The sequence below is a fragment of the Onychostoma macrolepis genome, chromosome 14 (genome assembly GCF_012432095.1).
Source record: "Onychostoma macrolepis isolate SWU-2019 chromosome 14, ASM1243209v1, whole genome shotgun sequence".
In the NCBI taxonomy this organism is placed as follows: Eukaryota; Metazoa; Chordata; class Actinopteri; order Cypriniformes; family Cyprinidae; genus Onychostoma; species Onychostoma macrolepis.
Window position 1 is genome coordinate 5,851,344 of NC_081168.1, and position 144,179 is coordinate 5,995,522.

At 37.2% G+C, this 144,179-nt stretch overlaps 2 long non-coding RNA genes across 3 annotated transcripts; one reads left to right on the forward strand and one right to left on the reverse strand.

The window, feature by feature from the left end:
- The first annotated feature begins 23,817 nt into the window (after nucleotides 1-23,817).
- LOC131552938 (uncharacterized) lies at nucleotides 23,818-77,560 on the forward strand. 2 transcript variants are annotated; one of them, XR_009274081.1, is made up of 4 exons: nucleotides 23,818-23,965; nucleotides 42,838-43,025; nucleotides 52,884-53,035; nucleotides 77,024-77,560. It is a non-coding gene; the product is annotated as an uncharacterized LOC131552938 (long non-coding RNA). The 2 variants fall into 2 exon arrangements; XR_009274082.1 differs by lacking the exon at nucleotides 42,838-43,025.
- A 41,748-nt stretch (nucleotides 77,561-119,308) lies between these two features.
- On the reverse strand, nucleotides 119,309-122,584 carry LOC131553921 (uncharacterized). Its single transcript, XR_009274294.1, has 3 exons — nucleotides 122,503-122,584; nucleotides 120,070-120,144; nucleotides 119,309-119,842 (listed from the first exon to the last, which is right to left on the reverse strand). It is a non-coding gene; the product is annotated as an uncharacterized LOC131553921 (long non-coding RNA).
- Between the last annotated feature and the right edge of the window lie 21,595 nt (nucleotides 122,585-144,179).

The following is a 144,179-nucleotide window of genomic DNA, read 5'->3' on the forward strand; positions in this document are numbered from 1 at the left end:
CGGTGAATCTTAATGATTCTCTGTTAACGGGCATTTTTTGACAGTTGTTAGACAGACTCATTTCTAAACATGTCGTTATTCGCAGACGAGACTGCCTAACATGCACTTAAAACGAGATATTTCAGTCCAGCTTCCATTTTGTCAGAGCGAAATCCTCTTTCCTAACATAGCATCACTTTTTATACCCTCTATTCTTGTTTGAAAGATGATCAGGTATCTTGACCTGTTGACATGTTATTGATTCAGAAGAGAAGAATGTGTGGTCCTGAGATTGGAGCAGAAAAGGAAAAATATTTTGGTCTGAGACCAGACTGCATGAATTTCACAAAACAAAAGAGTGTAAAGTATCACACAAATGATGGTATGGCAGCAGGCACAACGTTTGGACATTTGGAAATAGAGCCTAGCGACTTGACTTGAACTTCAAGTATTAGAAATACACTTGGGAGAAGATTTAAACAGAGCAGATCGGTTAGAAATGACCAGAAATCAGGACTCAACCAGATGGCCTGAACTACCAGTAATTGGTGGTTGTAGAAGCAAAAACAGTAGGCTTGTGCACTATAGCGTGGGATATAATACCATATTATAGATAGTAGTACAGAGCAAGCTATTGAGGATAAATGAACAGGAGGTACGGGGGAATTAATTATCTATAATTTGGAGATAATTTAATTCCTCATTTACTGTACCTTTTACCTACCATCAAAAAAAATCAACTAATTAGTGAACTTTAAAAGGACCCACTGTGTAATGAATACTGAAAGTCTGCAACCTTTCTATCGATAACAGAGTTTAATGTTCCAGCTGTAGTGGTTTTCTATCAGGTTCTGCTCTTAGGAACAGAGATGTAGATGAACTGTCACTGGTAATCAAAGTCTCTGCATAATTTCTGATCCTATATGAGGAATAAAACTAAAATGGTGAATTTGATTAAAGTGATAAATGTGAGTTCTCAAAAAATTTCAGTAGCCATTACACATGCAAGAATTATGTGTGTCTGAAAATCAGCATATAGCGATACTCCGCCTGAAAACAGCTGTGCTCATATTCAGAAAACATGATTACAAATGTGATATTTCTTTGATACAACAGTTCAATAAACAATGTTGTGTCACTTACTGTTTAGACACAATCGCTGCTGTCACTTGTCTGATTTGCTCTATTATCGCTGTCTGTTTTGTGCTACCAATAAAAACAGGTCCAAAGAAAGTCACAACAGAACTGCCGTTCATATGTGTGTGATATATTGTGCGTTATTGAACAAACTGATTGAATGACTAATTCTGGCTGCATCCGAAAAGTTTTTGGCAGCTGACTTAATTGTTGCCTTGCTGCCCTATCAGGCAAAGAGCTATGCAGGCAGTGTTTTTGCACAAATTTACCTCCCAAAACTGAAATTTTAGACAGGCGTTTGAGGCAGCTTCATAGTTTAGCAAAGTAGAGTAACTAAGTGAATATTTAATTACTAGAATATTAAGTCTCACTAGAACTGACATGAAAAGTTTAAAAAGTGGGTCAGAAACATACATTTACACACAAACTGACCATCAACCACCCTTTCCAGATAACATCGTCATGCTTTAGCTCAAATGTCACAGAATGGAATGTACAGGATTGTAGAAAATATTTCTATGCTGCCTTTAAAAATCGATCAGATGAAGGTATCTCAATAGAGAGTATGTTGCACAATCATTGGATTCAGACGTTCCTTGTTGCCTTCCTACCTCCGTATGCTGCTTGCGGAGGTGGCATTTTTCAATGAATCAGTGACTCGCTCATAAAGACATTCTCTTTTTACCACCTACAGGTGTATAGATGTAACCTGCAGAAATATTCACGCAAAAATCCCCACCACTGATCAGTGTTATCCTATTATTTAAATAGTATGTATTAGTCATTTGAAATAGCTGTTTATTTTTATATTTCAATGTTTCATTTTAATTTTACTATGTGCTTTTTTTATTTTTATTTATTTATTTATTTTTTAATATATTTTCATTTCAGTTTCAGTCATATGTTAACATATATTATTTGAGTTGATTGCCAAGTTTAAGTTTTTCATCTTTTATTTTTATTTCAGCTTTTGTTCAGTTAACAAAAACAATTGTTAAAAGTGTTAGTTTTAGTGAACAATAACTGCCACTAGTGCACAGAATGGCAGTCCGTTATTCATTTTAATAGTCTTTGAGGGATTTAGTTGTGTTGTTGACCGATGAAATGCAAAGAGCACAAATAGAACTTTTCTCTTTGACAAAAAAATGACAGTACTCTTCTATGAAATGTGAAGAGCAAACTCATAAATTCCCTTGCAGAAGAACCTCAAAGAGAGTACATTTTTCCCCCTAGCAATGATCCACAATTTACACAAAGCAGAATAAACCTGTTAAAAACAACTGCTGTGATAAAGTATCAACAGTATTATGTCAGGAAGTTAAGCACCTAGAAACAAAACAATGAGCCATAATGTGAAGCTTGCCATTGTTTCCCATGAGACTAAATTACTAGGTTTACTTATTCCCGGTAATAACCACTTTAACAAAAGCCTACAATCTTATACACCTTTGAAGCTGGTTTGTTTACCAAGCTCAAGCTTTTTCTGCTGGCAAATTCAAACAATACATTTTAACAGCTGGGTGAAAACCAAGTGAAACCCTTCTTACATCTTATCAGAGGGATCGTACTGTAATACCTTGTGTATGAGCAGATCAAAGAAATAAGAGTGCTATAAAAAGTCTATGCTTTATGTTTTCAAGTCATCTTACACATTGATATTTCTGAACTTACTGAGATAGACACTTGGTATTCAAATCAAAAACAAATTATTTTTAGATTAGCTGAAATATCAAGTTTTTTTTTTTTTTTTTGTGAATAATTATTAGGCCCCAGTCTTTCATTGTTCTCAAAACATATTTTTAAAAATTCTTTAGACATATTTTTTATTACATTTTCATCATAAACAAAAAAACAAAAACAAAACAAGGTCACATGAAGACATGAATAGTACTTTTACAAAAAATGCTAACAATGCTTAAAAATTCTAAGTGTTGTAGCTTCGCCCAAGTTCATTGACTGTGTAACTGAAAGAATTGTATAAGTCTTTCAGCTCCTCTGACCAGTAGAGTATTCTGCCAATATTCCACCCACCCTGGCTTTCCACAACAGTCCCTGTGCACAGCAAGCACTAACTCTATTAGATTTACAGCTCTAAAGTGTACTTAGTCTGCTGTGTCTATCCCTAATGAACATGCTTCTTAATTCGAGTACAGAGCTACTGCTTCAAGACATTTGCTTTCATTATCAGACAGATTAAGCCATACTTTATACATGGTCTAAAGACAATGAATGTTTTTAGAGATTCTTTGAGGAAAGATTTCTTTTTTTTTTGTTGCTTTTCACTCAAAATGTACACATTTTCTTAAACGAACAGTTCAACCAAAATGAAAATTCATTTTTTTTTTTTTTTTAAATATTAAGTTGTTTCAGTTGTTTCCTCAATAGAACACAAATTGAGAACTTGCTGGCCACTCTTTTGCACTATAGGAAAATGACCTGGGATAAAATAATAAAGAATAAATCACTATGAACATATTCCATATAACAAATTTATGCAGCAGAGAAAAAAAGTTTATAATAATGGTAAAACTTTTTTTTATTTATTTATTTTTTATTATCTATTGCTTGAAAGGTTTGATAAGTTTCTTGCTATTTTGACATAAAAAAGAGAGAGCTTGTGTAAAAGTATGATTCACTGTAGGCTGCAGTAAGTTTCTGAGTGCTTATCGAAAACACTGGGAAAAAAATCGAGTTCAACAGTACAATCAAGCAATGAAGAGATTCTTCTTGTTTGTAATCCTGGCTGGCTCTCCAATAATTCAATTTCCTTTCTAATGTCTGATTTGTTTCAATACACATATCTATTATTTAATTGCCATGATTTGTTCTGATGGACTGAACATTTGGAATTGCTACTTATTGTGCTTATTTTTCTTCTTATTTATTTATTTATTTATTTTCACTTCACTGAAAAATTGAGTTTTCAGTACAATCTAACATATGCATGAAATATGCATAGACTGAAAAAAATAAACATTTTGTAAAAATAATTTCACTCAGAAGTTGCTTGTGAATTTATAGACAATTACAAAAGAATGTCAAGTAATACATTAATTGCAATGTGAAATTTTGACCCAATTCACAAAAATATATAAAATATATTTCCTATTAATGATTCCTTTTATGAAAATGTTATCATTTAACTTTTTTTTATTGGTTATGCAAACATTATTGAGACCATTTAGAGATTCCGTTTTATCATTTTGCAAACATCATGAAAATGCTACTTTTAAATGTTCTCTGAACATTCCGAAATGAGTATTCACTTTTAAAGATGTTAGACAAACATTCAACTAAAACATTTTAGAAGAAGAAAAAAAAGTTATTTGAAAGATATATAAACAACATTTTTTATGTGTTCACATTTTGAGAACATTTTTAAAGACCAGACAACTTTGAACAAACATTCTATAAATGTTTAGAATTAACATTCTATATACATACTATTAACATGGAAGAACACTTGTCTTCACACATATCTTCTCAGAATCTTCTCTGGATGTTTGTCAAAAAAATAAATAAATAATCTGAGAATGTTCCCTGTTAGCTAGGGAAATCGTGTTTTCATACTCCAAAACATACTCCAATTATCTGTTTTATTTACTTTTTTTTTTTTTTTTTTTTAAGTGCATGCAAATGAACATGCTCAAAAGTATCTCCTCCAATCTCTGCATGCCAATATTTGAACGTTCAACTCTCCATTCTGTCGTTCCTCAAGGGTTGAAAAAATAAATACAAATGAATAAATTTGGAACTATCCACAGTAAGAAACCTGACAGCAGCTCATTAATTTTGAATCACCTTTCCATATCCTGGTGGGTTTTACTGTGATCCATTCCCTTTCACGTTACATTTGTTCTGTGTAATGGTTTAACTGAACGATATTATTTATGAAATTCCACCGCACACCCACCCATGCAGCTGTGCAGCCCTATCATCAAATTAACACAAGCACAGTGGAGTGAACTAAAAAATGCCGGCTGCCAAGAGCAATCAGGCTCACAAGCTGAGATGTGTCGGCACTGTCATGTAAAGATCTCACTCTGAGAGCATCTGGGTGTGTGTGAGCCATTGGGGCTGTTGGGTGCCGGGTCCCAGTGTGTCCTCCACCACCAGCGGACCTGTCAGTGGCCCTGTGTGATCACCGTGAACCGCACTGACAAGGGTGACCCCAGCTTCTGATCCGGCCCCACAACCCTGGCGCTCGCAGGCTTAATCTGAGAACGCTATCGCTGTGGCGGATTGCTGCTTCCAGAGGCCATGCAGTGAGGACAGGTCATTACCGAGCGTCCTTCAAAGTGCTCCTCGCAGTCACAGCTCGACTCTTCGTCGTGCTCGGTCTGGAGCCTGCTGAGCGTTTTTACTGATACTTTAAATATCTGAAGGGGACCGGCACCTAGTGCGTGGACCGTGACCCGCGGCGGACCTGATACTCGTACGTCTCGTAAATGAGTCCCTCAAAGCGTCCTCTCGCTAATTACGACACTTCAACTCTGCCAATTAGATGTCACGCAGTCGTGTTACACTTCAGAAACAGTTTGTAATGATGTTTCCACTGCTCGGTGAAATGAGCTTTACATAATGTAATGTTGCTGGTAATGACGTGAACTTCCTATATATGAATCTCCTTCTATATTGAAGCTGACTCTCTAATGAGAGCCACATACCGTAGGATCCATCTTGCATTTTTTGTACTTTTTGAAGGGGAAAAAAAGATGGCCGCTTCTCGGTTAATGGTTGATGACTAATTTATTGCCGTGGTTTTCTTAGATTTAACCCAGTTCTTGGCTCTTAGTCTCATCGGCCGGTGTGCAAAGATGTCAGATGAGTATTTCCGCTACACTTTTATGATTTTCAGGCATTCCATTTACTATTTTCTTTCTTCTGTTGAAAAGAGGATGGTTTGAAATAAAAAGTCTCTAATGTTTTTGTCTGTACAATGTTAATTAATGGGGTCCAAAAAAGAGAGATCCTTTAATGGACATAATATACTTTAAATTAATATGTTGTATTAAATGTATTATAGTTAAAATTGCTCAACTTTTTTTTTAACCCACTGAAGTATCTTTATCTGTCATTTTATCAATCTAATTTCTTTGAAATACGGTTACTGCCAAATGTACTGACTAATATTTATTGTAAACTAAAATTGTAATTTCTCTTGAAACTTCTGTCATGTATTTGAATATACTTGCAATTAAACATTTGTAATTGTAATGATGTTGCAATTTACAAAAATATATGTATTATATATTTAATTATTAAAATATTTTAAATTTAACATAAGTTATAATTACTTATAAGTACTTTACATGTGCTGTAATATGTTCCTCCGCACATTAAAACAAGTGGGATATAAAATGTACTTTAAAGAAAACCTTTAATTTGTCGGTGCATACTGTATAACAAAATGTGTAAAAACAGTCATGAAAGATGTAAGTGTACTCTCTTTAGTGGCATTACTCTTAAGTGGCATTTTATTTTATTGTTAAAAATATACTTTTAACATGTGAAGTACACTATAAGTGCACATTCAGTACAAGTAAGCACACTTCTGTTCCCTTTAATACAGAGTGCATATGACAATGAGTGAATTGTTCATTGTGATGTGACTGTTCCTTTAAATCGACGGTAACACTTTAGAATAGGGAACACTTATTAACTATTAACCATGATTTTCCCTCGATAAATTCCTAATTTGCTGCTTATTAATAGTTAGTAAGGTAGTTGTTAAATTTAGGTATTGGGTAGGATTAGGGATGTAGAATAAGGTCATGCAGAATAAGGCATCAGTATGTGCTTAATTACTACTAATAAATGCCTAATATTCTAGTAATATGCATGCTAATAAGCAACTTAAAATAAGACCTTAAAATAAAGTGTTACCAAATCGACCTATCATGTTCTGCTTTATTTTCCTCAGAGGTATAAAGGCAACTGAAATTATGTCTGCAGGCAAAAACCGCAAATTCTGGAAGTGCCACAAGCTATTGTGCTTGAGACAAGGCTGCATACATAAAATCAAAGGCGTTGTGCATGTGACTGTGCTGACTTGTGATTTTCAATTATTAACGGCTTGCAGCAGGTTGTATGGTGAAGCTGCTCCGTATTGATCATATGGGACGTTGGGTGTTTAGAGTAGCTGCACAAAATCTCTACGTAAACGTGCCTTTGAGACTTCGGTGAGGATTGTGAGCTTCTGCAAAGCTGGGGGAGAGACATTTCATATTTTCAGGATGATCTTGATGATGTTGATAAAATCCAGGAGACACTGGCAGCCCCTGCACCCCTGCTTCCCGTAGGGAGCTGATTTACTCTCACTAAACCTGATGGGACTTGCCCTGTCAGTATATGACAATCAATAAGACAGCACGATTGAGATGAGATGCTGGGATTTAATGTAATAATAGATTTAAAATAGACACTGCAGAAATTAAGTCAGCATGAAAACATCTTTGTGGATGGGTCCAAATCTCTAGAGCACTGAACTATTTTAGGTCTAACTGTTCTGAAATCTTCGAATATGATGGTATTAAAGATAAAGAAGAAGAAACCGCGGGAATTATTGAGCAAAGTTCTAAGTGCTCACACCGCATTCTGCAATGGACTATTGCCCTCTATTGGCAGAAATGTACTCTGCATTAAATCCATGACTTTGTGTAAAGCACTATTACTGAGATAATGCATATTGGGATGGAGCGCAGAAAGTAAGATGAGATATTTGCTCTGGCGTGTTTCGGTGTGTGCTGCCCTGCAACAATCTTGTCTAAAACTTGGCAAACCGAATGACAATTTTACAAAGTAATTATTGTGGTTACAGAGCTCATAATCCATGCAGCAGCCTATTAATACTTCTACTTTAAGCTGTTTCACTGTGTGTCAGTTATTTTACAAATATAGAATCAAAAACTTTTTTTCTATTGCTTATGTTTTACTTATCATACATTTTTTCTAGAGTTTTCTTCTATGCAATTCTATGGAGTTTTATTTAGAAATTACTCTTCAAATTAAACAAAGAATTGAATTTGCATTGCAGAAGAAAAAAAAAGACTACTTTAAGGGATAGTTCACCCAAAAATGAAAATTCTGTCATCATTTACTCACCCTCAAGTAGTTCCAAACCTGTATGAATGTCTTTGTTCTGCTGAACACAAAGGAAGATATTCTGAAGAATGTGGGAAACAGAGCAGTTCTGGGGCACCATCGACTTCCATAGTATTTTTTTCCTACTATGCAAGTCAATGGTGCCCCAGAACAGCCTGGTTACAAACTTTCTTCAAAATATCTTCCTTTTTGTTTAGCAGAACAAAGAAATTCATACAGGTTTGGAACTACTTGAGGGTGAGTAAATGATGACAGAATTTTCATTTTTGGGTGAACTATCCCTTTAAGTACGATTTACAAAATGCTGTTTCTGTCTCTCTACTTCAAAATGTCATGTTTAATTCAGTGTGTTACCTGCTATTTCTTTGTAATTATTTGTTTAATTTACTAGTGTAAAGTGAAAGTTGTCAAAGTAAATCAGTCAGCTATTTTTTTGTTAGTGTACCTAAAAAAAAAAAAAAAACTTTTTTATATTTACAATCACTTTTTATTGTTTTTGTTTGAATATCTGTTCAAAATATTATATTAATATATTTTATATAAGTATAGATTCTTGTAAGTTATAAAATATAGTTATACACTAGTGATCAAAAGTTTTGAATAATTTTAAATGTTTCTTATGCTCACAGAGGCTGCATTTGTTTGATGCAGTGATATTGTAATATTGTGAAATATTCTGTTACAATTTTAAATAACTGAAACAACTGTTTCCTATTGGAATACATTTTGAAATTTAATGTATTTCTGTGATGATAAAGCTGAACTTCTCATCAGTGTCACATAATCATTTAAAAATTAAGTTTTATTATTAATGCTGTGCTCCCTGTACATTTATTTCATGATTATTTGATGAATAGAGTGTTTGAAAGAAAAGCATTTGTTTGAAGTAGAAATCTTTTGTAACATTTTAAATGTTTTTACTGTCACTCTTGATTAGTTTAATACACCCTCACCGAATAAAAGTATTCATTTCTTTCAAAAAAACGAAGTTACTCTTCCTTGATACCTTGATCCATGTTACTGCTGCGTTGTCAGCATGGTGCTCAAATCATTTTCGGTGTAGCAGTGCTTTTTATCTTAGCATTCCTTGTGTGTTTGTTCGAATTCAACCTCAAATAGTGGTGATGGTCACCAGTGATACCGCAAGAGACCGCAGTTATTAGAGAGGTGCTAGTTTGATCCCCTTGTGGGACACCAGTTGTTTGCAGGTTCTCATGGTTTAAACCTTCCTCTCCGCTTTGGTTGTGACCATTTTTTTTCTGGTCTAGAGATGTAGCAACATTACTTTTTTTTTTTTTTTGCTTTCTCCCTCATCCAACCTTAACCCATAGTATGTGATTGTATAGGACGCGTCCCATATGATTCATCTCAGGTGGGATTTACAGTACCACACACTTCAACATCAGTTTCCATCAACTCATGCTATTTCACACCTGCTGTAAGAGGTCTATACATATATTTTTAATGATGAGTTTCTAAGAGCGGTAGATTAGAATAGCTCACGAGTCGCCGGTGAACATATACCTCCATTTCACGGGGATCTCTCTGCTATGGGCATTTTATAGGAGCAAGGTGGCCTGGTCTCTCCATCCAAAGCTTTACTTAATGTAGTTTGGAGGGGTAATTGGATAACACAGGTTTATCCTCTGCAAGCACTTTGTATGAGCAATCCAATTTCACATCCTCCTGAAAGGAGAGCCATTATTCCTCACCAAAGGGTGATGCTGTAGTCACCCTTGCACAAAAAGCAGCTGGAGATTTTCCACAAATCCTATCAGCACTTAACCTTGTTACCAGGCAATCTGTATTATTGTCCTATAATTTAAAATTTTGCCCACGCTCCTCTGTGCTATTAGTATCCATGCAGATATAGGCCCCACAGTCCACCATATCCAAAGGATTCTGTGTTTATGTTCATTTGATTTCCAAAACCCTCTGCCAAAGAATGTTATGAAAGTGAATGTTGGGGAGTGACTATCTATTAGATTTTTTCAGCTGCATCGGTAGATCAGCTATTTTAGCTGTTGTCCAGTAAGTAGTGGAATAAAATGACATAATGCTGCATTGCTGTCTTTTCTTGTATTATATTGTGCAGTTTTATACAGCTGAGCTAAAAAAAAGAAAAAAAAAAAAAAGTTGTTTTAGTACACTGCGGGGAAAAAAAAATGGTGTAGGATTTACTTTGAAGCAATTTTGGTCACACTCTATTTTAAGGTCCAATTCCCACTATTAACAAACCATTAACTATGACTTTGCCTCAGTAAACTCCTAATTTTCTGCTTGTTAATAGTTAGTAAGGTAGTGCTTTATAAGCACTAATAAACAGCCAATATGTTAATAATAGGCATTCTAATAAGCAACTAGTTAATAGTGAGAATTGGTCCCTATAACTATTACCACAATTGTCACACAGAAATTGCTAGTAAATTTAACAAATAATTTCAAAGAAATGGCAAGCAACACACTTAAAGTAGAAACACTAAAAAAAGTAATTTCTTATAAAATGTACTCCAGCAAATGAACAATTTGTTATTATAATACTTTCAGTTTAGTTTAACTTTTAAAAAAATTATGTTCTCATTTTTATTTATTTTTTTATGTTTATTTTTTTCTATTTAGCTTTCATTCATTTTTATTTAAGTATTAGTTTTAGCAATTTTCATATTTCAATTTTAAGTTATTTATTTTGGTTAGTAAAGCAGTTTTACTCATTTTATTTTTACCACGTGATACTTATTCATTTCAGGTTTATTTCAGTTACCGTACTTTTATATATATATATATATATATAATTTGGTTAGTTTTAATTAAAAAGAACAACACTTATAAATAGTTTCTCTCATATGATGCATTCAAATTCTGAATCACTGTTGTGAATCAGTCTGTTAAGATGGTTTCCTGAAATAAATGTTTCATTTGTTCATACCTGTAAGTGCCTTTGATGCATTTAGTGTTAACTGACTGGAATTTATAGTGCAGTCAGGCTAAAAACTTTAATTTGTTCAAAGCCCACATTGCTTTGCCAAATATATGCTTCTTTATTTAAATTATATATAATTTGGGTAACACTTTAGAATAGGGAACACTTATTCACTATTAACTACGACTTTTCCCTCAATAAATTCCTAATTGGCTGCTTATTAATAGTTAGTAAGGTAGTTGTTAAATTTAGGTATTGGGTAGGATTAGGGATGTAGAATAAGGTCATGTAGAATAAGGCATTAATATGTGCTTAATTACTACTAATAAATGGCTATTATTCTAGTAATATGCATGCTAATAAGCAACTAGTTAAGAGACCTGAAAATAAAGTGTTACTATAATTTGATAGTTAAGATTGTGTAACTTTGTTTTCAGACACAATATTGTCAGTTATTTATTATTGATGAACATTGTTTCTAGCAGAATTAACTGCTGTGTCTTCATGCAACACACACAATTCTTGAATCAGAGTTTATAAATGAATGGATTGTGTGAATGATTCAGTAGATTCATTCATATAGTTGATCAGTTGTCACTGTAATGCACAGATGTACAGTCTGTCTGAAACACACAATTAGCTGTTGTACGCTTCAAAGGTTATTGCCCCTTTATGTAGCATTAATACACATTAATATACTTTTAGTAGCTAGTAATGTAGCTACCTACTTTTTCAAATGGGTACCAAGCTTAATTATTTTAAATTACGGATAGCTAGTAAATTAGGATGCTACAGTTTCTAATAGCTTCTTCAACTCTATTAGAATTACTTTCAGAGCACATTTAGAAGACATTTAGTAAAATATTCTGCTATTACACAGTCTAGCACTGTGTCAAAGTTGAGTCGTACTTTGTTTTCTCAGTTCAACAGGAAGTTCATAGGGAGTTGTGATCTGTTCAGGTATTCATGGTTTGAGGAAAATGTGGGCATATATAATTCATGATTTTGTTTGACTGACAGGCAAGACTGTCATAGACTATCCCACAGGCTCTGTCTGCAGCGAGATGTGTGTTATGAAGCTATCATCCAAGCAAATTACTTACTGAAATGACCTAATGTATAAGGCCTCTAATGTATTGGCTATGGCAATTAAGGGCAAGCCTTGTAGCGTTGATGGTATATTGTTTGGCTTAATAATTGTAGCAGTAACAACAACAATATTGAAAGTGACTGATAAAAGCGAAGAACAAGAAGAAAAGAAACAACACTGTGCTATAGTTTTGATTTCAGGACATTTTCCAGCTCATTCTGCACCCACTACAGCTCTAAGGACGGGACAGACTCCGTACAAATCTATGCGAAAATGAGCCAGATTTATTTTCTGACTATTATATAGGCCAACAGAGGCAGTGTTTCCTTGACACATTATTGCACTGAGAGCACCAACTCTCACAGGGCATAAACGGTTTCCTTTTTTTTTTTCAAAGCCAAACACATCTCTTCACATCATTCTGTGATAAGTCTACTAAAGCTACTACTGATTTTATGAGTCACTTCACGCAAGAAATGGTGCAGTCGAGCTTACAACCAAACTGCCGTCTGTTTTCTGGAATGCTGGAAGTTTCACTGACAGACTATTTTTCTGTAAAATTACCTTCACTAACAATATTATTTAAAAAAAAAAAGGCAGTTAAACATGATACATATATGCTATAATGGATTTCACCATTTCACGACATGCAACCTCTAATATTAAGTTTGTCAAAAAAAACAAAAAAAACAACAACATAATTTTCCATAAAAGTTTCCATAAATTGATGAGTGATATAAGGATACAAAACAAACAATAGTACACTATTGTGTACACACAAAAAAAATGAGTTATTACATTATTTCAGTTTGTCTACACTTCAAAATTCCATGTTTAATTCAGTATATTACTTGCCATGGTAACACTTTAGAATAGGGAACACCAATTCACTATTAACAGCATTTATTAACCTTTGGTTCTGTTACTTATTAAAAATTTTTTTTTTACTTATTAAAACATTTTATTTTAAGGTCAAATTCTCACTATAAACTAACTATTTACCACAGCTTTTGCCTCAATAAATTCCTAATTTGCTGCTTATTAATAGTCAGTAAGGTAGTTGTTAAGTTTAGGTATTGGGTAGGATTAGGGATGTAGAATAAGGTCATGTAGAATAAAGCATTAATATGTGCTTAATTACTACTAATAAATGGCTAATATTCTAGTAATATGCATGCTAATAAGCAACTAATTAAGAGACCATAAAATAAAGTGTTACCCTTGCCATTTCTTTCTAACCGTTTGTGAAATTTACTAGCAATTAATGAGTGAAAATTATTTTTACACCAACTTTTTTTCAGTGTGGTGAATAATATCAGTTGATAACGTCCATTATTATTATTTTTTTTTTCTGTCACTTTTGATCAATTTAGTGTGTCCTTGCTGAATAAAAGCATTAACTTTTGAATGTTAGTGTACATGAGGCAACACTTTAGATTAGTGAACACTATTCACTATTAACTAGTTGCTTAACTAGTATGCATATTACTTGCATGTTGGCTGTTTATTAGTACTGATAAAGCACATATTAACGCCTTATTCTGCATGACCATATTCTACATCCCTTAAGCCTGTATACCCGATACCTAAACATAACTACTGCAACAACTACCTTGCTTAGTATCAAATCAATAAACAGATAATTAGGAGTTTATTGAGGGAAAACTCTTAGTTAATAGTGCATTTTTGCTCCCTAATCTAAAGTGTTACTGTACATAATTACACACCTCTTAAAATATCAAATCACACCAATATTAGTCATTTTTTAAAGCCCAGATAAGATGTGTTTCCTGAATGAACCTAATGAAAGTGGTAATAAAAGAAGTATATATATATATATATATATAATGGTATGCATGGTCTTTCACATGTTGTCTGTCCTCCAGTGATGCTCCGCTGTGATGCTCTCATTATGGACTTGTTGAAATGATGATGTCTTTTTGGGTCTAGCCTTATATTCAGCAGGCAGCAAATGATTTGAGTGACTAGTGTGTCTAATTCCCATCCACTGTCAGGAAGGCCAAGCCATAACTGAGAGGCTCTGTAACAAGCAGGAGTTCTTATATACTCAGAATTGATAAGAAGCCTGCATCCTGTAATTGGAGTAGGCGTAGAGTGGAATGTCAAGGGATCTCTGATATTGCAGATCTGTTAACAGCAGAACTTCATGAGCTGGACAGGCTTTTTTAAAAGCCCACTTGATGATAACAACTAAATGATTAAAAAAAAAAAAAGTAATAATGATAAATAAATGTTGACTGTATTTAAGCAGACATGCTTATTTAGAGAGCATGTCAGAATTAATGATTTCAGATGTTAAAGAACAAGTTAAAGAAGTGTCAAAAACCAAAACAGCCCCCGCAGTATTCATAGATTTTCTGTCTCAAGTGGTTTTTTTTCTTCTTTTTTGCACCAGCTCTATCTGTAAAGAATATATATTATGTATATATGTGTGCTTGTGTGTGTGCCTTAAAAAATACAAATTATAATATGCTTTTCTAAAAAGATTTGGCAAAAATCGTATGAATTTGTACGAGTGAGGTCATAAGAATTTGTACGAATTAGCCACCTTGTAAAATATGTACGAATTGCCGTGAGATCGGGCTGGAACAACCAATATGCTAGAAATATGCATGCTACCATATAACTACCATATCTTGTCATATCTTTCTTTCTAATGTATTTATCTATTTATTTCAGTGACAAAATATGGGAAAGTGTTGTGCATTGATGGAGTTATGAGTTGAGTCATGAACTGGAGAACTACTGGGATCCTCTGTCACTATTGTGCCCTTGAACAATCCATTTAGCCTCAGGTTATTCCAGGGGACCGATCCCTGTAATGAATTGTAAGTTGAAAAAGAATAGAGACAGCTAAATGATGAATTGCTAATAGCTAACTAAATTGTCAAATGTTTTGTTAAAATCTGTTAAAAACATGTTAATGGGTTCTGTTCCTAAAAATTGCAATTATTGTTCAGTTTGCAAATGCATTTCACTAGAACAGTTTTATAATTCTCATTGAAACTGCCTGGGCTAGCAAGTTGTTAAGCATAATGGATATGGTCTTACAGTGACTCACGCAATCAACAAAGATACTGATTTGCCAAAAATGCATGTAAATTTAATATATAAAAATAAATTAAAAATTGGGGGGGTCTCCCCTAATGAATATGCATTTTGGTGCATGCCTCCACTGGAGTGCACAAACAGGGCAGTGTCAATGCAAATCAAAGCAGCTCTTTAATTTGATTCACATTGTTCACCAGCTGCTGTTGTCATGTGTAAGAGGCAGACTCTGAGAATGCACGACATGCATTAATGTGATATGAAGTTATTTCTCATGAGCTTTTGGTAAGCAACTGTTTTATTCAAAATTACATTTAGAACAAAAAAAAACATAACTGAATTTAATATATTGTTGTCATTCATGTCAACTTAACGTACACAGCATATAACAGTAATAAAACATATTACTGATAGTTTATGTTCTCTTATTTCAAGCTTTTGAAAGTGAGTGAATTTGTTAGATTTCACATTATTTTGAGTCTTGGTAAATCAAGGCCAACAAGTCTTTGAAATAGGCTGTTTGAAGAGACAGACACATATTATTAGCTCTTTTTATTGAATTAATTTGCAATTTGCAAAACTGGACTGAATCAGTCCAGAAAAGCATGGCACTTTTAATACCAAGGTCATGAGTTTGATTCCCAGGAAAAGCAAGAACTGACAGAATGTGTAACTCAATTGGAAAATAAGTCACTTTGGGTAAAAACATCAGCCAAATGCATAAATGTAAATCTAAATAACTCATAACTTATCAATTGAAATCAAACTGCGTTAACAGGATTGATTACTGAGTTAATCGCTCATCTTTTTTATATCTGACTTGTAATTCAATTTTTACTTCAAATGCTCCAAAAAGAATGTAAGACAAGTGAGCATTTTCTGTTTACAGAGAATTTGTTGACTGATGGAGCAAAAATACTGTTGTGTGTTTAATGATCTGAATCATGGCAGCTGTAAATAAACTTGAACGTGTTAAAGAGACACAACATATATTTTGTGTGGTCAATCTATACGATGTCTCAAGACATTTGGAAGACAATTATGGCAGATGTTTATTTATTTGTTTTGATTTTGACGATTTACACACCCCTGTATAGTTTGTTATACTATATCGGTAAAACTTTACAAGGTCTTATTTGTTAACATTAGTTAACTAACATTCACTAACAATGAGTAAATATATTTTTACAGCATTTATTAACCTTTGGTTCTGTTACTTATTAAAAAATACATATGTTATGCACATTTTATTTTAAGGTCAAATTCTCACTATAAACTAACTATTTACCACAACTTTTGCCTCAATAAACTCCTAATTTGCTGCTTAATAGTTAGTAAGGAAATTATGTTTAGATGTGGGGTAGGATTGAAGGAATAAAATATGGTTCTGCAGAATAAGCAGCCCGATCTCACGGCAATTCGTACATATGATGTGGCTAATTCGTACGAATTCATACGTTTTTTTTTTTTTTTGCGAAATCGTACGTATTTTATGAGTTGCACAATTCTTATGAATTTGTACGAATGACCTACACCTAACCCCACACTTAAAACTACCCATCACTGGGGTTTAGACAAATCATACAAAATCGTACAAGTGAGGTCGTACGAATTCGTACAAATTAGCCACCTCATAAAATACGTACAAATTGGTCGTGAGATAGCGTTGGAAGAAGGCATTAATAAGTGATTTATAAACAGCCAATATGCATACTATAGTGAATAGTGAGATTTGTTCCTTAAAATAAAGTTTAAATTCACAGTGCATTTACTTTAAATGATAACTGATACAACATTTGATCTTTAAAAAATGTAAATGCTTTAAGTTTCAAATAACAAAACGCTGACGTATTGGTCACTGTTAGTTGTTACAAATACTGTATGTTAATATTGAAAACACACCCGAGCAGTTAGTGGATTAAACTGACCCAGCATTATAAATCACAGCTCAACAGGGAATTAGCAGATTTCCCATCCCCAACCAGTGGATAATTCCCAGCACTGTAACATATTATTGTATGTATAGGAAGTCAAACAGTCCTGAATGATAACCATACTTCTGCTTTAACTTAAATTCATGCTAATCAACAATAAGGACTGACATTTTTTATTGTTTAAAAACTTCTTGAATCTATTTCTGTGGAGGATCTCATGAAATTTCAGGCTGTAAAGCATAAGTTGTCGAGGCTTCAAGGAAAGGTTAGCTTTCTATTTTCAAAAACCCGTATTATGAAATACCCAAAAACCACATTTCTCAGTAGCACGATAACTAACGAGCGATCACTAAAAGAGTTGGAAATGTAATTTGGCAACTGATTCATCCCTTGTGGCTTATGTTTTAGAGCTGTTGATGTACATTGCCCATTTGTCACTCTGCCAAAGCTGAACAGCTGGAACTGAAGTGGACCAACACTGACTAGAACACTTGATCACCCTGAACGACTGAAAATGACTGACTTTCTTTGATACCATACACAACTTCCCTCATCAGCATCATCATTAACTTGCCTATCTGACGGATGAATGATCCTTGCTGTAAAGATCTTATTTTATGAATATAATAGCACAAATATGCAAGATGGAACATAAGACGTGACATATAACAGCTTCTGTTCAATCGTAGTTAGTACATAGTACAGTCAATCAATAAACAATACTTTAAGGGCCAGTTTTACTAAGCAGGGCAAATTATCGCGAGAGCGCAATTCCAAAACGGCGCCGATGGGTGTGGAAAGTTCTGCGGGTGATTTACTAACAAAGCGCAAATTAAAGAACACGGACGCAACATCTCATTTACATATCGACCAACGCAATATACCAAGTGTAGCGTAAATTAGCCTGGTCGCAATAAAGAATATAGAATTAAAGAAGCCACAGTACAATGAAAAGAACCGGTTTTGATAGACCAGGGCTGCGTTCGGCCCCGAAAAAACAGTGCAAAACGTTTATTAAATGGAAACGGTGTTCTTTTTGAAGAATTTTCGGAGCCTGATGAAATCGGTATAAATACGTGTTTAATACTGATAAATACGCTCGATGTTACAGTCACTGCCCTTGCTGTCCAGAATAAAGAGAACATCCCAATCGAGTGAACGATTTTTGTGGAAACCGTGGAAACCTAATTATTGTGATCCATTTGCCTCACATTTCAGGATGAAAAGACAAACATTTCAGATGAAGGATAATCCACTTCTTACCTCCGAGACTGTGTTATGATCTATATGACCTTATTATTTTTATTGTGAGTATTAGGCTTATCATTATTGCTGATCACTGTTGTTGTGCTATGATATTGTAATATTTACCATTATATAATCAGAGGAGCATAGAAACGTTTATGAAAGTGTCACCCACAATACAATAGCAAAATATATAAATATGTAGTATTTTTATGTTACATTAATCAGTCAATACGTTTACATGGACATCAATACTCCAAATTTAATACGATTAAGACAATACTTTGATTAAGAGTCTATCATGTAAACAGAGATTGTTGATGACCTTAATCCGGCTAAAGTCATAATCGAAGTAAACATAAATCAAAATAAGACATGTGGAGTATTCCTATTTTAGTCGCATTACTGAGGTGCGGTACAGACATGTAAATACCTTAATCAAACTATTACCGTCGTGTGGGACTTTTCGCCGCATTTTGCGACAGGATACACACACGGCAGCGATCAACCGTTTGATGGCAAATAAAAGAGCTTCAACACTGCCGCCGTCTGTTTGCACGTACAAATAATTAACTGCACTTGAAGCGTTCATAAAATTAAAAATGAAACACCCAAAACTGCATATGGCATCATCACAAAGATGAACTATATGTTTATGTGAAATTCTGGAGGGGACGTCGGATGGCGTGGTGACGTAATGACGCATTCCATTAATCGATCTATGTACTATAACATGTAAAACGGGAACATGAAAGTGTCAGTCCTGTCTTGTGTTTCCCCTCCTCTCGTGCCCATATTTGGTTTGTTCCTGTTCCTGTCATTATGAGTTCTTTAGTCTCCAGCCGTGTTTGATTTGTTCCCCACCTGTTACAGTTCTCCTCGTTTGATTTCGTCCGTTCATAAGCCCTGTGTTTCCCTGTCGTCTTGTCGGTTGTAAATTGTTACTCGTGTGTCCTGCATTCCTGTGTTCCTGCAATTCCAAAATAAAGTCTATGTTGGAAGAAACTCCTGGTCCCTGCGTTTCCCTGGCTCCAGCAGGACCGTGACAGAACAACCGACCAAAACCGTAACCTCTTCCGTTTTCCCCCCCTCTTTGGTTTTCCCTTTTTGTCAGTTTTTTGTTGTTGTTGGTTTTTGTTTCTCCCTTTTTTTTGTGAGGCTCCGTCTCACCAGCCGCCGTTCGCGACCCACGCAAGCCCGCCGCCGTCCGCGGCTCCCCCTCACCAGCCGCCGTTCGCGGCCAACGCAAGCCCGCCACCGTCCGCGGCTCTCCCTAGCCCGCCGCTGATCGCGGTCCAGGCAAGCCCGCCAGTGCCGGCCCCTCGAGAGTCCCCGCTGGTCCCGTCCAGCACCGCGCTTCCAGAGCGCCCCCCAGTGCCTGCGCCATGAAGGCGCTTCCAAGAATCTCCACTGGTCCCGTCCAGCACCGTGCTTCCAGAGCGACCCCCAGTGCCTGCGCCACGAAGGCGCTTCCAAGAGTCCCTGCTGGTCCCGTCCAGCACCGCGCTTCCAGAGCGCCCCCCAGTGCCTGCGCCACGAAGGCGCTCCCAAGAGTCTCCGCTGGTCCCGTCCAGCACCGCGCTTCCAGAGCGCCCCCCAGTGCCTGCGCCAACGAAGGCGCTCCCAAGAGTCTCCTCTGGTCCCGTCCAGATCCTCGCTGCCAGAGGGCCCCCCAGTAACTGCGCCACGAAGGTGCTCCCAAGAGTCCGCTTCCCCTGAACCCCAGCCCAAGACCACCTCTAATTTCCACAGGAAAATTTTGGGGGGGGGTAGTAGGGCTCCGGCCAGAGAGGCCAAGGTGGGGGCTGGGGCAGAGGTCTCGGAGGCAGATCCGCCATGGCGTCCCGAGTCCCCTGATCCGCCATGGTTCCCGGAACGGGCGCCGCCCTGGAGGCCGTCTATGATGTCTCCTGGTCCCTAGAGGCCTCCAGAGCGCCCACCCCCCCTCCCCGTTGGATGTTGCTAGGCGCGGGACGCGCCTTCAGGGAGGGGGGAGTAATGTCAGTCCTGTCTTGTTTCCTCTCCTCTCGTGCCCATATTTGGTTTGTTCCTGTTCCTGTCATTATGAGTTCTTTAGTCTCCAGCCGTGTTTGATTTGTTCCCCACCTGTTACAGTTCTCCTCGTTTGATTTTGTTCCGTTCATAAGCCCTGTGTTTCCCTGTCATCTTGTCGGTTGTTAATTGTTACTCGTGTGTCCTGCATTCCTGTGTTCCTGCAATTCCAAAATAGTCTATATTGGAAGAAACTCCTGGTCCCCGCGTTTCCCTGGCTCCAGCAGGACTGTGACAGAAAGGATTATTCTAGAAGCAACCCATATAAACACCTTAATCATAATATTGTCTTATTCAGAATAAGGAAAATAATTAGATTACTGATGTCCATGTAAACGTAGTCAGTGTCTAGCACACCTTCCTAAGGAAAGGATATGGACCAGAAGACATTGCAATTCCTACATGATATTTAGACAGACTTAAAGAAGTTCCAGATCTATATTTGTGCTCTTATTATTTTAGTTATTTTGCCTTTAATGTAAATAAACATGTGCAAACAACATACTTGCTCTTGTGAATTTATTTTAATGTTAATTACATTTACTTGCAAATTCATCATCATCATGTAACATATGCTATGTTATTATAAAACTCTTACGACAAACATGTCTTCTAATATATTCAATTGTTGTGTATACCGAGCTGCAGCGGACACATATTAAATGACTTCACTTGGACCCATTGTGCGAGCTGTCTCTTTAATACCGCGTGGTTTATATACAAGTTGCTGCTGATTGGGATGACATTTTTGACACACCCACCAAACAAGAGAAAATGTATCTCAAACCCTGTTGCCCACCGTTTCCAGGAAACATGTCGTTCAACCTGGAAACCGTAGCAAAACGTTGGGCACCGGTGTGAGTCTGAACGTGCCCCTGGTTTTGCGTGACTCCTAGTTGAGGGTTCCAAGTCGTCTTTTATTTTCTGAAGCAAATTAAAAATAGAATGGCTTGGCAAACGATATGTTCGGATAATGTGTTCTTCTGGCATTCAAAATAAATGAATACTTGTGGAAAAAAATCCCCTCCCTTCTACCACGCCGGTGCTTCCTCCTAGCAACAATAATTGCAGACATTTCAAGCGCAAAATAGTTTAAGACATGCTTGTACGTTAAATAATGCCGCAAATGCCAGTAATTTGATGAGCGCAAACATTAGTACAGCACGTTTCGTGATTTATTTGAATACTCTCCACCCAAAACTTTTGCGTCTGAAAGGGAAACTCAAACAAATGCATATTCAATAAGGTCAGGCGCCAAAATAACTGTGTCCACACCTCTTCAGCACTAATTCTTCACTGCGCGTCTTTAGTAAAACCTGACAGCCTACTATTTTAAAAGCCAAAAGACGGTTTGCGCTGGCGCAAGCTGTTAGTAAAACTGGCCCTCAACCTTTGAGAAAAAAACTGAAACTCCATGCCCTGCTTTAAAAGCATGCCATTCAGTTGTTATTGCCATTCCAATTTCATCATCATTTTCCATCATTTGTTTTACAGTGAGCTATAATGTTTTGATTCGATTACAATATATCAATATGAAGTCATCTAACCAGATGTTTGAAATTAGTCCCACAGTTGCTTAGTAAGTCAAGCGCTCTCTGATTAGTGAAAAGAGCGTGTTCTTCAGTCATTTTAAATGATTGTCTCACACACATCCACAGGTGTTGCATTACCCATTTGTTTGAACTGCAATTGACTAAAGCTCTCCAGTTTTTTCTGTTGATTTTGCTGATTGAATGATTGTTTAAATTGGCTGTGTTTCCCTTGTGAGCATGAAACACCTGCTCGTGATCCATCACAGGAGATCAGTGTGTGCTGTTATACCTCTCAAACAGGTGACATAACCTAAGATATTCTGAAAAGAGAAACAGGAAAAAGCAGTGGCAGATCTATGAAGCTTGAGCCAAATTACGCATATCTGAGTCAGATATTTAAGAATTGAAAAGGGAAGCATCAAAAAAATCATTGAACTTGTGGAAAATATAATTAGTCATATTTGTAACAAGTTTGACAATATGAAATGATCTAGAAGCAGTTTTTGGACTGAATCTATTGTGAAGTGGCAGAATTCAATAACAGCTAATAATAACATTAATGGGGAAAATTTACTCTCCCTCAGGCCATCCAAGATGTAGACAAGTTTGTTTCCTCACTACACAAGATGTTAATTGATGGACTGAAGAGTTGTGGATTACTTGTGGATTAATGTTTTTTTTTTTTTTTTTTTAATCAGCTGTTTGGACTCTCATTCTGACGGCACCCATTTACTGAAGAGGATACATTGGTGAGCAAGTAATGTAATGCTACATTTCTCCAAATCTGTTGCAATGAAGAAACAAACTCATCTACATCTTGGATGGCCTGAGGGTGAATATATTTTCGGCAGTTTTCATTTTTAGGTGAACTATTCCTTTAAATCATCCTCATATTCCTGTTTCAGTTCATGTTTTATTCATGCAATCAAAGTCAGTGGGTCCAAAAGAACATTAGACCCTATTGGCTTTCATTGTATGGACAAAAATATTTTTCAAGATATCTTTTTTTTTTTCTTTTTTTTTTGTGTGTGTGTATAAACTATTTTTGGGTGAACTACCTGCTAATAGAGTTTTAACTAATCTGACCTTTTTCTAACTGTGCATTAGGTTACCAAGAGTAATTTCTATTAAAACTATTATGAAGCAGCAGAATTAAAAGACAGATAATGCAACTTTAAAACAACATAACAAATACTGTTTTTCCACAAGTTACATCATATCATATCCCATATTTCGTATGATTCTCCATTATCCATGTTATGTGAATGTATATAATGATTAAAATTCATGTTTAGTTTCAAACAGTTCAGAGAACCCTTCATCTGTTATACAAGTAGCAGAGTTGCGCCATATAATGTGTTTACAATACGTCTAGTACTTGCTCTAGGGTCCTTAAGATTTTCTGAAGACTTCACTGAGCATACAGTAATATAAAGTAGGGACATGTTACAGATTCAATTGTAATTGTCCATTGGGTATCTCTGGAGTATAAATTACTGCAGTAATGAGAGCAAAATGTTGTTCTTGAAAGTATCTGTTGTAAGACAACAGTGGATAAATAAATCAATGAATGTATAAAGATGTACAACCACCAAATAAGACGTAACAAGACCTGAACATTTCAAGACAGACTGAAGACATCTGTGCTCCCCTGTGGATTTGAATGTGTGTTGTTAGGCCTTTTATTTATAGTATGTGGTCCCTTTGGGGCTTGTAAGCATGTAATGCTGTGTTTGTGTGTACCTGCAGCGAAATAACTCACTGTCAGAGTGTGCTACTCACAGTCCACCTCGACTTAAATAATATGAGCGCTGGTTTTCATTTGCCTTCACAATGAAAGGAAGGAACTTTTTCGCCTGCACAGTTGACTCAAAGGAGACAGTTCAAGGAGGACGAAGGCAAGGTAAATTGTAAAGAAAAAAGTTTTTTGTTGTTATTCACATAATGAAGTGTGTGGGCACATTTTTATTTAAATCAATACATCTATTAAATAATTTCAATGTCAAGTTAACCTATGTCAGTAAAATATCTTGATTCTGACCAAAAACATACTTTTCTAGTTAATTCTCTAGTGCATTTGGGATGTTTTTGAAAAGTAACCGTTAAATATTAAAGCTAACACGGTCACACTTTAGATAGGGAACACTTATTCAATATTAACTATGACTTTCCCCTCAATAAATTCCTAATTTGCTGCTTATTAATAGTCAGTAGTTGTTAAGTTTAGGTATTGGGTAGGATTAGGGATGTAAAATAAGGTCATGTAGAATAAGGCATTAATATGTGCTTAATTACTACTAATAAATGGCTAATATTCTAGTAATATGCATGCTAATAACTAGTAAAGAGACCCTAAAATAAAGTGTCACCGCTAACACTTTGCAATAAGGTCCCATTAGTTAATGTCAATGCATTAACTAACAATGAGCAATACATGTGTTACAGTATTATTAATATTATTATTATTTTTTTTTAATGCAAGTACATACAAATCCAACTTTTCACTGTTAGCTCAGATTCACTAAATAATATAAGCATACTTCTTTTTTTTTTCATTGTTAGTTCCTGTTAACTAATGCTAAGTATGAAACCTTATTGTAAAGCATTGCCATATTAAAATTTAAATCTGCAAGCAAAGCACTTTAACTTGTGCTGATGATTTTGGTTTATTTATTACTTAAATATGCTTGCCATGGAAGTTGAAAATTAAAACAAACAATAATACTTATATTGTTTATAAGTATATAAGTATTATATGTTGTACTTATATATACTCCAATAATTGTTTAGTATATAGGATGCATTTTACATGGCAAAACATATCTGTCTTCTGTGGAACAGAAAATAAAAAATAATAATAATAAATCCTTTTTTTTTTTTTTTTTTTTTGCATTTTGTGTGTGAATAAATGATGACATAATTTTATTTCTGGGTGAACTATACCTTCTAATAATGTCAGCATTTTTTATTGTATCCTCAAAGTTTTTAACTAATTTTTTTCAGACTGTGAACTTTAGGTCACCTAGATGAATTTCTTTTATAATTATGCGATTCCTTCTGTTTCAAGAGCCCACTGCTGCTGTGCTGTAGCAGTTCGAGTCAGGCACAGCTTATTGGTACTTTTGGTGCATGAGGGCTCAAGATCCAACATCAGAACAGATTTCATGCATATTCTTGCCCAATTAATATCAAGCAAAGCTGCACTCTTTTTCATTTCTGGTGAAAACTCAGGGTGGGTATCAATTAGTGTACTGTTAATTATCTCCTTCGCTTTTGATCTTTACTATGGCTGCTCTGTCAGACACTCATTTATTCATCACTCCTGGTGGAGGGATGGGGCCTTCAGAGATTGTACAGATTGAAGCACATTAAAAATGACTTCAGAAGTGTGCAGATCCTTAGGAGAGCATGCATACTGACGCAGCTGATTCTGCTGTTGTAGTGGCTCTGCTCATTCATTAGCATTCAATTTTGCTTTATTAGCTAGTGCAGTTCTTATTAATAATAATAATTCCTTACATTTATATAGGGCTTTTCTAGGCACTCAAAGTGCTTTACATTGTGAGGGGGGGTCTCGTCATCCACCACCAGTGTGCAGCATCCACCTGGGTGATGCGACGGCAGCCATAGTGCGCCAGAACACCCACCACTCACCAGCTTATTGGTGGAGAGGAGACAGAGTGATGAAGCCAGACAGCAGATATGGCGATTGTTAGGAGGCCATGATGGTCAGAGGCCAATGGGCGCATTTGGCCAGGATGCCGAGGTCACACCTCTACTCTTTTTGAAAGACATCCTGGGATTTTTAATGGCCACAGAGAGTCAGGACCTCGGTTTAACGTCTCATCCGAAGGACGGTGCTTTTTACAGTATAGTGTCCCCATCACTATACTGGGGGCTAGGACCCAAACAGACCACAGGGTGAGCACCCCCTGCTGGTCTCACTAGCACCTCTTCCAGCAGCAACCTAGTTTTCCCAGGAGGTCTCCCATCCAGGTACTGACCAGGCTCAACCGTGCTTAGCTTCAGTGAGTAACCAGTCTTGGGCTACAGGGTGACATGGCTGCCGGCATTATTGGTTGTAATGCTATATACGATGTTAGAAGGTGTAGCAAATTCCTCAAAATGTGATTATTTTCAATAAAACAATTAAATATTAAAATTAAAAACTACTTACTACTGTGAGTATTTTCTGAAGGCTCATGTGACACTGAAGACTAGAGTGATGCTGAATATTCAGCTTTGCCATTACAGGATTCTAAACTGTGTTTTGTCAAAAAATAAAATAAAAATAAAAATAATAAATACATTGAAAAATGTAAATAATAATAATTGTAAATAAGTATTTTTCTTCCACCAAAATGTAGCCTACCACACACCATTAAAACATTTAGAGCTGTCTGCTGAGATCTGTCAATCTCTTTCCTGCTCAACCAATAGTGAGAGTTGGGGGCTTGGCTACCAGGCTCAACCAGAGGGTGTTTAGCCGGTGTAAAGGTGCGTCCATGCAGTAATATTGTAATTACCATAATTACGAGATACCAGCTTGTAAAAAGCATTCAAGTCCTCGTAGAACTCGTAATTACAACTTATGAACAGGGAGTTTTCTGACACGACTTGTACTACCTGACCACCTCAGATTCATTATGCGCTATGTTTAGGCATTGCTAGTGTGATAGTTCCATGTCCGAGTCCAAGAGTCTGAACAGCTCCAAGTAGAATGTCACATGTTGTCATCTCAAAATTACAGTAATTATATGACATGAATGAATACAGCACAAGATCATGACACATTACATGGGAAAAGATATTCAGATTGGGTTACAGAAGTGCAAGTCAAAATTCAAAGACTTGAATTTTGACGAAAGGGATTTGACGAATATTTGGGTTTTAAACAAGAGGCCGAACTTGCAGAGATTCTTCTTCACAAGTAAACTAAGACTCTGTTTTAAGTCAGATATTATAAGGTTAAGAATAATCGTAAGGGCGTGACGAGTGTAGCGGGCGATTGCAAAGGTTGTTTGAAAAAATGCTTTATTTTTGTAATTCCGCTCGGTAACACCATTAGCGCAGAAACGGCATAACTTCACCTTTAACTACTGAACAATAACAGCTTCAGTGTGTTTCAAAAAGATATTTTATCGTTGTAAGAAACTGTTGCTGTAAGTTACATATGCATTTGGCAAACACATTTAGCCTAAGCAACTTAAAGTGCACTCAAGGATCATATTTTATCTGTACAGTATGCATTGAATCACACACAAATCAGTTGAGCCAGAGGAATGTACTATAGGAAAAAATAAGCCAAGGGAAAGATCTCTGCAAACATGCCAAGTTAAGTAAATGATGTCTCAGAGGTCTCTTAAACACAGATTTTCTTTGGTTTGCATGATCATATCAGAACAGTTCCTGCATCTGTGATTCATGTATTGTTTAAAACTGCAAGAGAGAAAGATATGACTAATTTCACTGGTAAATTTTTCATTCAAAACAATGGATAGGTCAAAAAGCCCATACAATTTTGTATGAGTTAAAGAAAATAGGCATCATACTTTCAAATAAAATTACTGAGCATCACTGAAGAGCACTTATCAGGGCAGCATCTATTTTTCATGCTCACATGGTCACAATCATGTTCCCACTTCCAAACAAATGCAGATGTCAGATTGATTAGTTAAATATCTATTAGGTTTTATCGTGCATAAATCTTTTTTCCCCACCATACACAGATAAATTAATAGGCCTATATATAAATTAAAAGTTAAACAATAAGTTGGAAAGGCATTCATATATTGCTTTTGATGCTGTACTGACATAAACTCATTTTCTTTTTCCCCCCTTTTTTTAATTAAACAGATGGTTTTAACAAAGAATTTAATGAGTGCATAATCACTGCCACGCATATCTGCTGCTTTTTTCTGTGATCAGGAAGTGGAACAATTTACAATTTGATTGCTTGTCAGAAGAAATTATATCTCTCAGGTAAGTTAGTCATTGGAATTGTGCCAGTCTTTTAATTCAAGTCAATTAATCAAGTCAATTAATCAAGCTTTTTAGGTTAACTTTCTATTTTGTTATGCATGGGGGTCAAATACTATAAAATACCGAGCATGTGTTTGAATTATAGCATGGTTTGATTCGTTTTGCACAAAGAAAACAAAAATAACTGAGACAAAGGACAAATTCTGCTAATTTGCACCGCTTTGATTCCGCTGGTATAAAATATGCTTTGTTTTTGGAAGTTTGCATAAGTATGTTCCACATATCGATAGATGTCATTGCTAATGCACAGCTGAAATAAGCAGACGCACCACAGTCTCTCCTGGGACGAAGCTAATTAAGTGTTCAGAATCAGCAACATGGTTCTGTGAGCTTTTATGCTTCTGTCACCTTCCATCCAGTGAATTGGATTGGACATATCCCAAGAACAACCTGCAATCATAGCTCTCCTGCAAAAACAGGTCATTCTGAGTTCACGGGATATGGAATGATTCTAATTATTAGGGTATGAATGGACGCAGAATACTTAATGGGCCCTGCTCTCCTTTGTGCAATATTGCAGGACAATGTTTTTCTGAGAGTCAGGATTACCTGAATAAAATAGCTCATTCTATATGCTGCATAGAAACAGTGCTGAGGACAGAGATCAGTAAAATAGAACATAGGGCAGAGTGTATATAAAGACACAATGGGGAAACATTTAAACATGCTTTCTGATATATATATATATATATATATAGGTTTGGTAACACAGTAGAACCTGCAACAATGGAACTGTTGCATTTGTTCATTTGACAGAAGCTTAATCTGTACAGCAGCAACTTTATCAGGATAGGTGTTCCCTGGGAATTTAATTTATGGCTTTGGCATTACTAGCACCATGCCACAAGTTAAGAAACATGAAACTGTTACTTAGGGCATGTTCTAGTGGATTCTATACATATATATTTTAATGCACGCCAAGGCTAATTTGAAAGAACTGTTTTCTATTTGAATATATTTGATTTATTTCTATGATGCAAAGCTGAATTTTCAGCACCATTACTCCAGCCTTCAGTGTCACATGATCCTTCAGAAATGATTCTAACATGCTGATTTGCTGGTCAAGAAACTTTTCTGATTATTATCAATGTTTAAAAAACAGTTGTGTGCATTTTTCTTTGATAAATAGAAAGTTTGAAAGAACAGCATTCAGCTGAAATATACGTTTGTGTAACATTATAAATGTCTTTACTGTCATGTTTGATCAATTTGCTGAATAAAAGTATAATTTTTTTAAATGAATTTCTTAAAAAACTTGCTATATTATTATTATTTATTTTTATTAACATTTCAAAATGCAATCATTGCACTTGATATAATAACGTAGTCCAGTTAACTCATTATTGTGTGCAGTCTTATTTATTGTGTGACTTTGTAACCATATGTGATCTTTTTATTATTATACCAAAAATACCGGTACCACTTTAGAATAGGGAACACTTATTCACTATTAACTACAACTTTTCCCTCAATGAATTCCTAATTTGCTGCTTATTAATAGTCAGTAAGGTAGTTGTTAAGTTTAGGTATTGGGTAGGATTAGGGATGTAGAACAAGGTCATGTAGAATAAAGTATTAATATGTGCTTAATTGCTGCTAATAAATGGCTAATATTCTAGTAATATGCATGCTAACAAGCAACTAAGAGACCCTAAAATAAAGTGTTACCAAAATTCTTACACCATAATTACACCACAAAAACGAATATCCTCCAAAAATAAGACAAGGACAAAGACCTTTGTAAAATAATTTTATTGTGACTCCTCTCCTTGAAAAAAACATGAAAACATTATTTAAAATGAAGCATTCTGTCTCTAGGACAGCACCGGTTCTTTCTTCCCGTCATTAAACTGACATAGGGGTATTAAAACAAGTACGCTAGCGGCGTCCGCTGCGATATATAGTTAGCAATCAAGCACCACAGCAGATAATTAAATCCAACTCCAACTGTGATGTGTACGCTGACGGTTTCACCTTGGGGTGATCATCTTTAACTTTAGACACAGATCGGTCAGGCAAATCTGAGGCAAATAATAAGTGCTACACTTCATGTCAAGGGCTGTTTTATGCATAGTGTGAAGCAAACATATCTTATTCGCAGTCTGAGTTGAAAGAAAAAGCTCCAAGCTTGTCTGCTGCAAGTATCTTTGTATGTGCTCCACATATTCCCCTGTCAGTATGTGTCTGACCAGGGGCAGTGTATCAGAACCATTCAAACATGTGCTACGCAGTTAAGAGGTGAGCATGGTGAATTTCACATTACTGTCAGAGGGTTGACGTGGCGTTTATCATATTTCGGAATTCAGTATTTCAGTCATGTGAGGCTAAAGTGGAGGCTGATGCGCTGAGTGACAGGCTGATGTACAAAACGGAAATTCAAAAGAAGCCCTCCATATTCATGCGCTGATTTAAATTCTGAACTCAATGTTGCTTGCCTCCGAATGCAATCCGGTGGTGTCGGTGTGTAGCTATAGATAAGGAATAAAGGCTGTGTAAATATAAAATAAAGAGAAGCGAAGAGCGATTCTACGTCGTCCTGACTTAGTGTAATTACGTCTGCAGCAGAGAATTGATCAAGTGTCACTTTTCCTCTCAGCAAATTTCTGCTTTGATGCTTTTAAACGATTAGTCCTTTAAGTAGCCACTATTACCTAAATGGAAGCTTTTAATATTTGAATCTTCTTAAATCGCATGTGACGTCAGTCCTCTATCTATGAAGTTCAGAGCACCGACTTGTCTTCCACAATAATCACAACCAATTTTACACAAGCAGCCTATGTTTGCCCTTCAGTCGTTCACATGCTAGCACCAAATTTTCCCCATGATGTCGGGAAAGGGTAATACTTAGCCCAAGCAGATGCCCACACGAGCCTACAGGCATGTAGAGTCCATTAGCAGTCCAAGCGTTCAACTCTCAATATCACAGTGGGACTGCACTATTGGAAGCAGACACTTCACAGAAACTCCTGTGACAGGAACAAAACAAAGCAGAACGAAGAGATGTGTTTGTCACATTAGACATCATCAGTCTTCTGTACAGCACTTTAAAGGGAATACTTTTTCAATGCAATTGCACTAGAATTCGTATGCTCTGCTTGTGAGAGCAGTAGTAGTTTGTAGTCGTAAACCCCGGAGGAGAATTAGCATTTTTGAGCCATGGATTCCCTCGGGATTTTCCAGTGCGGTTTTCGATTTATGAGTAAAATATGCTCTGTGGTTAACACTGCTTGAAGAGAATTTCGCATTTTGCTCATAAACATAAATTACACACAGTCACACCTCAAACATGAATTCTGAAACTCTTGTTGTTGCTGGAAAACACACTTTGCTAACAAGCTGCTATAAGGACTATGATGTTCCTACAAGGAACATGAACCAAATCTTACCCTGTGCAGTCACATGCTGGACAGCGTCCCTGATAACTATCAGTTTATTACTAAAACTAACTCAGTTTCTGGAGGGCCACAGCCCTGCAGAGTTTAGTTCCAAACCTGCTCCAACAAACCATGTAGTTTTCAAATAAGCTTGAAGGACCTGATTAGCTGGATCATGAGCCAACTGCATAAACTTAGCCACTATGTTTAGACTGTGTCTTAAATTTAACTTTTGACTTTTCTTAATTTAATTTGACACCCCTGTACTAACATTTTACAGTTTTTTTTTTTTTTTTTTTTATGTGAATAAATAAATAAATAAATGAACAAAACAATACTGTTGCAGCATTTATTTTTGTTAATATTTACACATTTATTTACACATGCGTTTTAGGATTAATTTTTGTATATAGTAACATCAGTTGATGTCTTATGTGCAAATATAAGTTAACAATGACAGTATGAAACATTTTTTGACAGTACACTGTACAAAGTGATAAGTTGACTTAACTTAAAAAAATTGAGGAAACCCGTTGCCTTAAAATTATTAAGTACATAAGAATTAAAAAAAAAGTTAAGTGAACTTGACAATTCAATTAACTTATTTTTTTAATGATCATTTACTTAAAAATTTTAAGGCAACGGGTTTCCTAAATTTTTTAAGTTGTCAACTTATCACTTTTTACAGTGTATATTAAACAATTTGAACTAGATGAGTTAATTTTGCACTGCGAAAAAAAAAAAAAAAGTATTTTTTACTTGTTTTCTAGTATAAATATCTAAACATTCCTGAAACAAAAAAAGTTTTCCTTAAAACAAGAAAAAAAGTATCTGCAAATAGGGCGAAAACAAATCTTAAATTAAAGGGGAAACAAGATTATTTTTCTTGTGCATTGGCAGATTATTATTATTTTTTTCTTCTTTTAAGCAAGAAAAAAAAAAAATAAATAAATAAATTCTTTACCCCTCAGAAAACCAAACTTAATATCTTAAGTTATTTGCTTCTCAAATAAATGCATTTTGATTTAAGGTATTTTTAATGGAAAACAAGACACAAGTAAGAGAATTTTTTTTTTGCAGTGTATGAACAAACTTTGATGTTGCCATGGAAAAGACTAATGAATGATTGAAATAGCTGTAAAATCTTAAAGTTTGAAAGTTTAAAGTTTTAAAGTATATATTTAAGTTCAAAAGTTCACAGTACTTACAAGTTTGAAGAAGTTTGATGTAAATGTTTTGTTCATTGTTAGTTCAAACACCTAATGTGTTTACCCATGTTAACGAAATGACTTTATATTGACAAATTAAAATATGTTACAATGTTACAACGTATGTAAACGATTCTGTGATAAAATGAACTGTACAAAGGACGGAGACACGTTCACTTCTCTCGAAACAGGCATTGATCTTCTTCTTTGGAGGCAGTGTTTATCCAAAAGCTTGTTGTTTTGGCAGACTGGCTTCAATATAAGCTTTTTAGACTAATGAGAAAGTTTTGAGTTCTGAAACTTACATGAAGTTTTTATAGTACAGTGACCTCTTACATGTCAAAAGATAAAAGGAATTCTGGCTTCTCAGTTCATGACCCCTTTAACTTTGATAGGGATCCTATACTGGATCTACAGCCTGAGATTCACAAAGGTCTTTGTTGTTTACCAAGGAAGTTCCCTATTGATTTCCCTATCATGCATAGCATAAAAAATAAGATAATTTAGCAATACACTAAGTAAGCCTGTCCTGCCAGACTGTTTTGCATGCATGCATGAGCACAAAAAGTTTTGTTGAGTACCAGCGAATGAAGGGAACTTTAAAAGATTAATTGTGTGCAGTTGCAACTTGTTTCAAACATGGTCAAATTAGCTAAAAAGTTTTGCTTGTTGAGGCGTCTACTTATATTTTGTTACAAATTGACTGGAAACAAGTGAAGTTGGTTAATCCTCTAGATTAGTCTCAGTCTACTCTATTGTTTAAGAAATACTGTGGGGGATTCACTAAGAATGAACTGCACTGGCTGATAGCACTGTTTATTCACATGCTTTCTCTGTGTAGAGCCATTTAAGCACATTTAGTGCCTGTTTAAAAGGGATAGTTCACCCCAAAATTAAGATTCTGTCATCATTTACTCAATTACTGTCATCATTTATGGTATATAGGTTTGAACCAACATACCTATTTCTTTCTTCTGTGGAACTCCCCTTTATCTTTTGATAACTAGTTGTCCAGCCTGTGGATAGTTGTGAGCCAGTTTACTTTAATTCCAGATACAGTACTCATGCTAGCAGGATATGGGCACACTGTAAAAAAGCATGGAGCTCAGTTTTCATGAGTCTGCCATGTATCCACGGGTAACAATCCCCGAGGAAGACCAAAGCTCGCAATTTTCCAAGACTAATCAAACATCCAAGGATGTTTCCCCTGAAGAAGGCCAGTTCATCCAAGGATTGTCAATTCACCATTAGGATAAGCTGTGTTCAGAATTCCTTAGGCTATCTAGCTGGTCTGGATATTCAATTCAGTTCGATTCTTGTTGCCTTTGAGCGAAACGGAATAAAAGTGAAACTCACTGTACAAAAGAAAAGAGCTACAAAATCACTGGATAGTAGCAGAGTAGCTGACTCCTTTAGGAAGGTTAGAAGTCAAAAACTATAAAGTTTTAAGTGCAAAGCTACAATAACTACAAGCAGAAGTCTGAAATGGTGAAGTACTTTAATGATATAATTATATAATGGCAATGAAGCTATCACTCTCAAGAGAGAAACCATAGGTTAACTTCAAAAGGTGTTTTTGAATCGTTTGAACAAGAAACCATTGAGAATTCAAAGGAGATATAAGTGTTATGTATTTCTATTGCAGACAAGAGGGTGTCAACAAAGATGTTGCTCATACCATTTGTCCTTTCAGCCAGTCTATCCAGAATTGATACAGTATATCCATCCAGACTACATTAAAAAATAATAAGAACATGTACAGACCACTTGGATGAAAAGTTATGAAAATCATGCACACAGTAACAGTTATTTTAACAGTTTGGTGGATATATACATTTCTGCCAGTAGGACAAGAAAAATAATCTTGTTTTCTCTTGAATTATGATTTTTTTCTTACTCTATTGGCAGATTATTTTTTACTTGTTTTAAGCAAAAACTAACAACATTTTTGATCAATTTTCCAGGATACGTACTCGGTTACTATCGTAACCTCGGTTTCCTGAGATACGGGAACGATTACTGCGTCTTACTAGACGCATATGGGGAAAACTCCTTTTTCTCCGATAACTGAAGCCTTTTTTAATAATGCAGTATAACTGCACGGCCATTGGTTCTGCATGGGCAGTGCTGCTTGAGCCTATGGCGGAATGGGCGAGGCATCTGGCTATATAAGAAGCCGCATCGCCATAGGATCCTCGACATCGACTGAAGCGACGACTGAGTGGTACAGCACCATAGCATGACAAGGAACGCAGTACTCATTCCCATATTTCAGGGAACCGAGGTTACGATAGTGACGGAGTACGTTCCCTTTCGATACTTCACTCATACTGTGTCTTACTAGACGCATATGGAGAACCAGTACAACCACGCCGTGCTATGGTAAGGGAACGACTGAATAACTAACTTGCCATGGGCACCGAAGGGCCCAGGGGACAAGTAGTAGAAGCCCTCGAAGCAGCGGGTCGAACTCATTTAGGTCGTGCCTGGCCCGGGTAATCGTCCCAAGGGGGACCTATGGGGCCGAGAGCGCACAAGTAAGCAATACTGTCGAGTCGGGCGTGCTGGTCCCACCTGTTAAGGTTCACATCCATTCAAGCAGAAAGGACCTGTGCCTGTAAGGCAGGGACTTCCAGGTTATAAAACCTAGCAAATGTGGACGGTGAGGCCCAGCCGGCCGCTGCACGTATTTCTGCGATGGACACTCCACTAGACCACGCCCACGACGAGGCAACGACTCTTGTGGAGTGTGCTTGTACTCCAATGGGGCAATGCAGGCCCAAGGAAGAGTAAGCTAGCGTAATAGCATCAACTATCCACCTTGAAAGCATGCTTCATGACCGGATGCCTATTGGTGTGGCCTGTTATAGGATCATGTGAGGCTGCTACAGCTGCTACATAGACCTTGAGCGTGGACGGGCAGCGCCCCTTGTCCAGCAGCTCTTGCAGGAAGGACAATATCAGTGATATGTCACAGGAAAATGGGTCTGCGCCGCGGGTTGAGTACTAGGCGGAAAAGACAGACCATTAAAGGGCGTAGAGACGTCTCGTAGACGGGGCTCTAGCCTGAGTGATTGTGTTTTGAACACTCTCGGGGAGGTCCATGAGCTCCCATCGAGAGGCCAAAGGTGCAGAGCCCACAGCTTGGAACGGGGATGCCACAACGTTCTGTTCACCTGAGAGAGGAAGTCCCATGTCAGGGGAATGGGCCAAGGGGCTGAGACAGCTCTGAGAACCAATGCTGGTTCCTCCAGAGTGGGGCCACTAAAATAACTTTGCGGGATCAGAGCGATCGGGGGAAAAGCATAAAGGAGGATGTTGGGTCAGCCATGGGCCAACACGTCCATGTCCTTCGAATAATAGGTCAGGCAATGAGAGTTGTCTTTTGAGGCGAAGAGGTCGACCTCTGCCTTGCCAAAGATCCACCAGATCTCCTGAACCACTTGCTGATGGAGCGTCCACTCCTCTGAGGGGACGTTGCTCCGTGACAGCATGTCTGCACCCTGGTTCAGTCTGCCTGGCACATGTGTTCCTCTCAGCGAACGCAGGTTGTGCTGAGACCTTACCAATAGGCACTCCACTAGAAGGAGGAGGCACCTTGAGGAGAGCCCCCCTTGGTGATTTATGTAGGCTACCACAGTCACGCTGTACGAACGGACCAGAATGTGGTGCCCCTTTAGGTCTGGTAAGAAGGTATGAAGGGCTCGACACACTGCCAGCATTTCCAGGCAGTTGATGTGGAGATTTCCTTCCTCCGCCGACCACAGGCCAAAGGCCGGTCGGCCCTCGCACAGAGCTCCCCAACCCATGTTGGACACATCTGTCGAGACCACCTTTCTCCTGTAGACCATTTCCAAGGGCACACCCTGTTCCATCCACTGATGACACTTCCAAGGGCTCAGGGCTGCCACGGGGTCTGGGCCAGTCTCGTTCATGCAGCGGAGGAGTTTGGCCTGAAACACCTGGAGGACCGCCATGGAATGAAGCGCCAAGGCCAGCCGATGAGTAAGCGCGTCCAGCAAGCGCTGAAGTCGTCTTACAGGGCTTGGATGGGTGGGCAGCCTTTGCCGTCCAACCGATGGCCATGGGCAGGCAAATATGCGTGGCAGCAGTTCGGCATCCGAGCTCGGCTTGGGCTTCCCCTGAGCGAGCCACAGAGGGACGCTGGTCTGGACGGGAGAAAAAGATGGGCAGAACCTCTCTCGTGGGAGAGAGTGAGGTACGTGGGGTCCGAGCCATCGTAAGCTCACTTATCTCGGCACGCTTGCATCCTCTGCCCCGCTGCTTTTTCCTCACAGGTTCCTGGGAGGAAGGAAGCGGGAGGGCACAAGGGGCAGAGTGGCTCTCTGAAAAGAAAGCTATCCGCGAGCGCAGAGAGACGAGACTCATATCCTCGCAATGAGTACATTCTGTCTCAGTGAGTGCAGTTTCAGCATGGGCGGCACCCAAGCATGAAACACACTCGCCGTGACCGTCAGCGGCATGCAGAGGAGCCCTGCACAGAACAACAGAAACAGTGCGGCATTTGAAACAACGGCGAGAAATTTGCTCTTCGAAATTTGCTCTTTCGAGCGTTCGCCGGATGGCAGCAGGGGACCGTGAGACCGCGGCTGCTATGGGTGCTGAAGCCGCTAGAGAGCAGCGAGTCAGCGGGGAGATCAGCCAAGCCAGAGGGTCTTGATCCACTGCAGAGGCTGGCCAGCGGCAAGAAGGGCTTCAAGCCTCGTAGATCAGCGAAGAGATGTCGTCGCTGAAGGAGAAGAAATCTGAGGATCCTACGGCTGCCGAGCCACTGCTGCCGAGCCATTGGTTCGTCTTTAAAGCACTGCACGAACCAATGGCCGTGCAGTAACACTGCGTTATTAAAAAAGGCTTCAGTTACCAGAGAAAAAGGAGTTTTCCCCATATGCGTCTAGTAAGATGCAGTACGAGTGAAGTATCTCAGGGAACAAGACTTAATATCTTATGCCATCCTTCTCAAGTAAATATACTGTATCTAGATCCAAGAATGCTTACTTATTTGTAGAAAACAAGTCAAATATACCAAGTAAGAAAAACATTTTTTTTTTTTTTGCATTGTACATATTTAATTGCCCCTATTTTAACTGAAGATGTCTTATGCAAATATTTAAAATGTTGATATTCAGATGAAATTACAAAAAAATTAAGAGGAGCATAACCATTCATTAAATGTGTTGAGATGAGATTTTGTCCCATTTTCTAAGAAATACAGGTCCCTTTCTTTCTTTCTTTCTTTCTTACTGTCTTTCTTTTTCTCTCTTTCTTACTCTCTTTCTTTCTCTTTCTTTCTAAATCTCTCTGACAGACTAGATTCAACAGTAGTCTGATCAGACGATCAAGAATGAGCAGGTTTTCACGACTTAAACCAAGTAAAGTGAATCACTTCCTTCAGTTTGTGTGTGAGCTTGCATAATTTCTCCCCAGGACCATTTATAATCTGACAAGCAATAATGAAGGCTGGTAGAGTTATAACCCCGAAAGATAAACTTTAATCAAGCTCTGTTACCTTCGTTCTATTTGAGCATGCCCCAGCATATCCAACATTGTAAGCATCATGTTGAAAGTAAATAGCAAATGTGAAGGCATTTAAGATTGGCCATTTAAATGTGAAGGGCAGGCTAATATCATTACCACTGAGACTGTCTGCAGTGACCTCCAATCTGTCTGTGCTCTGTTTACTCGAGTTAGGGAAAGATCTCTAATTAAAAATGCAAAAACTAAAATCTCTTGATTGTTAGAACTTGTAAAGATGTTTAGCAATGATCAACATGGATAGAAAGTGAAGAATACTGGGATGCCAACATTTCTGATATATTTAGTATGCAGTTTCCACGTCATCTTTGAGTGAAAGAGAAACATCGACATTTAAAAAAAAATAAAAAAAATACATTATTACATTATAATTACATTATTAATTACCATAATGAAATTTCTGTTATTTACATTCAGTAAATGTTTTGTGCATCATTACTAATAGCATTACATGGACCAATTTAAGTCAGACTGCAACTGACTGATTGAATTATGCATTATTTCATCAATATAGCTTATTCTTAAAAAGTTGCTAATTAATCATATCTGCCTTTATGCTCCTGGATAACCCCAAACTGAATGAAAGTTCAGTATCTAAATTATTTCAGTGCATGATGAATGTCTGATGAAGGCTTTCAGGGTTGCAGGCTGATTATTAGCTCCAGGGTAAGATTAAAGGGAAACTGCAACCTAGCTGACAGTCTGGTTATCTCTATTCGACTAAATGAAAATCATGGCCTGAATCCATCCAAGGAGATTAGGAAAATGTGACTGCATTACTGATGTCATTTTGAATTTCTGCTGGTTTTCGAGTCACTTGTTTGACCCATGCTAACGGCTTAGGTGGACAATATTTGCAACTGGAGCACAACTTTCAGAGATGTGACATTACAGAGGAAAATCAAATAATACCAAGAGAAAATAACCAGAATAGGTGTGCTTTGATATATTTTAATCCACAGTATCTATGTTTTAATTAGCATAGATAGATAGATAGATAGATAGATATGCCTTTTGTAGTTAAAGCTCATCTTTTCTCATTCTAAATATCCAGGCTGTTAATTTGAAATGTCAGCTATTCAATAGTAAGTTCAGTCCTCAAACTCAGTGACTCTTTCTGCACATTACATCGAGAGTATGTGGCAACAAGTGACTGCTTTCCTTAGTGAGTCATTAAATCATTCATTCAAACGCTGCATTCAAAAATGCAAATTCATTCAGGAACAAAACAAGTGGGTCTTTGTTAGTGAGTCATAAAATCATTCATTCAAACCAATTCTTTCAAAAACACAAATTTATTCTGGAACAAGTGAGTCATTGAATAATTCTCTCAGCTGATTCATTTAAAAATTTACAATCTTTTAGGAATGCTACTACTGTCTTCTGACTTCTACACACTGCATGATTTCCAGCTGTCCTAGACGAAAGATTGGCATTGTGAAACAATCGTGGTGATTTCTGTGATCGTGGCTCCTAAACGATGGTCATATGACGTACTTTGAGAGAGGTTCAAAGACGGTGAAAAACTTGCTACCAAAGATAACCTGCGATCATTTTCTGACAGTGTCAGAAATTCAGCATGATGATCGCACTGTTTGCTGCTACGACCAATGTTGACTGACCAGCCAATAAAAATGCAACATGAAATGGCATGTTGATCAACACGACATGATGCTAAAGCTTAAAACTGCTTACCTCAAACTCTTTTAACATCCTCTTTCATAGATCCTCTTTTTTTTCAGCAAACTATAAAAAGTGCAACTGCCAAACTGTGCTTCGTCATGCTCTTTTTGTTTAATACTAGCGCATGCTCATGACGTTTTATTCTTCAATAGTTACTTACAATAGTCACAATAGTTAAAATCGTGCCATTATGCTCGGACTCGAATATACAACAAATTCTGACTTTGTTCTGAACTATTTGCTCTTAAGTAGTTCAAGCAGCAATCATGTTGTTGTTGTTGTTTCTTTATCATGACTACTATGATTACTGCAAGTTCACTGATACTCAGCTCTTGCGTGTGTAGTACTGCTTAATTGCCATACTTATAAACTTTGATTTAATCTGAAAAGCATGGATTAAGACAATAAAATATCAGCAAGTTCATTTCCCAAGGTAAATTAAATGGCGATCATCACGCGTTTCACTATACATCGCCTACCTAAAGGTATGTTAATTTAATGCAATGATCAAAGACTTCAGGATGCCTGCAACTGCCGACAAAGGAGCCAGTTATTACCCTGCTTGCTGCCATGGTGCAAAGACATTGCCTTAAATAGTCTAATTAACTTAACTGGCCACATAATTGTAGTGCTTGCTCAAGCATGCGTTTTTACAGAACAATGCACATCTAATGACAAACCAATGCCAATTGTGAGTAGTTAAACCCTCTTAGGGCTCGGATAGTCATTAACATGAAAACATGTAACCCACTAGAGTGAGACACAGTAAGTCGGGAAATAAATAAATAAAAAATATCTTGTACAGTGATAAGATAAACAAATCCTTTGTCTAAATGGGTCAAAGGCACTGTGTGTCTAGCAGCCAATAAATCACAACTTGTTTCCAATCCCAGTTGTCCAAGAAACACTGTGTGGCTGTGTGCTTAACTCATCTTGTTTTTCATGATGTATGGCGGAGCGCTTCACCCGCACACTAGAGAGAGGCCTCTGCTCTTTTTTCCCTTTCTCAAGAGTTCCAATGAATATAGTGATGACCTCCACCTCGCTGCACGTGCTTATCACACATCCACTTTAGCTGGGATTCTGAGTTTTGTTGGAACCGATCAATCCTGGTTTAACATCACCGTTAAATTGTAGCTTCATGTAAAGTCAAAATTGATTGTGGTTGATTCTGGCAGTAGGTAAAAGAGTATAAGGGACAGCACTGACTGAGTAACAGTGTTAACTGTGTTATGAAGAAAAGTGGACAAGCTCTGGATGAAATGAATATGGTAGAAGATATACTGTATTTTTGCGTGTCCTTCAGATGGGCATTCTTTTTTGTATGAGTTAAAAAAACTTTAGCCAAAAAAAAAATAGGTATTATGAATGTTCTATGAAAGTTTTATGAAAACTGGTTGGGTATGTTCAAGGCTGGTTGAAGTCAGGGTTGAGGACAATTCAGAAATTAATTGAGAATGCCTTTTAAATTCCGATTCATTTCCTGAATTGGACTTAACGTAGCAAACAGGATGCAGAATTGCAATTCAAATTTAAATGTAAGGAAGTACAATTCAAATTAATTGAAATTATTGTGTATTTGAATGTTTTCTTAAGAAAAAGTTGACAAAGATTTAGGACAGGCAGACTATGCAGCATTTTTTATTCCCAAGCTATGCAGCATTTAGCAATGTATTTCAAATATTTCCTATATGTGACCCTGGACCACAAAACCAGTCTTAAGTCGCTGGGGTATATTTTTAGCAATAGCCAAAAATACATTGTATGGGTCAAAATTATGAATTTTTATTTTATGCCAAAAAATCATTAGGATATTAAGTAAAGATCATGTTCCATGAAGATATTTAGTGAATTTCCTACTGTAAATATATCAAGACTTATTTTTTTTTCAGTAATATGCATAGCTAAGAACTTTATTTAGACAACTTTAAAGGTGATTTTCTCAGTATTTAGATTTTTTTTTTTTTTTTTGCACCCTCAGATTCCAGATTTTCGAATAGTTGTATCTCAGCCAAATATCATCCTATCCTAACAAGTTTTGAAAAATTGACACTTATGACTGGTTTCGTGGTCCAGGTTACATATAATTGATTGCTTCACCTATCGGCCTTTATCTATTTATTTGTTAAATGGGCTTTATTGATATTATATTTTAATCCACAACATCTATATTTTAATTAGCATAGATAGATAGATAGATAGATAGATAGATAGATAGATAGATAGATAGATAGATAGATAGATAGATACTGAGCTTCGCACTTTTTTTTTTCTGTCCAGTGTTAGGTGAGCACTTTCAGATATTCCACTGTGACACTCAAAAAGCTGACAGTTTGAAGCAACCTGTCAGCTTTGCAATACTGACATCTCTAATAACAAAATGTGGTCCAATGTGGCACCTAATTTGCTGGCTCATTCACCTCCCATGATAGCAGGTGTCAGCAAAATGATGATGACAAAAATATGATGTGCTGTATCATAGCTTATGTATTGATTCAATTTGCTGGACAAGGCATGAAAAACAAACATTAGGAGGTTTCTACAGTAAGACAAATTGAACTAAAAGTTGGATCCAAACTATTTTAATTCCATTGGCCTATTTTGGCAGATATTACTGTTGCTGTAAAAATGTAGCATTACATTGGGGTACAAAATAACATAGGCTAGTTGTATCACAATTTATTCTTCATGTGTATTAAAAAAGGCAATTTTAGGATTTTATTCTCATTCTGTAAGTTAGCAGCTTGCATGAGCCAGGTTTAGCCAGGTTTGATCTGTGCATATTTCTCTTCTGACTTAGACAAGATTACTTTTTTTTTCACTGGAGGACGCAATATAATGGATTTTAGCTGAAAGCAATAGTTTGGTTAAAAACATCTTAATGATGGATTTTTTTTTTTTCTTCAAACACACAGGTTTTTGCTTCCCAAGATGTTATTTAATGAACTGGAGTGGTGTGGATTACTTGTGGATTATTGTGATGTTTTAATCAGCCGTTTGGTCTCTCATTCTGACAACACCCATTCACTGCACAGGATCCATTGGTGAACAAGTGATGTAATGATAAATGTCTCAACTCATTTATGTCTTGGATCGTTTAAAGGTGAGTAAATTTTCAGCAAATGTTCATTTTTGGGTGAACTATTCCTTTAATTAATGCATGTAAATTATTAATGATTGGGTTTTATTGACATAACTTTTTAATCTACTGTATCTTCATTGTTTAATCAGATTTTCCTCCTGGAAAAAAACAAAACAAAAAAACAATGCACATTTGCACAAACTTGAGAGTGTTCGTTTGTGCCCTGCTCTCTCCTATATTGTGTGAAATACTGAAATAATGTTAAAAATTCCACCAACTATTTGTCTTCTCAGCTGAGCTGGTATAAGCTGCATCCGTAGCTTTGCTCTGGTGGAACGTGTATGCTCCAAAGAATAAGATTAAATGTCAAAAGCTGTACAACAGAGAATATTTTTTGGAGATAACTTGGAAAATTTTTCACTGATATTAAACCACTGAAACTTCTGGTGGTTAACACCTGATCTTTCTGATCGGTCACATTGTGAAGAATGTCGCTTTGCTTCATATAAAATGCCTAAGTAACGAGTATACATTATCTAAAGCTATCCTCAGACTGCTCCTGTAAGAATAGTGAAACATGAAGGTTATTTGAAACACGCTTCATTTGATCAATCCTGGTTGGTATGTTTCAGCATGGAAGAATAAAGAAATCTCCATTTTATGTTAATATTATGGGGGAAAAAATGCTGATGTATCTGCAAAGGCAACTTTGCAATTCCCGTAACTGTGGGGGTCTGAAATAATGGCTTTGTGCCTGTTCTGCACTTCATCTGCAGACTGTTAGATCGACAGATCGAAGAAATGCCATTGGATGGTTCATACTTATTATGCTCAAATGGGTTTGGGATTGAGACCCTGGCTGTTTTCTCAATTTGCAGCCTTAAGGCAGCGATTTAAGCAGATAAAAAAGCTAAATATGGAAGCATAAAAGCACCCTCCAATCCGTCATTCATATGACCTTGGCTTTTTGAGGAGCCAGACAAAATGAAACTACCACAGACTTTCAGGACTAATGTGCAGGTAATATCCAGTAATGTGTTTAAGACAAGATACGTGCACACGCAACATTAGGTGACCTTACTGACTTGTTTAATAATGATGCAGTCATTAACGTGAAGAATTTAAGAAGTATTTATTCAATCCTCTCTTGGGGGCTGATGTAACCTTTTGAAAGTTCTAGAAAAAAAACATAAAGCGTGCTTTCTGCATTGTTTCCAGCAGATTCTTGGTCAGAATGTGCAAAAATATAAAACTGATTCATATGAAACTCCGGACGAGCTTATGTTTAATGATTCGGTGCGACTGGAACCAATGTTTTATTTGTGTATATAGAGCTGAAATGCAAATGTCATGCTCTTTGAAGTTTGTTAAAACATTTAGAATGAAAACAGAGCTTTCTTCTTAATACACAGCATACATATTTAACATTATTCCATTTGCTTTGTCAGCTCAAGGATGTTTCTCCCAGAATAAGCCTCTTTTATAGCACATGCTTTTTTTCCATTCTAATTTTTTAGACTAAAGGAGATGCCGCGCGTCCTTGTGGCTCATGGTGTCTTAAGAATTTGATATGTGTGACTAGGAAAGCATGGCTGATCCTCTGTTACTGAGGCAATTCAAAGCATACACACGGTCTTTGGGGGAAAGGGCAAGACATGGAAAAAAGAAAGAGGAAAAAGTCTGAGAGATAAGAGACTGAGAGGTTGACGCTGGAATCTGAAGGGCAGGCAGAACTGAGAGAAAGCCTGTCAAAAATGAATGCTGCTGAGGAGCCTGTTATAATGCAACGCAAGTGAGACATGTGGCGGGACATGCCTTAATTTATCCATATCGGTTCAGGTGATTGACAGCTTAATTTGGTCTTATCCTGAGGGGTTTTAACCTTCCATTCCACTCTATTAGTATACAATTAGTCTTTAGGATCTATTTATTTTTCTATATCTGAAGCATATTGCTACAAACTCTGATAATTGAATAACTAATCACAGCCTTGTACTGTTTGGGTCACAATTTCTTTTTGATCACTACTGGTTCTTTTATTGCGTTATTGTTTTTCTGCTGTTTTGTGTTTTTGCTCCAGGGTTAGCTGTCACTTTTTTTATTGGTAGGTAGATTTATTTTTGAACGTCAGTTTATGTTATAGGCACATACATATACTAAACATTTACACTTTTATTGTTGAGGAAAATAAAATGGGGGAAAAACTATTCATTAAACAAATATTGACTTTTCTTGACAACATGCACTAACAGCTGCTTGCGTGGCATATATGGGATAAGTTGTCACAATGGAACTTGCCATTAAACAGCCTATGAAAGGTTTTTATTTAAAGTTTCAACAACTTTAAACAAATATGAAGCAAAATTAGTAAAACTGATAGCATTTGAAGTGAAAACCTGACAAAAAAAAATATTCTGTTGTGTTTACCCAACAGCTGTAAACAAACTGAAATGTGGATTAAAAAAAACAAAAACATTTTGTATATGTATATAATGTTTAAATATAATTAACACAAATATCTACAGGTATATAAACACATATTCACCAAAACATATCAACTTGTATTCCCAAATGAACAATCTTTTGTCTCGACATACGTTCAAACTATCACCCTTAATATGATCTATATGGAATTACTTTTCTAAATTGAATCTCAAAATCAATCCCCATCTTAACAGCATATCTTCAAGTCATTAATCTACAGTTTAAGTGATTTGTTGCTCCTAATGAGTAAACCATTTCCAATTATCCTTGAGACGATACTTATGCAAAAGTTGCGCACTTCAAATCAGATGAGCCTCCAAGTTTACTCTCTGAGGGAAACCTAATGGCGTTTTGTTTTTCTTAACACAGTTAGGAGAGATGTGTATGCCGCTTCATGGAAAGAAAATTCTTAATGCTGTCAAATTCTCTTAATATCCTCCCCTTTTACATGTCTTCCCCGTCTGCTTCCAGTAATTCACACAGTCCCTCCACAAAAATGATTTCTCTTTAGTAGCCATTTAGAATCAGATAAGCTGCAAATGATGTTATTGCTTGCTTTGTAAGGTTAGTTCAATTATTCACTGAGCTGAATTTGCACTATGTTGCATCATTAAAACATATTAATAAGAAATAAAATTCCCTGAAGTGGAAATAATGCACATAAATGTTTAAGAGCATTCAGAACTTGTTGAAGTGCCATGTGTTCGGTTTCTTACATTCACAGAGGGTTTAGCTGTGTCTTACTCTGAGATTCATCGCTAAAATATTTAAATAATGGAAGCAATAGAGCCTTTCTTTAGAATTGTCAAACCGTGTTCCTGTCAAGAGCTTGAGAACTTTGGACAATGTGCTTACTGACAGGACTGACATTTTTATTCTCTATCGGCTGACAGAAACCTATTGTTACTGACTCTTTCAAATAGTTAATTTACATCACCCTTGTCAATGGGATGTGTTTGGGGTTTCCCTTTGTCTGGGGAGGGTATCACTTTTGTTTGTGCGGCATGTAATCAACAGGGACCTTTGCGACTGTCACGTTGACATGGTTCACATACATTAGTTTTGATACATAGACAATTTAATGAACCGCTTGTATCCCGGTAGCAAAATATTGCTGGCCCCACAAAGTTTGAAAACACTCGTGAATGCATAAATGTCTTGGCATTATACAGTATAACAAAATATCAAACCATATGCCATTTATTTTCAAGAAAGATAGGACCTTTCAAGCGAAACTTTTCACAGAAAGAAGGGTGCTACAGTAGGTTTATAAATTATAAAACCAAGAGATGCATTGTTCAGACTGCCTCAAAAAAGTGAAGTTAGTGCTGAGAAAAACTCCAGCATTTTTGTTTGCAGACGCCACTTGGTTTTTTTTACTGAATGCATTGAAATTCAGTTTCATACATTAAATGAATAGCTCACCCAAAAATGAAAATTGGCTTAAAATGTCCTCAGCCTCAAGCCATCCAAGATGTACATTAATTTATTTCTTCATCAGAACAGATTTGGAGACTTTAGCATTACATCACTTGGTCACCAATGGAACATCTGCAGTGAATGGGTGCCGTCAGAATGAAAGCCGTAAGAAATGGTTTGCAGTTTAAAAAAATTGTGTAATAATCGGTTTGTTTTTAATCAGCTTTTCACTTCTTGTGGATTATTGTGATGTTTTTTTTTATTTTATTATTATTATTATTATTATTTTATCAGCTCTGGTGAACAAACAAGTTTATCTACATCTTGGATGTGAATTTACTGCAAATTTTAATTTCTGAGTGGCCTATTCCTTTGACTTGAGTGCCAAAATAATTTTGGCGGTCAGTGTATGTGTTTGATAAAAAATGAAATGTACAGCTTATTTTTGTTCATTTTAAATTGCTCATCTGCATAATATACATTTGACATAATTCTAGTGTTGCGTATTCACACATAGCTGAGAGATCTCAGGCCATATTTGGTCTGTCCAAAGTTTTTAAGGGTGGAAATAAGGTGAAAAAGACAGTTTGAGCAGGGGTAATGGAAAACCTTTTATTTAACACATACATTTTTAAAGTGATAGATTTCAGCTGCACCCATCGCCGCAAGTCTGCTTGAAAGCTACTACCTCAATAATGCTTTTTTCCAGAGATTACTTATTTATTTGGGGAGAAGGTGCAAGAAGCAGTCTTTGAGAGGCCAGGGTGCATTTACATGGCCATAGGTAAGGTACAACACAAAGTGTTAGGGAAAGTCTTCAAATGCATAAAGCAGAAGCTGTCTGAATAATGATTATATCTCACGGATTCTGCTTTCAAGCTCTCTGAAAGTATATGACATTAAACATTATACTTTTATAACATCTAGGCTGCACTGTTCACTTTAGTCCTGGGTTTCCCCTCGACCGTGCAATTAGAGAAAAGGGGAATTGTGTTCAAGCCATGAAGTGCCATGAAAGTATCCATTACCAGATACCACAACTGCTTTATTGAGCGAGATGCTTACCTCGGTGATGCCGATTATTAAATTTCAATGGTCCCCTATGGTGCATTAAGATGCTCTCTTAAGTTATCCAACCTTCAAAATGCATCTGGAAACTTTGATCTATATTCTCGTCCGTTTTGATGCTTTAACCATGCTGGTGCGTATCATATTTATGGTAACACTTTAGTTTAGGGACCAATTCTCACTATTAACTAGTTGCTTAATACAAGCATATTGGCTGTTTATCAGTACTTAATAAAGCACATATTAATGCCTTATTCTGCATAACCATACTACCTTTACTAACTATTAATAAGCACCATATTAGAAGTTTATTGAGGCAAAATCATAGTTAATAGTTAGTTAATAGTGAGACTAGACTAAACTAAACTAAAGTGTGACTCTTTATGTTGTTCAGTTGTTGTATGCAGGAACATTTTGTTTGGGCTATTTTCTTTCTTTATGTGATAGAACAATTCAATAGTTGTTTTAAATTATTGCTCTCCGATTAATAAATATATGTGAATTCAAAACTGAACAAAGCATGATTTGGCTTTGAACAGAGTTGAATGTGGTGTTTTGATTGTGATTATAGCTTGTGATTGCAAGAATAACTGCACTGACTATACTTTAGATGCAGGACAAATGAATGCAATTGTCGTAAGCATCAACTTGAAAAAAACAGCATTTGTTTTGTGTGGCTGTCTGTGTGTGCCCGTGTACATTTTATCGCTCACTTGGAGATTAAGACCTCCAAGGTAATTTGCTTTGATATATTCACCAATGCTTTCAAGACAAGAAATTGATTCGGCCTCTGAAAATGTATCACCTTGCAAATTACATGACTCTTTGGGCCATATTTATCAAATCAATTCTCTATACAACATCCAGAGCTCCTGCGGAATGTGTCACTTCGGTTCAAATCCATCCTGACACTGTCTGGCCAAATGATCCTAATGTTAGCTTAGCCAGGCATGAAACCAGACATTTTCTGCTCTCACCTATTAATAATCCATTACAGGAAGCTGTCATTATCAAAAACACCCCAAAACAAATACAGTAAGCCTGATCAATTACCATCACTCTAAAACAACATGCTACAGGGCAGCTAATAACATTAACATTAGCTGAAGGAAATCATTTAAAATGTCTTGCTGCGATTTCAATATCAGTGCTCTAATTTTAAGAGGAAGGCAGCCCAATCAAGGTTAATTTTTAATTATGATGAGTAAATATTAATGTCTGTGAGATGACAGCGCAGTAGAGGGGAAATAAGGGGAGAGTGATGGCCGCTCACTGTAGCAGGGCTCTTACTAAGATAAAATCATCGTTAGGACTGAGTGATGCTGCTTTTCATGTTGCCATAGACTTAAAAAGAAAGACTTTTAAGATTCTCTTTAGGCTTTTGCCAAAATTAGAGCTATGATGAATACGGAACTATTGATAAGCCATGCATTTTTAGAAGCGAAGTTAGACAGTCATTTGATTTTGCATACAGTGAGGGTGGGAGACTGTAATATTTGAAGTTTTTAAAGAAACATTATAATCAGCAATAATAAATACAAATGAATGTATTAAAAATAACATGAAGTAATCAATATCTAATGGGGTTGTGATTTAGCATCAGAGAAAAACAAATCCCTGGTTACCATAGTCATTCATTTTTATTGGGTAAACAGAAGAATAATTTTGTTATTAGTAGTTAGTTTGTTCCCATTTAAAAGTTTAGGGATGGTAAAATTTGTAATGTCTTATAAAGAACCTTTCATGCTTACCAAGATTAAATGTATTTTATAAAAATACAGTAAAAATTATGAATTGATGAATAGAAGATTAATAAGTTAATAGAAAGATTGAAACTGAAATGATTAATTTCTATGAAAATAAATAAATAAATCATACTGACCCCAAACTTTTGAACAGTAACACTGTATGTAGGGGTGGGCGATATGGCAAAAATATAATATCACGGTATTTTTAAGAAAAATCACGATTCACGATTTTATCACAATTCTTTGTCATGTTGGTTTTACTATTTTGCAAGTTGTCTGAGCATTACAGCCAAACTAATTTCCCTATTATAAAGACAAAACCTTTCAAGATAACAAAAATATTAAAAAAGAATGGCGGACATTTAGGCCAAAGTGGGCGAAGATAAAAATATTTGTCATTATTTTATCTTTGTTATTAAAAAATGAGAACAAAGATACACATTACAAATACACGTACTATACAAATAAAACAGTGTTTTATTTTCAGGTACAATAGGTGCATTTAGCAGGAGCATTCAATAAATTGAATCAAAAAATATAAAGATAAAACACTATATAGATTGATTCCTATTAAATCAACTGTATTAACGTTTTTCAGTCAAGAGTAGTGAGTGATTTTTCTCTTTGTGTTTTGGTGTTTTATTAACATTGAAGGAATAATTAACCCCAAAATAAAAAGTGTTTTATTTATACCATCATTTACTCACTCAAAAGTTTCTTTAAACCTGAATGAGTTTCTTCTGCTAAACATAAATGCTATTTTGAGGAAGGTGGAAAACCAAACAGTTGCTCGTCCCCAGTGACTTATTCCATAGTATTTTTTTTTGTCCTTCTATCAAAAGTCAATGTGGACCAGATACTATTTGGTTACCCACATTCTTCAAAATATCTTCTTTTGTGTTCAGCACAAGAAAGAAATTAATACAGGTTTGGGACAACATGCGAGTTAGTAAATAATGACAGAAATTAAATTGTAAGGTGAACTATCCCTTTAATGACAGTCGGCAGCATGTTCAGTACTGCCCCTTTAAGACATGCACGCATCTAATATACAGAGGCACGCATCCGTTTTCTCTCAGCTGTTTACTTACACATTTTAGACATAAGCAACGGAGTCTATACATAAACCTTGTGTGTTTTGACAGTATTAGTGCACAAGATAACTTAGTTCAGTAATCAGGCACTTTTTGACAGGCTTTAGCACGCGTGCTTCGGGTGTACGGCCTCAGAAAAAGCGTACGTCAGACTGACACGTGAATAAAACATTTACGATATGTAGCACGATACTACGATATTAGAATGATTTGTCACGGTGTACTTAGACTGCATAGTTGGTGTAGGTGACCAGTTTAATAGCAGAATGATCATAGAATAATATCTTTGTTTGGTCACACACTTTATTTTAAGATCCAATTCTCACTATTATCAAACCTATGACTTTTGCCTCAATAAACTGCTAATTTGCTGCTTATTAATAGTTAGTAAGGTAGCTGTTAAGTTTAGGTATTGGGTAGGATAAGGGATGTAGAATATGCAGAATATGTGCTTTATAAGTACAAATAAACAGCCAGTATGTTAATAATGGTCGTGCTAATAAGCAACAAGTTAATAGTGAGAATTGGTTCCTATACTAAAGTGTTGCCATTTGTTTCTCTGTGCTATCTTGGCATTGCCATTGTTTTGTGAATACCAGAAAGTGCTTTCCTAAGACACACTCTCTTCCACATACAGGCCCCTCAGGAAACTTTGCTACGATTCAAGCTGAATAAGTTAGGCCAGATTTATGCGAGGAAGATTGAATACAAATATCAGCAACGTTGCAGTGCGAATGTGAATTTCATCGACACTGCCCTCAAACCTGCATTTTTCAGTATTTTCCTTTTTTAATCAAAACAAATTACCGCGTGAAACTCTCTTTCCGCCGCTTAGGTGTGACATATAAAGTTGGTCAAAGGGAAGTCTCTGGCGAATTTCAAATTGAATGCAATATTCAGTGGAGAACATGCCTTGGAGGAGCCATGTTGTTATCGTAACAAGTCTGTCAGTGGTAGAGGGCTTGCATGAAGAGATAAAAGGTCTATTGTGTGTGAAAACAACCTTTGTTTAGACTCGGGGATATTCCCTGACTTAACATTCAGCTGTCTACCTTTAAGCTACAACAAATATTGCAACGAGCCGCGAGGTAAAGAGTCGGGGGGATGAATTAATCGAGGCCCGGCATTTCAGTGTTGCGTTTGCACTGACCGTGGTTTCAGGTGCGAGAGAGGAGGCCGAGGCTGATTAAATTTGATAGCACGCAAGCAAAAGGAATGTTTACACAAAGGCAACCGAGGAAATTATCTGCAGGAGACTTGTCAGCACAGAGGATTGTGTTGGCCCAAGTGATTCCACCTATTGTAATCAGAAAAATACAGGGACATCATAGCAGGGGTTTACCTCACCCACGGAGCAAAGGAGGGGAGGTTCGGATCCTGTTTTGGCCCTGTTTCATTTCAATATTTGCATGGAGTCAGAATGACTGTTCTTAAGATCACATTTCTCTGTCAGAGATAGAGAATTCTCTAGTCTCATGCTGTCACCGAACGGGGATTCAAATAAGCTCCTGCTCTCTCTTTGTGCAGATTAGATGTCAGTTAACTTCCACTCCGCCCTTTGTGCTGTACTAAAACCCACGGGGGGCCACTGCTGCGTGATTTACAGGTAATAAAACCAGTCGGAGATGACAGCCAGAGACAGGCTGCTACCACAGACTCCTATCAAATGAGAACAGTCAATACATCTCTGTGATAATATGAATTATTCTCTTTATGTGTCATAAAGGAGCTGCCTTCAGCTGTTTAATGCCTGCCAGGCGGGAAATCGTGAACTTTGGTATCTGATAGAAAATAGATATTAAAGAGACAAATATGTGCAGATAGGTCAGCATTTACAGTGTGTTTCCTCTAAAAACGTGTGAGTAACTCGATCAATCATCAAAGATTAATCTTCTGTGTAATGCTGTCTATTGTGTACTAGAAATACGCTGCTTTGAAAACACGTTTGTTACTTAAAATTGCATGAATTTCATCCAAGTTTTTGGCATCTGCCAAAAAACGATGCTAGAGCTGGTCTCAAAACTAACTTTTTTTAAAATCTTTTTTTGTGTTATTACTTTTGACAGCTGCGGTGTAAGGTCATTTTCGTGGATATATGACATCAGTTCACCTAAAGTTCACACAAGCTGTGTCCAAAAGCTGAAAAATGGAGGTAGGAAGGCGAGAATCCAAATCCAGTGCTGGTGAAACATCTCGTCTGCTAAGATGACTCTGTCTGGTAAATTTTTGTAATTACATAGATGTATCACTGTCTAGGACAGAATAAAAATAGTGTCTGATAGAGCAGTTGAAAGGAGTTGATTTATTTATAAAAGTGTGTTTTATTTTTTCTTTTATGATTCTATTTCTACTGAAAAAAAAAAAAACAGTCACTAGATATTTTATTACCTTCCTAGACATTATGAGTCATGGAGTTCTGTGAGAAACCTTAATGAATAACTTTCTTGCACAAAACGATGATTGTTTAGCTTATTTTGGACACATTGGTCTCATCACATTAACAATGAACATGAGCCACTACTGTTTGACGACTAATGTTTGATATTGACACTGGAGAATGCAATATTATGGATAAAGGATACATATTTTGACATTAAAATTATATAAATGATAGATTTATTAATTACAAACACACAGCTTTTCGCTTCACTGGAGTATATCTATTATTACTTATTGTAATGTTTTTATCAGCTCTTTGGACTCTCATTTTGACGGCACCCATTTACTGCAGAGGATCCATTGGTGAGCAAGTAACGTAATGCTACATTTGTCCAAATCTGCTCAAACTACATCTTGGATGGCCTAAGGGTGAGTACACTTTCAGTAATATATATTTGGTGAACAATGCCTTTAATAAGTCTCTTAAAAATAAAAGAAAGTCTGCAAATCTGACCCACTGCAGAAGAATGTCCAAAGTAACAGCTGATTCATACTTTACAATGGCATCATGATGAATTACTCAGGAATCCTGTTAGTTAAAGCTTTTATTTATAGTAACAGCATCAATGTTGTTTGTTCCATATCACCTCTGCACACCGGACAGTGCTTTGTGACCTGCTTCAGAAATGTAGCACTGATTTTGAACAGCCACGGCAGTGTAACTAGGACAATATATTGCATCTAAAGTGGTATGAATGCGTTGAGTACGAAGATCCACTTAACAACTGGCATCATCAAATTTTCCACTTCTGCATTCTTGCCAGACAATTAAACCAGGATCTTGTGGTGCCCTTCAAGCCGGGATCAAAACGCATGGCTATTTCGTGGGCGCACATCTTGGGCCTTAATTGCGTATAACATGTCAGGTCTTTCAGGGCTGAGTTTGCATAATTACATTATTATGCTATATACTTAACATGACCTTCAAGTATATGACTACTAACAGGGAGGGCAAAGACCGTCTAATCAGAATCAACTTGAGTTTGGAGGAAATGCAAACCAACCAGTATTGTATTAAATGGCTGACTGTATCTATGTTTCTTGTGTCTATACATTTAACATCTTGTTTAAGTTATAAAGAATCTGTATTATACACAAGGAGAGCTATTTTATCCAGTCTACATTCTGCTGTGCACAAATGTATAGAATCTGCCTTGTTCTGTAGGTATTCCATCTGTGATATTTCTGAATTTTGCAAATGCAATTTTTGGAGCAGTAGCACATTGAATTTTCAGATTGGTGTGAATACAAGTAGACAAGTTCATGCAATACATGCATACATAAACAAATAGCACCATCTTCTGAATATTGAAAACAGTTGCATCTCTGGTTCAGAATGGGACCTCCCATTGGTATGCGAATATATTTTGCACTAGCATTGTGTCTGAGTCACAAAGAACTGTTCTTATTATATGAAACCGTAAGACTTGCTTTGTTTTGTCTTTAAAACAGTATTAGCATAAATGAACCTATGATTTTTGACCCTGTGATTCAAGATGAGGAAAAATGAGTTATTTTCATGGTACTAAGCCTAACATATCTTTTCAAATGTTGAGAAATAAATATGTGACAGTTTTATAACAGTCAAAACTAATGTGTAAATCTGGTTTATTTATTGTTTGTTATCCCTTGGGCTATTTTACCCACACAAACATATTATGAAATATTGACAGTTTACAGGGAGTGTTGACAGATAAGAAAAAATTATTTTTAATTGAGTTGAAGACCCTATGAATGTTGGGCCATGGTTATCTAGCTCTTTCTGTGGCAACAGATGATACTATCAGTGTTTCTCTTTTAATCAAAAGTGCCACGGGCTAGTCATGATGGGCTGACACACTTGAGCTGTCAAAATCTTTCTCCCTTGGTGTCACTCTGGTGTTTGTGGCACTTCTAGGGGAGGGACAAGGTAGGGACACAACCCGCTCAGGCTTCCACCTTCTCCCTCCCCAGAATCCAAGGGGGATGAAACGCGTGTTGTTTCTGATAAACCACTGTGATCAATCTTACGGATGCACAGCGAATCAGTGGAGCGAGAGCCTTTGAAAATCAAGCCTTGTCCCAGTTGTGCCAGCCAATGATTATGTGGTCAGTGATGCCAAAGGCGAGACAGAACATCAAGGCATTGGAAGCTGCAGTCTGTCAGTTCTCTGTACTAATTAAACCTAAACAAGAAGCTCAGTGAAAGAGTAGCAGTAAAGCAGAGATCCCACCCATGATTAGTACGTTTTAATTTAAATAGGTATAGTAGTTCACCCAAAAATGAAAATCGTCATTGTTAACCTCATGCTGAGTTTTCCTTCTGTAGAACACAAAATGAGATATTTGGAAGAATGGAATTGTTATTGCAATTACAATAATGGAATCTGAAGCTTTCTAGCTTCAAAATAGCTTTCGATATGTCTGGTGTGCGATATTCCATGTCTTCTGAGGCAATGTTATTATAGTTAACTTAAACCAAAACCATAAAAACTTTTCTGTTACTTGAAATAAAATGAATGAATGAATGAATGAACAGCAAACAAACAAACTTAATAAAAAATCAAATAAATTATAAAAAAACATACTTATTTTATTTCATTTAGTTCCTAAAAACGTATTTCTTATTTTCATTTAGTTTAACTTAATTTACTAAAACAACTAAAATTATATCTGAAATAAAAATTAGGACATATTAAAAAAACAATAATACAATTACAAAAACACACAACAAAATTACTAAAATGTAACTAAAATTAAAATCGAAATCGAAAAGATAAAAATAAACACTAATTCAAACAAATAATAAAAACTATTATAATACTCTCCAAAAAAAAAAAAATGTTCTGAGGTCATGCCATTACTTTTGTTGAGAAACAACATGATATTTGCATTATTGTTAAGGTAACACTTTACAATAATCCACTTGTTAATATTAGTTAACATGAACTAACAATAAAAATAATAATAATAATAATAATACTTAAGCATTAATTAATCTTAATGTTAGTTTTAACATTTACTACAGTATTTCTATATTATTATTTTTGTATTATTTAATGAACCGGAGCTAACACTAACTTAAAATGAACAGTCATATTTGTCTTAATGTTAACAATAATAAATACTGTAACAGATATATTGGTCATTGTTAGTTAATGTTACGGGTTCGTGGTTGTAGTAAAATATATAATAAATATAAATGACAGGCAGGAGAACGAAACGGCATCAACTCACTTTTCCCACTTTATTAACTTAAGAACGGACAAATTCACAGGGAGAACTGAGGACATTTATATGAACAGGGACAAAAGAGCAAACAACGTAATGAAACTCAGGTGGGGACAATGAAACGATAATTAACTAACAAGGAACGGAACTAAACCAAATAAGGACAGACGGGAACTCAGACAGGCAGACACGTGACAGTACCTCCTGGGAGGGGGGGTGGGCGCCCTGGACGCCGGTGCAGGACAGGGATACAGAGGAGGCATCCAGGGCGGAACAGGAGACTCTTAGAGACCCTGGTGGGTCAGGGGATTCGGGAGGCCATGGCGGATCCGGGGACTCGGGAGGCCAAGGTGGATCCGGGAGCTGGGGCGCCCAAGACGGAGCAAGGAGCTTAGGCGACCATGGTGGATCCGGGATCCGGGTTGTAGTAAAATATATAATAAATATAAATGACAGGCAGGAGAACGAAACGGCATCAACTCACTTTTCCCACTTTATTAACTTAAGAACGGACAAATTCACAGAGAGAACTGAGGACATTTCTAACTCAGGTGGGGACAATGAAACAATAATTAACTAACAAGGAACGGAACTAAACCAAATAAGGACAGACGGGAACTCAGACAGGCAGACACGTGACAGTTAATGCATTAACTAATGTTAACTAATAGGACCTTGTTGTAAAGTGTTACCATTATTCACTCATAATCTTCCACTCCAGTGAGCTGTTAACTGCTGAGACTCGATCAATGAGTTGAACTTAAGAATCAGATCAATCGATTCATGAACAAATCATTCAGACAATTACTTAATTAAACTAAATGACCTGATGTACTAAAAGCAATAATAAGGTTTCTGTGTAATATCGCAGATTGACTTTGAAGATACCAGTGGTGTCCTTATTCAAGCCAAATTACCACCTCATAAAACCCGAGCTGATTTACACTTGTGTTTCAACAGAAGCATGTCATTCTGCTCATAAAAGTCATTTGCAACCCACAGATTATTTGCTGTGAGGCGGACCTTTTCTATTCATCGTTCACAAGACACTGTTGTGCCTCTTGGTTTCCACTCACTCATTCCTGGCAATAAAATATCAGTCAAATACTTTTCCACTTGAATGGACTAATTTCAGGTCCTTGAATGACTTTTCGTTGAGCTCCATTAACTTTTACTGCGGACAACCTCAAGGAGTTTCTTTCATACGATGGCTGTGGTGTCAGAAATTCACAGATATGGAGCATGTTTGAGAGAAACTCGTCTTTCAGATGTGAAAGCTCAGCCTCGATTCCGCAGGAGTGTGTTTTTCATCCTAAAGCTCATGGATGTTGTTAATGATACTGATGAAGACTGTATGTTGAGAATTATTGATTGCCTTCCAGGCCAATCTTTGCTCGAAGTGGGGGAAAAAAATGAATGACAAGTACTTATTTTATTGCTTTTCTGTTCTGTGTGATTTCTAAAGACATGCACAGTAATATGGCCAGGTATCTCGTAGGGTCAGAAGTTGACTTTTCTATAAAGGGGCGATATTCGCACCCTGAAAACCCATACATGCCTGTATGAAGGTAAAAATGCCCCTGAAAATCAATTCCTATCCATCACCTTGTTAATTGTATTTGTTGTCTTTTGTGTCAAATACTTAAATTTAACCAATTACTTCAATCAAAATAATATCAATTGTTACCAGTACCAACAAACTGTTTAAAAAGTAAATTATGCATTTCTTGCATCATTTCAACACTTATTTGTTCAGGATGAAAGCACACTGTAACATGGGTTTTTGGGTTTTGTTTCACGTTCATGTTTTCATGTCTTTTATTTTGGAGTTTAGTCATGGTCCCTGTTTAGTCATGTGATTCCCTTGTCTGTGTGTTATGTTCTGATTGGTTCTTTGGTTCATGCATCATGTTCTCATTGGTTGTCTTAGTCATTTGTCCTGTCTCTCATTGGTTGGTTCTTGTCATGTGACCTGCATTGTTTGCTATAAGTAGCCATCATGTTGAATGACTAATTGAATCATCATTGAATTGAGATTAAATCATGTTGCTATTAGGTGCGTTCGACTTGAAGCAAGGCTACAGATGGCGATCAACGAGAGCAGCCGCTTGTAGTCTGGGGCGGAGTTGAAAACGGACATGTCAAGCCAGACACTTTCTGCTCCTGTTAGTGACGCTCACGCGGTGCTTGCATACTCTATCACAGATGAAGTGAATAAAATGCAATATTTGTCAAATACACAGATGTTTCAGAAACGTTTTCATGAGCAACAGAAACACTTTTTATATACTGCTTAATACAGCACCATCTGTTCAAGAATAAAGTTTAACGTAAATATATACTATTTAAATACTAATAAAGTGGGGGTATATATGCTTTCATCAGTGTTTTATGATGAACGTGACTCAATATAACATTGCGACTACAGTAAAAAAGCTTTTACTGTTCTAAAAACACAGATTTATGAGCAGTATTGGATTTGAAGATGTTAGAAACACACGTCATTGTTGTCATGTGGTGAATTTGGCCAATCCAAATAATGCCCTGTATTGTTACGCCCTGTGTCTAGGGGTAGTGAAGATAAAACTCTAAGCAGGGCATAATAAAACAGGGTTGTGATTATGGAATCCCCAAGCACGGTACCCTCCGGTCGATAATCAAACAAATACACGATGTTAGATAAAAGAAAATGATTAGATTTATTTAATACAATCAAGTGGGATTTAGAGCATCTCTTCAAGGTGTCCCAAAGGCCAAAATAACAAACAAAACCAATCTAGAAAGAAAAGATGATAAACTAAATAACCTCAAATATGGAAAATAAAATACATCTTACTTCCCTAACTACCTAACACAAAACAGAACCCAAACCAAATAGCCAAAACCAAAACGGCAGGACACCCCTTTGCTCCACGTTCTTAGAATACAATGTTAAGAATGAACGAATTAGATCTACACTTGAAGAACAACAAATTTGATCATCGGCCGGAGGAGGGATCCAGGAGCTCTCAACCCACACCCGACCGAACCAACAATGAGCTCCCCGTTGAATGCCGGCGGCGTCCTTTAAAAGACCACGCCTCGTCCAAACGACCAAACGATCAGTAGACATCCTATCAGAAATCAAATAGAGCAAAAGAAGGAGGAGACAAAGCACACACACACCACAAATACAAGAAACTCAGGTCGTAACAGTGAAATAGCTGTGTCGTCATCAGCACTCCTGCAGTAGCTCTGAAAAAGCTGGGCCAGCTGAGTCAGCCGGCTGCTCTCGAAAGGCTATTGCGGTACTTTGATGTCACACGTGACAGTGACGTGGCGTCGGCGCTGGTTCAAGTCAGACTAAATTTCTAACCGGCATGCACTGCTTCAAGTCAGCCGCCGATCGGTCTGCACAGTGCTGCATGAAGTCGAACGCACCTATTGTCTCTCGTCGTGTATTGATGTTGTAACCTGCTGTCGGTGAGTCTAGTCTGTTCTAGTCAAGTCTCTGTTCGGATTATGTTTGGATTTTGGATTACTTTTGTAAATTAAAACTGCACAGGTGATCTTAAACTCGCCTTCATTGGACTGTTCGTTACACACACTCAACAAAACGTTTTCAGTTTATCACGTTTCACTTTATTTGCAACAGCTGTAATAGTTCAGTTTAATTGTGCAGGGGCATTTCTCCCCCTTTAACTGAATTTGTGGGGCATTTTGTACACTTTGGTGCCATTTTTGCCACAAGCCCTCATTCATTTCTGACCCATGTATCCATTTATCTGTTTTTGAGTATTTATTTTTATTTATTAAGGTATTTAAGGTAGTTAATGATTTATTACTCTCTTGCGATACCGGCTCTCTATCGTTACTTCTGTTACTAGACCTCAGTTCTGCCTTTGACACTATCTCTCATGATTTACTCATCTCTCGACTTTCGGCTGTGGGTATATCTGGTACTGCTCTTTCCTGGTTCTCTTCATATCTATATGACAGACACTTTTACATTTCTGCTCGGGATTTCAGATCCCCTACTGCCCCCCTGAAACAAGGCGTCCCCCAGGGTTCCGTTCTGGGGCCTTTGCTGTTTATTATTTACATTTTACCACTGGGTCAGATACTACAGCGTCACGGCTTTAGCTATCATTTTTATGCTGATGACATCCAAATCTACACGTCATGCAGGCCTTCCCTATCCACCCAAATCGACAAAATTTCTGTTTGCGTGCAGGATATTAAAACTTGGCTTAAATCTAATTTTCTGAAACTAAATATGGAAAAAACTGAGATCATCATCATTGGTACTCCAGCACTTACCACCAAAGTTCCCGCTGACTTTACTTGTGATATTACTGGCACTCTAATCACTCCATCTAGTATCGTTAGAAATCTCGGTGTTATGTTTGACCCATCTCTTTCATTTCAGTATCATATTAACTCTCTCTCTAAATTGGCATTTTTTCACTTACAACGAATTGTTCAGCTCCGTCCTTTCATAAGTACCAAAGATGCAGAAACTCTCATTCACGCTTTTGTCTCATCTCGTCTCGATTACTGTAATGCCCTCTTCATTGGCTTGCCAGCTACCACTATTGCTAGATTACAGTATATTCAAAACTCAGCCGCTCAGTATTCTCACTGCACCAAGCGTTCAGCCCACATCACCCCTATTCTAGCTGATCTGCACTGGCTACCAGTGGCCTATCGCATCAAGTTTAAAATTATCCTGCTTACTTTTAAAGCCTTGAATGGTCTGGCCCCTTACTATCTCTGCAATCTGCTCCACCCCTATTCTCCACCACGTTCATTGCGGTCCTCTGATTCTCACCTTCTCACCATCCCTCGATATCGCCTCTCTTCCATGGGGGGCAGATCGTTCAGTGTTGTTGCCCCTAAATTATGGAACTCTCTACCCAGATCACTCTGTCTTGCCAATAGCCTGTCTGAATTCAAATCGCTGCTCAAAACTCACTTGTTTTCAGAATGTTATCTTTCTTAGTTAACTTCTGTTTACTTGTTTTATGTTGTATATTACTCTTTGGATTTCTGATGTTGTTTTCTTTCTGTTTATTGTTCGATGTTTTCCTCCCATTTCTGATGTTTATTGTAAAGTGTCCTTGAGCTCTGGAAAGGCGCTAAATAAATAAAACTTATTATTATTATTATATTATTTTATTCATTTGATTTTTGTTTTTTTTTATTAAAAAGTCATTTAGAGTATTGTTTCATATGTGGTTGGTTCTTGGACATATTTAATACTGATCAAGACTAACAGTTTTTGAACAGTTTGTATGACCCCCGTTAATTTGATTTCCTCATTAAATACATCTAACATACTGGGGGAAAAAAATAACATTAAACTCAGTAATGTGATTTGATTTGCAATTTCATACACCTGTATAAAAGTCGACAAGAAATGTGATTCAAAATCCCTTTTTTGACATATTTCATAGTGAAACAAGACATTCATCAAGAAAAGACTGTAGAATGGGACTTGTTTGGCAGGAATTGAGTGGATCGTGAACAGCATAGATATTTTGATAAAAGATTAGAGACATTTTACTGAGAATGAAATGGGCGATGAATCATTCACAATAAGACAGCAACCTGAATTAATGGATGGAAATGTTTAATAACATGCAATAAAGTAATCAATATAAAAAATAACTTAATGAAAAACTTATATTATATTATATTGAAGAAGGTTCACACTGTGTATTTTACAGTGTAAATTACGAATCACCGTTTCACACCCACAGCATTTCTGGTAACCCAGATGGCAATTTTAAAAAAACAGCCTAAGATAGTAAATATTTTATTTATTTATGCTTCAGAAATAGCAGATGATTACATGGTTACAGCTTGTCGTCAGCTGTCCACCAGTCACAGACTAGTCTTGTGACAGTTGCATTGCACTGCTCATGGGATGCTACTGGTCAGTGTGATGGCAAGGGAGGCTCTTTCACCAGCGTGGTGACAAACCACACAGTTAACAGCCCAAGTAAGTGAGCTTGCTGTGACAAGGGTGGCAAATTGCCTTTCAACAACCCAGAGACGTCAGCAGGGGTTACTCAGTGAGATAGAATTGTCATGTTTCCTGCTGTGTCCCGGTTCAAAAGATTTCCCGCTCAGGTCAATGGTCAATTGATTAGATAATGTTAATTAACACTGGTCTATCAGAGCTGTGAGCTGTTCAGGATGTTACTTGATAAAGCCATGCTAGCTGCTTTAATTATAGCCATCTACCATAAAATCAATATGAGCAGCTTGGCTGCGCTAATGTTCGGCTATATTGATTTGAAATAACAATAAATTGAGGCCTGATTACCGGCAGAGATTAATGTCGTTGTTATATTCTTTATGTAATCAGATAAATTCCTCCACATTTGTCACATGTGCATTAGTTGGATATGCTATATATGTCTTTGTCCGTTACATTACAGGATAAATTAAACACACACACACACACACACACACATTGCATATATTTTTGTTTTGTTTTGTTTTGTTATAGGGGTTGCAAATGCATATAAATGGTAATAAAATTGATTTGCAAGACTAGAAAATGGAGAGAATTTTAATCTTCTAAAAAAGGTGTTACAGATGACTGATGACAACAGATGATAAATTAATAAAATGTAGATGGTGATATCTTGCACCATTAAAATGCAGTGATTGGGAAATTAAATTATTTATTTGAATATTAATTTAAAATAATTAATTTGTCTGTTTTTTTTGTTTTGTTTTGTTTTGTTTTTGAACAAAAGTAAAACAAAGAAATGTGACAGAATGCTTTAGATAGACTCATTAACAACAATACTAGTAATGTGTTAGACTCAGACAGGAGACACTCCAACAGACTCTTAATAGAAAGCCTTTAAAAATTAATATGCCTGAAGGATTATTAAGTGAAACGAGATTTTTTAATAGAAATGACATTAGTAAAATGTATGTATGGGATCCTATTAGGCTTGCATTCGTTGCTGGAAATAATTTTTTTCACTGTTGAAAAATGTACATAAACTTATGAAATCATGAACAAAAGAAATAGACTTGAACTAACATGTTTTTCACATCTACTTCCAAATTGATGCAGTATAGCATCTATTGACTTTCTTTATTTGTATTGCTGGACTCTTTAAGCTACGTATGAGTCATCTTGGTTTTTTCAGACAAACTGACCTTCCCTTAGCATCTATATAACAGCACGTTATTACTTTCTTTCAGTTGGATTCTGAATTTGAAGCTGTCTGAAACAGCCTTGCCTTTAGCATCAATTAATTCAGTGTATCAGGTTAACTCTCTGAATTCAATTTTTTTTTTTTTTTTCAATTTCAGATCTTCAGTTAAGGGAATATTGACTCAAATGTATAGATATTTTGTTGAACTTTCTCAATAAGTGACCTTTCTTGTTTGTTTTTCTTATAAAATAACTTGTTTAGAGAAAGTGTTTGCAAGTGGGTATAGAATAGGTGGGTTTGAATGAAAACTTTAACAATGTTGCACTACATGTTTTCTCAACTTTGTGCCATTCCAAACCTGCATGACTTTCTTTCTTGTCTGGAACACAAAAGCTATGTCCACGCTGCCATTATGCACACACACACACAAAAAGAGGATAGTGACTCTCATTCAGTTGTGTTTTTTTGGCATAAGAGCTACTTGGACATTCTGCTAAACATCTCATTTTGTGTTCCACGCAAGAAAGAAGTCATTTAGGTTCAAAATGACATGAGAGTGAAGAAATGGTGACAGAATTGTCTTTTTTCTTAAACTATCCCAAGACTTACCACTGATACACAGCCACTGAGTCATTTGATTCGATACTAAAGAGACAAGAACCAGAATGAGACAAAAGTTGAGGATGTAACCTGAATATCTGATTTGAACCTGTTCCTGACAGGCGCCTGCACTGGTTGTAAATCCAATGATTAAATTACAAAGCACACTGGGCACTAATTGAAGTTTTATATGTACACAGTATCAATATTGATTTCAGATAGCAAATGTATTAATAGGAGGAAACCATCTCTAAAACAGAGGACTGTCGCCAGGTCTGGTAATCTGATATTGTGACCGATGCAAAGGAGTGTAAAACATAGTATCCTGCCAAGGAGAGAATGTTACTCGAGCAGACAAAAAAAATCAATTTAGCGGAGACAACGCGGAACCCGGCTCCTTTATTTACATCTCAATTACTTTTTCATTTCACCACTGGGGGCTCAGGGCAGCCGTGTGACAGAGAAAGCCGAGACTTGTAGCACTCACTTGGGGAGAGGGGGTGGCATTTTCTAGCCTTACTTTTTGTAAAAGATGAATTTGTTGGCTTTAATTTGTCAGGGAAAATGAAAGAGTGAGCTTTCTGGTTTAATCGTTCCTTTCCCAGGGGAAAGATTAGGGGGGGGTTCACAATTTCAAAGGCAGATTCAAAGGCACATCCAAACGGGTGGCATGTGCTACAGGATGTAGTTGCCACATCACGCTGTACAGGCAGAAATGATGAAATCCACTTAATAATATGATTTATTGTCTACATCCCACTCTACTTCACTTTCAATTGGTGTTTCAATGCTTATAAAAACTATCTTGCCATAAAAACTTCTTCTTTTTTTTTTTTCCAGCTGCGTTTTCATAGATGAGTGGAAACATTAGGTAATGTGTGAAATCAATAGTTTAATTTTAGATTCTTGTATATTCTCTCTTTCTTAGACATTATATGTAATGACAGATTTAATGTGAAGAGGCTGATGTTAAAGAGCTAGAACATGTGTAGGCATCAGTTAAACATTAATACTGATCATTAGAGACAGATTTAAATGCACATTTAATTATCTGCATATATCATAAATCCAACCAGCAATGCCTATTTTTGCTCTCTGAGCTAAATGCTTTTTAAATAGGTGGTGTTCGGGCTCCATTAACATATCAGGACAATTGCAATCCAATCTGAAATTATTTGCCACATTTTCTTTTTCAAAAGGACAAAAGTGAAGGATTTGTGGTTCAGCCACAGATGTATCAATATAATGTCATAGAGCAGAGGAACCGAAGCATCTCATATTTCATGTATGCTCACTGTTGTTCATCTATATGTCAGTCTTGCATTATTTTTGCATCAAACATCTCAGTAAAGATTTTTTTCCCCTCTCAGCATTGGAGAAGAAGGCTAGATTGTTGAAATGTTATGAATTCTGCCCTCCAAACTAAAACCGCCTTTGGGTAACAACGAACACAATTAAATTACACCAAAATCAATAATATTACTAAGCCACATCTCAGGACATTTATTTTTTCATAGATTTAAGGATTTCAGGGCTTTTCAGATCACGTCACATTTAAATATTATAAGTTTATACATCGTTTAATTGGAGCATTTAAAATGTTTTCTGCTTGAGGATTTGATGATAAAAACGCTTTGTAATGTCACATTTAATTTTACTCTACATAAGAACAATATTGATTACCAATTTTTAGCACACTATAAAAATGATTTTTCAAAGTAAAACTACTACTATTTCAGTCATTGTAATTCAAAATTCAGTGTTTTATCCAGTGTATTACTTGTTGTTTCTTTGTAATTAATTGTGAAATTTATTAGCAATTTCTGAATGAAAACTACGATTCTGTATTCAAAATATTGCATATTAAATCTCCAGCTCATTCTTATCAGATGTTTTGTAAAGATTGCCTAAATTGTGAACGAGTTTGGAGATGGAGTTTAATCTTAAATTGAGCCGAAAAGTATAAGCAGATTATTAGCAGGTTCTATTGTGACAACTTACCCAATTGAGTATGACAGTATACCCTGCTGCTGGTGTGTGTTGTCACAAAAGGTCAGTACGTGGAACTTTCAAAAAATAAACCTACACCGTGTAAAATATTCTATAGTTTAAACAGTAAATAGGAAACAGCCTTAAAAATGCATCAGCACAGTTAAGCTATAACACATCTCCTCTAACAAAGAATAATATCATAGTGTTTATTGACTTGTTCTCTATTTAAATGAACGCCGGCGCCTGTTATGGATCGCTTTTTGTCTCCCACAAACAAAAGGTTTGAAAAATCGTTTTGATATTCAGTGTGACAAAAGCCCCCTCTTTGCTAACGTTACACAACACGTTATTCAGCAGCACAAAATCAGCTCTGAAGCCAACTGTTACCTGAGCCGAGCGCTGGTGGTCTTCTATCGTGCTGCAGCAGTAAACTTTGATGCACATGAAAAATGCGCCTCTTAACAAGCATAGCATCGCTTGCAAACAGACAGCAAGAAAACATCAAGGAGACTTCTATGAAAGCGTACGATTCTCGACTTGTGGCAAAACTGGTTCCAAACAGCATGAAACCAAGCTTAAAGGCAAACATGATGAGACACGGTTGGAATCCATCACAGGGACACGCAAATAGAGTTCGGCTCTCACACGCGCATACATATGTACACTTACGCTTGCACACACAAAGACCCACTCTAAATGAGTTCGCCTCAGGGTCCCTACGTGACACCCTGAACTTTTATTTGCATCTTTTGCCGGCTTTGAAATGCATGACGTATAGGTCAGAACAAGGAGAGTAGATCTATCTCAACCAGTGGCAGGACGTAGCGTTGATGAATGACCCGGATCGCTGAAGTGTACTGGCCCTCTGACAGCAGGCGATTAATAAACAGATTGTGCAATCCCTTCCTTTGTGTGCCATCATGAAGTGGCACCTCTGTGTTCCATCCACGCCGTTGATAATAAATACTCATAAGCCTAATGATGCCTGATTACTGCAGCAATCTTTGCCTCATTAAGCTGATTAGCTGCAATGCTGTAACAGAGAGTATGTCTGTTTAATAACATCCAGCAAGGTAGACACCTTGCAGAGAGGGGAAATAAATAAATGCACCTTTAACCTGATAAAGCAACCCCGCCGTCTCTCTTAACATGCAAATAATTAAAAAATAAAAATCACGCCGTGTTGCCCCGGTGAACGTCTGTAAAACTCTCACGGCAGACGTTTAAATGCCGGTATTAAATGTTCCTTCTATATCAAGGACGTTCAATCGCACAACCAGGCGCCTTCGTGTCTGTTGATCCGGTAACGTTTTCTCTTTTTTTTTTCATAAATTTATGACCCCTGTACTAGAAAAATGTCCTTCAATGTCAAACGGGCCTTGTGTGTCTTCAAACAAATCAAGGGAGCAGGCAAAGTCACTGACCCCAATAATTTAGCACACTGCTTTGGACATTTCAAGACACGGGGAAAACGCGCCGACTGGCCAAACAGAGCCCAGCCTCCCTTGCTTTATTACAGGTTTCTGACCCACATTGGAGCCTGCTGCTAAAGGGGGGGGGGGCATGAAGCTCGCAGGGGTTATACCAATGACACCACCGTCTCCATTTGAAACAAAACATGCTTCAAAGACATTGAGTGAGTGTTTGTCCCAGGGGAAAATCCTTGCACTTGGCAATACCTATGAGCGAATAACAAATTCACCTTTGTGAATGACTGCTGTGGCAATTTCTAAGAATATTTGCATTTCTAACCTGCAAACATAATGATCTCAAATGAATTCCCTTTTCAAAGAAAATCTAAACATATTAATAAATAAATAAATAAATAAACTTAAGCTGCAGGCACCTGGAAAGACGTACAGTATAATGTCTAATTAATATGTATAAAATGTATGGCTACAATACTAAAAAAGGACTCTTTGTGCATGTGCCTGTGTGTGTGTTTCTAGAATTTCAGGCCAGTTGTTAAACTCTGCCTCAGGGTTTCCTCTGTGTGCCCCTGAATATGCAATACATATTTAAATAGACCGTGGGTTGTTTTCAAACTGTAATTGTAATTCTAAATGCATTTTCATGGTTATACATCTGTCTGTCTGCTCATTTACATCATTGATAATGTGTATTTTTCTTTATGTGTTTTGTTCATCTCAGTGGCTTAGGTTGCATTTGAACATTGATTTAAATTTGAATTCAGTTTAATTTAAGTTTGCATGTTGATGGAGTAGAAGAGAACATTTTTGTGCTCAAAGCCCAACGTTGATGTTGATATGTTGTTCTTGTGAGCACAATATTGTGATATATTATTGCAAATCTTTTATAATTTTTAGAACTTTTATGTGTACATCACAGTCATACTTATACACAGACCAATTATATATTATACAAAGGTTCAATAAAAAAGGTGACACATTAGGGACTGATAAAACGTACTAATTATTTAAAGTTTACCCAAATCGTAAGTCTGCAATTAACTATTTATTATCTAAGTAGTCAAATGTTAAAGTAGTGGTTCATTTTTTTTTTTTTTGCATTGGTTGTTGATGAGTTTCACATTAATTATGAAACTGTATATAGCTTCTTAGTAGTAGTTCTCTGAGGCATATGAACAAATAATAGTTATTTATTACCTAACAGTGAACTTTTAATATATATATATATATTTTTTTTACTCATTTATTTGATGAATTTCTCACTAACTTGATAATTATAATTTCTTATTAGTTAATAGTAGTTAGTAGAATGGTAATATTGTGTTGCTTGTTTGTTCCTGTGTAGCTATTTATTAATGAAAGAACAGTAGGCCTATTCTAAATTGTTAGCGAAAAAGAAGTTAATATTGAGTATAACTTCCAATTTAGATACAATATTGTCAGTTACTTACATCACCTATTTTTGCACCACCAAAGAAAAATAGTACCAAAGTCAAAGTGTTTCATTCTTGAATAAATCAATGTTCTTGAATGAAACAGTGGAAGGAATGAATCAGTGATCACCAGTGATGGGAATAACTCCGTTATAAATAAACGGCGTTACTATGGCGTTATTTTTTCAGTAACAAGTAATCAAACGAATTACTGTTTCCCCCGTTACAACGCCATTACCGTTACTGACAATAAAATGCGGCGTTACTATAATTTATAATATTATTATTATTATTTTATTTTTCAGTTTATCTGAATGGATGCACAGTGTTGTATTTGACATACCGTAAACTCTAGTGTGAAGGCACACGGCTCGCCGTCGCTTTGTCTCACACGCGCAAAGAAAGATACAGAGCAAGATAGTCTTTCATAACATGCAGAAGTGACGCGCTACATGTAAACGATATTCTTTGTTGCATTTTCCTGCCAAAATAACGGAGTTCCTTTGGAATTCTTCAGCTTTTAAGAACCGCCGGGTTCTCTGGTAGTGGGCGGAACTTATGCGCAAGCGACAATCTCATTGGCTGGCGTTCACCAATTATCGTCCCTGTTTTGATTTCAGCAAATCAATTCGAGCAAACGTAGACAATGTGATTAATATTCACGAACCCAGCAACTCATTAATCATTAGTGCGTTTTATATTGTTATTAGTAGTAGAATTCGTAGTAGTTTTGTTATCTTATCAGTATTATTATTTTTTTTACACTAAATGACAAACAATATCTTAAGCACCACCACCAGTCCTAAGTTCAGTCAACATGACAAATAATTACTAAAGTTCTATCATCATATAATGCTAAATTATCATAATATCAGATTATAATGCTTGACTGACTGATGCTAAGTGTCAGATATTTAAAAAAAAAAAAAAAACTGTGCCATTTTACAAACATAAGCTTTATATATATGATTGGTTGATGCTATTTAATTTATTGAATTTGATAGGTGTCTCTCACATTGTCCCACATAAATATTAAAATAGATTAGTGTACAATGTTTTATAATAATAATTTATTCTATTTAGTGTCCATTTCATTCATTTAATATTGGAGGCATCCAAGTTATTTGACATATTTGAACTTTTTTTTTTTTTAGTTACTTTCCCTGGTAATTAGTTACTTTTATAATGATGTAACTAAGTTACTAACTCAGTTACTATTTGTGAGAAGTAACTAGTAACTATAACTAATTACTTTTTTAAAGTAACGTGCCCAACACTGGTGATCACTCATAGACAGTCAAATCAAATCAGTTGAACAAATCAGTTGAGTGAATGAATCAATGACTCACTCAAAAAGACAGTCAATGGTTTTGAGAATAAATAAGTGAGTTTGAACAAATAATTTGTGTGAATGAATCAATGACTCCTTCGTAAACACAGTCAATTGTTTTGTGCCTGAATTAATAAGTGAATTTGAACAAATAAGTTGAGTGAATGAATTAATGACTCACTCATAAAGACAGTCACTTGCCTCTATACCTACTGCCATAACGGTGCAACCTGGAAAATCGCTACCAATAATGAAAAAGAGTAAAAAAAAATACAAATAAATAAATAAATAAAAAAACCTCTGGTGTTCACTTTTAGCACTGAGATGAACTAAACATTTCACTCCTTTTAATGTCAACACCTATGACTCTACCCCTAGTGTATCTACTGCATTCATTCATTGCATATATTCATTCATCCATATATTTATTTATCTCCATAAAGCCCCATTGCTTCATGCAGTGACTTGCGTAGTTGTTTGTGCTCTTTTCTTCTCAGTTTTATTTTTTTATATAAAAAGACGCTGTACTCTCTATTCATTAGAGTTTGGGGATCTGCTCTGGACATGCATAATAGAAAAAAAGCCACGAGTGTCACAGTCGGCATTGATCCAGAGCCCCTTGACTGTTTTCCCAATAGAGGCAGCACAACTTATTAGAGGAACATGCTGCCTGCCTGCTCCAGCTGCAGAAAGAGATTATACAGACAAAGCTGGCCAGCTGTTTCTTGCATGCACTATCAGTGACTAATTGAGACCAGTAAACACAGAGAGAGTTGGACCCCAGTAACACTTCATTTACTGTGTCCAAAATACATGACCAATGGAGAAGGTTAATTGCTAGGTTGGTTTGTAAGAGAGTGAGGCCTGATTAGACATAAATACATATTCAGCACCTCAAAGAGGAATAATTACTGCGACCCCTGGAGAGGCCTCTGGGCCAGATCAGTGGAATTATTTGATTCGTGTAAGCTTAGACGTGCCAAGAGAAATATCTATAGATGAAAGTAGTGTCTCGCATTTGGGTATCATTAGAGCCTAGTGTTTTTATACTTTCTGTCATTTTACAAGCTCAAGTCAAGGAAAAGTTTTATGTTAACATCCAGAATGTATATGTGAATGGTTGTTGTCGGGCAATGGCAAAATGGTGGGGCTTGAAAAAAAAAAAAAACATATATATTTGAAAAGGCAAAGGCACATTTTGTGTTGGTTTTGAGCATTGTTCCTTTCGATAAGGCATCGATTCATTGGCAACTCTGTGGATCCCTGGAGTTTAGCAAAACAGATCAATGGCTAGACTTGGAGGTTAATGCAATGAGCTTCATTGTTGCTGACCGGCCACTCGCCATGCATGTTAAGAGAGATACCTCTTGGGTATCCTACATCTGAGAATGCGTTCTTGTATTTACATTTATGCATTTAGCAGACACTTTTATCTAAAGTGACTTACATTGCCTTTAAATTGTACATTTCATCTGTTCACACATTCTCTGGGGATTGAACCCATGACCTTGGCATTGCTAGCGGCTAGTGCCATGATGAGTCATATTTTATGACTTTTCATGTGACAACACTGAAGAAATGACACTTTGCTACAATGTAAAGTAGTGAGTGTACAGCTTGTATAACAGTATAAATTTGCTGTCCTCTCAAAATAACACACAGCCATTAATGTCTAAACCGCTGGCCACAAAATTGAGTACACCCCTAAGTAAAAATGTCCAAATTTGACCCAATTAGCCATTGTCTCTCCCTGGTGTCATGTTACTCGTTAGTGTTACAAGGTCTCAGGTGTGAATGGGGAGCAGGTGTGTTAAATTTGGTGTTATCGCTCTCACTCTCTCATACTGGTCACTGGAAGTTCAACATGGCACCTCATGGCAAAGAACTCTCTGAGGATCTGAAAAAAAGAATTGTTGCTCTACATAAAGATGGCGTAGGCTATAAGAAGATTGCCAAGACCCTGAAACTGAGCTGCAGCACGGTGGCCATGACCATACAGTGGTTTAACAGGACAGGTTCCACTCAGAACAGGCCTCTGCATGATCGACCAAAAAGGTTGAGTGCACGTGCTCAGCGTCATATCCAAAGGTTGTGTTTGGGAAATAGACGTATGAGTGCTGCCAGCATTGCTGCAGAGGTTGAAGGGGTGGGGGGTCAGCCTGTCAGTTCTCAGACCATACGCCGCACACTGCATCAAATTGGTCTGCATGGCTGTCGTCCCAGAAGGAAGCCTCTTCTAAAGATGATGCACAAGAAAGCCCGCAAACAGTTTGCTGAAGACAAGCAGACTAAGAATATGGATTACTGGAACCATGTCCTGTGGTCTGATGAGACCAAGATAAACTTATTTGGTTCACATGGTGTCAAGCGTGTGTGACGGCAACCAGGTGAGGAGTACAAAGGCAAGTGTGTCTTGCCTACAGTCAAGCATGGTGGTGGGAGTGTCATGGTCTGGGGCTGCATGAGTGTTGCCGGCACTGGGGAGCTACAGTTCATTGAGGGACATGTACTGTGACATACTGAAGCAGAGCATGATCCCCTCCCTTCGGAGACTGGGCCACAGGGCAGTATTCCAACATGATAACGACCCTAAACACTTGCTAAAGAAGCTGAGGGTAAAGGTGATGAACTGGCCAAGCATGTCTCCAGACCTAAACCCTACTGAGCATCTGTGGGGCATCTTCAAACAGAACGTGGAGGAGCGCAAGGTCTCTAACATCCACCAGCTCCATGGTGTCGTCATGGAGGAGTGGAAGAGGACTCCAGTGGCAACTTGTGAAGCTCTGGTGAACTCCATGCCCAAGAGGATTAAGGCAGTGCTGGAAAATAATGGTGGCCACACAAAATATTGACACTTTGGGCCCAATTTGGACATTTTCACTTAAGGGTGTACTCACGTTTGTGGCCAGCGGCTTAGACATTAATGGCTGTGTGTTGAGTTATTTTGAGGGGACAAAGGGAATCATTTATGATTTTATAGGGAATTTGAGCAGAATCACTGATCACTGAGTCGTCCGGCGATTCACTGAACGAGCCGTATAACATTAATTCTGCACTGGATATTAAAATCCAAAATATAGTGAAAACACTATTAATAAGCACAGTAACAAGATCGGTAGATTAAGACATTAACTTGTAAGCGCAAAACACAAGATACTTCTCTTTCAATATAAATAAGACTTTATTTATATAAACCTAAGACATAAACTAATCTAACACATGAACACACGCATTCACACATTCACACGTTGCAGAAAGAGAGAAAGGATGAGTTTAGAGAATAAGAATGTGAAATCCCAAGTTTATAGCAATATGTGCTATTGCATAGACCTGAACAGCCATCAATCACTTATTTAACCCTCACATTGAGTTTCTCAATGAGGCTAAAATTTATATTAAATGCACCAGCTCAGTTAGACCTAAAGGTTACTTGCTTGCGTTGCCTTTGTGTTACAGGGATTCCCTTTTGTCGTCCTTATCTTTGCAGGAAAAGGGGTTTCCCAAGTGCTGATTGGCTGGAAGTTCAGTAGTCGTTGAAGTGATGTCTTGGGTGTTGGCTGAGGATGCAGAGTTGGTCTGGTTGAAGTTTTGAGGCGGTCACAGGCTCGAGTTGAACTCGGAGACAAGGCGTGGCGGCAAAACTTAAACTGAGAACACGAAACTCGCAACGGAAAAGAAACTAAAATAAAAGAAAGAAGGAATGTAACGAGACTAGGTGGGCTTTCTTTTCATCGTGATGTTAAGTAGCAACTGGCCTATAGGCCAGAGCATGTTCAAAGAGCGCTAAAAAGCAGCGTCAAAACGTAGTGGCAAAAAGACAGAAGAGAGAAGGGAGAGAAGGGGAGGTTTGATGGTGTCCTGAGTTTTTAAACTCTCTTTTACACACTCTTGCAAAGTATACTTTTGGATGTGATTTCTATAACCAGAATATGATACATTTGACAAAGAATCAATTGAAAGAAATGTTTCAAGCTAGAATTGTCAAACTCATACATACCAAACACGAATAAACCTTAAAGTCATTCAATAGTTTTTAAAAAGACATACATAATATGTGCTTAAAACATGATAGTCTAATGTGTGGTTACATACATAATATAGTGTTATGCCTAGCAATGTCCTTTTAGGATGATTTTATGTGCATATGAAAAAGACAGTCTCTGTGTAGTTCTATGTAGGACATAGGGACATGTTCGGTGAAGACCAGAGAGAGGTTAAAAGGTCTCCTAAAGAATTTCAGTCTCAGTCTTTGTCTTGTGGGGAAAAAGTCAATCTAAGGAAGCTCGTGATTTCCAGCGTGGAACGCATGTGATGGCCATCTCTTTGACCATCAGTCTTGATTACTTGTCCCAAATTTGACGATCTCCTTCCGGCATTGTACTTATCAATAAGTATTCTTTTGTCTTAATGTTGCAAGCTGTTCTGTGAAAGAGGCTTGTTGTTAAGGCTTGCTCCAGACTCATGGCACCAGAGTACCATGGACAGATTTATGACGTCCTGTCGGGCTTTTCTGAAATTTCGGCTCCTCATGTTTCGATGTTCTGATCGAATCTTAGTTTTGTCTGACTCGTTCTGATCCTACACTATGGATTTTCTATTCATCAAAGAATCCTGATATTTTGCTTACACAAAAATATTAAGCAGGACAACATTTTTCAACATTGTTAATAATAAAATGTGATTCTTGAGCAGAAAATCAGCATATTAGAATGACTTCTGAAAGGTCATGTGACACTGAAGACTGGAGTAATGATGCCGAAAATTCAGCTTTGCCATGATAGGAATAAATTCCGTTTGAATATATAATAAAATAGAAAACCGGTATTGTGATATTGTTTTACAATATTACCGGTAAAATATTTTTGATGAAATAAATGCAGCCTTGGTAAGTATCAGAGAACTATTTCAAAACATTAAAAATTCAGTCACACTTTATATTAGGTGGTCTTAACTACTATGTACTTACATCAAAAAATAAGTACAATGTACTTATTGTGGTCATATTGTATTGCAAAACACTTTTGCTGCTATTGAGGTGGGATACAGGTAAGGGTAGGGACTGGTTAGGGTGGTATGGGTAGGTTTAAGGGTGGGTTGAGGTGTAAGGGATGGGGCAACAGTGTAATTATAAATGTAATTACAGAAATTAATTACAGATGTAACTACATATAGGTATTTTTAAAAATATAAGTACAATGTAAAAACATGTATGCACACAATAAGTACATTGTATCAAATTATTAATTTAAATGTAAGTACATAGTAGTTAAGGCCACCTAATATAAAGTGGGGCCAAAAATTCTTACATCCTCAAACTTTTGAATGGAAATGTACATAGTTTTTCCCCCTCACTCCACCTCAGAATTTGAGCTGATTCACTGGCATGAATTTTTGACTAGTGTTTGAATCCTGTCAGACAATGCACTTCCCTGGAACTGTGTTAACAGGGTTGCCATGGCGATGTTTTGCCACGCACAGCTGTAGTTACTCTTGGAGCAGACTGACACCTCAGTGCATATCACAGGTCGTCAGATAATCGCCTCTGTCTGTTTCCTGGTCCTGTACCCAAACACCTGTGCTTTGCACGCAGCCCAGATAAACCCCAGCCCCTCTGTATATGACACTGTCACTGGCAGTCAAAATAATCTCCTTTCCAAGTTAAAAGAGAATTTAACTTTGTACCTGCTAGAGCGCTGGTGCAATTTAATGCTCCGTCCGATAACTAATGGGAGAAACTCTTTAAACTTCACAGCTTAGAATAAGCTTGTCAGCTTATCATATTATGCTTGTGAGCTTATAATATTAGCATTAAAATATTCTAAGGATTTCTGAAATAATTTTACAGGGGAGAACAACCGTTTGACTTTACATGATCGTGAATGAGTGGTTATGAGGCACGAGGGTGATTTGACAACAATCAATTTGTCATTACGCTGAAACATTTAATGTCTCATGGTTACGCTTCAAATTATTTTCAAATATGCAGCATTATAGCACTGTACTCACTGCTAAAATTGCCAAAATCTTATAGAAGTAGTGGAAAATGAATCATTCATGTTCTGAAAAGGTACAGAAACTGAATGTCTAAAATTCTAATCTAATTGGTGATGATTATTGATATTCACCCTTGCTCGGTAAACAGTTCCTTCCACAGTTAAAGGAAACTGTTCACCCAAAAATAAAAGTTTGCTGAATATGTACTTTCCCTCAGGCCATCCAAGATACAGATGAGTTTGTTTCTTCATCAGAACAGATATAGAGAAATGTAGCATTACGACACTTGCTCACCGTTGGATCCTCTGCAGTGGATGGGTGCCGTCAAAATGAGAGTCCAAACAGCTGATAAAAACAATACAGTAATCCACACCACTCCAGTCCACTAATTAACACCTGCATGTTTGTAAGAAACAAATCCAAAAATAGTTTAGGTGAACTATTCCTTTAACACATTTGTGTGACAGTCCTTGAGGTTACTCACAGTCAATTATACAATTTAAAGAGTAATTTATCATTCCTAACAGACTAGCTATTACACCAATGTTGTGACTGTGATTTTTATATATATTTTTTTTATTTCTTTTATTTCTCTCTCTCTCTTTTCTCTTCTAGGGCAGCAGTGGGTCAAATTGCTCCTGGGCCTCAGTCATCTTCATCATCATTTACTGATCATCTTCCTTCGGTCATTTTCCAGCATGATCTTTCCAGAACCTGATCCCCAACTATTTTACAACAGAATAAACCATATTATCATAGGATTAATGAAGCAAAAATCTTGGATTGCAAGAAGTGCACAGAGCATGAAAGACAATTAAAAGCCATCATTAAAGAGGCCAGAAATTCCAAGTTGGTATGGTTCGTGGTTTAACACTCCCCATGCAGTAAATATGCCTTGAACTTAGTGCCAAATTCAGTCATTTGTGGATAAAATCCACACAAACAATCCCCATGTACATCCTCTGACTCATCGTGAGATCAGCAACAACTCTGAAAGCTCTTCCAGGGGAATAGAACTTTATAATAATAATAATAATAATAACAATAATAAATTTCCTGTCTCATGTTTGTCATTGAGGTTAGCATTATATGAATTTATGGCCATGCTTTAGTTGGGGGCTAATTGTCACTATTGACTACTTATTAACTGCAAATTATAAACCCTAATTTGCTGCTACTTAGTGAGGTAGTTGTTAAGCAGCGTTGGTTAGTTACTAGTTACATGTAACGGTGTTGCCATTTAATTACAAAATAAATGCAATTGTAATCTATTACATTTATTAAGAAAAAATGTGTAAATAAATTGTTTACTTGTTGAATAATATAAATTTGTTGCCTTGCCTGTTTTTGATGTTTACAATACCTCCTTTCTGTTAAAGTCTGTTTAGTAAAGCAATGCTGTTCTGATGCCTGTGATTAGTTCTCTTGTTTGAATTTGGAGTGCAAAACATTTGCTAATTACTGTACATCAATCCACATTGTCACTGAAAGCTTTCGGCTATAACCTGTCTGAGAGTTTATTAACTGATTAGAAGTCGAAAACATTTGTTAGACATTTAGAAAAGTAATCAAACGTAATCCGTTACATTATTTTAATAAAGTAATTGAACTACACTACTTATTACATTTTAAATAGGGTAACTTGTAATCTGTAACCTATTACATTTCCAAAGTAACCTTCCCAACACTGTTGTTAAGTTAACTATGGGTAGGATTAAGTGATCTAAAATATGGTCCTGCAGAATAAGACATTAATGTGTGCTTCATAAGTACTTATAAAAAGCAAATATGCATGCTATAAGCAACTAGTTAACAGTGAGAATTGGTCCTTATAATAAAGAACAACAGTAACAGGCATGAGAAGAGTTTTTGATAAATGCAGAGTCTTCCATTTCCAAACTGAAATTAATCAAAACATCTAAGGCTTTGACTTTGCAGTCTTTTGAGAACAGTATTAAAAAGAAGTGAATTTCACTTTCAGGTCTGGCGCAGTGAACGTGTGACATGACAATATGACAATAGGCATATGTTTTCCATTTTAAAAGAACTTGTTAAGTGTCAGCTCACCAGCGCTACTCATCTAAAGACAATTTAAGATGGTCCAAATGAATCAGAGCTGTTCTTTTTTATATTTCTGTTTTTATTTAATACATCTACATTATCTTATCACATCTGTATTTATTTTTTTTTTTTCTCTATTTGATTTTCTACTGGTTTTATCACTAATTAAATAGGGAATTATTTTTATGTTTTCAGTATTCATTTAGTGAATACTAAACTGAAGTATGTTTCAAAAAATAAAAACTTTAGAAAACTATTTTAATAGTATTTGGAAAATACTAATAGCGCTCTTACATCCTGGTATTAGCAACATGCCTTATTTGACATCAAGTGCTGTCAGACATGCTTTTCTCCCAAACAGACCTTGAGATCAGTCAGTAATTAATGATCCTCGTGGCAAGAACCAGCATTAAACGAAGTGAACAATTTCAGGACTGACAGAGATTATGAAACAAAAATGATTACGGTCATTGTAATAGAACAATAATATCCTGCATACTAAAGTATTAATGTGCTAGATTAAAATAGGCCCATCCATTAGAGCACTGATTTTTCATTTAATCTTTATGGGAAGGAAATAAGATTCATAATCCTTTGATTTGCTAGGAAATGGGAAGCAGAGGAATATCTTTTAATAACCACAGTCTCCTTGACAGCCAAGTCATGCAGTACGCAGAGCTGAGAACAGAGCAAAGCAGAAAGCAACTATTGTTACTGCATGGCAAATATTTGCAGAGTGGTTTGACAGTAAAAATACAGAAAAACATAAAAATGGCATATTTATTTTTGTGAAATTGTGAAAAAAAGAAGTTTTTGAGTGTTCTACAAAGAATTTGGAATAAGTGAGCCTCCCTTGTTCACTGTGTTGCCCTGACATAGGTTATTTCTCATTTGTTAATGCCACATGACACAATGTTTATAACAGATTGACCTTTGAACTTTATTTAAATAGTCCAATTTAGACATTTTAGACACTTTAGACATTCATATAGTTAAATATGATAAATTATCCAACTACATGTCAACTAACTCTGATTAGAGTATTAGTAAACTGCTAGGTTGGGTTAAATTGACATGTACAAAGTTATGGATTTACAAAGTCACCGGAACAGATTTGGAGAAATGCAACATTACATAACTTGCTCAGCAATGCATCAGTCCATCAATTAGCATCTTGTGAAATGGAAAGCTGTGCATCTATATAAAAAACAAATACATCGTCCATAATCCCTAATAACACTTTGCACAGTGAAAAAGTCCATATACTGCCTTCTCACATCAAAATGCACCTATTTGTTTAGAATTGTTTTGGAATGCTTTTGCTTGTAAACAGTGCTTGCTTTGTGCATATTTCTCTCCTGATTCAGACTAGACAACTTTTTCGCTGAAGAAAGCAATATTGTGGATAGAGGACTCACATTTTAGTTGGAAGCAACGAATAAAAGTTAAAAATGTCTTAATGATTAATTTGTTAATAAAAAATATTTTTTTTACTTCACAAGACGTTACTTGATGGATTGGAATGGTGTGAATTACTTGTGGATTATTGTGGTGTTTTTAGCAGCTGTTTGGACTCTCATTCTGATGGCACCCATTCACTGCAAAGGATCCATTGCTGAGTAAGTGATGTAATGCTAAATTTCACCAAATCTGTTCGATTTATTGAACAAACTAATCTATATCTTGCATGGCCTGAGTGTGAGTACATTTTAGGAATGTTCATTTTTGGGTGAACTATTCCTTTAACATTTCATGAATAAATGGTTTTGTGAAATGTTTTTTTCCCCCCTTAATTGGCAACAAATTAACACAGACCACACACCATGTGTGTTGTACATTAGTATTATTTTTTTTAAATATTTGTATTATTTCCTGCATAAGAACACACAGCCAACTAACGAGTGCACGATTCCACAAACAAAACCAAATAAATAATGCTTTAAGAGCACTTATCTGTAGCTAACATAACATACTAGACAAATAAAGCCTTAATCTTACAATCTAATTAGCCTTCCATTGTATTGCATTAACTAATGCCATCTAAGTCAAGCATATATTTAGAAACATTGCAAAAATAAGTATGTTTAAAATATACTTCTCAGATGGTTAATTTGTGTAAGATTACAGTAATGAATGGGAGCTACAGTATATTGTATGTGAAAATCATAAAGCCAAGTGCTGTTGATGTCCCAAAACTGTAATGACATGAATAGGCATATAAAAAAATAAATTAATTAATTAAAATAAAAGGGAAATGTTTCACAGAATGAGGCACATGTGGTCATAATAAAATCATGAATGAAAAGGTCGCTTATTTTTCAAGAGCTCAAAGGTGAAATCCCAAATGGAGCGGGAGGGGGGGACATAATGAATTTGTGTGCATGTCTTATGTCCAAAATTGTGCATGTGCCAAGCAAGTCTTTGATTATCTGAAGTGATTTTCACATATTGCATAGCAGTCACTCACTGTGAAGCATCCCAAGATAGTTTCTAGTGTGCCCTGGCATTTCTAAATATTTGAAAGGCGAGGCAGATGTGAAATTGAGAATTGAATGTTTATTTAACGTCTCAGCACTCTATGTACTGGCAGAAATTTCACAGAGACTGAAAGATATCTCATTAAATCAGTGTATGCCAAGTTGGTCCTTGTGGGTGGGTGCATGTGTGTGTCAGCGGGTGGGTGAGCGTGTGTGTGTGTGTGTGTGTGTGTTTGTGTGAGCGAGTGAGAATGCATTCTCATGTGTTTGTGTGAGTCGTTGAAATGCTGTGCCCACAGTAAACACCTATGTGTGTGTGCACACAACATGAATTAATGAAATGTCAACTCAGAGCATTAAAAATCTATGCACTGCATACTGCTAATAAATTAATTTAGCGGTCCTTTTGCACTTATAAAGTATTAATTAGTGGCCTTGGTACATCTGAAAGCAATTTTCCCAGAAGAGCATGTTTAAGCTCGAAATTATTTGTGAAGAAAACTTGATTTAACGAATGCTAATTGGATACCTTTCAACATGACTTTTTTTGCGATTTAGTATTATACATTACAGTTAAATTGTGCCTATTTCTGCATTATTGAAACACCAGTTTGGACTACCTTTGACTGCTAGTTTTTATAGCTGAGTTCACTAGTCAGAATGTTCTAATGAAGTCTTCTATTCTCCAGCATTTCACTCTCTATTTTTTTTTCGTTCAGACTTTTAAATTCAGCAGCTAATGTAATTTTGTGCCTTTATTTCTGAAATATACTTGGTAGGGCAGATCAGGTATAATTGTAACAATTAGAAAATGGGAAATGTGTTGCCTAACGCTATGAGATTTTGCCTCAAACATCTTATTAGAGTTAAAACATGCAAATAAAATGTATAACTTAATTGAATCAGATACAGTTATATAACATTTTTTTTCAGATGAAAGACAGGCTTTAATAGAGACAACAGACTATATGACAAAGCAAACAAAACAGATGATCAAAGATGATGATATGGAAAACACATAAAGACGTGATGAAAATACATTTCTTAATATAATAAACTCTAAAAGTGTGTTTTTTTTTTTTTGTTTTTTCACAGAATATAATCGATGCATATAATGTCCCTACCACATGACATATATCACTGAAATAAGTGTCCTGAGAAATAACATTCCTCTGTGACAGACATTGGCTTTGTAAACTGAATTTTTATTAGGCCAATCAGAAACCTAGAAAAAAAAAATATATGGTTGGCTGACGCAAGCTGGGTTTTTCAGTTATGACGTGTAGTTGAAGTTAAAAATATGGCTGAAATGGCACCTTTTACACCCAAAAAGACACTATTCATAAATAAAAATTAGACAGTTCAACCTTGGACATGTTTTGTTATTTTACAAATATGACAGTGAATCATAGTCTACAAAGCCATCTAAAAAGTATAATCCGAAATAGAAAGTTTTGAAAGTATTCACCCAACATAATTGTCTATATCATCTGAATGGTTACAGCCGAATGATCTTAGAAATCGCATAAATAGATAGCAGATCAGTTGTGTGTTGTCAAGGGGGTTCTGTTTTTTTTTTTTTTTTTGTAGCATAAATACAATTTGATCCGAAACTTCTGGTTAGTCAATATTGTGGCAGGATCATGAAGGGATAAAATAAAAACTAAAAAGCAATTGAAAAGCATAAGGCAAGGGGTGGATACCAGAAGATATCCAAGTCACTCAATATTCCTTGGAGTACAGTTAAATCAATAAAGAAATTACAAAATGAAAGTATGGCACAGCTGTAAATCTGTCTAGAACAGACCTTCCTCAAAAGCTGAAGATGGAGACTGCTGAGGGGCGCCACCAAGAGACAGCTCTGAAGGAGTTACAATCTTCAGTGGCTGAGACTGGAGAGACTGTGAATGCAATGCTGCTGTCTGGGTTCTTCACTAGTTACAGCTTTATGGGAGAGTGGCAATGAGAATTCACTGTAAAAATAATGTCAGATGACATCTCGTCTACTGTTTCGCCAGAAGGTATGTGGGAGACCAGCTGGAGGAAGATTCTCTGGAAACCCGACCAGACCAAAATTGAGCTTTTTGGCCATCGTTATATACGTCAAACACTTCACATCATCAGAAACACAACATCCTCACAGTGAAGCATGGTGGTGGATGCTTTTCTGCAGAAGGGCCTGGAAGGCTTGTTAGGGTAAAGCGTAAATAAATGAATGCAGTAAAATACAGGGAAATCCTGGAGGAAAACCTGATTTGTGTTCCTGCACGCCAATGACCCCCTAGCATAGAGAACAAACCTACACAAGAAAGGCTTAAAAACAACTATTTTAATGTCCTGGAGTCCAGATCTCAATCCAAATGAGAATTTATGGGTGGATTTCCATGTAACCTGAGTGAGCTTGAGCAGAGTTGCAAAAAATAATGGGGAAAAACTGCAGCGGCCAGTGTGCAGATGATGGAGACTTATCTGCACAGACTTAAGACTATAAAGGTTACATTTATGCATTTGGCACAGGCTTTTATACAAAGATTTATACCACATTCAAGATTTGGAGAATCAAAGACATGGTCTTGGTATTGATAGTGTCATTTTCTACCAATCAAGATATAGAAACACATCTACTAAATCTACCAGTCAAGCTAGGAGCATCCAATAAATACAGACTGTTGCATAACATATTTTATTCAATCAGTTGTCTTCTTAACACAAAATCATATGTAAATGTGAAAATAAATAACGGTAACACTTTATTTTAGGGTCTCTTAACTAGTTGCTTATTGGCATGCATATTACTAGAATATTAGCCATTTATTAGTAGTAATTAAGCACATATTAATGCCTTATTCTACATGACCTTATTCTACATCCCTAATCCTATACCCAATATCTAAACTTAACAACTACCTAACTATTAATAAGCAGCAAATTAGGAATTTTATTGAGGGAAAAGCCATAGTTAATAGTGAATATGTGTTCCCTATTCTAAAGTGTTACCAATAACTCTGTATAATTATGTTTGATTTGATTTATTGTAAATAAATGTATGACCCTATAACTGAAAATGAGGAAGATTCTTTTGATCTGTTGATCATTACTGAAACTGACCATTAGTCAGAGAGGAGTTTTAGTATATGCATATACCTGAAATAGCAATGGTGTTGTGCAGTAAATTATTATCAATGTTTATCTCCTTATGACAATTAGCCCTCATGTAAAACTGGTCAAAGCAGTCTTGCTCTAAAGCTGTACAGCAGGTGTTTTATTATATTTTAACATTGTTAAATTAATAGAATTGACAAATTACAGGTCCTGTGAACTGCAAGAGCACCAAGATGATGTATGAACTGACTTGCTTGCCACACTCTGGAGAGTTGTGCAATGACCTCATGGGTACTAATAACATACACAGCTCACTGTACACAACATTTCTTGCAGATATAATGAGTTTTGCACAATATGGACAGGATCAGCTCTATCTCTTCAATCTCAACTGTAATGTTGACCACATTCACCCTGCAAGTCTTTTTTTCCCTATTAGCCATTAGTTGACCAAGGCTCCTTGACAAGATTTATGTGGGAAGTATTAAGCATCCAGAATGACTAGGAAGGATATCATAAAATCTGACTTTACAATGAAACTGTGCACTGACTAAAAATATTTAGCGAGCATGTGTCTTTATTTGCGTGTTAGTCTTTTATTTTTGTCAGTTGCACAGACAGAAGAGAAATTAAATTAGCACACAGTCTATGTGCAGTTTCTGTCACCCTCTCTATCCCCCCATACAACTTCTCCGCCATTCACACTCACTGCATATAAGGACTTTATGACCCACTTTTAAAAAACTCATTCTCTAACACCCCTGACATTCCCCACCACATGATCACTTCACCTTCTCTGTTACTAACCTCATTTGAGATTCAGACGAGAACATACTCCAGCTTCTCACCAAATAATGTGCAACCACCCTTTCCAGGTTTATATCTAACCTCGATAATATGTCCTAGCAAGTCATCTGGAAAAGCTCACACCCTTCACTGAAGTACCACAGGAATCAGTACTTGAACTCCTTCTCTTCTCCGTCAGCACCGGATTGCTCAAAACCATCATCCAATCACAGAGCTTCTTTACCACTACTATGCCGATGACTCTCAACGGTACATCTCATTCCTTCCTCTGCAACTGCAATCTCAGATCGTAAATCGTTGCATGACCCTTTTCACCTGAAACTCATTCTCCTAGGTAAGATCTCCATATACTCTTAGGTAAGATCTCCCTCACCAGATTTTTCATCTGAATGTCACAATTTAATGACTCCAGGTGTTGTTGTCACCACTTGTCTCCAGCTTGTTGTAAACCTAGAAGAGAAGTTCTTCTGTAGACATTAAAACTCCTTGGTTCAGCTGTTTCACAACATAAGATAAAAATGCTTACTCTAACAATAAGAAAAATAAAATAGATAGATAGATAGATAGATAGATAGATAGATAGTAAACGATACAGGAAACTGTCCCATTTGGTACATTACTACATTGTTAAAGATAAACAAAACAAAAAACAGAGCCCTTAAATTGCTCTATAGGCTAATAATCAGCCCGCCAACAAAATTGGACTTTTATGCAAACATTAAAGTTGCACAAAAGGTAGTTTTCATGAATGCTTTTTTCATGACATAATTATTTAAATATACATATAAAAAGACATAACTAACAGTTTAAATAAATGTACAATGCATATGCATAGTGCATATGGTTGGCAAAATGCTCCTTTCTAGAGTTATTTATTCATTTTAACTAACAAGCTGTGAATATTTACTTGGATATTATGATGCCTTTACATGTCTTGACATTTGACTATTACATGAAAGCTGATACATTTCATTAACTTTCAGCACTGCATGTATATCTTTCAGCATACCTTCTGATGTTCATTTATATTTATGTCGTGCTATAATTAGTCGTACAGAGAAAGAGATGAGTTGTTCAGTTCTGCTGAGGTGGCTACAGCTCGAGACAAGACAAATGGTGCGTTCAAGTCATGTCGGATAGATTGTATTTACAAGTTGAACGCAAATGAACGCCATCACAAAGTCGTTGTTACGAACTCAAAATTTTCTTTAAGCCCAGAGTTTCTGAGTTGGGGGCGTATCAGTGAGAAAACGTGTCAGATACAATGAATGCAGCCAAAGACTATAGATATGCAGTGTCTGTATTGACAGTGAATTTGTTGAAATTAATAAAATTATTATTTTTTTGTAATGTTAAAAAAAAAAAAACTATATAAGTTACATATACATATATTATTGTATAATTACCATAGAACATAATGATTCAGTTTACATCACCTTCATAAATTTAATAAAAACAGAAAGAAAGCAAAAAACAATAATGCACATTCTTTATTCATAATTTTGTCATGTAGACTTTTAAAAAATCGTTGAATTTTATGTAGATATAGAAGCATCTTGGTCAGACCAAAGTGACTTGAATGCACCTGACGTCATTATTAGGACTTGTCAACACATACGCAGGAATGTCCCAGGAGGACTTGAACGCAGCAGAAGACCATGAAAATGTGTGGTCTTAAATATCGGCGAGTCTGGTCTCAAATACAATAACGCTGTCAATATGTCAAGAAATTATGAGTATGGCCCCTTTAAAAGATTACCTCTTTGCGATGTTCGCATGTTGACAGACGAGCTCGCTGAAGCCTGTGAAAAAAAAGTTTCCTGTAACAGGTGCGTTTATTTAAATGTAATACTTTAATAAAAAAAAAAAGAATAATAATTCAATACAACAAATTTATGCATATGTAACAGTTACAGTTGTTCATTTTTGAAGTACTAATGTATCTTTTGAAGGATGCAACTGGATTGTGAAAGTGAACTTCAGAACACACTTGTTTATATGGTAAGTCACATTAATTAATTTGATCTCGTTTTGAAGTATATTTCAGTACGTATTCAGTAATGTTTGCTCAAATACTTCATGCATTGAATAGCCTGAAGTTTAAACTCTCTGTCTTGCTATCATTTGGACATTATTTTTGTTCCTGTTTTATTTGATAACTTATTCCTTATATGTATCACCATCAGTGTGGGATTTTTATGGGTCAGATGGATCAGACAGTGGATCAGACAATGGTTGAGGGGGTTTGAGTGTGAGAGATCTCAGATTCTGACCCTGTGAAATAAAAATGATTTTTTTTTTCCCCATCACAACAGAAGCATCAGTACATAACATGCATGAGAGACTTAGATTGAGAATGAGTATGTATGAAAGTATTTGATGTATCCTTTGCTGCATTTTTTCTTTTTCAGTCGACAAAAGGCAACATACAGTGCAACATATTCCCCCATTACATTAAAGGTACAATAGGTGATTGTCTTCAGAAATTTTTTGTTATGCTGGTTGAAAGTCTCTTCACATTCCGATAGTAATCATTAAGTTAAGTGGTCTAAATGTATTTATCTGTATTTATATATTCTGTGGAAGGCGTAGGACCAAGAAATGTTCGTCCAATCAAAATGCTCGGTCCGAGCGTTTTTATTGACTTTCCTACCTGCCTGTCAACGTATGTATTTGCATACCTCTGTGCACCCTGTTCGTGCAGACAGGATACTTCCTGGTATTGTAGTACTTTTACTAACTGTACTATAAAGTTTTCTCACCGGTGAATGACACATGATGTAGCCCAGCGCTTCCCAATTCCAGTCCTCGCGCCCCGGCTCTGCATATTTTGCATGTCTCCCTTAGTTAACACACCCGATTCAGATAACCAGCTCGTTAAAAGAGAGCTACCTGCATGAACTGTGTTCCGATTGACATGCTCCCTACACAGTGTTCTTTGCTTCCTACTCCCTGAGCAGGGGAAATCCGTTGAATTTTACTTCACTTCGGGAACATTCATTCACGGATTTGCGCTGCACAGCATCTTCTCACACAGACGAAACTTACTAGAGAAGTGTGAAGTGTGACATAATATACCTCTGTAAATAAATACTATTTAAATGTCTCGCACACTTTAATGCCCTTTGTATGGAACATATACACTCGCTTCGAATTGGAAACTGCTGATATAGCCTGTTGTAGTAATGTTGTCTCTGGTGTGCAGGGGCTTTAGACGGCAATTGCAGGGAGGGTGGGATGTTCGCTTTCAGTGCTATCAGGCTAAAGTTACCATTTTCCAAGATCTCCTACTGCACCTTTAAGTTTTTCATCAAATGTAGCCTTGATTTGCTACACTTGATGAGGCCTTGCTTTGCAACAATTATGTGGCTTGTGCACTTTATTGGTTACTTTATCTGCATGACTATTCTACGTCTGGGAATAATGGAATTAAAGGCAAAATATGTAAGATTTTTTTATTAAAGGGGTGGTTTACTGTTTTTTTTTCTAGGCTTGATTGTGTTTATGGGGTGCAGTCTAACATGTGTTCATGCTTCGTTTTTTTAAAAAACGCATTATTTTTCATATAATTTACCTTTATTCCACACCGCTCCTTCCCTTCTCTGACAAACGCCTAGATTTTTTCCTGTTTTTATGAAGCCCCTCCCTCAGAAATATGTGATGAGCTCTGATTGGTTAGGTGGCTCAGTGTGTTGTGATTCACTAAACCGCCGAGCGTGCGTTATGTCCCGCTAAATGTCCCGCCCCTCAGCTCAGCGGCATGTGCTCCGGTTGTATTGTAAACAATGGCGTCGTCTATATTGCTTATCAATTTGAGCCCGATTGAGACGCAGAGGATATTAGTGAAGAGGATCGGGCAGAACCTGTGCAAGTACAGCTCTTAATGGTATGTTTGTTTGTTGTCTCATGCTTTTAGATACGCTGTTATTATGCTACTGCTTATGTTAGCTTTTAATATGCGGTTTTATTCTGATTAAAGCTTTAATACAGTACAGCAACCGCACACGCGTCCATGTATAACGCTTCTCATTGCTATGTGAAAATGTATAATTGGAACAGTTTGTTGGAGCTGATCTGACGATCTGAATGAGAGAGAGAGAGAGAGAGAGAGATGCAGAGCAGGGGGATGCGAGGAACAGTATTAAGAAAGGCTGTTTTAGAACATTGATTTTGAAACTTGTGAATCCATTAGAATCGTTAGAAGACAGAATCACGATTCATATATTAATAGATTTTTACGCGCACCCCTAGTTTACTCTTCCTCTTCTCTAAAGCAGCACAGCATGGCCTCGCCCCCTTCCTTACATGTTCCCGAGGGCGGGGTTTATCTGGGTCCATGACGTATCAGACCCGGGATGTAGTTCGTTGTAGTCCCTTACCAGCCGTTTTTGTAGGCATTAAACTTCCAGAATTTTAACTGCATCATCCACAGATCTGTTTGCTCGGTAAGCAAACTGTAGGGGGTCCAGCAAGGGTCCAGTAATGTCCTTCAGGTGGGCCAACACCAGTCTCTCAAATTACTTCATGACCACAGATGTTAAAGCAACAGGTCTGTAGTCATTAAGTCCTGTGATTTTTGGTTTCTTGGGTACAGGGATGATGGTGGAACATTTGATGCAGGAGGGGACTTCACACAGCTCTAGTGATCTGTTGAAGATCAATGTGAAGATGGATGATAGCTGGACAGCACAGGCTTTGTAATGACATCTGCACACTCTTAAAACATCATTTACTATCAACGCATACTATATTAACAAAGAAATAAAATGAATACCTGAAAAGGGGAAGATGATTAAGCACATTCACTCAACGATGTTTCTCCACCGCAAACTTTGTGTAATGGAGAAATACCGCGAGCTCTCCCCCTAGTGTTTAACAAGACAAGGCCTGACTAATAGATTGCACACCTTATTGTGCCAAACTAATTGATCACCGATTAACCCAAAATTATTATTTAGATAACTTATCTGCATTTTATAAACATTTTTAAACAAATTCAGCATATCCTGACTATAGAACACTTCCCATATTTTACAGATTTATTAACTTTTCTATCTACTTATTGAAATATAATTAAACATATACTTTTTAACTCTGTCACAACTGCCTGGTACCAATACTCCAGTAACTGACAGGTTTGTGTTTGTACCTAAAGATAGTAGGTGCCCAAAATTTAGTGGGAAGCCCGGGGTGGATATTAGTGAATGGGTTGAAGAAGCTAAAGCATGTATGAGAGCCCGTTATTTATCCCCTGCGGAACAGGCCTTTTTTCTTTTTGATCATTTAGAGGGGGAGGCACGAGAAGAGATACGATATCGTTCAGATGAGGAGTGTGGGGATCCTGAGAAAATTATTAGGACACTGCGTGAGTTGTATGGATGTTCATTATCATATGTAGCCTTGCAGGAAGCTTTCTTCTCCCGGAGGCAGAAAGAGGGGGAAACCCTTTTGGAGTTTTCCCTCGCCTTGATGAGTCTCCAGCAGAAGGTTAAGCAACAGTCGCCAAATGCAATGGTAAACACTGAAATTGTGCTACGTGATCAATTTCTTGAATATGTTAATGATAGCATTTTGAGACAGGAGCTTAAACAGCTTGTGCGCCGACAGCCTAATTCCACTTTGTTAGAGGTGCAAAGCGAAGCTTTATGATGGGAGCAGGAAGGGATACCAGGGGGTGCGAGGGCCCGAAGTTTATCTGTTCCGTTGGCGCATGGAACTCAGTATGGTGTTCATGGAGATTCACGGGTGGGGGCTCGTAGTTTATCTCAAACATCCGAATTGGGTGACTTGAGAGAAATGCTGAAGGCACAGCAATAACAGTTAAATCTGCTCACGCAAGGTTTCGCTCGATTGCAGGGTTCAGAAATGCGTAGTCGAACCTTATGTAATGGGCCTGTAATTTGTAGGAGGTGTCAGAGGCCAGGCCAGGCCATTTTGCTCGAGAGTGCGATGGGGCGCGGGTTCCCCAGCGCATTCCGCATTCCGTCATGCCGTCATGCCTTGTGCTGGGGGTGAGCAGCTTTCCACTCTTGCGCATTCGGAAAACTAGTGCCCACCGGTTGGGGATTCTATCGGCTCCGTTCTGTCAGAAGGTTCGGTTCCAGTGTCTCGCTTAATGTCATCTTGTCCTCATCTTGTTATCTCTGTAGGTGGAGTGCCAGTGCCCTGTTTGGTTGATACCGGGTCGATGGTCTCCACAATTACAGAAAGCTGTTTTTTGCAGCATTTTGAACCCTGGGGTCAGGAGCGGCTTAGGTCATGTCAATGGTTACAGCTTCGTGCCGCCAATGGCCTCTCTATCCCTTATCTTGGTTACATGGAACTAGATATCGAGCTCTCTGGCCAAGTTATTTCAAACTGTGGGGTGCTTGTTGTCAAAGACCCTCCTGGTGGCTTGTGTGATCAGATTTCGGGGATTCTCGGAATGAATGTTTTGAAATGATGCTACCAGGAGCTCTTTGGGCTGCATGGCCCCGCTCTTTTCGATTTGCCAAACGTGTCAAAAGCTCCAAAATTTTTATTTCAGGCATTTCAACATTGTTGTGACGTTAACACCGTAACTAGTGTAAATCGGATTGGTAAGGTTCAGGTTTGGGGCCGTAGGTCTTGTCGCATTCCAGAGGGGCATGTTTAAGTTTGTCCCCGCAACTTGCTCTGATGAATACTCAAGTGGAACTGTACTCTTTGAGCCTCCTGATTCTGGTTTGCCTGCTGGGTTGTTGTCCTACCTGTCCGTAGTTCAAGTTAACCAAAGGACGGCTTATATACCAGTGGTTAATGCTGGAGTTACTGATGTCCTGCTTTATTCTCGTTCCACAATTGGCACGCTGAATAATCTTTATGTGGTGAGTTTGCCCACAGGTGTGACTGAGGTTCAGCCGGTGGTGGCTGTTGTGGGTGCTCAGAATGCAGAGGTGGGACTTACTATGCAGGAGCAAGTTGAGGCAGTGAATTTGTCAAGTTTGTTAGAGGCAGAGCAGAGGCAGGTAAGGGCTTCACTCCACAAGTTTCAATCAGAGTTCTCTGCCCAGGAGGGAGACTTGGGTTGTACCAATTTAATTTCTCATGATATTCCTTTGGTAGACGAGACTCCTATTCGACAGCGTTTCCGGCGGATACCCCCATCAGAGTATGAGGTGGTAAAGGCCCACATCAATCAGTTACTCGAGGCTGAGATCATTCGAGCAAGTTGTAGTCCATATGCTTCACCGATTGTGCTGGTTAAAAAGAAAGACGGTAGTCTGCACATGTGCGTTGACTACCGTCAACTTAATGCCAGAACTAGGAAGGACGCGTTCCCTCTGCCCCGAATTGATGAATCCCTGGATTCCTTGAGTGGTGCACGTTGGTTTTCGAACCTTGATTTGGCCAGTGGGTATAATCAGGTTCCAATCATGGAGAAAGATCGGTTTAAGGAGCCTATGTAACGCTCCAGGTACCTTTCAGAGGTTAATGGAGCGGCTGTTCAGGGACCAACAGTGTCAATCCTTGCTTTTATACCTGGATGATGTGGTAGTATTTTCTACCTCCATAGATCAACATTTGGAGCGTCTGGAGGTAGTTCTGAGTCGGTTGGAGCATGAAGGACTTAAGGTTAAGTTAAGCAAGTGTGCGTTTTTCCAAAGAGAGGTGAAGTATTTGGGCCACGTGATATCGGCTGAAGGGGTATCAACCGACCCCGCAAAGATAGAGGCCGTGGCTGATTGGCACCATCCATCTAATGTGGCAGAGTTGCGTTTATTTCTGGGTTTTGCCAGCTATTATCGCCACTTTGTGGAAGGGTTCGCCAAATTGGCGGGCCCCCTGCATAAGCTGGTTGTGGTGTGTGCTGGTTCGGGACCCAGAAAGCAAACCGATCAGGGCTTCTCTGAGGCTTGGACCGAGCAGTGTCAGGTGAGCTTTGAGGGATTAAAGAGTAGGCTCTCTTCTGCCCCAGTGTTGGCATATGCAGACTTCTCCCGGCCCTTTATTCTGGAGGTGGATGCTAGCCATAGTGGGCTGGGTGCAGTCCTCTCGCAGGAGCAAGGGGGTAAGGTGCGCCCCATCGCTTATGCTAGCCGCGGTCTTAGGCCCACTGAGCGCAACATGACCAACTATAGTTCCATGAAATTGGAATTTGTGGCGCTCAAGTGGGCAATGGCCGAGAAGTTTAGGGAGTACCTGCTGGGTCAGAGGTGCATTGTCTATACTGATAATAATCCCCTTAGCCACCTGACATCAGCTAAACTGGGAGCTACTGAGCAACGTTGGGCTGCCCAGTTGGCCTCCTTTGATTTTGAGGTCTGGTATCATTCTGGGAGGTGCAACCGGAATGCTGACGCCCTATCTAGACAGAATCAGTTTTGTCAGGAGAGGCGGGAGAGTTTCTTACTGGGGACGGTTATTCCAGCAGAGGTGAGGCAGGCAGTGGAGGTGGAACCGCTAGTGCAGGTGAACCAAGCAGTGGTTACAGCGTTGCCCAGTTTCTCCTTGGCGGATTTGAATTCTTTACAGGAGGCAGATCCTGATATTGGGAGGGTTTTGGCATTTTGGGAGAAGGGGTTACTTCCTAGTTTTGCGGAGTGCCGACAACTCCCCAAGTCGGTTTTGACTTTGCTTCGACAATGGGATCGGTTCTTGAAAAAGGATGGGGTCCTTTATCGCCGTGTGTCACGCCCTGATGGAGGTGAGGAGGTGTTACAGTTGATTTTAACTGTGTCTTTAAAACGTCAGCGGTGTTATTGGCCAGGGATGTCAGCTGAGGTGGCACAGTGGTGTAGGGAATGCGAGAGATGTCAACTGGCTAAAGACACCCAACCGCTTGCCCGGGGCTTTATGGGTCATGTCCTAGCTTCCAAGCCAAATGAGATCTTGGCTGTTGATTTTCCGATGCTTGAGCCTTCTTGTTCTCGACATGAGAATGTCTTAGTTTTAACAGATGTGTTCAGTAAATATATATTGGCTGTCCCAACTAGAGACCAGCGGGCGGAGACAGTAGTACAGGTTTTGGTTACAGAGTGTTTTTTTAGATTTGGGGTCCCGGGTCGTATTCATTCCGACCAGGGTCGGAATTTTGAGTCTGTCCTCATGAAACAAATCTGCGGGTTTTATGGGATTGGAAAATCTCGTACTACATCCTATCACCCAGCGGGTAATGGCCAGTGTGAATGGTTCAATCGAACCCTTCATAACCTTTTGCGTACTCTGCCTGCTTCCAGGAAAAGGGATTGGGAAGCTTGCCTTTTTCAGATTTTGTTCTGCTATAACACCACTCCTCACCAGGCTACTGATGAGTCTCCGTATCTCTTGATGTTTGGTCAAGAACCGAGACTCCCTGTTGATTTCCTGTTGGGTAGGGTCCAGGAACCTGGTGAGGGTGGAGTTCATGAGTGGATGGTAGAGCATTGAGCCAGGATGCATGTGGCATTTGAGGGGGCATGGAAGCGCTTGAAGGCTGCTGCTGAACGCTGTAAGAAACAGCATGACCAACACGTTCGTGATGCACCACTAAGGGAGGGTCAACTGGTTTATCTCCGGGATCATACCGTGAGAGGCCGTCATAAAATCCAGGACCTGTGGAGCTCAGTGGTGTATCAGGTTGTGCGGGCACCAAAAGATGGGGGGTCTGTGTATTCTGTTGCACCCGCGGATGATCTGGGTAGGATTTGGCACGTGCACTGTTCTTTGAAGACTCGAATACAGCGAGACTCTTCAATTGTTGTTCGTCCTGATAGCCCCTTGCTGGGAAACTGTCCTCATCAGGGGACTCAGAGGAGCTGGACCTTTGGGTGGCCGTTCCAGACATCTCTCAGGTTGGGTTAGGCCAAACTAGGGCAGTACATCCTGCTGATTCAGCTAGGGGCCAGTTACCAGCGCCTCTGGTGATGCCAGAGGAATTGGTACTGTCACCTCAGGAAGTGGCGGGACCCTTTGATGTGGTGTCCATGCCTCTATAGATAGTGAGTTGGCGCATGATGTTGATCGGGGCCTTATGCGTGGGTCTGTTTTTCTTCCCTCGGGTCAGCCTAGGGATAGTGTTGGAGCTGTGCGACAAACGAGACGAGCCACAGCGGGGCAACATTCTAATGTCCACCATCTTCCCCGAGCGGTGGAGAACATAAGGGATGTGTGTGTTCCAGGGACTATATCTAGTATCACTTCTGGGATGTTTAGGCCGTGGGATTAAGGCTAGGTGATTTCTATCATCGGGGCTACTTCACAAAAATAGGTAGTAAAATGTAAAATGAGGTTCGTGCCGCGTCTGAAATGTCACCGTCACTTAAATATATGGCCAATGAGGTATCGCTCTGCTATGGTATATAAACCTGTTGTCTATGCCTCCTGGAGTGCATCATGGTCGAAAGCCTGCCCCCCCTTTCTTTCATTGCTGTGGAATACGGAGGTACGTGTTTTTAGCGGTGTAGCTTCACTGTTTGATCCGTGTTATTCAGTGTGATTTTTACCTGTTTAGTGTGACGTTGGTCCATCGAGGCTGTGTGTGCATGTCGTATGCTGCTTACTCCCAGGTGAGTTTTAATGTGGTGCGTTTGTGGTGCCGTGGGAAGTTTGATTTGACTACAGTTATGCGTTTCAGTGCGTCATGGCAGCATAATAGCCAGGTCGGAGCACCAGCCGTGTACATTGGTATTACCAACTAAAGGAGCTACTATATGACTGTGGTGTGTGTGGTTGTGAGTGTTACGCCATCTAAATATAGGGTGAGTAAATTGTTTATGTTTTCTTTCTTTGTAGGATTTTGTATGTCTTTTTTCTTAAAATGAGTTTGTAATGGATGTTTGTTTAGGGTCCCCGTATGCATTGAGGCAGACTGAGCGTGAGCAGTCACCTTAACGCAGCTCTCTTCTACCCCCGCTCTTTGGGCCGCACTGCTGCTTTGGGTCGTCACATTCTTGTCCAATTAATTAAGTGGGCTTGATGTTCTGTTTTGTGTTCGTGTTGTATTAGGATATATATATATATATATATATATATATATATATATTTCTTTCCTTGTTTATTTGTTGTTGTTGTTTGGATTTTTGCTGTTACTGTCACTAACGCCTCAGTCTTGATTTTGACTGTCTTTGTAACAATTTATGTTAATTAGAGTGATTACCGCTTTGCGGTATTAGTGATCTCAGTAATTTATGAAGCCTTATGATCCGTGATCTGTACTGAGTTGGTCATCTCTGTGTTATGGTGCGTTACAGAAGCAGACTGAGACCGGGAGTAAGATGGATCACAAACGTTTATTTTTGGATTGAGCAGAGCAATATGGCTTGAAGGTGGTGAGTATAATATCCAGTGGACCAGGTAACTGCTGATGATAGGTTGATGGACGATCTTTGTCTTGACAGGAACACTTAGAATGCGGGCCAGAGCACACACCTCACACCGGTGGAGTAACAGACTTCGGGAGCCGATCACTGGAGCAGACAGACTGGAGTACACGGCGGACACACGGCTGGAGAGAACACTGGAGGTAAGTACACAAGGAGGTAAGTAGCAGGTAAGTCGCTGTGATAGCATAAGGAGTCTACTTCGTATGAACGAGACCAGACAATGAGGTGTAGTGAGGTGTGTGCTTATATGCCGGTGTTGACTGGTGATCAGATGAGGTGCAGGTGTGGCTGATTAGAACTCGGGTGAGGGGGTGTGTTGTGACTGGCTGGTGACAGAGCCTGGTAGATCCGTAACATGGTGACAGCATAAGTTATTTGTTTTCAATGTGTATTTTGTTAGATTTGTTTGTGTAACTGATTTTTGATTATTTTTCTCTTTTGTATTTTGCAGGAGCTGAGTGTTTCTCAGAAGCAGGCTGGTTTTTGGGTTGCACACATTCACTCTAACAAGGGGTGTCATTATTGCTGTTATTTTGGTTATTATTTGCAGTGAATTTTGTGGATGTGATTTCTGATTGATTGGGATATTTTTTTTTTGGGGTGCATTACCCTACTAGCCTGTTCTTCATACAAGAAGCCTCAACCCCTGCAACGATCATAAATTATTCTTTTTTTTTTTCTTACTTGACCAAGACAATTTAATGATGTTGCTGGTTGGTTTTAAAATTGTTGCCTAATCATTTTAGTCTGAATAAAAGGATTATTTAAATTGGACGGAAACTCACGCCTCTTGACTTTTCTACGTGGAACGTATTTGTGTGTCTGAATTCTTTGGTTAATTCCCCCGGTATTTCGGGGTGGCATAGTCACTACAAACGAGCCACATTGCTACACAGAGAAATAAGCAATTTTAACTAGTGACACGGACCGTGTCCTTGTGTCACCTGCCAATGACGTCATACACCCTCGATTTCCGGTTTTGTTTTGTAGAAAACATGGAAACACCAAAGACGCTTTAATATGTTATGCATTTTATTAGAAAGGTGACAACCACACGGAGTAGCATTATAACAGAACTTTCAAATGTATCTAGTATGATAAAACAGCATTGTTTTACCTCACATACGCATGACCGGAAAGGAGCGGAAGCGGTCGACTGCGGCATAATAAAAGCTCTGCTGCTTTCGAGCCATGTGTCACGCTCATTCAGCGTCCTCGTTTCACTTTGATGGCGTTCAACCTCACCCTGCTTCATACTACGATGTAAATAAATCTTTAATACATTAGCTCATCCATGAACATGATTTCTGCCCGAGTCCCGTTGGATTGCATCGGCTGTGGATGAAAACTCCCATGATTCCACACTCAGTCACGGCGTCATCAAACTACACCTTTGTTTCTTTGTTTGTTTTGAATACTCACCCTCTAATGGTGAAAATTACATATTGTGCCTTTAATGTTAATAAAATAATAAAAGGAATCAATGTTCAAAAAATTGTTCGAATTTAAGATGGCAACTTATAAAACAAAGATGGCTATTTATGGTCTGCGATCAGAAATTTGGAAGACTTACCAACTGGATATTTATAAACTTGTTTCTAATTAATAAAGGCTGTGAATTATTGCTTTTTTAATCATGAACTAATATTTTTTCTCTGTAAATTGGATCCATGATTGCAGAGGAGGATGTAGGACCAAACACTTATAAAATTATTGTTATGTTAACAGAGAACTGAAATTTTAAAAAGTCTTCTATCAAGTGACATTTTTATTTACAGTTTTTCTCGATTGCTAACACACAATGCATGAAACAATTCACCATTTTCTCCCAACTATAAACACAATCTCAAAACTACACACCAACTTGTGCAAACTTCAAACTTCCAGGTCAAAGTAAAACATTTTAGTCAAAATTATCTTTTGTCAGACTCAAACTTTGGCCTCAGATGACACACAAGCCTGTCAAATACACAGACTATTTTCCTGCCTAGAGAACATTAGTAAGATCAGTTCAAAACACTGCTACAAAAACCTTCTTTTGGGAAACAGGAATCATTCTGATAGTCAATGTATGTTACAGTATGCAGCATTACAGTTTTTTTCAACTGCTTACACACAAAATCTTTACCTGTCACACAATTTCTGAAACCTGTCACTCAAACAGCAGAAGCACACACCAAATCTGCAAAACCTTACACTAATTCCCGCCATTTGACTCAGTTTTCAATTTCAGAAAACACTTTTTGCAAAACACAACACACAATTCTCTATGTAACACACAAAAATCTAACAGGAAGTACCTTGATTTCCTTTTTCAAACACAACCATTTAAAATGCTATCTGGTCTCATGGCATTTACCTACCTGGGTGCACTTTTTAGCGTGACATGAAATACGTACCAATAAGTACATATCACCGCAGTTTCCAAAATAAATGAACACTTTCACACAAATTTACAGAGTTGCGATTAATAAAGCGTAATTTTCGCACAATTACTTGAAGAATATCATGCTATGACTTCAAAACAATATTAATATGCTGGGAGATTTGAAAACTGATGCTTTTGAACATTAGCATCGCACACATCCAGCTTAATATCTATGGGTTTTCATACATGACAAGTTTGTTCGGTAGCTCATGGAGTACGGAGACGGATTTAGGAGATGAGAAGCACCAGTTCTATTCCCATGTAACTACGGTTCAACAAAGCAGTTCAAATCTGCGTAAAAGGAAGTTCAAATGGCACAGTTGCATCAGCTAATACGTTTTTATATCAGTTTTGCATTTGTTAACACTATCGGGTAGGTTTAGGGCTGGGTTTGGTGTAGGGCGTATTTCCAACACGATAGAGCATTGACCTTTAGCTACAGTCCCCGGGTATTTTAATTCTGAACCGCCGCAATACGTATCTGAAGCAACGTAATAAAAAACAGCAGTAAGTACCAATATCTACGTAATAAAAACGTGTCAGGGTTCACATATTGAACCTGTGTTTTAGCGCCACTCAGTGGACATTTCTATTTGAAACTGCGGCAAAACGTGCAGCAAGGTATGTAAAACGGTGTCGCACAAAAAGTGTGCAGAGGTACATATTTTTATGAGACCAGGTTGTTAAAATGCCACACTAATTCATCAGTGGTTCACACTAACTCCTCACATGCACAAACACTCATTGCTTTATTTAACACCAACCAATCATGGCTTTAGAATAGGCCTATAAACAGGCCACAGGTCAAGTTACAGTTTTTTTCAACTGCTTACACACAAAATCTTTACTTGTCACTCAATTTCTGAAACCTGACACTCAAACACCAGAACCACACACCAAATCTGCAAAACCTTACACTAATTCTCACCATTTGACTCAGTTTTCAATTTCAAAAAACACTTTTTGCAAAACACAACACACAATTCTATATGTAACACACAAAAATCTAACAGGAAGTATCTTGATTTCCTTTTTCAAACACAACCATTTAAAATGCCACACTAATGCATCAGTGCTTCACACTAACTTCTCACATGCACAAACACTCATTGCTTTATTTAACACCAACCAATCATGGCTTTAGAATAGGCCTATAAATAGGCCACAGGTCAGGTTATACAGTTTTTCTTGCTTCGTCGCTTTGATGCATTTCTCAGATCAAAAATGAAATTCTCAAAACTACTTTGTTCAACCTCCACATCATCTAGTCACTTATGTACATCACAAAAGCAGTTTCTCATTCTTTTGAACAAGTTGTGATTGCTTTGGTACATTCATGCAACTGATTATGTACATTTGTCTGCGGTTTCCTACATTATCAGTTGCTAATGTCATGTTGCTCAAAATGTATTATATAGTTATCTGTGCAAGTCAGACCGCTAGTAAAAGTGTAACTGTGAATTCGATCCAGTCTCTTTCAATCAATATCACACATACAGTAGTGTAAAATTGTACTTTTGAAATGGATATATGGCATACATAAGAAACTCAGCCTTCTGCATTTCAATACAGTAACTGTCATCTAAACTGTTGCCATAGTTTACATCAGGTAATACTAACAGAGTGCAGTGTTATTTTGACAACATGACTAAGCATTTTGACTATCTTGTTTGTGAACAATGAAATAAGGACTTTTTGTTCTGATGGCACTAATATGTTCATTGACAAATACTTACTTTTGAGAGATGAACTAAAGAATTTGAGTAAGTTACAGGCTTTTGCAGGTAATCCATTGTGTGGTGCTGTTTGCACAAATTGTTTTGAGAAATGCACATACTTCTTTGCCGGTATTACAGTAAGGATAATTCGAGAAATGCACCAAAGTGACGAAGAAAAACTGTAGGTTTTGAACATTGGATGCAAACAATGTATTTCCTTTCCTTCTTACTGGGTAATACTGTATTCAGAACCACGAATGCTTACAGTTAAAAACAAAGTTTGTTTTCAATCTTGCGTTCATATTTACCATGAATTTTTAATCTCTCTGCCAATTACTTTCAATCTTGGACAGAAATGTACATAGGAGCTCATGAAAGAAGAGCTTTATGTTTTGAATAAATGTGTATATGATATATCCAAAAATATAATATTATGGCAAAAGTGTTTGCAACGTAAGACAAATGTTTGCTTTTGAGACGTGTTTGTGATATTTTGAATGCATTGCTTCATTTTGCAAGAGATGTGAGGCATTTTGTATTTTGTGTGTGCAATTCTTGGATTTGTGTGTAAAGTTTTGAAAAAGAGAGGCAAAGTTTTGAAAACGTGTGTAAGCAGTTGAAAAAAAACTGTAATAGAGCAGGGCAGATACAGTAAAATTCAGAGAAAAAAAAACAACTTTAAGAAATGTTTACTTTCATTACAGTAAACTACTGTAAAGTGATCTTACGGTAGATGAAAAGCACTAGAAGAAAAAGTTCAAAAACCAAACAACAGAATATACAGTAAACACAACTGGAATATACTGCCAGTTACTTTAAATAAATAAATAAATACAGCATCCAATGCCAAGTTGCATTACAGTATTGTAATATCCTTATTTGTTATACCAGTGGTTCCCAACCCTGGTCCTGGAGGCACCCCAACACTGCACATCTCCTTCCTCTGACACACCAATTTCAGGTCTTGGAGTTTCTACTAATGAGCTGATGACCTGAATCAGGTGTTTTTGATTAAGTGTTGGGGTGCCTCCAGGACCAGGGCTGGGAACCACTGTGTTATACTATTGCAGTTTCTTAGTCTTCTGACAAAAGACTTTCTCTACCTCCCCTAGAGAGTCGACTCTCAGTAGGATGGACAATGAACAGAATGAAACCAGGGCTATAAATGCACAGGTTAAATAGATAAATTAACAAGACATAGTTGAACATAATCAGTAACCATAATCACAAAGGACATATTCAGAAACCAAAGTCCAATGCACAAATACAGTACATGTAAGAAGTACTTAGCTACAAATCAATTCAACAGTCACGAGTTTGAGGGTGTGTGCTACAGTATTTACAGTACAATAAATAGTGAAAGTTCTCTCATCTGAAATACTGATACTATGTACTTTAATAGCAATGTGTAAGTACAGACCAGCTTTCCTTATGGTCATTCCATGCACAAGAAGATGGTCCACTATAGTGCTTTGTATTTCATCACGAACAAATTACCTTTGACCTCGTCCCCTTCATTTTTTTCTTTTCCTCTCCTCTTCCTCTTTGTCTCCCACTACCAGGATTCATTTTCCAAAACTCATAATCACTTGTGCTCTTGTTCATCCTGAGATTCTGACTGGCGTGTCTTCAGTTTTGCTATTTAATGTTCACACATGGATAAATGTGTGCTGTTTGTGTTAATTTTGTTATTCTTGAGGTAGTTATACTGTGCGTTTGTGTTTTCTAAATGAGAACATGGTTAAACCTGTGCAAAATGATGCCGTTCTTGTGTAGAGTATTGCAGAAAACACTGAGCAAATTGGAACATGTCTGAAAGCAGGTTAAATGTGTTAAAAGTTTTGAGAAACGTGTCTTTGTTTTGAGAACTGTATGAATGGTTTGGAAAATTGTGCCAGATGAATCAGTTATAGTGTGTTAGCAATCGAGAAAACTGTAATATCACTCATGAACCTGATCATGTGCTTCACTCCCTTTTGTGCATGCACAACATTATTTTAGGTAATAAGTCCTTTTTTTCCCTCAAGGTAGAACAAAAGATCAATATCATGTGTAAGTAGAATAGAAGAATGGTGTTTAAAATGGCTCTGGGTCTTGGGTATGATGTTAGGTGCTTCTTTTATATTTACTGTACGGTACATCAGTGTGCTGTGTTACATAAGAGAGCACACAATAGAATGTCTCTTGTCCCTCTTATCGTGATTCCGAAGTCAGATGTGTATAAAAATTGAATTGACAGACAGGGAATGCAAAAACCAGTGACATTTGAGGAACCTTTGATTTTGTGACAATAGTTTGCAGGGTTTTTGACTGCTCCTCAGGGGAGATCCCCTGCCAATGCCTTACATTATGTTCCACAAGCATGTGACCGTATATATCCTGCCAGGTTTGTCCTGAAATGTTCTGTAGTTCTTTTGTAAAATTTAAAATTCTATTAAAATGTGTTTTACTGTGTCTTTCATTGAATAAATGCAGCCTTGGTGAGCATTAAAAGCTTAATGATTTCAAACTTTTCACTTGCTTATCTATCTATCTATCTATCTATCTATATATTTGAATGCTTTTATTTAATACAAATATATTAATTATTCAGTAAAATATTTTAATATTTAATTTATTCCTGAGATTTTTTTTTTCTTCCAGCAGCCATTACTCTAGTCTTTAGTGTCACATTATCATTCCAACAAAATCACGCTAGAAATTGATTCATAGATATTAGTCATTGATGACGTTTTTCTTTTTTCACTGATATAACAATGATCTTGTCAAATGAAGTGTCAGTTTGAATGTACCCATATTAAATACTGGCTGAAAAAAATGTTCTGCTACGCTATAGCAGACCATCTTCTCCATTTGAACTTGGGTTGAGTCTCACATTTGGGCAAATTGTGGCTCAAGGCACCTTTGACTGGTAACAGCTTCTCTTTGGATATGAAAGTGTCTGTTAAGTCAGGTGTGAGGCTCACAGGTGATTAACCACTCATATGGCAGGTCTGGGTTTGGAACCAGGTCTGGGTTTTTACCGCTGATCTCTGTGGGCCAATTAGTCTTTTAAGTTCTCATGTGAAATGCCTTCATGAAAATATGGAAAATACAAGGCTCTGGTGGAACATCCAGCTTGTGGGACATCTTTCGAACCAGTGCTGCTGGCTCTTATGACAAGCACCTCAGTTTAGTCCAGAAAGCTAGTGAGATTTAAGTATGGGTTGCTATACTTTATTAAGTATAGAACTTTTTTATAACATATAGCCCTCATTAATTTTGCCTTCAAAAAGATCCAACTGCTTTTATTCTTCCAGGTTATCACTGAATTCTGAACTTCATCTGACTTTGGCTTTCATGTTTTGCTGCATTCGTGTGTAAAAGCTACAGAGAGTATGTGTTAATGAGAGCTTGTTGTCATTATCCCCATAGTCTTCCTGAGAAGATAGGACACCTGTTCAGTTCCTCCCCAGTGACGGGTTCTCAGTGAGTAATAAGTTGGTGGGAAAGTTTGTCCAGTGTGATGTGGCCTTGGAGCATGTGTATGTGTGTTCTTTACAGAGGGTGAGTGGGCAACTCTGGCGAATTAGCTGAAACACAAGAAAAAACAAGTGGAGCGTGTAAACTCACTGGCAGCGCTCATGAAAGGGACAGTTCTTTTCTTCCAATACCATTGTGCTGGAATGCTTTTGTGGAATGGAGAATCTCATCACTGTGGGCCGAATGTAGGAGTTGGCCTCGACTGGCTTGTATTTATCTAAAAAACAGTTATATGATTCACTCACTTTGATCTCTACTGTATTGGGAACTTGTGCATCAGAGGAATTCGCTTAGGCTGAATTTATCATAGGATGTAAACACATTATTTCCCAAAAAGACAGTTATCCATCTAATAAGCACAATTATGCACTGAAAATGTGTAGAAACTGCAATAAGGGGTACAACATGAGTAATGGCTGTAAAGGCGTTAAAATGATATTTATGGTCAAACAATGTGGATACGCAATGCTTAAACTACATCACTTACAATTTATGATATACATAATTGATATTAAGAGAAGTGTTACTCTGAAAGGTAACCATTAGTAGTTTCTCTAAGGCTACATCCACATTAATCAGGATATATGTAAAACCCATTATCCATGCAGCATGTTTTATTAGATTCTGCTGGTTTTAACCCTTTGTGAAACCCTTTTTACTCAACAATTTTTGAGGAAATTAACACACTTAAACCAAATTGAAGTTTCAATTTGATGATACCATAATAAAGTTCTCTGAAAGCTATTCTTCTGACACTGTCATTTTTATTAGCAAAATGTGCCACCAGACACTCGTGTGCCCAGGTCAACATTCCATGTATGGTATTGCTGCAGGACAGTTGTAAGTAAATATTCTTTCATCTTTATATAAAGGATTGTACAAAATAACATGGTACAACTTTCTATAAGTACAATATGCGTCACATGGCTAAACATGATGAATTCATGGTACAATACTAAAATGGTAGTATACTGAAAACTATGTTTTCTAATGTATCCATTATATAGAGCTTTGCTTGAAAAAAATCACTGTCTCAATGTTGATTAAAGGCTAAAACACAGAGGAAAAAGATGTGTTTTCAAAATTATCCGGATTAATACCCTAATTAAATTGTTTAGTTGTTTTCCTTTGCAGCAGCTGATGTGTTTTCCAACTACTACCAGTGGTACTATCATTTAAATATGTTGCTTAGCAATACAACCTGTCTATTAAGTTGAAAGATTTTTAAGGAAATTAAATTTTAAGAAGGCCAATTAGCTGCTGTTCGTTCATTTTGTTAGTGATATTTCGCAGTTGTACTGTCAGACTCCCACAATTTGAAATTGTGGCTCAGAATATGCATGTTGCTATGCATCTGTGCGGGTTCTCAGTGAGTAATAAGTTGGTGGGAAAGTTTGTCCAGTGTGATGTGGCCTTGGAGCATGTGTATGTGTGTTCTTTACAGAGGGTGAGTGGGCAACTCTGGCGAATTAGCTGAAACACAAGAGAAAAACAAGTGGAGCGTGTAAACTCACTGGCAGCGCTCATGAAAGGGACAGTTCTTTTCTTCCAATACCATTGTGCTGGAATGCTTTTGTGGAATGGAGAATCTCATCACTGTGGGCCGAATGTAGGAGTTGGCCTCGACTGGCTTGTATTTATCTAAAAACAGTTATATGATTCACTCACTTTGATCTCTACTGTATTGGGAACTTGTGCATCAGAGGAATTCGCTTAGGCTGAATTTATCATAGGATGTAAACACATTATTTCCCAAAAAGACAGTTATCCATCTAATAAGCACAATTATGCACTGAAAATGTGTAGAAACTGCAATAAGGGGTACAACATGAGTAATGGCTGTAAAGGCGTTAAAATGATATTTATGGTCAAACAATGTGGATACATGATGCTTAAACTACATCACTTACAATTTATGATATACATAATTGATATTAAGAGAAGTGTTACTCTGAAAGGTAACCATTAGTAGTTTCTCTAAGGCTACATCCACATTAATCAGGATATATGTAAAACCCATTATCCATGCAGCATGTTTTATTAGATTCTGCTGGTTTTAACCCTTTGTGAAACCCTTTTTACTCAACAATTTTTGAGGAAATTAACACACTTAAACCAAATTGAAGTTTCAATTTGATGATACCATAATAAAGTTCTCTGAAAGCTATTCTTCTGACACTGTCATTTTTATTAGCAAAATGTGCCACCAGACACTCGTGTGCCCAGGTCAACATTCCATGTATGGTATTGCTGCAGGACAGTTGTAAGTAAATATTCTTTCATCTTTATATAAAGGATTGTACAAAATAACATGGTACAACTTTCTATAAGTACAATATGCGTCACATGGCTAAACATGATGAATTCATGGTACAATACTAAAATGGTAGTATACTGAAAACTATGTTTTCTAATGTATCCATTATATAGAGCTTTGCTTGAAAAAAATCACTGTCTCAATGTTGATTAAAGGCTAAAACACAGAGGAAAAAGATGTGTTTTCAAAATTATCCGGATTAATACCCTAATTAAATTGTTTAGTTGTTTTCCTTTGCAGCAGCTGATGTGTTTTCCAACTACTACCAGTGGTACTATCATTTAAATATGTTGCTTAGCAATACAACCTGTCTATTAAGTTGAAAGATTTTTAAGGAAATTAAATTTTAAGAAGGCCAATTAGCTGCTGTTCGTTCATTTTGTTAGTGATATTTCGCAGTTGTACTGTCAGACTCCCACAATTTGAAATTGTGGCTCAGAATATGCATGTTGCTATGCATCTGTGCAGCTCCTCATTGGGAAAAACATGGCATGGCCAAGCTTTGATCAAGTGCGCAGCTATCAGGTTTGTGTCTTTACGACTCCCATCCTTGAAAGGGATACTCGGCTCCCATACGGTGTGCATTAGCAATTTAGATCTGACAGAAGAAGTATTCTTCTGGATTTTGCATCTCAAAGGAATGCTTCTAATTTTTAAACCATGCACGAAATGCAGCCTTTTCAATGAGCAATTTTCATTTCATTTTGGAGGGTGTCTGTCTATTTATCTATCTATCTGTCTGTGCAGTGACTATGAAGAACTAAATCTTTGTGGCTCGTCAGAGTGGCTATTCCTCCATCCGTCTGCCATTCATTAATCTAGTGGCAATTGACTATAGGTCTTTTTGCAAATTCTTCTATCACAGGGAAATGCTTCTCGTAAAATCTGCAACCAGACGTTCTATTGATCGTTCTAAATGTTAATGTCCTCTGCGCATGGCCATCAAATATGTCACTATTAAACCAGCAATAAAACATGTAATATTGTAATGATATTTACCAACAGCTGTTCGGCTGCTCTTCCGATAGGCAGAAATCGGCACCCTTTACGTTCCTTGGCACTGGAAATCTATTGATCCTCCAGCAAGAGCAAAAAATCAACACAGAATGTCAAGAGACATGCTCCCTAATGATGTTTTTGATCTAAAAGGGCAATAACAATGCCAACATTGCCCCCTTCAGTGCATGATATATCTTCTCTTCATACACAGGCACTAACAAGCACACAACAAAATCTCCACCGGCAAAAGAAGAAAAACAGCAGTTCTTGGACTTTCACTGCCTGATTTGCAGAGGGTCTGAGCTTTCTGTTATTGTACTTTAATGCGTAATAAGATAAAATCTCAGAACTCTGCCCCGTACAACCTTGTTCTCAAAGGAAAGAAACCGTTAAATATTGAAAGATGTTCTCAGATTTGTTTTTTGTTTGCTGTTAGTTATATTATTTTCATGTCATATTTTTGAAGGTTGCATGTTTTTTTATTGCCTCCCTTATATATTCCAGTGATTACATGACTAGTAATCTTACAGAGTCTGATACCAGTACCTGGTGCGTTCTTCTACTAGCTAAAAAATGAAACAGCAATAAGGATGAACTGCTGGCCCTGAGAAGGTGTGAGTAAGTTTTGTGCTATAGTCAATGGAAACGTCTAGGGGTGGACGATTTGGCAAAAATCATATGTTGCAGTTTTTAAAGCAAACGTTTATTTTTGGAGTAGTTACCTTATGGTTGTAATTAAACACATTTCTAAAGAAAAAAAATGAAAATATTGCTAAATGGTAAATTGCTAAAAGTAAAAATGTTGTGGTTTGCCTGTCGGACTATTTGCGGGGGAAGCAATACAAGACCAACAAAGACGGAAGAAAAAATCCTTATTGCTGTGAAGATAGACATTCTTTGTTGAACCTTTAATGCAACTAGCTGATATCAACATTTGTATAATGACTTGCTTTGCAACAACCCCTAACGTTGAGAGAGTAACGCTAGAAAGACCGGGTGGAAATGTTACCATTAATAAACGCTAATATATTTTCATTTGTCATCCAACACATGAGAACCCAATGTTTTTTCTCTGACAACAACAGTCTGTCCAAGTGGCAGGGGGTGTTTGTGAAAGCTGTGGTGCCATGACGAGATTGTCTCCCATAATTGCTTCGTTAAAAGCATTTGCTTTGTGTATACTAGAGTAATTAAGCAGTTGGAATTTTACATTACACAAGTGAAAATTAACAAAGAGCACATCTGGGTGTCCCTTAGGTTTAGTCATTAAAAAGCCCATTATTTTTTAAATTACTTTTTCAATCTTTTGGCTCCTTTAATCCGGGACTATTTCCCAATAGGCAGCTCCCGTTCCTTGCTTTTGAATGACTCCTGTTGGAAAGTTGAACATTTAGAGATCTGATCGCCCAAACCAGCTGTGTTTCTCCCAGCCAAAGCCCATTTCTAAGACAAACAAGGCTTTCATAGTCTGGGAGCTGACTGTCAACAGTGAAAAAAAGCTGTGTCTGTGCGCCGTGAATGACTCATCAACTGCTACGCGGAACTCTTACCACCTCACAGCGCTCAGTTGAAACTTTGCTCGCAGGGGCCACTGGTTCAAGCTTTGCAGTTCAGTTTGCCTCTTGATAAACCCAGTCAATTTTGCATGCATTACACAGTGATTAGCCAGCCTGTAGAGTGAGACCTATTTCAAGAGAGTAGGAAAACAGAAACTCTCACTCAGATCTGAAAAATGTTGCTAGACTTTCCAGTTATTAGAGAGAAGGACCTCTTTGAACCATCAATAAATCAACAGTGCATCTAATCAAACCTGATGCGTGTTTTAGGGTCGGCAGCTACAAAACCAATGATTTGTTTTCTCTCCCATTGTTTTCCCCAATTAAAAATATAATTCTAACCATGGTGATGCATACGAATCATTGAGTAGTCCAAATGTCTTTATGTCTTCTAAGCAAATTTCAGTGGATCCAGATGGTTTGAGACCTGTTTCAGGACCAGCCTCCTAAAGGTCTTCATGATGTCAGATGGGGCAGCCTATCTTTGGTACTGGCACAGTGCATGAAGATTTGTGATCCAGAGAAAAGACACTCTGCATTTGCAAAAGTCTCCTGCATGCCGCCCAAAGCTCTTTCAACTTCCTTCCGTGTGCAAACTATGATTTTGTGGTAACACTTTACAATAAGGTTCATTAGTTAACATTAGTTAACAACATTAGTAAACACGAACAATACTTCTACAGCATTTATTAATCTTAGTTAATGTTAATTTCAGCATTTACTAATGCATTATTAAAATCACAAGTTGTGTTTGTTAACATTAGTTAATGCACTGTGAACTGAGATGAAAAAACAATGAACAACTGTATTTTCATAATAAATAGTGTAATAAATGCATTGTTCATTGTTTGTTCATGTTAGTTAATACATTAACTAATGTTAACAAATGACACCTTATTGTAAATTGTTACCGATTTTGTTAGTGATGGTCCTCTAGATGATGGCAATTTTGAATATAGGAATGATGTGCACTAAGTGGTGGTCTGATCTGTCTTGGGAAGCACAGCAACAGAGTTAAATGCCACCTTGATGTTGGCATTTCACAGACCTAGACTTTGAGAGAAGATAATGAGGGTTGGAGGTGAAGCATTACAATTTCCACAAAATGAATGCGATTAGGTGCCCCAGTGCCTTTCGTTGAGAGCCATTTTGAGTTTAAATCCATTTTTGAGTTTTGTGTTTACAAAATGCATATAGAACATAATGTGACAAATAGACTTCTGACAACGTAATATACTTCTGACGTAAACAATGATCAACTCACATACATGATGCACAGCAAGTATGGTATGCTGAAAATCAACTGTGCTTGCTTGTCACTATTCAGTGTATGTAGTGGCCAAAAGTGTGGTCCAACCTCTAAAAGTTATCTTTTTCGCACTTAATCCAAACTTTTTATTACATATTTATTAAATACTCTGTATGCTTGTTATTATGTTGTGCCTAGAGTGTAAAACTAATGTATGCATTCCAAGTTTCAGTTTTAGAATTGGTCATGATGCAGTGAAACATACGAAATTGTACAGACATCACTTTTGACCAAGTTGTCATACCAAGCTTGCAGTCATTATTCTTAGCCTATAATTTAATAAATCACAATGTAGCAGGTTATTAGCATTATTATTAGTTGTTATTTTGTGGCTTTTAGAGAAAATAGCCATGTGGAAGGAGCTCTGCAAGCAAGTAGGATATTCTTAAAATGGCTATATCTGGTCAGTCGGGTTTGGATACTGCTTATGTGCTGGATGTGAACATTCACAATGTCCACATAATTATTTCAAAGTGCAGTGAGTACACTACTGTGCAGAATCTGAAGTGCTGTGGCTGGTCAAGGAAGACTAGTGAGCATTTTTTTAAAGAAGGATGAAAATTACCTGAACGTGGAGAAAGGCTGCTGTAATCAAAACCATGGGAGCACCAACAAAATATTAATGACTGATTTCGATGTAGTCAATGTACGCTTTATTTTCTTTGAGCTTTTTGTTTTTGCATAGTTTTTTTGTTTTGCGTAATACATTAAGACCCATATTCTATGATACGCTGGGGAATTTGGTCAATTTAATACCAAGATATTAAGGTAAACCATCCCTTTATTTTTTTTGGGGGGTGAAAACCATATGTTTTGCCTGTGCTGTGAATATCATGTCTGCAGTGGTTGGGACATATGGTACACAACACTGGCAAAGCAATATTATATCATGGCCACAGTGCTATGGTAAATATACTTTCTAATTGCAAGTCTGTGCTTTAACAGTAATGCTTTCTGGATTGTACCATCTGTTCTTCACAATGTCAAGTTCACCTCCATTCCTCTGGCTGCTCTTGCTCACCCTGCTGTCTGAACGTACCATATACGAAAACCAGCTAGTGTCCATCTTTCACTTTTATTTTAGGTTATTTTGCTACCCAATGTCATTGCTTTAACTTAAACGGTTTTTCCAGCTTCAGCAGATGTGTAAACAAAGACCCATTCTCTATTTCCATCTTACTCTGTTTGTAAAATAAGTACGATCACCAGCCTTTGGATCTGTTGGATTTGGTAAATGACCTGATGAAGTCCATCTTGAAAATTTAGAGCTGAACATTTAACCATGGATTTCATTCTTTTTTCTTTTATTTATTTGTGTGTGAATTCCATTGAACGTTCTTAACCCTAATGTTCTGTATGGGGATTGAGAGACCTAAGGTGATTTTAATATTTTAAAATATAAGATATACAAACGTCTTCAGAAAACATGAAAATATGCTTTAGATGTTCTCAATGAATACAATTTAGATGCAATTCTACATGCACTGCTCCCAGTTATTGGTTTTTTTTTTTTTTTTGATGCAATGGCTTTTTGAGGTGTTAAACTGACTCCAAAAATGAATAGGTAAGTCAGATTTGTGAAGTTTGTAAGAACTTTGAGGCAGAACAGAATGAAAAAGCTGGTCATTTCTGCCTAATGGATTTTAATTGGGTTAAATGTGCTTAAAATAATTTGAAGCAAAATAAGTGGTTAATAGCAGCAATAATACCTCAGCAGGACATGAAGGTTAACTAATGTGTTGAGTAAGTTGAAATGTCAGCACGTACGTTGTGTTCTAATTACTCATTTTTGGCGTAGACTGTGCTGATAATTCAGGGCCTACTTTGTGGATGATGACTCAATGCTGTTTCAAACGCTTAAGGATTACAAGACTTCTGGCTTTGTATTGCTGCACACTAGCCAGAATGTGTTTATGATATTACACCAATCCCAAGACTGCACTCATATCAGTTTACCACAGCATGTCTTTGCATACTTTGCCAAAACACTCTCGGTATCATGTTTGGGCTCAATATACCAGCGTGAATATAAATACGAACAACTAGGAACAAAACCTTTGTCCTTTAGTCAGAAATTAGCAGTGACAAAAGCTAATGCTTCACAGTACCACAAAGACTTGCTTCTCCGTTTCAGAAACCTTGTGCAGCGTGCTTTCTTTTCTGTAGATTCAGTTTAGTTGTGTGTTTTCAGCAGGAGAGCAGTTCTTGTAAGAATGACTCTTAGATTATCTGTGAGAAACCACGGTCTATAGACACAACAGTTGCTGCTTCAATTGCTGTGTTCTCACACATTTTATCACACTGCCAAACGGCCTCATGCTGAAATCCTGAAATTCAGGTTTAATGGTTGCCATGTCAACAATGGATTTATGGTTTTTATTCCTGCCCCCAGGGGAGCCCGCCTCAAACAAAATAAATATCACTTAAGAATAAGGTTTAATATGTAACTAAGCGTGAAAGTTGATGGATGCAAAGTAGGTGGAAGGAAATTCTGCAGCATGGGCTTTTAATATTATCTTTAATGTTTTGCCCCTGAGTTATTCACCTTTAAATTAGACATTAATTTATTTGAAAAAATTAATTTGTTATTTTAAACTTTTGATTTAGTTAATCACTTTAAATTAGACATTAATTTATTTGGCAAAATTCATTGCTATTGCTTTAACCTTTTGATTAAGTACATACAATAATGTTTAATATTAATATTGTTTATATTACTGAAATCAGATGTTGAAACATGTGTATTAGAAGCTCATCAGATTCTCATGGTCTCCACGAGACAGCAGATTAAAGATCAACTCAATCCGTGTGACGGCTCTCCTGTGGTGTGATGAAAGCCACTTGTATTGTAGATATTTCCATAAATCCTCTCTCACACACAGCATCAATGCTTGTTCTTTTTTTCCATCGTCATTTGACATACAAATTAATCCACACAATGAATAAGGAATTCTGTTGTATTTCAAGGTACATAAAAAAAGGCAACACCAAAACATTATTATATTTCAACGCATTTGTGTTCAATATAGCTTTTCCAATAACCTCATATAATTTCCATCACCAGTTTTGCATTCTTCTATAAAAGTTTTGCACTCCTCTCAAAAACTCTGCCTTCACTCACAAAATGTTTGTCAGTTTAGAACCCAGATTTTTGCAAGCATCTGTCAAGTGTATCGAGGTAATGCAAATGTTTTGTGAGTGAAGACAAAAGCATCAATGTATTTATTTGTTTCCCTATTTCATCCTATTTGGGGCCCTGCACATTTGATATTAATTTGGCACGAATTTCAGGCTTCCTTTTGCGTTGAGAATGTGGATTACAGTAGGTTATAAGTGATGGCTTGATGTAATTGTTAGCAACCCCTTCAGCCATCACTTATTCACGATACAGCACACCTTGAGTACCTTATTGCTTTTAAAAAACTGCTACCACACAATAAAAAAATATTAAAACCAAAAGTGTATGTATATGTTACTTTTTTGAAGTAAGTTCTCTAAAAATTCTTTCCTTCTACTAAAAATATTTCCTGACTATTTTGGCCCAGTAGTGCACAACACAACAAAATTTTCACAACACGAAATTGTGTTCCATTGTGTTGTGGCTTGTTTTCGTTGTGTTGTAGCTTGTTTCCATTGTGTTCTGCTTGTTTTTGTTGTATTGTGGCTTGTTTCCATTGTGTTGTGCTCATTTTGTTGTGTTGTGGCTTGGTTCCATTGTGTTGTGCTCATTTCGTTGTGTTGTGGCTTGTTTCCATTGTTGTGCTCATTTTGTTGTGTTGTGGCTTGTTTCCATTGTGTTGTGCTCATTTTGTTGTGTTGTGGCTTGTTTCCATTGTGTTGTGCTCATTTTGTTGTGTTGTGGCTTGTTTCCATTGTTGTGCTCATTTTGTTGTGTTGTGGCTTGTTTCCATTGTGTTGCGGCTTGTTTCCATTGTGTTGTGCTCATTTCGTTGTGTTGTGGCTTGTTTCCATTGTTGTGCTCATTTTGTTGTGTTGTGGCTTGTTTCCATTGTGTTGTGCTCATTTTGTTGTGTTGTGGCTTGTTTCCATTGTGTTGCGGCTTGTTTCCATTGTGTTGTGCTCATTTCGTTGTGTTGTGGCTTGTTTCCATTGTGTTGCAGCTTGTTTCCATTGTGTTGCAGCTTGTTTTGTTGTGTTGCGGCTTGTTTCCATTGTGTTGTGCTCATTTCGTTGTGTTGTGGCTTGTTTCCATTGTTGTGCTCATTTTGTTGTGTTGTGGCTTGTTTCCATTGTGTTGTGCTCATTTTGTTGTGTTGTGGCTTGTTTCCATTGTGTTGTGCTCATTTTGTTGTGTTGTGGCTTGTTTCCATTGTTGTGCTCATTTTGTTGTGTTGTGGCTTGTTTCCATTGTGTTGCGGCTTGTTTCCATTGTGTTGTGCTCATTCGTTGTGTTGTGGCTTGTTTCCATTGTTGTGCTCATTTTGTTGTGTTGTGGCTTGTTTCCATTGTGTTGTGCTCATTTTGTTGTGTTGTGGCTTGTTTCCATTGTGTTGCGGCTTGTTTCCATTGTGTTGTGCTCATTTCGTTGTGTTGTGGCTTGTTTCCATTGTGTTGCAGCTTGTTTCCATTGTGTTGCAGCTTGTTTTTGTTGTGTTGCGGCTTGTTTCCATTGTGTTGTGCTCATTTCGTTGTGTTGTGGCTTGTTTCCATTGTTGTGCTCATTTTGTTGTGTTGTGGCTTGTTTCCATTGTGTTTCAGCTAGTTTTAGTTGTGTTGTGCTCATTTCATTGTGTTGTGGCTTTTTCCATTGTGTTGTGGCTTGTTTCCATTGTGTTGCAGCTTGTTTCCATTGTGTTGTGCTCATTTCGTTGTGTTGTGGCTTTTTTCCATTGTGTTGTGGCTTGTTTCCATTGTGTTGTGCTCATTTCGTTGTGTTGTGGCTTTTTTCCATTGTGTTGCAGCTTGTTTTCGTTGTGTTATGGCTTGTTTCCATTGTGTTGTGCTCATTTCATTGTGTTGTGGCTTGTTTCCATTGTTGTGCTCATTTTGTTGTGTTGTGGCTTGTTTCCATTGTGTTTCAGCTAGTTTTAGTTGTGTTGTGCTCATTTCATTGTGTTGTGGCTTTTTTCCATTGTGTTGTGGCTTGTTTCCATTGTGCTGCGGCTTGTTTCCATTGTGTTGTGCTCATTTCGTTGTGTTGTGGCTTTTTTCATTGTGTTGCGGCTTGGTTCCATTGTGTTGTGCTCATTTCGTTGTGTTGTGGCTTTTTTCATTGTGTTGCGGCTTGGTTCCATTGTGTGAAATATATAATAGGGTAGAGAGGGGGAAAACGCCCCCATGGGGTAAAATGCCACCCTACTGTTTTTCTCAAAATAACCACAAGATAAAGTCAAGATAAATTTTTATTGTAACTATGGACTACGTTGACAAGAGTGATGTAGAAGTTTTCACCATGAAGCTTACGCTGATGAGAGAGAAACGTAAGAGAAAACGAATTTCACAGTAAATTATTTAATTTTTAACAGTAAGGAAAAAAGTGTTTTAGAGCTTGTTGTTTTGTAGAACGTCACATTTATATATGATGTGAGAACAGTAGAGCCTGTAGATAGGGTACGTGTTATTTAATAAAAATAAAATCATATTTTCAGAATGACAATTTTGTTTTCTCAAACATAATCAGTAAAATACGACGGCGTTTTAGTGCCTCCTTAAAAAAAAAAAAAAAAAAATTCTAAGATTACGAGATTAAAGTCGTAATATTTAGAGAATAAAGTCGAAACTACGAGAATAAAGTCGAAATGTTACGAGAATAAAGTCGAAACACTACGAGAACAAAGTCGAAATATTTCGAGAATAAAGTCGATATATTACGAGAATAAAGTCGAAACACTACGAGAATAAAGTCGAAACATTACGAGAATAAAGTCGAAACATTACGAGAATAAAGTCGAAATGTTTTGAGAATAAAGATTATATAGTTATAATATTTTGAGATCGGCTATTCTAGCCTTTTGCTCATGCAAATGGCCCAGATTGGAAGCACCGGGAGATTCCAAATCTCAGTTTTCAAAATCTATCAGTTTTATAGCGAAATGCAAACAATATATAGGCTATATTGCAATACTTTTTTTGTTAAGCGGCATGTGAGTCAGTCATCTTTCCGATTACAATAACGAACGACCAGACATTATTTTCATTATAAATTAGTTTAAAGCGTTTTTTTTTTTTTTTTTTTCATGCCTTATGATGTTCCTTCAATTTATATCTTGCTATAAACTTGAAATAAAGAGCAAAAACACATTTATAATTTGTATTTCGTTATAAAACTGGCAGAATTTGAAAGCTGAGCTGTGTGTAAAAGCAACAAAGCACACAATTGTTGCGATACTAGTTGGCTGGCGCGCTACAAATAATGAATGGAAGACGTCCTCATTTACAGTATACCATGAATAAAACAGTTTGTGAATCACTTAAAATTTACAGCAGAAAAGACAGCAATATAACGTATGTTAACAAATTTGAGTCCACTTCAACCTTTAGAATGTTTTATTGCTGTTTAATTAAACAGGCTACATGTGAGGAATGAAGGTTTGAGACGTTTTTGCGGAGCAGGTGGAATTTTCACAATAATTTAATGAATTGATTCACATACTGTAAATACAGCGATCTGTCACGCCACATTAAAGAGCTTGAAAATCACATTATTGTAAGACACATAATTTGTGTTTCGTTATAAAACTGATTTTGAGAGCTGAGACTTTGTATTAAAGCACTAAAAGCTATTGCTATTGGGTGGCACTACAAATAACGAATGCAATGGAAGACATGAAATATTATTTCCAAGCATACTGTCCCCGCGAGTATGACACACGGTATGATTTCTGCTAATAATCCTACATATATATGTAGTGTATTAAAAAAGGGTTAAATAAGAGAGCGAGAGCTACAGCGCCCCCCAAAGGAATATCGATTGAGTGTGAGCTGATGTTATTAAGATAAACAGTTGTTCCTGTTCAGTCTGTTAATAAATATCATATTCTTGATATTAAGCTGTTTCCGCGAGTCCTTAAAATTGACATCCCAGCAAGATGATGCGGCCGCTCGGACAATATTCAAATCATTTCCGGTGGCCTGTCAACTTCTCCCGGTGCTCTCAATGCGGGCCATTTCCATGCGCTATATAGGCTATACTCTCAAAATATTATAACTTTAATTTCTACGATTTAAATTCTCGAAACATTTCGACTTTATTCTCGAAACATTTCGACTTTATTCTCGTAGTATTTCGACTTTATTCTCGAAACATTTCGACTTTATTCTCGTAGTTTCGAATTTATTCTCGAAATATTACGACTTTAATCTCGTAATTTTAGATTTATTTTTTTATTTTTTAAGGAGGCACTAAAACGCCGTTGTAGTAAAACGCCTTCAGGGGGCAATTTGCAATTACTGATGTTATTCTGTTCTGTACATCAAATCCTTTGTTTTTCCATCAAATATATTCTAACTAGTTGGTTGAATAAAAATATTTGGATTTTATATTTAAAAATTACCTCAAGTTAGCAAGTTACCTCAAGTCTTTTCCCCCACTCTACCCTACATGGAGCAGTTTTGACACTGTATTATTGATTATATTGGTAAGGGTGTTGTGCAGTGATACGCCCAACTGTTGGTTGAAGCGGTCAGAGCCATGCTTTATAGTTTAGCTATGCAGTCTCTATATAGTCTCTATATATTCTGATATGGTGGTCAAGGGGAACCATAGGTATGCCTCAAATGGTGAGATTCATCTCTGTACTTGTAAGTCAAAAGATAAAATATCCAAAGAGCTTCTGAAACTAGTTTTTGTAACGTTTTAAAACCAAAACCCAACAAAAAAGGTCATTTGTTTATTATCTTAAGCAGTTTCCTGTTTAATATACATCGCCTCCACTCCTCTTCAGAGTGGATCTTCAAAGTCCAGCATAATGTGCTGGCTCGCCTTAAAAATCCGCAAAGAGTACAAAATATATTGCATCAAATATTTACAGACTTATTGGATGTTTCTCTTTTACTGTGAGGTCTGTAGCAGTGTAGGAGAAGCTTTCATCCACCAAGGGTCCTGACAGTGGCTGCTTTCATAAAGGGATGGCATAAGATAAGAGGAAGCTTTGACCAGCTTGCCTTCCCATGATAAATCTTTATCATTTTAGGTGATGGTCTGACCTCAGAGGCATGTGCCAGCAAGGGGTTCTCATTAATACAACTTTAAAACCTCCTGGCTCATTCTTCCTATTTTCTTGACGCCTGTGACCTTTCTAGAATTGCTGTTATCAAACAGGGCCTTCCTCGCCTGCCTTTGAGTCTGGAGAAATGAAAGGTTTGAGTGCCATAGGTTTTGTGTGCCTTGGAAAATGACACATTCATACTCGTGTGCTGGTGTTATCGTTGTCACACTGAAAAGACAGTGAGGGATGGGTCCAGAAATGCACAGTGAAGCCCACTGCTCAATGTAAACACAAGCCATTACACCAAGTTGAAATTGTAGGGTTTTGCAATGGAAAGTTGTGTTTGGACAATGTTCATGATGGTTTTATCCACATGGATCAATGGTGTGATGCATTAACTCATTTAAAAATACATTGAAAAAAAAAAAAAAAAAAGATTTGTCAAAGTCAGTACACTGTAAAAAAAAAAATATCAGACCTCCCCAACTCAAAATTTTCTAGTGACTGATTACATGAAAATTTTTCCATTGGCCCAATTGGATTTCTGCTAACTGAATTTTATCAATTGTGGCAACAGTCTGTTAACATTGACTCAATGAGAAATAATATGTTGAGCCAACTGGGAAAAAGGAAGTCTACCAAACCATGTAATTTGCCCAATTAAATATTTTAAATAGTAAGCATACATTTTTTGTTTTACCTAATTTAAAAATGTATATTGGTAAATGTATAGTGCTAAAGCAACCTTACTGAATTGTTTATTCCCTGTTGTCCCAAAAGAAAAGGAAAAAAATATTAAATGATGATGCACATTTGAAACACTGCCACATTTCAATATTGAGAAAATACATTAAAATTATAAATACATTTAAATTTTGTACACAGCATACCTTACAAAATCATGTATTTTAATTCTCATAAGATACACAAAGCTGATGAGTTGCACCTTATACATTGATACATTCACAAACATGCAAAAAATGTCAAACACCATAAAATAATAATAATTTATCTTAGGTTACTTCAACCAGTGTTTAGGTTAATGTCACTGAATATTACTATTCTCACAAAAGGTACTCTGAGCTCATGAAACTGCATCTTAACTATTTAAACATTAAACATCAAACACATTAACATATTAAAAATGTCAAAAACACCATCAAATTTAAGTAATGGGGAGGTTACTTCACCCAGTGTTTAGAGTAGTTCACATGAACTCTACCATTCTCACAAGCGGTACTTTGAGCTCATAAAACTGCATCTTATACTTCAAATGATTGCCAAAAAAACTCATAAGAGGAACTTTGAGGTTAATATTCTGTCATTAATTACCCTCATGTCGTTCCACATCAATAAGACCGTTGTTTCATCAAAAATTTAATCAAACAAATTTAATCAAAAATATCTTAATTTGTTTTCTGAAGATGACGACGTGGTAAGTAATGAATGACAGAATTTTCATTTTTGGGTAAACTATCACTTTAAGTCCTTGTTGTACTCCAGGATGAGTGTATACAATAAAATCCAAAAAAGTACAATAAATGCATTTACAAAGTCTCCTAAGTTGTCAAGCACCACCTCCTCTTCCAGGACAACGGAGACATTCAGTACACTTGACAGGGCCCTTGAAGTGCAACTGCTGCTGCTTACTATTTCAATAATTCCCATTTTCATGGGAATGAAATAAAAAAAAAGTATAAAATAGCAATGTCAATACTAAGTCTACATTAGAATTAGCAGCCTACATTACACGAGCCATGTCTCATGGCAGCTCTCAATAAAGCAACTCCTCACAAATTACATCAAAGAGCTAATATTATTTGACACTAATATGGAATAAACATATATCCAATAAGAACTACTGTTAAATACTCACTGTGAAATTCGTAGTGGTTCCTTTTCTACAACAAATGGTGCCTTGTGAGCTCAGACCTACCAATGGTGGGTTACACTAATGGGAACAAAAAAATAGTTATAGCAAAAACACATTGCTTGTGTCTCATACATTTCATATATTCATAATAAAGTGAGATAAAAATAATTTAGTTCAATAACTTTAGGTAACTGAGCGATAGGGGTGTGCGATATTGAAAAAAATTATCTCAATATTTTCTGGGATTTTATCGATAATGATAATTGGACAATATTTTGCTGAGTGTTATTGTGCTGGTATAAGGACTACTGTGGACAGCCGGCTCCTAAAGTTTTTGATATGAATGATTTTGTTTGCGAAATAGAGCAAAACAGGCAATAATGTGTCTAAAACGCAAGTCCCTTTAATATTAACTTATTTATTGAACTGTTAAAGACTGAATAATGCAGAGAAAAAAACACACTGTAAATGCACATGTGCACTAGTCTAATCTTCATCACGTAACATTAATGTAATCATGCACTCTGCAAGTTATGCGTGTTTTGTTTGGTTTTTGCGATATACAGAATATCAAATCCCACATCGTTAAAACAACAATTACAATATCATCACAGACGATCGATATATATCGCACACCCCTACCCAGGGCTGTGCAGAGAGGGGCAAGTGCTCAAAGTATAAAAGGGGCACATGGAACACGACTTTAAATAGGGCTGTGCTCCTTGCTGATATGTGTATCGAAATGGATGCTTCTGTATTGATACAGCAGCAAATGCCATGATGCAGGTTTGAAAAAGAAACACAATACAGAAAAGACCATTTTAAGTTTAAATGTCAAAGACATTTTTTGCACCTCTTAATTACTCTGGAATTATATCATTATTATTATTGTTGTTGTTGAGTTTACAAGGTATGGTTTTGCTGTTGTAAACACTACCATTGTTGTTGTAGAAAAAAAATTAAATAAATAAAATAGGATTCTATTCCTGTTCTGAATTTATTCATTTTTTTAATGATAATGATTATAAAAACAGGATTGATAAGTATAATTCAGAGGACAAGAAAATCAGTATAAGCCTGTTTTACCAGTGTTGTGATAATTATTTTTAAGGCACTCTACGTTTTTAAAATAAATACTGTAATAATACTAGTTCAAAGTATGAATAGTTTTAGTCAGATAACATAAAAAAGACAAGACACCTCGACACGCTTTAAACTTTCCCCAATTAAACAGCAAGAGCGAAAGAGAATAAGCACCTAGCTGCATTTTTAGTATTTAATATTAATTTGAATAAAATGTAAATTCATCCCCCGCACTTTATTAGAGCTCCAGCAGGTGTTTTCACATAGAGGTTTCTAGATTTAAATCTAGATTTAAATTAAGAGACATGACCTTTCATTTTATTCGTATCCAAAATGAGGAGATGTGAATATCAGGAGAGCTGAACACTCTCCTGCAGTGCATGTTTCATTCATACTCGAAGCCAGAGGGCGCTCTCGAGCAGAAACTTATGACTTGCAGGAAATCCCTAATATGAGCTGAATAATATAGCTGAGCTGAATAAAAAGCAGAAACGATGTTACTGATGAAACGTGAAGACAATAAACACACGATTGCGAAAATATATGGTTTATGTGTGTTTTTCAAGTTATCTCCAGGTAATAAATAAATAAACTATATCATAAATGCAGTACTGATTGACATATCATTTAGTATAGAAACTATAACATATATTTCTTGAATTATCCTGTGATAAAAATGGGAAAAAGGTGTTCAAAGTAGCCTTTATAAACCAATCATAAAATTGTCATTAGGAAAACATTGAACAAAAATATTGTAGCCCCTTGCTGCAGCTAACCTTGCTTCCACAGGCAACACCCAGCAATATAAACAACAGCTGTGCATGATCTATTCACGCCGTTCTCGTAAAATAATAATAATTCAATAATATAAGTTTACAAGCACACGGCTCTGCTGAGAACTCCACTTACAGGCAGCCGCGGACGTTATTGAAGGCATCCTGGTAGTGCCCTAAATTACTAAAGGTGTCTGAATGTGAGGGATCATCCTGGATGAGATCATCAGGTGAAAGGTCATCATGTGGATAATTTTATTTACGGCTAAATTCTAATTAATTAATTTTATTAATAGTTAGATTGGGCAGGCCTTCACAAAAAGGCGTTTAATTCCAAAAAATAAAAAATAAATAAATAAATAAGAATTGCCTTGACAAAAGGGCACTTTGGGCATCAAGGGGAAAAGGGGCAGGTGCTCAAGCACCCACCGCACGTGCCTGCCCCTACCGAGTCCGATCAGCACGGGCTAAACTAGGTTATAAACGCCAACATGACACCAGCAAAGGCGTGAATTCACTGTTATTCTGCAAAATACAATGTGAAACATGACTTAATAAATACAAAACTCAGTATACTCACCATAACTTTAATGATAGAAAATCCGTCTGTAAATGATGTTCTGTCACCCTTCGGTATTGGCTCCGCTTTCTCGCTCTCCCGCGCACAGCAATTTGAATTCACTACAGCAACGGTTTCTCTCAGGCACATGCGTACACGCGTTTTTTGATGCAAAGCTTGTTCGGCTAACACAGATTTTTCGCTTCTGCTTTAAAGATTGGCTGAGCACAATTTAATATGTTCAGTGAATGTATATTTTTAATTTTAACTTCAGACCTTCAGCTAAAATTACTACATTGCATTTTTTTTTTTTGTTTGGGGACAATTATTGGGAAGCAATTTGTTGAGCCAATATTTATTTTTCAATTTCCACAATTTTTCAAAATTTAATTTTTTTTTTTACAGTGTAAGACTCTTAAATTATTTGATAATTTGATGTTTTTTTTGTTTGTTTTTGTCAAGGCAAAGCTAGATTAGTTTGTATAATGTCATTTGGAGTGTCTCCCCAAAAACCTAATTATATTGACAAATATGAATAATTGAAAAAAATGCTTCTACTGAACTAATATTTATTATTTTTAAATTGTTGTTATTATTAATGACCCATATGCAGCATTAGGGTTTTTATTTATTATTATGTAATGTATCAAATGTTTTTAGTTAGAGACAGCCACCTTCATTTCTGCCTTGAACTTTATTTGAGACTGTAATTTCAGACACTTTACATCTGTATATACATTTCGGAGTCACATTTACTTCCTTCAAAGGCAGATGCGTGGCATCCCTGTCCAAAACACACATCAGATACAACTGCATAAATAATTCTGCTGCAGGTTTCATAGATGAAAGGTCAGGCAAAGTGAATACTTCTCCTCATGTCAGTTCATATTTTGGTATGATGTTTGATGTGTTGAGAGTTCAATCTTTTGATTTCAGGCCATCATTTCAAGTCATTTTCAAAGACTGTCTATCTTCTTTACTTTTCTCAAAATGGCCCTAAACTGCGCCCATCGTTTCCAGGGTATTTGACACCATTTGATCATCTATTTTCTGTCATCTGGGTGGTCCATATGTTTTCACGTGCTACAGAAACCCACTTTACGTGTGATGATAGAATTGGAGGGAAATTGTGTAGGTTACAGTGTTGAATTGTGTTTTAGCTCAATGCAAAATGGGGAAATATAGGATAAGCCTGCTCCATTACAGGAAGATCTGGAAGATACAAGATACCTCTATCATCCTGTTAAATCACATTTCCCTAAGAAAAAATTCAGTATGTATGAGAAGATGGACTCAAATGCATCCAAATTAATTTTTGCCAGACATAGCCTATGTGTTTTGTAAACAGAGAGGTTTACTGGAGTGATAGATGCAGGATTGCATTACCTATGTTTTTTTGTTTGTTTGTTTGTTTTTTGTTTTTTTGTTTTCTTCTTTTCTTTTTTGTAAGAAAAAATGTGTTTAAGTGCAGTCATCTAAAAGTGTTTATTTATTATTTTTTTGGTCAGCTTCATTTCCACTCTTTACCTTATGCATTCACAGCAGTCTGAATAGTAATTAAAACTAGCTGATGTTGTATAGTAGCCCTAAAATGCACCAAAAACTATGCTTAAAAATGCGTTGATGTTTATGCATTACATGACAAAATATATTTGAGATAATTATACAGTAGCACAAGCATTTTAAGCAAAACACTTCAAAGTTTGCTAGGTTTTAAACCAATAGATATGTTGTTCAAAACTACAAACAGTATCTCTTTATTTTCTGATTACCAGATGTTGGTGAATCATGTTCATGGCTGATGTGATGAGTAAACTTTGGTTACTCTGCTAGCACACCTGTGTGAATTTTAGAGGAACTGATTGATACATTTATGTACAGGCAGTGAAAAGTAAAGAGTCAAAATGCAGGCTGCCAAAAATGTGAAACAGATTGTCCTGTTTATTCTAACTTTACACCTGTCATGCCTTCCATATGGTCTATATCTCATATTAGACAGCAACAAATAGGATTTCCCCCGCGATTTCTGGCAATCAGTTGAATCAAAATATTAAATTAAATTATATATTTCTTCAGAATTTGTCATATATCTGCATGCATTTTAAATCGTATATATATATATATATATATATATATATATATATTTAAAAAAAAAATATATATATATATATATATATATATATATATATATAATTGTGTGTGTGTGTGCGTGTTTTTGTGACAAATGAGGACATCAATTTATATAATGACAAGGGTATGACAGGTATTACACGGAGAAGTGACTTTTCAGGACATTACCCCATGTCCCCACTTTTCAAAACGCTTACAAATCACACAGAATGGAGTGTATTGAAAATCTGAAATAGCACAAAGTCTCCTGTAAGGGGTAGGGTTAGGTGTAGGGCAGTGGTTTTCAAACTTTTTTTCAGAGCGACCCTATATTTTTTCTTTTTAAATTGTCTCGACCCATATACAGTCATGGCCAAAAATATCGGCACCCTTGGTAAATATGATCAAAGAAGGCTTTGAAAATTAATCTGCATTGTTAATACTTTTGATATTTTATTTAAACAATTCACTAAAATCTAACCTTTCATTGGATAATAAGAACTTAAAATGGGGGGGAAGTATCATTATGAAATAAATGCTTTTCTCAAATACACGTTGGACACAATCATTGACACCCCTAGGTATTCTTATGAGTAAAATATCTCTGAAGTATATTCCCATTCATATTCACAATTTTGAGCACTCCAGGGTGATTATGAAAATAAAATTATCCAGCTATGGCTTCCTGTTTCACAGAAATATAAATAGGAGAAAACAAAGCCCAAATTCCCTTAATCATCATCACAATGAGAAAAAAACAAAGAATATATTTCTAATGTGCAGCAAAAGATAATTGAGCTTCACAAATTAGTGAAGTGGCTTTATAAAAATAGCTAGAGCAGTGAAAATTCCCATTTCCACCATCAGGGCAATAATTAAGAGTTTCCAATAAACATAAAATGTTACGAAACTGCCTGGAAGAGGACGTGTGTCTATATCGTCCTAATGCACAGTGAGGAGGAGAGTTTGAGTGGCTAAAGACTCTCCAAGGACCACATCTGGAGAATTGCAGAAAATAGTTGAGTCTCGGGGTCAGAAAACCTTTAAAATAAATTGTCAAACAGCACCTACATCACCACATGTTGTTTGGGAGGGTTCCAAGAAAAATTCTCCTCGCTCATCCAAAAACAAACTCCAGCATATTCAGTTATCAGACACGACTGGAACTTCAAATGGGACTGGCTTCTATGTTCAGATGAAACTAAAAAATGAGCTTTTTAGCAGCAAACACTCAAGATGGGTTTGGTGAACACAGGGATAAAAAGTACCCCATGTGTACAATGAAATATACTGCTGTATTTTTGATGTTGTGGGCCTATATTTCTGCTGGAGGTCCTGGACATCTTGTTTAGACACATGGCATCATGGATTCTATCAAATACCAACAGATAAAAAATCAATAAGTGACTGACTCTGTTAGAAATCTTATAATGGGCCATGTTTGGATCTTCCAAACGTACAATAATCCAAACACAAACCTCAAAAACAACACAAAAAATGGGTCCCTGAGCACAAAATCAAGCTTCTGCTGGCCATTCCAGTCCTCTGACCTGAACCCTGTAGAAAATGAGTGGTGAACTGAAGAGAAGAAGCACCAACATGGAGCTGGGAATCTAAAGGGTCTGGAGTGATTCTGGATGAAGGAATGGTCTCTGATCTCTTGTCAGGTGTTCTCTAACCTCATCAGGCATTATAGGAGAACATTTAGAGCTGTTAAACTGGCAAATGGAGGTTTCAAAAAGGATTGAATAAAAGGGTGCCGTTAATTGTGGCCAACGTGTATTAGAGAAAAACCTTTATTTCATAATATGTCCCCCCGTTTTAAATTCTTATTATCCAATGAAAGGTTAGATTTTTGTGAATTTTTTTAATAAAAGATCAAAAGGATTAACAATGCAGATTAATTTTCAAAGCCTACTTTGATCATATTTACCAAGGGTGCCGATATTTTTGGCCATGACTGTATATATATATAAGGAAGGAAGGAAGGAAAGACAACTGCACTACAGAACGGTCTCGAGTCCCACCGTAGAGCTCCGGAAGGATGCTCTGTTCCAAAATCAAATCACTGTCGGTGCTTCTGAAATTAGTGAGGGTGCTTGCCTTCATGCACATCTATTCTGACATATCATGTTTTGTCCGGTCCATAGTTATGATAATCACAATGTCATTGCAATTTCGAGAGAATATGCGGATGTCACTTCTGAATGTTTGTTGCAAGTATGACACATTGGTCCTCTTAGCAGCATGAAAAACAAAACTTTTATTCAAATTCTGAATGGAGAGTAGGCTATATACAGCAAAGAAAGCGTGCAAAGTGCGCTTCCTTAAAAAGTTGTCACTCATTTCAGTTTATCACGAACTCTAAGTCTCTGATTTGCTACAATGTACAACGCTGCAAAAACAGAGCACAAACACAAATACACATTTGATTCTGACCTGAGGCGGTTGCCGGTTACTTTCGTTTTGTTGTTTATGTTATTTGGTTGCTTCTTTCCTGAGTCTTAAACTTGGTTACATATGTTTTCCTTAAATCATCCTGGTGACCCATTTTGTAGGGCAATAGCACATACAGTTTGTACAGTATAAAAACCATTACGCCTATGGGATGTCCCCACTTTTCACAAAAACAAACGTGCGTGTGTGTGTGTGTGTGTGTGTGTGTGGAATTGCCTGTCAGCTTAATTGTACTTGATTGTAAAGTATGTGTAAAAACAGACATATGTAATAAATACATTATAGGTTCTTTTACAGATATATTTTATTAAGATATTCAGATATACTGAAAAATCAGTGTAAATATAAGTCAGCATTTTGAGGCTGGTAAAATCTGTGCCATATGAAACTTCTTATTCAATACTTGCATTCAGTTACAACTGCAGTCACCAGAAATAACGGTAGTGATATTTCAGTAATCTATTAACATGGGCAAGTCTCTAATGTCCGTGGTGTGGTCTGTGTTTATTAATGAACTCTATAATGGTCAATAATTGGTACCAAATGTTAAGACCTTAATATGCAGCAAGCCCATTGGCTTTTAGAAGGGACTGATGTAACTGTATTTAGCGTTTTAATGTTTTGAAGCAGAAAATTTGCCAAATGGTTTAAGCCCATGTGTGTTTGGGTTAATTGGATGACCCAGTCCTTCTCAATTAAATGTTTTAAAAACCGTGTGTAAAAGTGCATATCTATTACGGATTGCACCTCCAGAGGGATTGTTCTTGCTAATTGATGGAAAGAGTCATTTCTGCTTGAAGAACAATGCAAACTTAGTTAGTAGAGAAGGGTCAACTACTGCGCTGCAATTGACATGAAGTGGCAGCTAACTTGATGCGCTGTGACTTATTCCCAATTAACCTCTGAGCTTGTTTTACGGAAAACTGCAGAGATTTTTTTTTTTTTTGGTGGTAGCTCTTGTACTATTTTAAATTGTATGTTGTTGTTCTGTGATTGTAAGAGTCACCAACTGTATTGTTTCCTTTGAGATTTTTAGCCCCACGTGGAGATGAGATTAGAAATTGAAACGTTGTAATTTTACACTACTTACAAAGTGTCACAGTTTCACATTTTTCTGTGATAATTACAGCATTCATCATTTAGACACATTAAATACTACAGATTGTGTCAGTTTGAATATCAGATATGCATAGGTGTATGCATACATGAGTCACACCACTATATTCTATTCTAAGCGAAACTGATGTGTTCCTCATATTCTCAACTGAGGTATTATCTCCCTGAAAGCCACGTTTTAATTTATTCCAAAGAACTCCGTCAGCCCAGTTTTATTGTTCAATTACTCTAGTTAATTTAACCCTCTGTGCTGTTGTCAGTGTGAATACAGCTGTGTGAACATCTGGTGGCACTAATGGCGTAATTGGTCTTGGAGTATGACTTGTGTATCTCATCCCGAGGTCCCACTGAAAATGGTGCTTAATTGTGTTAATTCAGACAAGTCACGGGATAATTAGGCAGAATCACTAATGTAATTCTTCGCCATATGAATCTGGTTTTAATCGGCTGGAAATGACAAAGCCAATTTTCAGATTTTCGGCACAGCCACCACGTACACCTTGGACTTGACACGAGTCATTCTTTCACAGACTAAACTAGCTGAAAGCAGACTGCTCTTTTGGTCAAGTGCAGTGTACAGTGATATTTTAAGAAAAAACTAAATACAAATGACATGCATATTAACTGCATATATTATCCTTATGACAATTGGATAATCTAGCCGTCTTACGTCAAACTCCTCATCACGAGTCCCTTATGATGGGTCAGTCTTCATCATAAAAAACATGTTTTTATTGTGGTGGTTTAACGGAAGGAATATTATACATTTGTGTTGTCACATGGAGTTGCTTGAAGATCTGTGAGTTGCATAACCGAGTTTGATATAACTATTTTAATTTATTATTATTTTATTTTTTAATGTTATTTTATTGACAGCAGTAATTTGTAATAACGTTTTATTATTATTATTATTATTTAAAACAACAACAACAACAATAATAACAACAACATTTGTTTTCACAAATATGTGTCCTATCTTGTGTTTTGTTTTGCTCCCCATGTACCTTCCTTGCCCTAGTTTTTTACATGTCCTTATTTGGGTTTTCCTGTTCCTGTCCTCATTTAGTGTGTTTATTAGTTCATTATGTTCATTTGGTTCCTCCTGTGTTTTATTAATTATCTAGTTTACTCCCTAGTATTTAAACACCGTGTCTGGCGTCTGATGTTAAATGTCTTCCAGTGCTCCTAAGTTTGTATGCTCTTTGGTTTCTTTATTAAAATCTGTTAATTATTTGTTTACTCCTCGTCTCCTCGCTCCTCGCCTTTGAAGTGTGACAGAACATCGGACCTGCAAATATGGATGAACGAGCCACCTATGTGAGGGCATTCGTGCTGCTCGCCCTCACCAGCTCCCTTGATGGAGAGACCCTTGTGACACTGTTCCGGCTTGGGATCACTTACCATCAACCAGCGGAACTCCCAGACACCACCAACCTCGAGTGGAAGGAGGCGGTCATCCAGTGTCTGGAGAGTCTCCGATCCCGATCCGGAATCCCGCTGGCCGCCACCAAGTCAAGCCAGCCGGTCACCGTAAGGTCAAGCCAGCTGGCCACGCCATAGTCAAGCCCTAAGCCGACAGCAGCTGTATCCCTCACCATTAACCAAAGGAGAAATCTGATTCGGAATGGCCGTTGGAGGATAATAATAATAATAAAAATGTATTATTATTTTTATTAATATATGATATCATACTTAAAAAAAAACTGCTCTTCCGTATGCAGTTCCTTATAAAGTTATCATCTATTGTTGAGTAACTGACCACTGTAACATCTGTTTCAACATTTAATCTAATTCAACATTTTCCCTCATCAACATTTTTTCCTGCATTAGGCAAATGTTAATTTTGGCTCCTTCTGGTATTTACATTTTAACATGTAAATGCGGTTGTATTTTAGAGAACAAGTCAATACACACTGGTCAATGTATAGTTGAGACTATGCCCCATTGATTATACTGAGCTTTGTGAAATGATTGCTTAAGTACATATGACCTATGACAGTTCCCGCTTTCACATTCTTGTCCCGTCTTCTCGGGAAACAATACAAACAAACAACCCCTCAGTTCCTCAAAACAGTGGTCAGCACGGGGCGCCGCATAGCTTTTGTTTTTCCAGGCACACACCAATGGCCATTACGAATCAGAACAGCACCTATGAGAGACTTAATTTCCCTGGGCAGCCCCGGCCATCCTCCGCCACAAACACTGGCAGCAGTGCAGTCACATCATGTTGACTTAGTGAGGAATCTGTCCCCCTCATCCACAACGTTCCTCAGGCACAAAGAAAATGAAAAGGACAGGGGGAGGTCCACAGGGAAATAGCACATTATTTCTGAATTTGCTGTTAACCTCATGTTGTCGTTAGCGAGACCGACTCTTCTCTGGAAATAGGGGCTCGGGGATGATTCAGTTATCAAAGGCTTTTGTTCGTTGTGCATGTTCCTACTTAGTAAACAGAAATTGAAACAGGTACGAGGAGCTGCTCGTTATATCCCTCCGAGACTCCATTAAAGACTCTCCGAGCGCCTTCACGCACCCTCCGGTTCACTGATAACATGTCAGCGTCAATTGACACATGCTGGAGAAGATATTGATTCATTCGTGCAGACCAAAAATTATCTCGACTTTTTGTTCTGGGTAGTGGCTCAAATTTGGGAGTATTTACATTCAGACAGCATCAGGATTTAAGACGAGAACGAAGATGCAGTGGCACGAAATCAATTTAGTGGGCTGCCAGGTAATAAATTCATTTCCAAGGGACAGTGCTAATATGTCTAATCCCCATGCGTCTAATTGTTTTTCTCCTGCTATGCAAATATAAAATGGCAAAAAGGAATTATGGTTTTCTGTGACTTCTGGACACCATCTTTCTGAAGATAATGAAAGAAAATAATTAGATTTTAATCACTCCCTCTGCGTGCGCATCTGTCTTTGTGTACTTGTGTATCTGCTCGGGAAGTAAGTCAATCGATCAATTAAATATTTAATAGATGGATTTCAAAATCATACTGCAGCGATTTCCATATGCACGATTTATACAAAGTGGGGTGACTTTTTTAAATAAATTTCTATAGAAAATTTTCTCAGGTAAGTCTTTTGAGTCACGCAAGTCATGAACAGCTATAACCGAGTTATAAATAATGCCTGTATTTGTTACGTCAATGTTCCAACTAATAATGATCCTAATGAAAAGTGCTCAAGCAGTATACTGTCTCTATGGATACTTCTTTATGCGAGCATAACTTCTGCTCATGGGGTCTGTTTACAAGTTGGAAATAACCTGCACAACCTGACTGACTTAACATTTATGTGCATATTTGAAAAGAATAGGAACTTTTATGACTTTTAAACTTTCTGAACACTGAGTATGAATGCATGTTCAAACAACAAGGGGGTAATTGCTACTGGCAGAAAAGCAGAGTAGCAGTACATAGAAATTATAGTACTTATTTATTTATTTATTAATTTTTTTTTAATTACTGTGAAATTAAAAAAAAAAAAAAAAATGGCCATAGGCTATGTGCTGTTCATTAATAGCTAGTAGGTACCTACAATGTAAAAAAAATAAATTATAATTATATATATATATATATATATATATATATATATATACACATACATACATACACACACACACACACAAACTCTCTAGTTTAGTACTGACTTTCTCTAATTTTGTTGAGCTGTTGAACAAGTCAGAAAGTATCCATTAATTTAAGGCTACTTCCAACAAATTAGCATTAGTTGCTATTGTTGTCTTGGTGTCAGGGCACCAAGAAAGTTAATTCATTTTATTTTGTTTCAGTTATAAAATTCTGCTCAGCAGCAAGTTTCTGTATTTTAGCTGAATTTAGTAGGGTTACTGCATTTTCTCACAATTAGTCACAAAAGTTTCATGGAACCTGCATCGCACTTGCTGGAGTAATTGTTTGCTTTCTGAAGTTGATAGATAAACAGCTGCAATTTGTTTGTTTATAGCTTTAATCTTTTTAAAAAAATCAATTTCATTAAAATGTCAGGTTTTGGCTCATTCTGAAAGCAATCTTGGTAACAAAAGCTGGATAATTGCTTGTCAAACGTTGTCAGGTTCTATTATTTACATGTATCGGGTATCACCAGCCTCTTCCGCGACTGCTGAACAATCGGTGAGAGATGGAGGATCTTTTACCTTTCCTACCACCTCGTCTGAAGTGCTGAGAGTACTTCTCCATTGTAGAGGTGGGGACACTTGAATACCGGAATTATTGGACCATGCGCAGGAGGAAGATGGCCACTCAGATGAGAGATGGCTTTGATGGAAACAGCTGCTGGCTTTCCTGTGGCCCAGATCTCCTTGTGCAGTTCTCCTGCCTCCTGACAAGGGAGACTTTTGACCTTTTGACTAGCACTTTCAGTTGGCACTGTTATCAGCTTAAGACTGGAATTTTGAACCTCTCAAGAGCTGAGTACAGCAGGTAACTCTCTCCCTCTATCTTTTATTCTCCCTCTTTCTCCATCTCTCTCTCTCTCTCTCTCTCTCTCTCTCTTACACACACACACACACACACACACACATATCTGCTTTCTTTGCCCCACCAACCAATTTAGGAGAGTCCTTGAAGCTCAGGAATGGAAAGAACTGCACTCTTCCCTTTCAAGGCAGCCTGACGCATTAGTCTACTTTCAAGGCACTCAATTTGAGGTGCCACACTATGCCCTTCTATCTGCATGTTAGATTTGCTCTCTGCTGCTTCCAGATCTCCAAAGTGATATCTTACTTTTCATATTCACTGTCACATGAATTAGCCATTTCTTTGTGATTTTCATCTGTATGACTCTTGCAGACCTTTTGCACATTTCCACGTAAGGAGATGTTGCGTAATGTTGATTACCACAGAAAATAATTTCAACTAGTTCCTCCTAGTTTTAAAGTCTGAAATGTCTGAAATATGCAGTTTGCACTTCCAATAAAAGTAAAGGCATAAATGTGAAGCTCACATTTTCAAGGCACTTAAATTAATTCTCCTGTGAAAATGTGTGTTATTTGTGCTGTAAGGTTATCTAAATTTTCATTTTCAGTTTGGATTGTTTTCGACTTTCAGGTTGAAGCACATGAGCCGATGTGTGTTTTCATGCACAAGGGCCTTGTTCTTTGAATAGTGATAACTGAGTTATTTGTATTTGTTACTGATTTGACCTGATCATAGATTGTTTTGTTCATCTCAGAGTTGTTATAGCAACAGGCCTGTAAGCTAAAACTTGCTCTGGAGTCTGGAGCGGTTTTATTTAATATTATATAACGTTGAATGTTGCATTACAAGCAGAAGTGATACTAGGACTCTGTCGTCGTTTCGAGACCTTAAATAAATCATATCAATAATTATATATTAAACAAATGGCAAAAAGAGTGGGAGTCATGTTCAAAAAATAAATTACATGAAATCTGTCCTGAAATCTCAAAGAGACTTTTTATCTTCCTTATAACAAGATTTGATCAAGTGGTGTTTACTTAAAGACCCAACTCTATGCTTGTTCTGCAAGACCCCCCTTTCCATTAAACATATTTTATTGGACCATTCCAGTTTTAATGAAGAAAAAAAATATATATATATATATATATATATATATATATATATATATATACTGTATGTATATATATATATATATATATATATATATATATTTATTTTTATTTTATTTTTTTATGTTAATTAAAAAAATCTTGTATAATTTTAATAGCGGTATTTTTGTTTATGTAACTCTTGTATTATTCCAACTCAATTTTTGCAATGAAGATGGCCTCCGATGCTGACATGGCAATACAAATAAGTAATTACTACAACTATTGTTGCTGCCTTTTTTTAGACTTATTTTTGGTATTTTCCCCTTTCTTGTGTAGAACAGTGTGACAGAAAGCAATGTGGAAGAGAGGAGGGTTGGGATCGGAAAGTACCGAGAGTCGAGACTCAAACTCAGGTTGCTTGAAGCACAACCTTACCATGTGTAAAAGGACTTTTGCATTTTATTAAAAATAGGTTTGAATATAATATTTTATGTGGGGTGGCATAGTGGCTCAGTTAGTAGCACTGTTGCCTCAAAGCAAGGACCCAGACAGCAACATAGTGTTGGCCCAGGTCCGGCCCACATCTGGCCCGCGTGAAATCCATGCAGGCCAGATGTGGGCCGGATCTGGGCCGACACTGCTTGCTGTCTGGGGAGGTCCTCGGTTCAAAGCCTCAGGAGGCCTTTCTGTGTGGAATTACATGTTCCTCCCATTTCCACTCAATCTAAGGACATGAAGGATAGGCCATCCACCCAGGGCGCTTCTTGAGACATTGGGATAGGCTGCAGCAAGACTGCAATAGGATAAGTGGTTTGAAAATGGATGGAAGGATGGACTTTTTAATGCTAAAAATGATGAGCTAATTTTTACTAATTTAGAGGTACAGTACCACTTGAGCCAAAGGGAATATTTATGATATGTTATCTCGGATGTGTTAAGCAGCATACAAAGTACGGGTCCCAAATGTCAGCCAAAAAATAGAGCAGACGACATTTGTGTAGAGCTCCATGTAAACAAGGAAGTTTCGTCTCCTCCTTTCTTGGTATCCCTGCGCATGGATTGTGCCAAATTTACTAGGCCTGTATCTGTATCAGTTTGACATGGCTGTGGTCCAATTGGATGGCTGATTTTAATGAATCACTTGAGAATCTTCTACCATTTGATTAACTGGGCGAAAATTTTCTGCTCCAGCAGTCAAACTACATTTCACACAAATCATAGAGATCAAATATGTCAAGCTGCTGCACTGAGTCTTATGGAAAACAGGCCATACCTATTATAATGGGGAAGGAGTCAAATTGCTGCACTGGTATCTAGACAGGGCAGCTTTCTTTGTCTAAAAAGCTAATTTGGCCGACTTGTTCATTGGGTCACCAGCTTGAGATTATAGAATATATTCACTCTGACTTTTCCTGTCAGCTGCGAAGGAGGAGGGGGGCTCACATAGGACCCATCGCGAAACAGTTTTCAACAGAGCTCAGAAAGGGAGGGTGCGTTTTATAAAGCTCTATTTTGCGCTCAACCCCGCACCTGCTCCATTGCCTGGTATTGACTCCCAGAATTAACATATTAATTGTTTACTAGCATCATGTTGGCTTTATGAGCGTTGCTGGAGACACGAGTGGCGCGCGCACGCTCGCATGCTCGTCGACGCTTGTTTGGGTGGGTAATCAGAGCAGCTTTGGAACTTTACAAGAAGTCATTAGCAGTCAAGACTATTGTGCAGACGTTCTGATTTCAAAGGTGCTCCACAACAGCTTGTGTGGTGAGGACTGATTGAACCAGAGCACTTGAAAGGGGAAGAGAGACGTCAGGTTCGCCGCATCCTGTCGCGGCCCATCTGCCTCCTCCTCTGCTCCCACAGCCAGCCTCCTTTGTAAGGAAGGAGGGTTTTGAACATCAAAGCTCCGGCTTGCTACCTAGGAGACGGAAACAATTAGTAAGGGATTTGGTGAAAGGTACACGGCGGAGTTCAGAGACGCTAAACTAAAGATGGGCCGAACGGAGGGTTCATGAGAGCGAAATGCAGAAGGCTTCCTGGAATCTTATGAAATGGCGTGTTACACCCCTCAGCCAACGTTGGGCTGTATAATTACGCTTAAATCCCACGTACAGGCAACGTTTTCACGAATCCCTGCTTACGCCTCCCACAGATACCAAATATCTTGATTAAGATCTAATTATCCTGTATCCAGTGGGGATTTTAAATTAGCGTTTTAAACATAACACCTCCCCGGAATTAAGTGGTGATACTGGTGCATCGGTCCGAATCTGGTGACTGATGCCATAGGTATATGAATTTCTCATTATCTTTTATATATTAGGATATCCCCAAAGCTACCACGCTGAAGGCCATGGCAACCTTCAAGGGAAACAGCTTGTTATAAAGTCCCCTTGGGCTGTTAAAGTTCTGTTGAATGATTCAAGGGGAAATTTATAGTGGTTCTTACATGTACTTTTTTTTTTTTTTTTTCAGTTTATTTATTAATTTCTTACCTCTGTCTCCAGCAATTAGTCTTATTTCCATGTTGGTATTTAAGTTGGAGGGCATGTTCACAGGATGTCATAGTCAAATGCTTTCTGCATTTAATTTGATTCTTTTACATGGTTAATGCGTCTAAATCCATGCATTCAAGATACCTTCGAGCTTCCCTTTTTACGCCTTTCGTGTTTAATATCCCACTTCAGAGATAACAACTGATATGTGAATTGCGCAAGAAAGAAAAAGCATCCACGTTATTAATTTTAAGGGGAAATGAGGAGCGCAGATTAGAGATGGAACTGAATAATTAAATCTAATTATGTGACAAAATGAAATAATAGAGAAGAGAGCAATAAATGCAACACTCCTCCCACTAAATCATCAAGCATTTTATTCACGTGATATAATTTATTGCCCTTGATTCCTTAAAGCTTTTCAAAGGATATTAAGTGCAGGGCGGGAGACGGTGTTCAAGCCGACAGATTTCAGCATGAAAGTATCAAGGAGTGCATTAGACGGGATTAGAATCCTCAATCACTCACCGTACTGCAATTTAATATAAGGAATGCCAGCATCCTCCCCTCCCCTAGTACTATTAAACAAGCTTGTCTATCTCTTTCAATTAGTTGGTGAAAGACTGGCCCTACCCCCTCCTCTGAGATCTGCTAAATGTGTTTATGACAACACAGCAGCACTAAAACAATAGGAAGCAAAGTACATTAAAACAAAAGGACGCACAGTACAGTTGTCTCTGTTTGTAGGCCTTTCCTGGCATCATATGTTGCATGCATTTGTCACTGATTCTTAAGACATGGAACAAACTTGGTATTATGAAATTCTTTTGGATAAATTCAGAGGTATTCATTTTGGTTTGGTGGAGTCTCATGCAGCTTTCTCACAATGTTATTTTTGTTATTAATGTCAGAATAAATACAGACAAATATAGTGTTTTCTTCAATTAATGAAGGGAGGCTACATGATGGTTTTCCAATAGACCTACATTTCCTTTGCTCCATTTATTAGATTTAGAAAATCGGATACTATTGACAATTGAGTTGAAACTTTATTTATTTATTTATTTTTGCATGACACACGTCCAGTATTAAACATATTTGTTTCGTGGTGTTTGTTAGTGTGTAATAAACAATGTTGGTTTTAATGAGTGGTAATGTCAGAATTATAATTAAAGACAATATAAAATAGTCGTTTATACCCTGTAAAAAAAAAAATCCACTTACTTTAATTAAAAAGTTAAGTTCAGTTGTTGCCTTTTTTAGTTTAATCAGCTGTACAAGTTATTTCAACTTAAATTATATTAAGATTTAAAAACCTTTACTTAAAAATTTAAGTTGGAATTGGTTGAATTATTTTAATATAATGGAGTTATTAGTTAATGTAATGGAAAATAATATGCTACCATGACTCGTTGATTTATTTATTTTTTAAACAGTGCAGTTATTGTTTATTACTGTTATTACTGATTATTAATGGATATTTGTGTGTTAATAACCTTCTAGTGATCATGTCTCATTTCAGGTAATTTTACATGTCATGTTTTGTCTTAGGTCTCAAAAATAAGTGCTGTATTATAGGGCTATTCAGTGTGATTTTTACCATTTCTGTTGCAATCTTTTCCGTGAAATAAACTGAGAGATTTGAGGTGTTAGGGGTCATTCTCTCATGATGTGCAACCTTGGTGAGTCAAGCAACAAAGAGAGCATTGAGACCTTTAGGGGGACGTGCAGACAGATCAATCTGGAGACAAGCCGAGTGACTAGGTCAGAGTGAGGCCACTTCAAAGGGTGTGAATGCACACCACTAGCAGGGACGCAGAGGGTTAGAGACCCTGACGAGAGGATTTAGTCATTCAGAGGCTGATGTGGAAAGCACTAAGCAGAGCTATCGGCTCAGAACAATGTCACACCGTGACCTCCAGTAAAGGCATGATGTTGTTTCACAACCTCCATCCATCCTGGCAACCATCTCCCACCGACAAACACATCAAGTACTTATGAGTTTGTTTGTTTATTTATAAATAGTATATTTATAATGTATACTTTACAATTTTAAATGTTATATTTATATTATTGATATTAACTTTTTTTAACTACCTACAGTAATTGTTCAACTTAATTGGATAGTTCACGCAAAAATCATTTATTCACCCTCAAGTTGTTCCAAACCTGTATGAGTTTGTTTCTTCTGTTGAACACAGAAAATATTTTGTAGGGCCCTATGATTTCCGTGATGTGGAAAACGTGGACAAAATCACGATAAATGTCACGGAATTTGCCAACTTTTGGATGGATGTATCAAATGCAGGTCAGTACACTTAAATCAAAACACGATAGTGTCTGTCAATATTAAGCCGCAAAAAAATGCTACTTAAGCTACTCTGTGTGAATGAATAGCGCAGATGCACAGTTTTGTTTACTACACACATACTGAAGCGTGCCTGTTGCCCGGTGTTTTCAGCCTCTGCCGCATCAATATATGAGTACATGAACATATAAACTGCTCCGAGAGTCACTTCTTGAGCATTTGACTGTTTCATTTGAGAAAAGCTATTGCTATATACAAACAGAAACGTAAAGTCTTCACAGCAAACTGTCAAAATAAAAGTTTGGTTTAACTTGAAGAAACTGTGATAGAAATATAATGTAATGATAGTACTACTACTTCTACTAAAATTATAAAAACAATATTTTTAAAGGAATATTTACCAAAAAAAAAAAAAAATTAAATAAAAAATATTAAAAAAGTATATATTTACCAGATTAATGTATTTAGGAGAAAATGTACATAGCCTACACAACATTATTTCTTTAAAAAAAAAAAAAAAAAAAAATTAATTGAATATATAATTGAATACAATTTAATTTAATCATTTAAACATAGTCTAGTCATTGGCTGCCAACAACTGCTGGTTGTCAACATTCTTCAAAATGACAAATTTTTCATTTTTGGATGAACTATCCCTTTAATTTTCCAAAGTGCAAATACTTCTTGTTTTGTAAGTTGCACTCAAAATCCACCTGGCTGAGAAATATGATGGGGCGCTTGCCCTGGATTTAAATGGGCATGACACCCCTGCCCACCGATGCAAATGAAGTGAGGCGATTTATAGACACAACACTGGTAAATGACAATGATAATATGAAAGTTAATTTGCTACTGATGTCCAGTAAATTTGAGCAGGTGTCTTAATATGCAGCATGTGTTTACTCTGGCAATATATTAGATGATTTGTGTGACATTTATGGGGGGGTAGTGAGGCTCAGAGCAGACATTGTGATCTGCCTAGTGGGTTTGCATTCCCAAAATATCCATTTGGGGCTTGTTTTACACTATTTGGGATTTTACAGCCCATCGCCCAGGAATTTTCTCATCTGTGAGCATTAACTGCCTTACATACATTAGCAATAAAATCCCCACCAAATGTGCCTAGGGACTGACGATTGCATGTGTTGGCATAAAATATTCTGAACTATACCTCTGTGTGGGAATTGTGATAATGTCAGCTGCTAGTAATCTATATGGCGGCTCTCAGGTTTAAAAGAATATGTTTCTCTGTATGGGCATAACACTGCAGAGGTTTAAAGTAGCCTTGCGGGCTTTTATTATTTAGCAATTCAGATGGATAAACGTTGAAATCAGCAGCTACTTTTTGTTGCAGCCATTGACGTCCTGTATTATCTTATATATTTTTTTCTAAAATTAAGACCCATTGCTGAATGAATCTGCTTTCCTCTTCCTGCACATTTATGAAATTATGCATTGAGTAAATGAGTAAAGTACAAAGGAGAGGACAAACAAGGGATGTTTTTTGGAAAGCACCCCCCCCCCCCTAATCTTCCCTACAATGTCATCTTAACCTGTTTTTCTGCATCTATGGATTGCTACCCCAATGTGTCCCGACTGATAGATGGCTAATTTAGCCCCAGCGGATGGCCCACCTATCTCAGAATTTATAGTTTGAAGCCTCTGTGCTACAATGCTGCCCCCCAGTGTATACACCCACCGCCCCCACCTTCCACAACATCTCTTAGCTTTAGGACTAACCATCCCAAATCATTCCTTTTGTTAAGAAGTCAAATGAACATCTATTTAAAGTATTTTCAGGTTTTCCCTCAGAAGCATTTGCTTGGACATAAGAGCACATGATTTTTGTTTTCATGCATTGCACAAGTGTTCATGAGCAAGCATAATCTAAAATGCAGTGTGCAGAGCCCCGGCACAGACAGAGCAGATGTATAATGTATGTGTGTTGGCACCTGACTCAGCATGCCAATGATTTTTGTTGCCTTGGATATGTGACTGGCACCGCTCCAGATCTACACCTTCCCTACAACTCCTCAAAGTGTATTTATGTAGTTTTCATGCTTGGCAGGAGCTTTTCCTCACCGCCGGCTCGTAGCGTTCCCAAGGTGGATCATGATTATGATTGCATGAGACATTATTGCCTTGTTTTGCGACAGCCATTATGAGGATCTCAGGGGACGGCGTGCACGGATTCACCAGGATCTGTACGTCACCATCTACGGGGTCCGACGCTCAAGAGGCAATCAAGCGGAGTAGTTGAAACGCGTCTTGTTTGTGCATGGCTCCTTTTGGCTGCAGACTGTTGTCAGGCTCTTTTTCAGATTGCAGCGCTATTTGGTTGCCCATTGTTGACAGTTTAAGTGAGAGCTCCACTTATTTGCCATTACTGTAACCACTTACATGGACAAGTGCTTTTGTTGTTATTTTGTGAAATCACAATAATAAGGATGACAAGTCGTAGTTATTTGTGAAAAATGTGGCAAGACGGAATACAATACTATTTCCCTCCATCACCCCTGATGTCCATGACAACAACGGATATGAATCTTTTTTCCCAAACAACACATTGAACTCGATCAATAATCCAACCTTTAAGGCAGAATATGCAGTTTAGCCGTGTCCCTAGGTTTCCTAATGTCGCTTTCGAGTTTCTATCTCCGACATCTTTTAGACTTCACCATTTAGCCTCGCTGACTCCTGGCAAAGTTTATGGAGGATGAGCCTCGCTTCTGTCTCGCACTGTAAACGCCAGTGTAAATACACCCCCACATTTCTCACGGCTGGCGAGCAGAAGCCGTAAAATGCTCCGACGGATAGAGCAATATTCAATTCCTCCCTCGAGTTAGAGGGCAAACTTCTAGGAGGGGCGTCCTCCCTTTGACATGGCGTTGGAAATAAACTGGGGCGAAATAAAACCTCATCAGCGGTCGCATCAGCGACTCCTTCTCCTTTATCACTGGAGCTCCGACGAAGAACAATTAACAGCTCGCCACGAGTCCAGTGCCGAACTGAATCACCCTGTAAGCGTGCCCCCCCAGGCCAGCTCTAATGCATCTCCCATTGTGCACACTTCTATAAATTACCAGCCGTACGAGTAGGCAGATACAAATAAAGGTGATTTAGCTCAAAGAGATGCTGAGGGATGGCTCTCATTAGCCCGGAGAGGAAACGCAAGCCCGGACCTAACGGAGAGGAATTCCTGCCCATTAGCGCAATGGCAGCATGTGTATTGATAGGTTTTTAATAAGACGCTGCATTAATGGTTATCATGACTGAGTGGGTTTATGGTAATGGGGATGGGTGGCAGAAGGGGGGCACGGGACGGTTCAAATGGCTTTTTTGTCAGATCCGAAGAGGTCCGCGTCGGTGAGCAAATGCCCCCTGTGAAGGGTGAAATGAAATAAGTAGCGTGGTGATAAAGACTTCCTCTGTAATAACCGAGTGGCTTCAATGAGGATGGAAGTGATGAATTGGTGGAATGGACAGCATTCATGTGTGGGTGTCTTCATTTCCTCCCATTAATCCGAGGGACTCATTTTCCACAGCACCCATTTTAACCCTACAATACTCTTGCCTGGAGATGTTCTAATTGTATTATTAGCTGCAAGTTAAGTAAATGAAGACGATTTAATCAGCCCTCTTTTTTCCCTCTATCTCTCCCTTGTGTCCCTGAGATCTTTCTATTAACAGAATTGTTAAGGGATCAATTTAGGCTTTTTTTAAATAGGCTGACAACTCTATTGTCTCAATGACAAAGATACTGAAGATTAACCTTGTTAGAACACAAACTTCGCAGCTACAGTTCAGAGGCCTTGCGAAGAATTTTCTCTAAAGAGCAGGAGATGCTTAAGATGTGTCGAGGACCGCTCTGTGTACATACGTTATGCATATAAATATTTAGCTTGATCAGTGTTGCAGATTTTGTAATGTGAAGTACTTGGTGTTCATCATAGTGAGCAAAATTTAGAGCTCTCTTCAGTGATGACAGGTACTCACATACATTCTGCAAGGTTAAGGGCCTACATGACATGAAGAGCATTTATGTTCTGTTTGAAGAGGATTTAGAGAGAAAAAATATGTGGTTTGGGAATTTGTCTTGATTATCCTTTTAAATACTTCACTCAGATGAAGTGTTTCTAATATCAAACTGTGTGTGTGGTACGTCCAAGAACGTTACTGGTTGGCTAATGCCACCACAAGAAAGTCCTAAACAATCCACCAGAGACTACTCTGAAGGGTGACGTTAGAGGCAGCAGACATAAGGCAATGTAAAGTATTTTATGCTTTAAAAGCCCTAAAAAAAATCAAGCAGTTTTTAAAAGTGCCCCATAATAAAATTTACTGTTTGTGATTTATATGGCGCCATTCTACACAGCTGAATACGGCCCAAAATTTGCTTTCAAATTGATCCGCATGGGGTTAAACAAATGCTATTGTTGCAAACCTGATGTTCATTGGAGTCCAGCATGAAATTGCACATCAGATAATGAGAACAAAGAGACTGCAAAATTACAGTATTAGTATTTTATTGTGGAAACATACACTGCGCTAATGGAAGTGAAGCACAACGGTGAATGAATGATGTATAAAGCACATGAGCACTTCACACGTAAGTCACGTTGGTAGTGTATGAAAGTGGGACAAATCATGATTTAAATGTAGTTTCTGGGGAGTGAGAAAGTCACTTGATGGGGGAGAAATTGAATTTGGGCCACATTATACTGCAGTGTGAACATAGCTTATGTTGCCTGCCCCTAAAAAAAGTAGTCATTATACACAGCTAACTTTAAGTTGTCAATGACGAAAGTTGCTTTTTAGAACCATGAGGTGTAGTTACAATATCCACCAGCGGGGGCGTGTTTTTATTTAATCTTTCAGACAGGAAGAGGATGAAATATCGCTTTGCTTTTATGGAAATTTCTAGATTTGCTTTCAAGCCATTTCTTTATAGTTCAACACTGAATTGTAATTTCAATGTATGTACTACTGTGGGCAGAATGAAATTGTCCTTGCAGAACATGGTAAATATACTTTTTGAATAGGATTGTTCAGTCAGAACTGAAAGAAGCCTCAAGGCCTGCTTCACTTCTGCAAATAATCGTATTCATATATATTCACGTATATAGCTGACTTGTCCATTTCTCCCCTGAAAATCACAGGATTTGTAAGAATCATTAATGAATGCACTTTCATCATAATGATCCTAATGAAAAAAGCAACCTCTGTCAGTTAATCACCTCGCTTTACGGAAGAGGGCTCCTTTTCGTTTCGCACAAATCCAACTTTATTTTGACAAGTGCTGGGAAGAGCCAGGAGCTCCTGTAGCATACCAATGTCGAGATCTATCATGACCTGACCGCAAGCACCTTCAGAGACGACCCAAGTCTCATGCAGGAGAGATTTCATTAATGGTGCCGTTTCCCATCTGGGCTTTGAACCTCTATTTGTTATCAAACAAATGGGAAGTGAAAATGAACGTGAGGAGCCCAGGGACTCCATGTGGAAAAGACTGGGAAATGAGTTCCTGTTGTACCCCATTCACATGCTGTACCTCTTGACATAGAGCTGCATTTTAAGTGGGCCGTCATACGTAATCTACCTCATTCTCATCAACGTACTGTAGCACCTGTAGAGGTAATATCGCGTTCTCGACATACGGCCTGTTTTGGCTGA